General features: G+C 34.9%; 1 non-coding gene across 1 annotated transcript; it reads left to right on the top strand.

Annotated features, from left to right (window-relative positions):
• Positions 1–42,882: 42,882 nt before the first annotated feature.
• On the top strand, positions 42,883–42,989 carry LOC139860821 (small nucleolar RNA R71). The gene has a single exon (XR_011763436.1). It is a non-coding gene; the product is annotated as a small nucleolar RNA R71 (small nucleolar RNA).
• Positions 42,990–144,179: the final 101,190 nt, after the last annotated feature.

Below are 144,179 nucleotides of genomic sequence, written 5' to 3'. Positions count from 1 at the left end.
CATGATTTACACATAAAACGTACGAGTTAATCAATCACTCGTACATACATGTGCTCAAACGTATTTGTGAGTCCTCAATCATGTGGTTCAGCTGTTCTTCATGTTTTTCCCCAAATTCCAGATTCCGCCAGTCATGTGGTGGTTTCATGGTGGTTCAAGGCGGTGCAAATGGCAAATCACTCAAAAGTCAATGAAAATGCCTCAAAATTTGCAGAGGGCAACCTTAGAACCCGCTAATCACAAACCCATTAACGGATTTTGCAAACAAACACCCAATAATCACAGATTAATCGATTTCACTTTACTATTTCCAAAAACGAAAATCTCTCAAAACTCAATGAAATCAATGAATTAGGACCTATAATTTTGAGGATATAATCACAAGATGATTACAAACAATTCCTCATTCATAGTTTTCTTCAAATCGGCCTAAAACATCAAAATCCAAAAATAGTCAACAAGAGTCAAAACCGAGCTCTAAACTTCAATTTCATCAAATTGCAACAAATTAATCAAATCTTGTTTGATCTTAAGCTCTGATACCATTTGTTGAATCCCTTGCATCAGTTGCTAAGATCTTTAGATCAAGGAACAACATCGATTAGCAATTTTAGCTTAAACTAGTGAACAAGATGATGAACAATGAAGAACATGATAAACACATGAACTAAGTAATAATAATCAGCTGATTATAGTGATAAATACATGTATAATAATGATAAATGAATTTCAATAAAGATTACATGAATTAGACTAATCACTTTGTCATTTCCATGGTGGTTGGAGCATCAATCCACCATGGATCCTCCTCACCATGAAGGTGAAAAGGAGGAGCACACACCTCACACACACACTCAATGTTCATGGTGCATAAGCCTCAAATGAACATGAAAAAGGAAAACTCTATTTATAGTGTCTGTCCACTGTCAGCTCACATGCACGGTTGAGGTCTCAACCTTACGGATGACAATTATCACCCGTACGAGTGACTTTAGTCACTCGTATGACAGACCTATATTACACGTTTGGTCACATATGCTCCTGCAACATGAGTTTTCTAGTTCAAACCTATTCTAGGTGTACAAAGTAGACCTAAACCATTCTCAGGTTATTCGACAGTGATGGACAACTCCATTTAGTGTACTAACAGTCATTGATGAAGGTTATCATGTCGGCGTGACTAGATATGACCGAAATCTGATCTGAAGAAGAATTCGGCCTCTCCTGATCTTCTGGTGGAGAATATGAGTCATCCAGAATGTCTTCATGTTGCTCTTCCTCGTCATCATCGGTATAATTTTCTTCTGTGGATTCATCTAATGAACGGGCTTTTTCAGTATTTTGGTGCTTCATTTCAACACTTGCAGGGTCAATCTCTATATCTTTAACCTCAGCCTTAGCAGTTTTCTTCTTGAAACAAATGATTAAACTGTGTTCCTCTGTCTCTAGCCTCATTAATTCTTCATGACGTTCCATGCTTAGAGAGGGTATTATCGCAGTTTCTTTTACGCCTCCCATTTCCTCTTCCTCCTCGAATTCTTCCTCTTCCTCTATTTCTTCACAGGGATCCTCTTCTTCCATTTCTGGTTCGTCAGCAGACTGTGATTCGACACCCATTTCGATATCATTGGCTGGTGGTAGAGAATCATCATCGGAAGTGACCGTCCAGTGGAAATAGCAAACATTTCTGCCTATCCAGAAAGATCGGTAGGTCGGTCAATTTTCAAGGTAATGCTTTCCCCATGTGATCGCAAGATCAAGGTTTGATTGTACACATCAATGACAGTCCTAGCCGTGTTCATGAAAGGTCTTCCTAACACTATTGGTGTGTGTAGGTCTTCCTTAATGTCCATGATGCGTGCGTGACAATACATCTTTTACACTCTAAATTAATGCAAGACTAAAATATTACAAATAAGCACACACAACTAACAAGCACTTAGAACCCGGTTATTATAGCACTTTAATGTAAGTATTCTTATCAAGTTCGTCCCAAGAGATTCGGTGTAAGTCGGATATTTGAAACTATCAATTGTCCTAGCGTTTATTTGATTGGGGGGTTTCGATTGATATCAACTAACAACTAAAACTTGCACAATTAAACAAACCTAAACTTATCAATTAAACTAGTGACAAGAAACAAGTAGCGAAGTATTAAGACTTAAAAATAAATTAACTAAGACGTGTTCACTTATCTAATCCTCTCTATGCTTTGGCTTGCCCCGTTTTTCCTATATTGCTATCTCATTAGTTGTTGAACTATTAAATGTTTAGCATCACTACTAAAACTCAAATCAAATGATACTCCACGAATTCACATAAGCTTTATATCTTAATATCGAGTTAAGCATGATTTGGTCATTGAGATTAAGCTTAGGTTAAAATCACTTAAAACCTTCAACTATCGAAATCACTTAAGATAATCGGCATTACTATGTTGACTAGAGGCCAATTGAAAACTAACCTAGATCAAGAACACAATCACTTGCAATTCCTAAACTAGTTGTCTAGATCACCTATGGTGTTGAAGCACATATTGATTCACTTCTCAAATCACTAAGAAAGCTTCACAACATATGTAATCAAAGTCAAGCCTAAAACAAACTCATCGTAATGGATCTTTAGCCAACTCAACAACACATGATAATGTAATTCATTCAAACAACAATAATTAATTGATTTGGGGCAAACACTAGCATTGGAGATTCATAGATAAGCAAACACAAGAGATTTAGCCAATCATGGCTAAAATTAAACTAGTAATAAGCATAGAAATGTAAATTGTAACATCCCGTCTTTTTCCATTTACTTTTACGTTATACTAATTTAAACTCCGTTATATGTTTATAACATCTCCCGTTGATACGCGTTTTAAATTATCTCGTTTAGGTAATTCACGCACCCGAACGAAAGTTGAGGGACTAAACTTGTCATGGGATCAAACCCTTGACTAGGTCAAAGGGTCAAACCCCTTTCACCCATTCATTATCATCTCCATCTCTCTCTCTCTTTCTCTCTAGCAAGAACACACACCCATTTACCAAATTCATTCAATCATCATCTAAATTCAATCTAGGAGGCTTACAACAAAATAAATTACATATTCGTGATCCTCTCTCCATCCTCTTCATTTTGGTACCAACTTCATCTCGTTTGGGTAACATTTCTAAAACTCTAGATTTCTCTAAATTCATGTTTTTGACTTGAAATGGTGTTAGTTAGTGTCTATGGCTCATTGTGATGTCGTGTATGTAATTTGTATGCTCGATCTCGTTGTTTTAGTATAACTAGCATGAACTTGAATTTTGGTGTGTTGTTCTTGAATTTTGGATGATCATATGTTGTTAGATGTTAAAAGTTCATGTTTTAATTGTGTTCCTAGTATCACTAGCTTCAATTTGATGTGTAGGTTGCTTGAGAAAACTCCATAAACTTGATTAGTGATTTTTGGTGAATTTGGGTTAGGGTTTGATAAGCTTGAAATGAATAGATGATACAATGAATGCCATGAATTATTGTTAGTAAGTAGTTATTTGTATTGTATGCTCGATTACCTACAAAATGGCATGTCATATGTATGCATTGAATGCCTAAATCATTAAATGTGCATTGGTGAGTTTGAAGCATTAATGTGTGCATTGAATGATCACTTGGTTTGAAAACTCGGTTGTTACAAATGAGGTTTTTGATTGATGAATTGTGTTTAGTTGCATTCTACGTCAAAAGAGCTTTCCAACGATATAAGGTGCGAGTCCTAAGTGTTAGCGGTTTGTGTTTTATGCACAAAAAGGTTTTGGATTGAGACTTGAACATTTGGGACTGACCAGGCACCAGCACCCGGCCTTTGCCGCGGCGCGGCCTTTCCTGTCGCGGCGCGACATATAAGGGGGTCAGGTTCTGAACTCCATGTCCAAAATACGAAAAATGTTTGGCATACTACGGACCTCCGATTCACATGAAACTTGTTCTAACATGCTCATATATGATTAAAAACCTCAGAAAAATAGTTCGGGACCCGACCCGAACATGTTGACTTTTTCGTTGACTTTGACCCGACCAAGTTGACTTTTAATCAAACTTAACCAAATATTTGTGCAATCGTTCTAACATGTTTTTATACATGTACCTTGCATGAAACATGACAATTTGATTCACATGCTATTATGATCGAGTCTTAACGAGCCATAGGACTAATTGAACATCTTTGACCTATCGTGTTTACCGTTATTGATACAACCTATTGTTTAGGTCAAGACTAGCATTGTTCTTTGCACACGTTTACTTGTTGAAGTACTTTACTACTCGTGCACTCAAGGTGAGATCATAGTCCCACTTTTACTCTTTTTTGAACTTACATTTGGGATGAGAAAACATAAATATTTCTTTACTAAGTGAACACAAGTACAGGAAAACAAACATTCTACATACGAGTTTAGAACAAAATCCTCAATTCGATTATCATTAGTTACACTTGCCGAGTGTAAGCGAGAACTTATGTTGTATGGATCCATATGGGTTTGAAAAACCCTCATTCAAACGGTTCGCTACCGTTTACGAATGAAATATATTTTCGAGAAACAGTGTATGTTCTAGCACTAAGTGATGGGGTTCTATGGAAGGAATGTTAAGCATTGATAATTGGGTGCTCGTGAAACAAACTTTTGGAATGTATTACTATTATTTCATGGATGCAAATCTTGTGGTTCATTTGTACTTACTTACTCAAACCTATGATTTCACCAACGTTTTCGTTGACAGATTTCTATGTTTTTCTCAGGTCCTTGAACAATACATGATACATGCTTCAGCTCATTATTTTGATACTTGCATTGGATGTCGAGTATATATGCATACATGGAGCGTCTTTTGGCTACTTTTAAATTGTGTCGCATAAGTTTCATTTGTACTTATAACTTTGTAACGTAACTTGTGGTGGAACTATTCTCGTAAACTTTGAACAATCTTTACATTTGAAATGAATGCGATTGTAACGACCCGGAAATTTCCGACCAAATTTGAACCTTAATCTCTATAGGTTTCCGACACGATAAGCAAAAACCCTAATGTTGAGTCTAGAAAGTCTGAAATCTATATTTGGATAATTAGTTACCCTTTTAACCATGCCTGACGATTCACGAACAACTAGTTGTAAATAGATACATATATATTTAAATATATATATATATATATATATACAATAATGATTTAAAATATTATTTGTTATAATATATGATTAAATTTTAGGAAATAAATAAAATATTTTTACATTGTTAAGTCTAAATATTGGTACACCGTACATACAAATTGGAACAAAAATTAAATAATTATTGACCCCTTTGAAGCAGGTTTCAAACAATTAATGAGTGAAATGATTAAATACATTTAATCTAAAAATTTGGGATTTTTAGGAACACTTTTATACGTTAACTGTTTAGCAATGGACACGATATAATCTTCGGGGGAACTGTCGGTAAAGTAAAACAAATTCATTCGTCCACTAACTATTAAAATGAAGACTTAAGTGGATATTACTGTGTCACTGTTTTGTATCCTTCCTTATTTTATATCATAATCTATGTATATAAATATACATATAGAAGCTCACACACGATCACCATTTGATTCTTCCACATGATCAACTTGACATTTCCCTTATTTTGAACCAACACTTCATCTTCTTTCTTCCACCATTTCCAATGAACAATAACCACCATTTAATCTCCTCTTTTTTTTTTTTCTTTTATTATTACTACTATCATCCATTTTTTTTTATTTCAACTCAACCCTACAACACCATCTATTCCTCGTCTATTTTGTTTACATTAAACCACCACCTTTCGATCAATAAACAACCCGACATCGAGACCCATTAAAACATCATCATCATCGTTATCTTTTGCTGCTATTCGGTTTCTATGACCGCCAAGAACAAACCCACATGAACTTTCATCTTTCCGTCTTCTTAATTCTTGTCAAAATATCATCACCAAACCACCACCTTCGAACCCCATAATCAATCACCACCATTTTTTTTTATTCATTGATCACCTTACATGTCAATCACCTTTTATCATATGAGAACCCAACTCATGAACCATCACGACACCATTTAAACACACATCCTTCTTCGCGTCGTAGCCATCACAAACCACCATTGTTCATCACCCTACAATCATGAAACCACTCTTGTTTTTCTGTCTATATGCGTTCAAACCGTCACCTCTTCACTTTCTTCTTCTTCGTGAATGAACCCACCTTGTTTAAACACCCTAAAATCATGACACTTCATTAACCAGGAACCACTATCAATTACCTCGTTATTTATCTTTTCGCTTGTAAACTCCATTCCCGTTCTTGTACGATCAACAAACTCAATATTATTATTGAAAATAGTTGCTGTTATGCGGTTTATTTTTTTTCTTTTCTCTACTATGACCGAAGCACTCACATAGCCTTTATAAAATTGTCATGAGCATAACAGCTGGCTACTTGGACATTCCCACTAAAATAATTGAGGCAAGGCAGCTTTACGTGGCCACTTTGTGGCTGCTACAACTTTGTTGTTTTATATTGCATTTTTTTTATGACAACCGAAACCCTCTTTCACTATATTAAATCGTGTTGATTGGCTCCACAAAGACCCCACCTCCGTAAACCCCACAGCTCAAACACGATTCACCTACAACTACATATTTTTTTTTTCCTTTTCGTTGTAAACTGCTGCAGCTACTTTAATGTTTCTGTTTCAATCGCCATCGAACAATCATTTAACACCCAACGAAGACTCACCTGCAACTCACTATTGTCGCTGCAATTATTTTTTTTTGCCAGCGAGAGTCTTCTGCTGTTTCTATTCTTTTATGGATGATAATGATTTATGGATAATATGATAAAGCATGGCTCTTGTGCGTATTCTTTTCTCATATTATTGTTATTTAAGTGCTGTCAATCAATGGAGGGTAACCCCACCACTCAACGGTGGGATTTGTTGAAACAAGTGAGCGTATTCAAGAAATCTGCATTAGGATTAGATTATTAATGGACTATTGTTTCTAAATTATAGTTGGGCCACCGTATTATTTTTTGATTTGGACTTTTGGTTACTGCTGGGCCGAGGGATCCCTTTTGGGTTGGGCCATGATTGATTTAATTGTTGGACCATGTTCTTATTATTTTGTTTAGCGGGACATGATGTAAGTTTTTGGTGTATATGATTGAGCCGAGAGTTGATTGATTGGAGATTAGGTGATGATTATGATGAAGAGATAGATTTAGGAAAATGACGGGTTTAATGATAATGGATAATGATAGATGGTGATAATATTATGATAATGATATAAGATTAAATGACGATTAGATAATATGAGGTATGGCGTAAAAGACGATACAGTTATAACGTTCTAAGGTTGCTGTTACAAATATTGGTTATATGTTCTAATTTTATGATGATAAGAGACGATGAAGAGATTATGATGATGAGGTTTATGCTAATCAATAAAAGGGTGTAAAGAATTTATGGAAGAATTAAAAAAAAAAAGATAAGAAATGAAGGAATGGTTAGGGGTAATGTCAAGTTAGCGGGAGGTCGTGAGTTTGAGTCCCGTCTCGGGCAGCTTAACTCTTTTTAATATTACAAAGGTATAATTTATATTATTATTATTATTAGTATTATTATTATCAAAAGTATTTTTATTGAAATTGTCATTTTATTTATCAGTATAAGTATTATTATCTTTATTATCATAATACATTATAAAATTTATAAACTTAGTTGATTAATATTATGTGTTAAAATATAAATGATATAGGTTCGTGAATCCGAAGCCAATCTTATACATGTTCAATGATGTTATGTATTTTTACTACAAAATACAGTATAGTGAGTATATAGTCCCTTTTAAACTCTAAATATTTTGGGCTGAGAATACATGCGTTGTTTTTATAAATGATTTACGTTATGGACACAAGTGATCAAAAATAAAATCTACGTTGAGTTGTACCATGGCATATTTCTTTATACTTGGTAGCTAATATTTACGTAAGGAGAGTAAACGTGAATCCTGTTGATAGATCTATCGGGCCTGACAACCCCAACCGGGCTGGACGACCAGTTTTAAACGGTTGCACAGTACTTCGTTTCGTTACTACACTTGGTACGGTGTAGGGTTTATTTAAGAATATGCTGCTGTGATTTAAATGTTAAGTATGGTTACCAAGTGCTCAACGACTTTTCCATACACGAGGAGTGTATTATGTATAAACATGAAATCTTGTGGTCCATAGTTATAACGCTGCTAGCATCAAATCTATATCTCACCAACTTTATGTTGACTTTTTAAAGCATGTTTATTCTCAGGTACGAATTAAGTCTTCCGCTATGCATTAGCTCATACTAAGGACCTTACTTGGAGTCGATCATCGCAATGGGACCAGATATTGATGACTTCATCCAGGGGGACTTGGACGGGGTTTGACAGAATGGTATCAGAGCGTTGGTCCTAGCGAACCAGGTCTTGCATTAGTGTGTCTAACTGATAGTTGTTAGGATGCATTAGCGAGTCTGGACTTCGACCTTAGCTGCATATTATAAGTATTGTATATCATTCCTAGTGGAAAATTTCCTGCTAATCATTTCTAAGTCTAGACACGCCTTACTGCCTTTATTGCATAGATAGTGTATAGACAAATTTATATCTTAGCGTATCTATTACGGTAAACTTTGTCTGTTATCTTCCGTAAATTTCTCCATAATTTAAGGGATCCTGGTACTATATATATCTAGGCATATTTTGCATTGAGAATACCATTCAACTATCATTTGCTATCACTAAGCTTTTCATACCAAAAATCTTTTCTGTGATCGCGTACGATGGCCTCTACGAATCGACCAAGTTCTTCTGACTCCGAAGATAGCGTGACGGGAGCGCACCAACCGATCAACTATCGTGATTTCTTTAGAAAGTGGGGATGGGTTCGCGAAATACTTACCCTTTGGAGAAATGAAGAAGGTACTCCATATCACGAGCCGAACTTACCACCTAACGTCGGAGTGCTCGACCCGCTCACCGGCGAACCTGTTCGCAACACCGTTTATACCCTTTTTGCAAGAATTTTTCGTCTTGAGGCTACCATTAACGGGACTAGAGAAGATATCCGACCTCTACCTCACACTGATAACCAATCAGGGTTAGTAGAAGAAGTTAAAGAACTCCGAGCTCGGGTGTTAACTTTAGAGAGCATGGTACACAATTTACAAGCACTAGCAGTATCATCAACACCAGTAACATCACCAGCCTCAGCACCAACAGCACTAGTACCACCAAGAACAACATCCGCGTCACCAGCTTCGACATTTCATTCTGTACCTCGAGTATAATCATCGTTCTACATGACGTTCTACATCATTTATCTTAGTTCGACATAGTGATTATGTAACCTCTAATGTATTAGAGATTATATATTCTTGTTCTAACGGTAAATCAGATGAGTTAATATCATATTAACTCATTAAATCCATGATTGCATCTGAAGAAAATATATATGTATATATGTTTTCATAAAGATTGTAATTAAAAATTCTTTAGTACAAAGTGTTAATTGTGAAAATATTTTAACGGGTAGGTAATACCCGAGGAATATTCAGATTTCACATTAATAAGTTACAATGTACATTCTTCGAAGCTGATTCAACAGTCATTTACTATCCTACTTACATCCACCGATAAACGTATCCGTTCACCACAGAATAACCATTTTCATTCAATTTCATATTTGGATGTTGATCTATCAGAATCCAACAAGTGGCATAATGAAGGAAACATTTGACAAAATAAAATTGGTTAGAAACAAACAAATTAACTATGAGAAATTTTGTTAAGAATCTACGCTAACTATTCCTAGCTAATTGTTCCCAGCTAACTGATTACACTTTATTTATCGCAATTTAATTATCACAATTTACATTCTCGCAATTTTATTTATTGTCATTTAATTTCTGTTATTTACTTTACGCATTTTATTTATCGTCATTTAATTTCTGTATTTATTTTACGCACTTTAAATATCGGGACACGCATACAAGGTTTTGACATATCATATCGACACATCTATATATATTATTTGGAATCACCATAGACACTCTATATGCAGTAATGATCGAGTTCTCTATACAGGGTTGAGGTTGATTCTATAATAATATATATACTTTGAGTTGTGATCGAGTCTGAGACGTATACGGGTCACGACACGTATTAATTAATTCGAATATAATATAATAAACTATATATGAATTACTGGACTGTTAACTGTGGACTATCTACTGTGGACTAATAACATTGGACAATTAAAATGAATTAAAATATTGATTATAACATATGAAACTAAACAATTCTTCAAGTTTGCCACTTGATTCTATCTTAAACCTCATTTGAATCTTGACAATTACAATTCGCATTCACAATTTTTCATGATTCTTGAAAACACCTCGATCGAAAAGATGAACCAACCGCACTTCATCTACGGAAGAAAAGATTTATGCACCTGAAAAACTTTCGAATCCAAATTCATAGTTTAACACATACCGTGTTGAATTCTTTGCCATTTATTAGCAAAAACAACCCTACAATTTCTTTTCAAGAAGCTAATTATGTCACAGCTCCACTTCAACTTCTCAGTGAGACTACTTCTATTATAATCTCGATATTTATACCTTGTCCTTTCGCCGTCTTTATCGGAGAACCTTTTATATTTCACAACAGCATCAGCAAATGTACCAGCAACTCGTTATCTCTTTGGTGAAATCCGCAATTAGTATTTTGAAAATCTCGTAGAAATTCTCCCAGTTATACCAAAAACGTCTATCCCTAAGAATTGCATATTTCGAATGTGAAGTTTCTGGAAAACACCCTGAACTGCGAAGTAGTTCTCGAGATGCTGATGAAGCAGCAAAAACTGTAAACGACTTTAACAAGTCAAAAGTTTGACGATAAAGTACAGTGTGTTGGTAAAGCTCAGAAAAAGAGAAGGGTTGGAAATGGAAAATGAATTGAGCAAAGTATGAAGGAGGCCGTGAACAAATCATGAAAACTGAACCTGACTTCAAAGAATCTAAGCGATTTAGTGCCTGCAAAAACCGTTAGTAAGAACTCTACTCCTTATTCTAAACTTTTCGAAATGATATTCTTCGTCATCATCTTATCTTAGATATTATAAGATAATTTCATATCTTTCGTTATACATATCCTCCATATTTCTGGAGATATTCTCACAACTATTCTTATCTGAAATCATGTATCTCTTCGTAACATCTGCGTTACAGCTGTGTTAATTTCTAATTCTGAAACCTTCAAGTTTAAAATAGGAATGTTCTGAAGTAGTGTTGGTAACTGATGCATGAATTAGTATAATATAATGAAACTTGATCAACTTCATTATATTACAGTAAGTCATGTTAAGTTTCTAATCGAATGTGATGATCCACAGTACCGTCATCATGTGCCATGTTACACGGCTCTTACATTCTAGCTAATCCCCAAACATATTAGGAACATATCATCCTGATAGTTCTATCTTTTCCAGGATATTCTGGTAATTTGACAAATCGAACTCATGCTATTACCATTTCTTTCTAAAAGCATTAGCTATGTTCATTTCAAATTTCATGCTTACAAATTCCGGATCATTATTCGCTTGACTCGAGGACGGGAAGAGGAAATGAAAGAATGGAGCTCCAAAATAGAATAGGAGCATAAACCACAGCAAATAAGAGAGAGCATTAACTGTGGATGACAATGATTACAGAAGACAAGAGTAAGAACATCGAAATATAAGGGAAGATATAAAATCCTCCGGTGGTAGATGAAATAGAAGAATAACGGATGTGAAAATTAAGAGTATATCAAGAATTAGAATTGGATGAAGCATTTTGACGAATGTCTTAAGGTAGGAATAAGGAGAGAGTAGAAGATGTGGGATATGGAAATAAGGAAACGAAGAACGTAGTTTTATAGTAAAAGATCCGACAAAGAAATCAAAACAGATTTGCCGCATTAAATTAAAAATCGCCGAAGAACCAAATCTTACTATGTAAGATTTTCCATAACTCCCTTAAAATCCAGAAATCTATCATGACTATGACATTGGTCAAAACGATTCCATATTACTCATTTCATTCTTTTGTGATAGCTTCACTCGTGCGCTTCACATGATCGAATCGTTTTATCCATATCCTCCAATAATGATAAAACTATATTATTCCCTCATATTCGTCATGAAAACATTCCTATTGTTATTTATGACAACCTCTATCAAATTTCGGGGACGAAATTTCTTTAACGGGTGGGTACTGTAACGACCCGAAAATTTCCGACCAAATTTGAACCTTAATCTCTATAGGTTTCCGACACGATAAGCAAAAACCCTAATGTTGAGTCTAGAAAGTCTGAAATCTATATTTGGATAATTAGTTACCCTTTTAACCATGCCTGACGATTCACGAACAACTAGTTGTAAATAGATACATATATATTTAAATATATATATATACAATAATAATTTAAAATATTATTTGTTATAATATATGATTAAATTTTAGGAAATAAATAAAATATTTTTACATTGTTAAGTCTAAATATTGGTACACCGTACATACAAATTCGAACAAAAATTAAATAATTATTGACCCCTTTTGAGCAGGTTTCAAACAATTAATGAGTGAAATGATTAAATACATTTAATCTAAAAATTTGGGATTTTTAGGAACACTTTTATACGTTAACTGTTTAGCAATGGACACGATATAATCTTCGGGGGAACTGTCGGTAAAGTAAAACAAATTCATTCGTCCACTAACTATTTAAATGAAGACTTAAGTGGATATTACTGTGTCACTGTTTTGTATCCTTCCTTATTTTATATCATAATCTATGTATATAAATATACATATAGAAGCTCACACACGATCACCATTTGATTCTTCCACATGATCAACTTGACATTTCCCTTATTTTGAACCAACACTTCATCTTCTTTCTTCCACCATTTCCAATGAACAATAACCACCATTTAATCTCCTCTTTTTTTTTTCTTTTATTATTACTACTATCATCCATTTTTTTTATTTCAACTTAACCCTACAACACCATCTATTCCTCGTCTATTTTGTTTACATTAAACCACCACCTTTCGATCAATAAACAACCCGACATCGAGACCCATTAAAACATCATCATCATCGTTATCTTTTGCTGCTATTCGGTTTCTATGACCGCCAAGAACAAACCCACATGAACTTTCATCTTTCCGTCTTCTTAATTCTTGTCAAAATATCATCACCAAACCACCACCTTCGAACCCCATAATCAATCACCACCATTTTTTTTTATTCATTGATCACCTTACATGTCAATCACCTTTTATCATATGAGAACCCAACTCATGAACCATCACGACAAAATTTAAACACACATCCTTCTTCGCGTCGTAGCCATCACAAACCACCATTGTTCATCACCCTACAATCATGAAACCACTCTTGTTTTTCTGTCTATATGCGTTCAAACCGTCACCTCTTCACTTTCTTCTTCTTCGTGAATGAACCCACCTTGTTTAAACACCCTAAAATCATGACACTTCATTAACCAGGAACCACTATCAATTACCTCGTTATTTATCTTTTCGCTTGTAAACTCCATTCCCGTTCTTGTACAATCAACAAACTCAATATTATTATTGAAAATAGTTGCTGTTATGCGGTTTATTTTTTTTCTTTTCTCTACTATGACCGAAGCACTCACATAGCCTTTATAAAATTGTCATGAGCATAACAGCTGGCTACTTGGACATTCCCACTAAAATAATTGAGGCAAGGCAGCTTTACGTGGCCACTTTGTGGCTGCTACAACTTTGTTGTTTTATATTGCATTTTTTTTATGACAACCGAAACCCTCTTTCACTATATTAAATCGTGTTGATTGGCTCCACAAAGACCCCACCTCCGTAAACCCCACAGCTCAAACACGATTCACCTACAACTACAAATTTTTTTTTCCTTTTCGTTGTAAACTGCTGCAGCTACTTTAATGTTTCTATTTCAATCGCCATCGAACAATCATTTAACACCCAACGAAGACTCACCTGCAACTCACTATTGTCGCTGCAATTATTTTTTTTTTGCCAGCGAGAGTCTTCTGCTGTTTCTATTCTTTTATGGATGATAATGATTTATGGATAATATGATAAAGCATGGCTCTTGTGCGTATTATTTTCTCATATTATTGTTATTTAAGTGCTGTCAATCAATGGAGGGTAACCCCACCACTCAACGGTGGGATTAGTTGAAACAAGTGAGCGTATTCAAGAAATCTGCATTAGGATTAGATTATTAATGGACTATTGTTTCTAAATTATAGTTGGGCCACCGTATTATTTTCTGATTTGGACTTTCGGTTACTGTTGGGCCGAGGGATCCCTTTTGGGTTGGGCCATGATTGATTTAATTGTTGGACCATGTTCTTATTATTTTGTTTAGCGGGACATGATGTACGTTTTTGGTGTATATGATTGAGCTGAGAGTTGATTGATTGGAGATTAGGTGATGATTATGATGAAGAGATAGATTTAGGAAAATGACGGGTTTAATGATAATGGATAATGATAGATGGTGATAATATTATGATAATGATATAAGATTAAATGACGATTAGATAATATGAGGTATGGCGTAAAAGACGATACAGTTATAACGTTCTAAGGTTGCTGTTACAAATATTGGTTATATGTTCTAATTTTATGATGATAAGAGACGATGAAGAGATTATGATGATGAGGTTTATGCTAATCAATAAAAGGGTGTAAAGAATTTATGGAAGAATTAAAAAAAAAAGATAAGAAATGAAGGAATGGTTAGGGGTAATGTCAAGTTAGCGGGAGGTCGTGAGTTTGAGTCCCGTCTCGGGCAGCTTAACTCTTTTTAATATTACAAAGGTATAATTTATATTATTATTATTATTAGTATTATTATTATCAAAAGTATTTTTATTGAAATTGTCATTTTATTTATCAGTATAAGTATTATTATCTTTATTATCATAATACATTATAAAATTTATAAACTTAGTTGATTAATATTATGTGTTAAAATATAAATGATATAGGTTCGTGAATCCGAAGCCAATCTTATACATGTTCAATGATGTTATGTATTTTTACTACAAAATACAGTATGGTGAGTATATAGTCCCTTTTAAACTCTAAATATTTTGGGCTGAGAATACATGCGCTGTTTTTATAAATGATTTACGTTATGGACACAAGTGATCAAAAATAAAATCTACGTTGAGTTGTACCATGGCATATTTCTTTATACTTGGTAGCTAATATTTACGTAAGGAGAGTAAACGCGAATCCTGTTGATAGATCTATCGGGCCTGACAACCCCAACCGGGCTGGACGACCAGTTTTAAACGGTTGCACAGTACTTCGTTTCGTTACTACACTTGGTACGGTGTAGGGTTTATTTAAGAATATGCTGCTGTGATTTAAATGTTAAGTATGGTTACCAAGTGCTCAACGACTTTTCCATACACGAGGAGTGTATTATGTATAAACATGAAATCTTATGTTCCATAGTTATAACGCTGCTAGCATCAAATCTATATCTCACCAACTTTATGTTGACTTTTTAAAGCATGTTTATTCTCAGGTACGAATTAAGTCTTCCGCTATGCATTAGCTCATACTAAGGACCTTACTTGGAGTCGATCATCGCAATGGGACCAGATATTGATGACTTCGTCCAGGGGGACTTGGACGGGGTTTGACAGAGATACATCTTTTGGTCAAACGTTGTTTAAAGACTTATGACCACGTAACGGGACCTAAGTAGACGGCGCCGTCAAACATGATTTGGTCGGGTCGCTAAATAAATCATCATCATCTTCAAGTTATTACAAGTAATCAATGTTAAATATGAAAAGTAAAGTGAAGATTACAAACCAAAATGTAAAGAAGATGAAGATCTAAGCTAAACAATGATGAATCTTGAGCTAGCTTCCTTAAATCCACCCTTAAACACCAATGGATGATGAAATTAGGGTTTAGTGTGTGAAATTCGGACCTTTAGCAGCTGCTCCAAAAGATGCATATCAAAAATGACCTAATCTCGTTCCTTTTATAGTGCTAAAATCTGGGCTGAAACAGCATCAGGAGCGCCGCTTTTACTTTAGGAGAGGTGCTTTTGGCTTGGTGAGGAGCGGCGCTTTTGACTATGGAAAGCCGCTTTTGGCTCAGAACAGGGGCGATGCTTTTGTTGAGGAGCGACGCTTTTGGCTGATCAGGAGCGACGCTTTTGACATTTAGAACGGCGCTTTTGCTCATTGGAACGACGCTTTTGGGCCTTCAGGAGCGGCGCTCCTATACAGGAGCGGTGATTTTTGAGCTGTTTCCTGCACTTGTCATTTTCTTAGCCAATTTTGCCCATGATTTGGTAAATTTTACACTAAATCAACTTCTTAGCCCTTAATTTTTACCAATTAGCTCAATAACACACTAAATAGGCTCCAGGATAGTCAAAAACCAAGCAAAGTGAGTTAGATATCGCGAAATAAAGTATATATAAATGGAGTGATATCAGTCCATCACTACGAAATCCGTAGGATACAAGAATTTATCGACTTTCACTAAGACGTTCTCAACTATGCCCTTAGGATATCGAATTGTGTGATCAGCAAGCTGGATTGTCATTTTGGTTGGTTACAAGTCTCCTAACTCTAATCTCTGGTAGAGAGAGTAGGAGATTAGGTTGATACTTGCTCCTAAATCTGCTAGCGCATGAATGGTTCTAGACTGGTAGATTGAACATGTGAAAATGATTGGCCCGTATCTCCTAGTTTTATGGTAGAGAGTTTCTGAGTAATGTCGAGCATTCTTCAAACAATGGAATTTTGTTAGAATCTTGTATCCTTTCCTTTGTAGAGAGAAGACTTCGGATATATTTCTTCTGGTTGGGAACTTTGGACATGGTTTCCAGGAATCTTCCATCAAGTTTATAGGATTCAAGCTTAAATATTTCTTCCTGTAGCCTCCCAGGATAAGGTACACGAACTAGAGTTTGAGTGGGCAGCTTCTGAGTATATGTCGACTTGTTCTTGAGCATTGCTGACATTCTCCGTGGTTCTTCCTCTAGGATTATGGAATCCATTTACTTAGCTTCTTCTATGTGGGGATTTTGGATAGTATTACTAGGTAATCTTCCTTGTGGTCGGGTTTCAAGGCGTTGTGATAACTGCCTGAGCTGTGTTTCTAGACTTTTGAGTAGAGCTAACTAATTTCGCGTTAGTATCTCTATCTGGTTTTGTCTAGATGCAGTTCTCTGATTTAGTTGTGGTTGGTTACTTTCGTAATTTGGGTGGTTAAGGAATTTTCCTCAGCTGATGGACCAATGAGTGGAAGTGGTTGATCGTAGGTCAATTGAGATTGTTGGGGTGGATAAGGCGGGTAACGGTAGCAAAAAGGCTGGGGGTTTCTTTGAAATTGGTTAAACCTAAGTTGTTGATTAAATTCGAGATTTGATTGACGAGCTGGGTATTGAACGTAACATACTGAACCATCAGGGTTCTCGTACTCAACTTAATATTCTTCAGTGGATTGCAGTTTGGTACAATTAACACAGGCCTGAACCTGCTTAACCTGATGCGGCTGCGTCTTCAATTCTTCGAGTTGTTTGGCAAGAGATTCCATCTTATCGGTGAGGGATTTGATGGCCTCCATTTTATTGTTAAGTGCGGAGAGTGGGGCAGATGATGAAGTTGTTTCACCGCTATTCTAGTCATGATGATGCATTGTCATGTTTTGGGGCAACTCCTATGCTTCGTCTGCTGTTTAGTTCATAAGATTTCCTTGAGCTGCTGCATCAATCGTCGTCCTATGATTTACCGTATGATCATTGTAGAACGTGTAGATTTGGGCTGACCGTTCTAACTGGTGATTAGGGCATTTCTTCAGCAGGGTTTTGAATCGCTCTCATGCAGTGTAAAGAGATTCATCATAAATTTGTTTAAAGTTAATGATGTCATTCTTGAGCTTGGTTTGTTTAGAAGGAGGAAAATATTTGGTTAGGAATTTAGTAGCCATCTTCGTCCATGACGTGATGGAATCTTTTTCCAATCCTTCAAACCATGTTTGTGTATGATGAGTGAGAGAATAGGGGAACAAGTATAGCCGGACTATATCTTGTATCCCTGGCTATTTGTAGGATTTTGAAAGAGATATGAATTTATTAAGGTGAGAGTTAGGATCATCGTTCAGTAATCCTTGAAATTGATAGCCATTTTGGATGAGCTGTATAATATGATGTTTTAACTCGAACGAGTGTCCTTGAATCTCTGGGAATCTGATAGGTCCTCCTTGACCTTCAATCGGGGGTTTGGTTTTTTCTGCTTGACTATAATGCGTAACGCCATTCGATTTCTGATTCGTTCTTCTTTGCGTGCTTTAGAGATTATTGCGTCTGGATCAGGTACGAATAACAATGGCCCTGGTCTAGATCGGGTTTGGGTCATACACTGGGTATGCCTTTTTGTTTTAAATTTTATGGTAGATAAGCAAAGTTCCTAATTTAATCTAAGGCAATCTAATTTAATCTAAAGTAATCTAGAGTAATCTAAGGTAATCAAAGGTAATCTAAAGTAATCTAAAGTGATCTAAAGTAATCTAAGGTAATTTTAAAGTAATCTAAGGTAATCTAAAGTAATTATCCTAAGTTTAAATATGTTTTTGGTTCTTGCTACTGATTCCCTGGTATTTCGATAACAGAGCTTCGCACAAAGTATTCAACAAACCAAGTGGCCAGGCCGACTACGGAGAGGCATGATCCTTTTGGTCCCAATATAATTGGAGACTGTTCGGAAAATCCAACAACCAAGTCTGTGTATAATTGTCTTTCTTAAACACCACTAAATGATTGTGAATGAGTTTGATAAAAGCAGTATTATCTGATACCAAGTCCCCGGTAGCGACACCAAAAACTTTACTCCTCCTGATATGACCGAAACGGACGGTTTTATTTATGCGATGTCGTCAGGCCGCAAGAAGTCTGAATCAGCTTCTGATAATGCTAAAAATGAACATATATTTCACAGCATTATTCCTCAAGAAAGACAAGATTTTAGTTGCAATTGTTCTATTTACAAGTGATATTCGTTTAAATATTAAAAGGTGAAGACAAAAGACAGATTCGACGAATTGAAGACGCAAACGACCAAAAAGTTCAAAAGTACAAAGTACAATCAAAGTGGTTCCAATTATTAATAAGAAACGTCTCAGAATTACAAGAGTACAAAATTCAAAACGCAAAGTACAAGATATTAAATTATACGCAAGGACGTTCGAAAATCCGGAATCGGGACCAGAGTCAACTCTCAACGCTCGATGCAACGGACTAAAAATTACAAGTTAACTATGTATATAAATATAATATAATATATAATTAATTATATAAATTATATATATATATATATATTATATTTATATAATAAAACGTCGGCAAACAAAGATCCAAAAGGTGTGAGCTGGATCCGATATCTCCGCGACTCGCGGAGTTCTAAGAGCAAATGGGCCGCGACTCGTGGAGCCCCAAATTCTAAAAATGCCTATAAAAGCTAACGCATTCTGAACGTTTTATATATCCTTTTATCAATCTCTCTATCAACGTATATATATATATATATATATATATATATATATATATATATATATATATATATATATATATATATATATATATATATTTTAATTTTAATTTTAATTTCTAATAATAAGGGTATGTTAGCGAATGTTGTAAGGGTGTAAATCGAAATTCTATCCGTGTAACGCTACGCTATTTTTAATCATTGTAAGTTATGTTCAACCTTTTTAATTTAATGTCTCGTAGCTAAGTTATTATTATGCTTATTTAAAACGAAGTAATCATGATGTTGGGCTAATTACTAAAATTGGGTAATTGGGCTTTGTACCATAATTGGGGTTTGGACAAAAGAACGACACTTGTGAAAATTTGACTATGGGCTATTAATGGGCTTTATATTTGTTTAACTAAATGATAGTTTGTTAATTTTAATATAAAGATTTACAATTGGACATCCCTATAAATAACCATATACACTCGATCGGACACGATGGGCGGGGTATTTATATGTACGAATAATCGTTCATTTAACCGGACAGGGGAATGGATTAATAGTCTATGGAATTATTAAAACAGGGGTGAAATTATGTACAAGGACACTTGGCATAATTGATAACAAAATATTAAAACCTTGGGTTACACGAAGTCGATAACCTGGTGTAATTATTAAACAAAGTATTAAAATCTTGTTACAGTTCAAGTCCCCAATTAGTTGGAATATTTGACTTCGGGTATAAGGATAATTTGACGAGGATACTCGCACTTTATATTTATGACTGATGGACTGTTATGGACAAAAACCAGACGGACATATTAAATAATCCAGGACAAAGGACAATTAACCCATGGGCATAAAACTAAAATCAACACGTCAAACATCATGATTACGAAAGTTTAAATAAGCATAATTATTTTATTTCATATTTAATTTCCTTTATTTTATATTTAATTGCACTTCTAATTATCGCACTTTTATTTATTGTTATTTAATTGCACTTTTAATTATCGTACTTTTTAATTATCGCAATTTTATTTTATCGCATTTTTATTTATCGCAATTTCATTATCGTTATTTACTTTACGCTTTAAATTAAGCCTTGTATTTATTTTTAATATTTTACATTAGGTTTTAACTGCGACTAAAGTTTTAAAAATCGACAAACCGGTCATTAAACGGTAAAAACCCCCCTTTATAGTAATAATATTACTTATTTATATATTTTTATTTTTATTAAAACTAATATAGCGTTAAGCTTTGTTTAAAGATTTTCCATGTGGAACGAACCGGGCTAACTAAAAATTACACTACTGTACGATTAGGTACACTGCCTATAAGTGTTGTAGCAAGGTTTAAGTATATCCATTCTATAAATAAATAAACATCTTGTGTAAAATTGTATCGTATTTAATAGTTTTTCCTAGTAAAATATAAGCTATTTCATATACACCTCGCATAACATCAAGTATTTTTGGCGCCGCTGCCGGGGAACGCCGAAGCGAAACGCCACATAAAAAAAAGAGATTTTTATTAAGTTTATTTAGTTTTTGTAAAAATACATTTTAAATATTAAAAAATATAAAAATTTAAAAACCGAAAAAAAAAATATATATATATATATATAAATCTATTTTTAAGATTTTAATTTATAAAATTATAAAGTATTTCTATATAAGTTTTATAAAAATATAATTATTAAAAACAGAAAAATATATAAAATATAATTTAAAAAAACTACAGAACCTGTCGAATGAAACTTGTGCATTTAAAATTTTAACCTCCGCGACTCGTGAGTTTATTTGGTACGTGGCACCGCAACTCGCGGAGCCGCCCTAACGCGTATGACCAGAACCCTAATCTGCATTAATTACGGAGTATTATTTATTATTATTAATTAATTTGTATTTAGGGTTAAATATTTAATTCATTTAGTATTTAATTTAAGTTTTAATTAATTTGTAATATTAAGTTTAATTAGTTTTATTAATATATAAAAATTAATACTTTTATAATATAAATATATAAAAATAATATTTTTATAAAATTAAATAATTTTATCAATTTTAATCTTATTTTTATTCTTATTTTTTTTAATCGTTTATTCATAATTTTTGTATTTTTATCATTCGTATTTAGTTTTAAGTCATAGTTTTTGCCATAGTTATTTTTACTTCTAGATTTTTAGGATTTGCCGTAAAATCCCTTAAGTGCTTTTTCTTTAGACTAAGATCTAGGTGTTTAGAATTTTGCGACGCCTTTTTAAGTTTTAGTACCTTTTTAAGATATTGCCATTTGGGATATAGTTTTTCTTGTAAGCTTTAATATTTTTAGACGCAACTTTTAATTCTTAGTTTTTAGTTCTTTTTTAAGTTTCAACGCGCTTCTTTCTTACTTTCATTTTTCGACGCCTTTTACCTATGTATCAATTATCACTCCAATTAGTAATCTCAATTTGTAATTTTAATTTTAAGTTAGTGATAGTAATAAGGTTGGGTTAGTCAAGTGTTTTTAAGTTTTATAGTCACTCTTTTTCTTTCTTATTTTTCGACGCCTTTTATTTTTCAACCCTATTCTTTTTCGACGCGCTCTTTTTCTTTCTTATTTCTCGACTTTCTAGTTTTAGGACATAGATTTTTATTCTACTTCTTCTCTAAATTTCTTAAAATTACGAAAATTTATTTTAAGTGGTTAAATTGATAGACATCAAAATTTTCTGGTTCGTAGTAATAGTTGGATTTGTACGTGGACCGGGTTATTGGAGCCAAACAGTACTCAATTATATTGAGACCAAACGAATCCTGCCCCTCTGCTGCATCTTTTGGCTATTCGAAACGTGGGCAAAATCAGAAAAGTTTATTAATTGGATAACTTATATAATTTTTCTTTCCTTTTAAAAAACTAATAGGATAATCAGTGAATGCACCGAGCAAGACGTTCACCACCTTTTGTACGTTCACCACCTGTAACCAGATCAAGACATCTAGCAAATATTGTCGCCGTTGATTTTTCTTTAGAATCGTCATCCAGTCGACCAAGTACTCCAATTCAAATTTCCGATAATCCATTTTTTGAACCCAACCTCACAATTGAGAATCCGGAGAATATTCAGAGACAATTCATAGATCCTGAACCATTAATTTTTCCTCCGGAACCACCAATCATTCAAACAGAGATTGTTGAGGAACGAACCATTAAATCAGAATCCTCTAGTGATTCAGATTCAACAAATTCAATTATGGAGAATCTGGAACCTTTAAGTATGGAAGACCGAATGAGAGCTAAACGCACTGGCCAAGGTCACGTAATTACTCATCCAAACATTAATGCGCCAGATTATGAAATCAAAGGACAAATTCTACACATGGTGACTAATCAATGCCAATTTAGTGTTGCGCCGAAGGAAGATCCAAATGAACATCTTCGTACCTTTAATAGGATCTGCACACTATTTAAAATCCGAGAAGTTGAGGATGAACAGATATATCTCATGTTATTTCCCTGGACTTTAAAGGGAGAATCCAAAGATTGGTTGGAATCGTTACCTGAAGGGGCGATTGATACATGGGACGTTTTAGTTGAAAAATTTCTTAAACAATTCTTTCCAGCATCTAAAGCCGTGAGACTTCAAGGAGATATTGTTACGTTCACACAGAAACCGAATGAAACTCTATATGAGGCATGGACCAGATTTGGAAAGTTATTGAGAGGATGTCCGCAACATAGTTTAGACACCTGTCAAATAGTACAAATATTCTACCAAGGATGCGACATCACTACAAGAAAAGACATAGATATAGCAGCTGGTGGTTCTATTATGAAGAAAACAGAAACTGATGCTTACAAAATTATTGATAACACTGCTTCCCACTCACATGAGTGGCACCAAGAAAAAATACGTTAGATCATCTAAAGCAGCTAGAGCCGATTCTAGCCATGACTTAGATTCCATTTCCGCAAAGATAGATGCTGTCGAGAGACGAATGGAAAAGATGACTAAGGATATACACTCAATACAAATTAGTTGTGAGCAGTGTGGAGGACCACATTTGACAAAAGATTGTCTCAGTATTGAGCTAACAATGGAACAAAGAGAGAATGTTTCATATCTAAACCAAAGGCCTGGAAATAATTATCAGAATAATTATCAACCGCCAAGACCAATTTACAATCAAAACCAGAATTATAATCGAAATGTTCCATACAACAACCAACAAGGTCCTAGCAATCAACAAGTATCCAATAATACTTACAATCAGCAAAGACCTAATTTTCAAAACAAACAACCACAAACCGATGATAATAAGCCAAATTTAGAAGATATGATAACGAAGCTAGTTGAATCTCAAACACAGTTTTTCACATCTCAGAAACAAACCAATGAACAAAATGCTCAAGCATTTAGAAATCAACAAGCTTCTATTCAAAATTTGGAACAAGAAGTAAGTAACCTAGCAAGGTTAATAGGTGAAAGAAAACCGAGAAGTTTACCTAGTGATACAAATGCTAACCTCCGGAATGAAACAGCTAAAGCCATTACCACATGAAGTGGTACAATACTTAAACCACCTGAAATACCTGTAATTTCTGATGAAGCTATTCCTACTCCACAAGAACCACAACCTGAACAAGATAAGGAAAAAGAACCGGCAGTTGAAAAGGTTAATGAAGATAACACAGTTAAAGCTAAACCTTATGTTAAACCATATCAACCACCACTTCTTTACCCAAGTAAAATGAAAAAATAGAAACTTGAAGCCGAGCAATCCAAATTCTTGGATATGTTTAAACAGATAAATGTAAATCTTCCTTTCATTGATGTGATTTTAGGAATGCCTAGATATGCTAAATTTCTGAAAGATTTAATCACAAATAGAAAGAAAAACTATCCGATCCAGGAAGTTTCACAATTCCATGTTTTCTGGGTAGTCTTAGTTCAATAGAAGCATTGGCAGACTTAGGTGCTAGTATAAATCTAATGCCGTATTCACTATACGCTAAACTAGACCTTGGAGAATTGAAACCAACAAGAATAAGTATACAACTAGCCGATAGATCAATAAAATATCCTAGAGGGATAATGGAGAACATGCTAGTTAAAGTTGGTACTTTAGTATTTTCAGTAGATTTTGTTGTTCTGGACATGGAAGAAGATTCTCAAGTTCCTCTAATATTAGGAAGACCATTCTTAAACACGGCTAAAGCAATGATAGACGTGTTTGGTAAGAAACTGACCCTAAGTATAGAGGACGAGAGTGTTACCTTTTCAGTTGATAGAGCAATGCAACAACCGCAATCTACAGATGATACACGTTATTATATTCAAACTATAGATTTACATGCAGAATTGTTAGAAGAATTTCCAGAATTACAAGGAACAGGAGAATGTTCTTTAGGAGAAGGAACTGAACCAATTGATGAAACTGAAATGTTAGCTACACTAATAGCTAATGGATATGAACCAACAACAGAAGAAATTCAAATGCTAAAAGAAGAAGACAGATATCGATACAAATCATCGATAGAAGAATCTCTGACATTAGAGTTAAAGCCACTTCCAAATCATTTGGAATACGCTTATTTACATGGTGAATCTGAATTACCTGTAATAATATCATCTTCTCTTACTGAAAATGAGAAATCACAACTCATTTCTGTGTTGAAAGCTCATAAACCAGCCATTGCATGGAAGATTCATGATATAAAAGGAATAAGTCCTTCGTATTGCACACATAAAATCCTTATGGAAGAAGGTCATTAAACGTATGTGCAATGCCAACAAAGACTAAATCCTAATATGCAAGATGTAGTTAAGAAAGAAATTATTAAACTGCTTGATGCAGGTTTAATTTATCCAATTTCTGATAGTCCATGGATAAGCCCAGTTCAATGCATACCTAAGAAGGGTGGCATGACTGTCATCACAAATGAGAAAAATGAGCTTATTCCGACTAGGACTGTAACAGGATGGCGTGTTTGTATTGATTATAGAAAATTAAATGACGCCACCAGAAAAGATCACTTTCCCTTACCTTTCATTGATTAAATGTTGGAAAGGTTAGCCGGAAACAGTTACTATTGTTTTCTAGATGGTTTTTCTGGATATTTTCAAATTCCAATAGCACCCGAGGACCAAGAGAAAACCACTTTCACGTGCCCTTATGGTACTTTTGCTTACAAACGCATGCCATTTGGACTTTGCAACGCCCCTGCAACCTTTCAAAGGAGCATGATGGCGATTTTTCACGACATGATAGAAGAATGCATGGAAGTTTTCATGGATGACTTTTCAGTCTTCGGTGATACATTTGAAACATGTCTAATTAATCTTGAACGAATGCTTATTAGATGCGAACAATCAAATCTAGTACTTAATTGGGAGAAATGCCATTTCATGGTTAAAGAAGGCATCGTTCTTGGTCATAAAATCTCAAAGGAAGGAATTGAAATGGATAGAGCTAAAGTAGATGTAATTGCTAAACTTCCACATCCCACCAATATTAGAGGAGTTAGGAGTTTTTTAGGGCATGCCGGTTTTTACCGACGTTTCATAAAAGATTTTTCTAAAATTGCCACTCCTATGAATAAACTCCTAGAAAAGGATGCTCCATTCATCTTTTCAGAGGAATGTATCAAATCTTTTAATATTCTTAAAGAAAAACTCACTAATGCGCCGATCATGATAACTCCAAATTGGAATCTACCATTTGAACTTATGTGCGATGCAAGTGATTTTGCAATGGGAGCCGTTTTAGGACAAAGGATTGAAAAACGATTTCAACCTATATATTATGCTAGTAAGACGTTACAAAGAGCACAAACAAATTACACAACTACTGAAAAAGAACTCCTTGCTATTGTCTTTGCTTTTGACAAATTTCGTTCATATCTCGTTCTAGCTAAAACGGTGGTCTATACCGACCATTCTGCTCTTAGATACCTATTTTCCAAACAAGTTGCTAAACCAAGATTAATCCGTTGGATCTTACTCTTACAAGAGTTCGATATTGAAATCCGAGATAAAAGAGGAGCAGAAAATCTCGCCGCTGATCATCTTTCTCGTCTTGAAAATCCCGAATTAGAAGTTCTAAATGAATCGGCCATACAAGACAACTTTTCTGATGAATATCTATTGAAGATAGATTATAATGAAATTCCATGGTTTGCAGACTATGCAAACTACTTAGTATGTGGATTCCTTGAAAAAGGATTGTCGTACCAAAAACGAAAGAAATTCTTCAGTGATATAAAACACTATTTCTGGGAAGATCCACATTTGTTTAAAAGTTGTCCAGATGGAATAATACGCCGATGTGTATTCGGAGATGAAGCTAGTAAAATTTTAAACCATTGTCACACAGGATCAACAGGAGGGCATTATGGGCCTCAACTAACAGCAAGAAAAGTTTATGATGCTGGATTCTATTGGCCTACAATTTACAAAGACGCACACCTTCTTCTGCAAATCCTGTGATGCTTGTCAAAGGGCCGGAAAAATAAGTCAACGTGATGAAATGCCACAAAATGTCATTCAAGTATGTGAAGTATTTGACATTTGGGGTATTGACTTTATGGGTCCATTTCCAAAATCTCATAATAATCTCTACATTCTCGTTGCCATTGATTATGTATCTAAATGGGCGGAAGTACAAGCTCTCCCAACTAACGATGCACGAGTTGTAGTCAACTTTTTAAAACGTCTTTTTGCAAGGTTTGGAACACCGAAAGCTTTAATAAGTGATCGGGGTACTCATTTTTGTAATAATCAACTTGAGAAAGTTCTCAAAAGATATGGAGTAACTCATAAAATCTCCACCGCATATCATCCACAAACAAGTGGACAAGTTGAAAATACCAACCGAGCTTTAAAACGTATTCTAGAGAAAATCGTAGGATCAAATCCGAAGGAATGGTCCATTAAATTGAAGGATGCACTCTGGGCTTTTAGAACAGCCTACAAAACTCCAATTGGAACCACACCTTTTAAACTCGTTTACGGAAAAGCATGTCATCTTCCAGTAGAAATTGAACACAAAGCATTTTTGGCTTTGAAGACATGTAATTTTGATTTACATGAAGCCGGACGTCTACGGTTAAGTCAATTAAACGAATTAGAAGAATTAAGACATGAAGCATACGAAAATTCGTTAATCTATAAGGAAAAAATGAAGAAATGGCATTATAAAAGAATCAGAAGTTCAAAAGAATTTAAAGAAGGAGACAGAGTTCTTCTTTTCAATTCACGATTCAAGCTATTTCCTGGAAAATTGAAATCAAGATGGTCTGGACCATTTATAGTCAAAAGAGTTTTCCCATACGGAACGATAGAATTAATAAATTCAAATGGGATTGAATTTAAAGTTAATGGTCACAGAGTTAAACACTACATAGATAGTCCGATGGAAGTTGACAACGAAGTTAATCACAATTTCAACACCACAGCTAACTAAGTGTGGGGAGAATCAAGTCTTTTAAAGGATAATATGTATTTCTGTTAGAGTTAGATTTTCTGTTTTCGTGTAGTTCTCGAAAATGGAACCCAAATGGTCTTTCCCTAGCAGACCCTAAAGAACTAGTCTTCTCCCCCCATTCTGAATTTTTTATTTTTTTAGGATTTACGAGATGAAGACTTCCTGTGAACTAAACCATGGTCTAATGCTACACGCTTTGATCACTAAACGTAATAATGACACACTTCTAAGTGAAATAGTATCATTAATCAGATGTAAATTGGATGGAGTAAGAAAAGAATCCAGATGCGAAGATAATAAGTTACAATTTGGTAAAGGAAAATCAAAATCCGCAGCGAAAAGAAGAGCACGACACCTTGAAAGATGTCAAAAATGCGGAAAATGGTCACACGAAGGGAAATGTTCAAATAATCAAACCTATTCAAACACCGAATTTGTTACTTTATGCAGAGATGGACCGTTCATATGTTTAGAAGAAAAAAACATTAAATGCTCGAGGTTACGCCTATGTAGCCATGGAAAATCAATTAGTCCGACTATCTTATGAGTGGGCTAGAGCATATCACTAAGAATACTATCTCACAGGTAAGTTTGTACAATTTTTATTTTTATTTTTATTTTTAACCGTTTGATAATAAACGTTAATTTGTTCGCTATAAAGTATTAAATTGGTATTCGACAAAATTAGGTCTTGCGACCGAAATTATGGATATCATACAAAAATTTATTACATCACTATGAAATTTAACGTTTATTCTTAAGGTATAAATATCTTTAATCAATCAACTCAAAATATTTCAAAAATTCGTCATGAGTTAAATTAGGTTATGGAACCGAAATTACTTTACCGAAAAGAGGGGCGCATATTTTTGATAATATTTGATTGATTAAAGTTGAATAAAAGCCAAAAAGATTTTTAATTTTATTTTTACCATGTTTTTAAAATTAATATATAAATCTTAAATTGATATTGTAAACTTTTTAAATCAATATATTTAAAATTGTAAATATTTTTAATATAAGTTTGTATGTATAAAAACAAAATTAAATTTAAGTTTGGTGTGAATTTTTAATAATATGAATTTTTAATTTTATGCATTTTAAATTTAAGTTTGGTGTGAATTTAAAAAACAAAAATTTACTTTATTTTGCTAAGTTAAAAATATGATTTTTAAAAATTCGTCGTAAGTTGAAGACTATGTCATTAAACCGAAATTGCTTTACCCTAGGGCGGGACGAGAATTTTTATTATCATTATTTTTAATCTTATTGATTTAAAGTATGCCAAAAAAAATTAAAAAAACCCAAAAATCTTTGCTTTTAAAACCACGCTTCAAAAAGACGAATTTTAAAATTTTGTCGAGGGACGGACTAGGACAACGATCCGAAACGCCCTCGCTCCTAAAAAGAAACAAATTTTTAAAATTTTATTAATTTATGTTTTAGAAATTATAACCTTTTTATAAAAAAATACGCCAATATGTTTGGAAACTTTGGTAAAATTTAATCATTTCAACGTTAATCACCCTCAATAATTTAAATTATTACTGATTTCTTGCAAATGAGGGCATTGCAAGATCTTAAGTGTGGGAAGGGGTTAAATTCTTTCGGATTTTTAAAATTTTTTAACTTAAACACTTGGTTACCATTAAAAATACTAGTAACGCAGTAGTTGTATTAGAATCTAGTGCTCTCTGATAACAAAGAACAGCCCTAGTCTTATATACTGACTATCCAATTATAGTAAAAAATTTTAAAATTTTCAATTAAATGAACTCAAAATCATGTTTATACATATTTATGAACGATAAAACTAGGTGTTAACACCGAAATTATTGTTACCTTGGAAAGGACATAAATTGAGAAACAAACCAAAATGTTAGAATTCATTTAAAATGGAACAGAGGACAATAAAAAGGAAAATAAAAGCCAAGTGTGGGAAAATTTACCAAGTTATTTAAAACATAAGTCACATATTTCTGTAACAAATAATTGAAGATACTTTTGCTTTGGACTAAACTTAACAGTTTTACCCAATTTACTGTAATATATTTGAAAGAAAAGATGGATCTATACGATGAATCAATTTCATCATTAAAAGGAAGTAAAGTCTTCCGAAAAAAAACGCGCTTCTTGATTTAGGTCATGAAGTTGTCGTCCAGACCAGCTGTAGGTTGACGAAAAACCTAGAAAAGTCATCTCTAAAATCAGCAGGAAATCCACGGACCTCAGCATAAAACAGGGTCGCCAAGTGGTCAGACTTATCCTAACCATGAGAGGATCTGTCTTGTAAAATGGGGAGGACGCCGTGCAAATTAGCTTGATAAGACTAATGAATCAGATCCCCAGAAAGGATAATCTCCTTAAAGATCAAAAATCAGCTTTCAAGACTGATATTACTCAATCTTAGAGATTGATCTTAAAGATTGAGAATTAAAAACTCATGGAATTCAATGATATCTAAACTCGAGCTTGAACGAGAAAATATTTTGATCAAAATTTCAAACCGATTTGTTTTCTGAAAACCTATTTTCAATGCGTTCATTACCATTGAACGTAAAATCCTAGGAATTCACCTGGAATTCATTAGGTCACCTGAACCAAATCGGGTGTCAACCGTAAGAACGGTGGTTGCATAGTATGGTCAAAGACAGGAGCTTGTGCCAGACCGACAAATTATAAGGGTGAGCTTTACTATTGCTCCTACAAAGGATAGTAATTGTGTCCGACACGTTATAGACCATAATTAAAAGCATGTCAGGGGACATTGCCTTAACAGTTGCTTGTTCAACGCTTTCCTTTACAACCGGACGGTAGTTTATCGAAAGGTAATATACGGAGCAAGTATACTGGACGTGTTGCTTTCCTAATACAAGGTTAGCAAGTGGGTGACACAAAACCACAAGTTTTGAGCTAAAATTTTCAAATCTAAAACACACCAAACCCACAAAAATATTTTGCAAACACCGGTGAAGGGTTATTCTGGAAAACTTATCTAGGGTAAAAAACTAGATTGAATTTTCAAAAAGATCAAATGTTTTCATAAAGATCCAATTTCCTTAATGGATCTAAATTTTTATAGTCATGTGGGACTGTAAACCACATCGTTACTACCATTGTTTATACCGCCGTATAGAAATCACTAATGTACAAAGTGTGAAGAATAAAGAAGTGATTCTAGTATATTTCAAGACTATATTGCTTGAGGACAAGCAACGCTCAAGTGTGGGAATATTTGATAATGCTAAAAACAAACATATATTTCATAGCATTATTCCTCAAGAAAGACAAGATTTTAGTTGCAATTGTTCTATTTACAAGTGATATTCGTTTAAATATTAAAAGGTGAAGACAAAAGACAGATTCGAAGAATTGAAGACGCAAACAACCAAAAAGTTCAAAAGTACAAAGTACAATCAAAGTGGTTCCAATTATTGATAAGAAACGTCTCAGAATTACAAGAGTACAAGATTCAAAATGCAAAGTACAAGATATTAAATTGTACGCAAGGACGTTCGAAAATCCGGAACCGGGACCAGAGTCAACTCTCAACGCTCGACGCAACGGACTAAAAATTACAAGTTAACTATGTATATAAATATAATATAATATATAATTAATTATATATATTATATATATATATATTATATTTATATAATAAAACTTCGGCAAACAAAGATCCAAAAGGTGTGAGCTGGATCCGATATCTCCGCTACTCGCGGAGTTCTAAGAGCAAATGTGTAGTGACCCGAACTTTTCCATGTTTATATATATTAATTGAGATTGATATTTACATGATTAAATATTTCCAACATGTTAAGCAATCAAACTTGTTAAGACTTGATTAATTGAAATATGTTTCATATAGACAATTGACCACCCAAGTTGACCGGCGATTCACGAACGTTAAAACTTGTAAAAACGACATGACGATATATATATGGATATACATATGGTTAACATGAGATTATGATAAGTAAGTATCTCCATAAGTATATTAACAATAAGTGGGGGATAGACAGATTACGGGTCCGGAGATTATACAAGAAACTACCGAGAAGATCATCCAAATTCAACAACGGTTGAAAACCGCCCAAAGTTGACAAAAGAGCTACGCTGACATTAAAAGAAAAGATATTGAATTTGAAATTGGAGAGATGGTCATGCTTAAAGTTGCACCTTGGAAAGGCGTTGTTCGATTTGGTAAACGAGGGAAATTAAATCCAAGGTATATTGGACCATTCAAGATTATTGATCGTGTCGGACCAGTAGCTTACCGACTTGAGTTACCTCAACAACTTGCGGTTGTACATAACACTTTCCATGTCTCGAATTTGAAGAAATGTTTTTCTAAAGAAGATCTCACTATTCCGTTAGATGAAATCCAAATCAACGAAAAATTTCAATTCATCGAAGAACCCGTCGAAATAATGGATCGTGAGGTTAAAAGACTTAAGCAAAACAAGATACCAATTGTTAAGGTTCGATGGAATGTTCGTAGAGGACCCGAGTTCACCTGGGAGCGTGAAGATCAGATGAAGAAGAAATACACGCATCTATTTCCAGAAGATTCGTCAACACCTTCAACAGCTTAAAATTTCGGGATGAAATTTATTTAACGGGTAGGTACTGTAGTGACCCGAACTTTTCCATGTTTATATATATTAATTGAGATTGATATTTACATGATTAAATGTTTCCAACATGTTAAGCAATCAAACTTGTTCAGACTTGATTAATTGAAATATGTTTCATATAGACAATTGACCACCCAAGTTGACCGGCGATTCACGAACGTTAAAACTTGTAAAAACGACATGACGATATATATATATGGATATACATATGGTTAAAATGAGATTATGATAAGTAAGTATCTCCATAAGTATATTAACAATAAGTTATATACATATAAACAAGACTACTAACTTAAGGATTTCGAAACGAGACATATATGTAACGATTATCGTTGTAACGACATTTAAATGTATATATATCATATTAAGATATATTAATATATCATAATATCATGATAATATAATAATTTAACATCTCATTAGATATAATAAACAATGGGTTAACAACATTAATTGAGATCGTTAACTTAAAGGTTTCAAAACAACACTTACATGTAACGACTAACGATGACTTAACGACTCAGTTAAAATGTATATACATGTAGTGTATTTAGATGTATTAAAATACTTTTGGAAGACTTCAGGACATATATCAAAACACTCATACTTAACGAAAATGGTTACAGTTACTTTCCCATTCTTTTCTTTCATCAAGAATTCTAGTCGTATTCTTACCCGTATTATACACAGCTTCAAAACGTACTTACTATGGGTATATACCAATAGGAACTAGCATGGGATTCCACTCTTGATTATGTCATGTATGACTAATCAATTTTAACTTCTACCATGAGCTAGTCAACTAACTAGAACTCCTTTTAACCCCACTCACCACTCACCAATTACCACTCATCATTCACTCCATTTCACTTCCAATTCTCTTTCTAATTCTCTCTCAACACACACACACACACACACTATTATGAACGTATTTTTCCAGTAGTTAATCATCATCTTCATCAAAAATCACTTCAAGAATCAAGCTATAATCATCATAGGAAGAACACTTCAAGAACACTTCAAAAATCCCTTCAAGTTTACTAATTTACTTCCAAGCTTTCTAATCCATTCCAAGTAATCATCTAAGATCAAGAAACCTTTGTTATATACAGTAGGTTATATTTCTTATTCAAGGTAATATTCATATTCAAACTTTGATTCAATTTCTATAACTATAAACTATCTTAATTCGAGTAAAAATCTTACTTGAACTTGTTTTTGTGTCATGATCCTACTTCAAGAACTTTCAAGCCATCCAAGATCCTTTGAAGCTAGATCATTTCTTGTCACTTCCAGTAGGTTTACCTACTAAAATTGAGGTAGTAATGATGTTCATAACATCGTTCGATTCATATATATAAAACTATCTTATTCGAAGGTTTAAACTCGTAATCACTAGAACATAGTTTAGTTAATTCTAAACTTGTTCGCAAACAAAAGTTAATCCTTCTAACTTGACTTTTAAAATTAACTAAACACATGTTCTATATCTATATGATATGCTAACTTAATGATTTAAAACCTGGAAACACGAAAAACACCGTAAAACCGGATTTACGCCGTCGTAGTAACACCGCGGGCTGTTTTGGGTTAGTTAATTAAAAACTATGATAAAATTTGATTTAAAAGTTGTTATTCTGAGAAAATGATTTTTATTATGAACATGAAACTATATCCAAAAATTATGGTTAAACTCAAAGTGGAAGTATGTTTTCTAAAATGGTCATCTAGACGTCGTTCTTTCGACTGAAATGACTACCTTTACAAAAACGACTTGTAACTTATTTTTCCGACTATAAACCTATACTTTTTTCTGTTTAGATTCATAAAATAGAGTTCAATATGAAACCAGAGCAATTTGATTCACTCAAAACGGATTTAAAATGAAGAAGTTATGGGTAAAACAAGATTGGATAATTTTTCTCATTTTAGCTACGTGAAAATTGGTAACAAATCTATTCCAATCATAACTTAATCAACTTGTATTGTATATTATGTAATCTTGAGATACCATAGACACGTATACAATGTTTCGACCTATCATGTCGACAAATCTATATATATTTCGGAATAACCATAGACACTCTATATGTGAATGTTGGAGTTAGCTATACAGGGTTGAGGTTGATTCCAAAATATATATAGTTTGAGTTGTGATCAATACTGAGATACGTATACACTGGGTCGTGGATTGATTCAAGATAATATTTATCGATTTATTTCTGTACATCTAACTGTGGACAACTAGTTGTAGGTTACTAACGAGGACAGCTGACTTAATAAACTTAAAGCATCAAAATATATTAAAAGTGTTGTAAATACATTTTGACCATACTTTAATATATATGTATATATTGTTATAGGTTCGTGAATCAACAGTGGCCAAGTCTTACTTCTCGACGAAGTAAAAATCTGTGAAAGTGAGTTATAGTCCCACTTTTAAAATCTAATATTTTTGGGATGAGAATACATGCAGGTTTTATAAATGATTTACAAAATAGACACAAGTACGTGAAACTACATTCTATGGTTGAATTATCGAAATCGAATATGCCCCTTTTTATTAAGTCTGGTAATCTAAGAATTAGGGAACAGACACCCTAATTGACGCGAATTCTAAAGATAGATCTATTGGGCCTAACAAACCCCATCCAAAGTACCGGATGCTTTAGTACTTCGAAATTTATATCATATCCTAAGGGTGTCCCGGAATGATGGGGATATTCTTATATATGCATCTTGTTAATGTCGGTTACCAGGTGTTCACCATATGAATGATTTTTATCTCTATGTATGGGATGTGTATTGAAATATGAAATCTTGTGGTCTATTGTTACGATTTGATATATATAGGTTAAACCTATAACTCACCAACATTTTTGTTGACGTTTTAAGAATGTTTATTCTCAGGTGATTATTAAGAGCTTCCGCTGTCGCATACTTAAATAAGGACGAGATTTGGAGTCCATGCTTGTATGATATTGTGTAAATACTGCATTCAAGAAACTTATTTTGTTGTAACATATTTGTATTGTAAACCATTATGTAATGGGCGTGTGTAAACAGGATATTTTAGATTATCATTATTTGATAATCTACGTAAAGCTTTTTAAACCTTTATTGATGAAATAAAGGTTATGGTTTGTTTTAAAATGAATGTAGTCTTTGAAAAACGTCTCATATAGAGGTCAAAACCTCGCAATGAAATCAATTAATATGGAACGTTTTTAATCAATAAGAACGGAACATTTCAAAATGGGCCGCGACTCGCGGAGCCCCAAATTCTAAAAATGCCTATAAAAGCTAATGCGTTCTGAACCTTTTATATATCCTTTTATCAATCTCTCTATCAACGTATATATATATATATATATATATATATATATATATATATATATATATATATATATATATATATATATATATATATATATATATATTTATATTTTAATTTTAATTTCTAATAATAAGGGTATGTTAGCGAATGTTGTAAGGGTGTAAATCGAAATTCTGTCCGTGTAACGCTACGCTATTTTTAATCATTGTAAGTTATGTTCAACCTTTTGAATTTAATGTCTCGTAGCTAAGTTATTATTATGCTTATTTAAAACGAAGTAATCATGATATTGGGCTAATTACTAAAATTGGGTAATTGGGCTTTGTACCATAATTGGGGTTTGGACAAAAGAACGACACTTGTGGAAATTAGACTATGGGCTATTAATGGGCTTTATATTTGTTTAACTAAATGATAGTTTGTTAATTTTAATATAAAGATTTACAATTGGACGTCCCTATAAATAACCATATACACTCGATCGGACACGATGGGCGGGGTATTTATATGTACGAATAATCGTTCATTTAACCGGACACGGGAATGGATTAATAGTCTATGGAATTATTAAAACAAGGGTGAAATTATGTACAAGGACACTTGGCATAATTGATAACAAAATATTAAAACCTTGGGTTACACGCAGTCGATAACCTGGTTTAATTATTAAACAAAGTATTAAAATCTTGTTACAATTCAAGTCCCCAATTAGTTGGAATATTTGACTTCGGGTATAAGGATAATTTGACGAGGATACTCGCACTTTATATTTATGACTTATGGACTGTTATGGACAAAAACTAGATGGACATATTAAATAATCCAGGACAAAGGACAATTAACCCATGGGCATAAAACTAAAATCAACACGTCAAACATCATGATTACGGAAGTTTAAATAAGCATAATTATTTTATTTCATATTTAATTTCCTTTATTTTATATTTAATTGCACTTCTAATTATCGCACTTTTATTTATTGTTATTTAATTGCACTTTTAATTATCGTACTTTTTAATTATCGTAATTTTATTTTATCGCACTTTTATTTATCACAATTTCATTATCGTTATTTACTTTACGCTTTAAATTAAGTCTTGTATTTATTTTTAATATTTTACATTAGGTTTTAACTGCGACTAAAGTTTTAAAAATCGACAAACCGGTCATTAAACGGTAAAAACCCCCCTTTATAATAATAATATTACTTATTTATATATTTGTATTTTTATTAAAACTAATATAGCGTTAAGCTTTGTTTAAAGATTTTCCCTGTGGAACGAACCGGACTTACTAAAAACTACACTACTGTACGATTAGGTACACTGCCTATAAGTGTTGTAGCAAGGTTTAAGTATATCCATTCTATAAATAAATAAATATTTTGTGTAAAATTGTATCGTATTTAATAGTTTTTCCTAGTAAAATATAAGCTATTTCATATACACCTCGCATAACATCAGCTTCCAAGAGGGGGAGTTTATAGTTTTAAATTTATATTTAGCAAGGCCTAAATCGTACTTCTCCTTATTATGAGTAAGGAAAGTATGAACTAGGGTCGTATTTTTAAGATATTAGGAGAATCGAACCTATAATTAAAGCTTAAGATAATCCTAAAGTGAAGGAGTAGTGGGTTATTCCTAAATTTTAGGTTTTCTAGTTTATAAGATAAAGTAAAGTAAATGCGATAAAATTTGTAATTCAGATAAGGTTAAAACAAGTGCATACTATGTTTTCGTCAGTTACTTTGCCGAGATTATGGAATGATGGCTCATGAATAGGTAGTGACCTTGTATTCATTACACTGGTCCTAAACACCCCTGTCATAAGACATGTCACTGGGTAATGTGTTAGGCTTGAAGATTCTGAATAGACAACAACATCCCTTACCCCCGACGCCCGTGCAGTCTGACTACATGCATACACATTCAGACGGCTCATCCAATTGAGCAACTCGGTTGGGTGACGTATTAACATTCCACAAAGGTCTAAACTTTCTTTATATAATAGAATACAGGGTTTGCCATATCCGAGAGACGTGATGTGTTTCGATGATTTCGTTAATGCTTGGGTTTAAAAAGATAGTTAGGCCGTTAAAAGAGTTCAACCATAATGAACACCATGGCCAAGTCAGGTTTGACTTACATGAACACGTTCAGTTATCCTAACAGTCCAATCCTTTATGTTTTCAAACAAATAGTTCCTTAATTAACTAAGAATCCCTCAAGCGGGGTGCAATGCTTGAGACCGCGTTATGGTGAAGTGTACTTATCAGCACTGATCGGTTTCTATGGCCTTACTAAGCAGAGGTATCGCTTACAACAACCGTTGTGCTTTAGCATGCACGTACGAAGTTTATATGCTTGGTGACTACATTAGCATGGTCTAGGACCGAAAATGTACTAGGGGTCTAGTTAGATATTTCACCACGAAAGAGTCCTCAGTCGGAATCCAAGGCTCGGTGGCCTTACTACAACCGGTGTGCCTCAGTCAAACTTACGTTGTATCCGATACACTTCTCTTACTAAGGGGTGACACAGATAGTGTACTCTGAATCGAGGTTAGCGACTTCCCAATAACAGAGCCGATAACTACGTTCTATTAGTTGGAAAAGCGATTGAGTTTAAAGCATAATCGGAAAGCATCTCGACAACATACACAGACCATAATATTATTTCGGCATTATAACTGACTACATCATAGCATACACTAAAGATAACTACTCGCCAATCATGGAAACAATATCACAAAGCATAATAATGGAAAACATTATATAAAGACAAAGGATAGAAGTACCAGTAGATTAAATGATTTTCGAATACAAAAGTGACAACTTTAAACTCCAGACCTCCTAATACAATCTTCGGCGTTCTTCTCCGGGTACTAGGTTTCCCGCACGGAGTCGAAGACCTTGAAAGTATGACTAATATTGTAGAAAGAGAGAAAAATAACTGAATTGAAGTGTGTGTAAAATTGGATGACAAAGACCCTTCAAATAGACTTAAGTTTTGGCCTACATACGGCTGGCAAGCCGTATGGCAGGCCGTTTTTGATGCCCGTTTGCACTGGTCAGCCGTTTTTCCTGGCCATTTGCCTAGGCCGTATGGCAGGCCGTTTTACCTATAGGTAGGCCGTATGGCAAGCCGTAAGGTCTACTAATTTCACTGGATCGTAACTTGATTTCCTTGATCGTAGCTTGGTCTCTCTTCTTTCACCATTTTTGCTCTAGAATCTTCGTTTTAGCTCCGATTCTCGTGATTCTTTTTGCACCGTCTTCGTAATCACTTGATCTTCAGTTTTAACTGATGAAACGGGTATTTTGGCGATAATGCTTGGAACTTTATAGTTTTTGGGCCTCAATACCGGGGTGAAAACGTGACTTTTTAGCCGATATCAACATGTTATAAGATAATATAATAGTGAATTGCATCAATACATTCTCAATTAAAACTCACATTCGAAAACCCCCAAATTTGGGATGAACCCTAAAAATATAAGTTGCAAATTTGTGAAATTAATCATGCAAATCATGTTAGAAAACATAGCAACAACAAGAATCCATCACCAAATTAGCATAATCATCATCTATTGTGCACAAATTTAAAGACAAGTACAAACATGAATTTGGTAGAAATTATACAAAAGTTTGTAATAAGAAGCAATGTAGCATGAATCGTACCTTTCCCATGTTACTAGATGTTAAAAGGACAAGAAATTTTCACAAAAGATGATAAAATAATGCTAGGGTTCTAAGTGTGTGACTGTTGGTCGGATTTGGAAGAGAATAATTGAAGTGGGTATTTGAAAATGAGTTAAGAATGTGAAAAAACCCGAATTTAAATCAGCATGGTGTGCCGCACCTTAGAGTGGTGTGCCGCACCTTAACATATAAGGGCCTGGTGCGCCGCACTTAAATGGTGGTGCGCCACACCTTAACACATGAGAATTTGGTTGGGCTGACTGACTTTGTTTTTCCAATTTTTAGGAAAATGGTGCTCCATACCTGGCATCAGGTGCGCCGCACCTTATAACTGGTGACATATTCAGCTCAATTTTATCAATATTCAACCCAACACTTGGTCATTTTCAGCACAAGTTCAACTAAACAAGCTATTTTTGGTCTTTTATATTTACCCAATGCATGAAATGCCATCTAAATGCAAATGCAACTACGAAAAGAAAATATCATACAACTCTAAATGAAATGCAACTAAATAATGCTATGTACACGATTGTGGAAAGTGATTTACGAGTCTATCACCCGACTCCCATCCAATTATGGCTTCAACTAACACTAGGGTGGTAAACCTCCCCTCCCTTTGAACTAAGGAATCACCACCTTGACAACCATCATCAAGCATTAACAACAACAAATTGTTTGTTAACTTAGCCTCATCGATTAACTCCCTAAGTTTGCATTTCTCATGTTTTGAAAAGTTTGACACTAGGCATTTTATCAAGTGTTCATCCTTATTGGATGATGCCCGATGTACCCGCCCATACAACTTTATCACGGAATTGTCAATTATATCAACTTGGTCATTTGGTGCACTTAAAGGTGCTTTGGTCAACTTTCCACCACATTTAGTTGGTGAACCAACTTGAGTTGTGCTTGTAGTGCAATGCACACTAGCAACCACTTGTGGTGTGGTCAATGGCATTGGTGGTGATTTAACATGTTTGCTACGAATGCTCATGCATTTTCCTTTATTTCTAAGAGTCAGTTTGCCGGTTTTAAAATCAAAGAAAGAACCCGCGGTTGCCATAAATGGTCTTCCCAAAACGAGGGGTACAATCGGGTCCTCCTTTATATCAACAATCACAAAGTCGGCTGGAAATTCCATATCACCTACTTTCACAATTAGGTCTTCGGCTATCCTCAAACTTGGGCTAATGGATTGGTCCATTGACTTTACCCCCATTTTTGCGGGTGAAATGTCACCTAGGCTTAGCCATTGGTAGATAGAATAGGGCATAAAATTTATACTTGCCCCCGAATTGGGTAAAGATGTAAACGTCTTTTACCTGTTCACATTGCATGGTATAAGGAAAGGTCCGGGATCACCCAATTTTGGTGGAAGGTTACATGTCCTTAAAATTCCGTCACACTCCTTTTTCAAGAAAGCGGTGGATGCTTACTCAACCTCTCCCTTTTTGGCCATAAGTGCTTTCAAAAACTTCCCATAATTGGGCATATTCTCTAGCACCTCCGCCAAAGGGAGTTTAACATAGATGTTTTCATCCTCGGTTAGGGTTGACTTACAATCTACATCTTATAGATGTGTTGGAGGTAATAATTGAGGAAATGAGACCGATGTCTCACACTTCTCCTTTGTTGATGAAGCAAGAACCTCGACCTCGTTCCTTTGCTCCTTTGCATTCAAAATCTTTTCTACTTTTGACCCTTATTCTACCTTTCTTAATTCGACCTTCTCGATATCACTCCCCAATTGCTTGTATGTTGAGTTGGTAGCTTCTATTGACATGACGCTTTTCACTTGATAAGGGATATATTCCGCTATGTCCGAATCATCCGAAAACTTAAACACCCGAAAATCCATTGTGTCGACTTCCAATGCTTCATCTAAATCAAGTTCTTCTTTTTCAACATCGAATGCCAAAACATGATGACATTCATGTTGATATTCTTCTTTGATTGAAAATGTCGAATTCACTTGAGCATAGTTGCGATTAGGTGTAGTATTTGAGGAACTCTCTTGGTTGTTGTTTTGATTGGTAGTATTGCTTTCGATAGGAATGACTCTTGTGTTGTTGTGGTTTTGGTTTTGGTTGTTTCAGTTATTGTTGTAATTGTTGTTTGGGTTAACTTGTGTGTTTGAAGGTAAAGCTCCTTGAGGTCTTTCGGCAACTTGGCTTGAAAGTCTTCCAACGGTGCTCTCTAGGTTTTGAAATGATGCTTGTTGGTGTCGTATTTGTTGCTTCAAGAACTCATTCTCCTTGGTTAAAAATGCTTCGATTGTCTCCACCTTCTTTATGTAATTTTGCATGATTTCTTCTAGCCTCTTTGAAGGTTGGGATTGTTGAGTGTTTTGTTGAGGTTGTTGATTGTAACCTTGGTTATTTTGTGATTGACTATAACCTTGGTTTTGGTAACTTTGATTTCCTTTGTTGGTATAAGGTTGGTTGTTATAGGATTGGTTGTTTTGTGATTGGAAATTGTTGTTTTGTTTTGGTTATAGTTCTGGTTATAACTTTTGTTTCGGTTTTAATTGGTAAATCCAGGTGGTGGGTAGGTTTGATTGTTGAACGAGACTTATCTTTGGTTGGGATTGTAATAGCCTTGGTTTGATGAACCGCTCCTTTGATAATTTTGATTCCTCACATAGTTGACATGAGCATCTGAATTCATAGAAATATCATCTAAATCAATGTGGTTGCATTGGTTAATTTGAGGACAATTCTGGGTGAGATGTGGTCCTTCTAACCTTTGACAACCTACTTGCATCACGACTATAGTTTGTTGCAACTTTTTCAACTCTTTCCCGTATGATTGGAATTGATTATTCAAGCTAGCAAGAGTGATTTGCCCATTATCACTCTCTACTTGTGCTACACTTTTCCTTGGCAAATCTCGAGGTGAATGAGCCCATTCGTATTTATTAACCGAGATATCCTCTAGCAAAGTTTCGGCCGCATTCGGTGATTTATACATAAACACTCCTCCCGCAGACGCAGCAAGAGTTTGTCTTGTCAAAGCATTAGTGCCCCGGTAAAACGTGTTGATGTACTCTTTCTTAGTCAAACCATGTGGTGGACAAGCTCTCAACATCTTCTTAAAACGTATCCATGCATCATACAAAGACTCATCACTCCGTTGAGAGAATCCATTAATTTCCATTCTAAGTCGTTCCGCCTTTGATGATGGAAAGAAGTGATTGATAAATGCATCGGTTAAATCTTGAAAAGTCCTAATAGAATCGGAAGGTAAGTTCCTTAACCATACCTTCGCATCTCCTTGAAGAGTAAAGGGGAATGCCCTTAACTTAAAAGCATCATCGGTAACATCTTTGTTCTTATAGATGTCACAAATATCGTTAAATTATTGAATGTACTCGAAAGGATTATCTTCTATCAACCCATGGAAGAACATTTCTTTGATGATTGTGAAGAAATTTCCCTCGATCTTCCAATTATCGGCCCCAATGGGTGGTTTTGTAATAGTTGGAGGCACCAACGTAGGTGCAACCAACCTAGCATTCCACATTGGCGTATCATTTGAATCATCTTGTTGTTCATGATTAACCGGTAGTGGATTGTTGGGAATAGTATGACCAAATGGATTACCCTCGGGAGGAGGTGGTTGACCGTTTCCACTCATCTTTTCTAAACAAAATAGTAAAACCTCAAAATTTCTCTTTAATACCCTTTCTTCTCTACGTTTATAAACCCCGTGAACATGCTTCTCCGAATTGGAAAATGGATGTGCAAACTCTAGATACTTTTGGGATCTCCTTTTCATACACCAAAGTACCTAAACTTCAATCACAACACAAACGGTTTTCCAAACACAAATAATATATAAAACACGAAACGTAACTTCTGTAAGGATAAATCCTTACAAAAGGATTGAACAATTAAAAGCTTAAATCAAATGTTCAACTAGCTAACTGCTCCCCGGCAGCGGCGGCAAGAAAGTGTGATGCGTGTTGCACAATATATCAATTACCCTCAAATTTATACAAGATCCAAACACTACAAATAAGCACACACAACTAACGAGCACTTAAAACCCGGTTATTATAGCACATTTTATGTAAGTTTTCGTTTCAAGCTCGTCCCAAGAGAGCGGTGTAAGTCGAATAATCAAAACTATTAATTGTCCTAGGGTTTGTATGATTGGGGGGTTTTGATTGATTTTAATTAACAACTAAAACATGCACAAGTAAACAAACTTTAACTAACAATTATAACTAGCAACAAGTAGCAAGTAACTAAAAAATTGAGAACTAAATCAATTAACTAAATAGTTTTCATTTACCTAATCCTCTCTATGTTTAGATTGCCCTGTTTTACCCAAATTTTTATTGCATTAGTTGTTGAACTATTAAACGTGTGGCATTACTACCAAGTCTTAATCAAATCACACTTTGCACACTCACATAAGCATTGTATTCTAAGGTCAAGTTAATTATGAGTGGTCATTGAGATTATGCTTAGGTTGAAATCACTTAGAACCCTTCAACTATCAAAATCACTTAAGATAATCGAACACCACTATGTTGACTAAAGGCCAATTGAAAACCAACCTAAACTAAGAACACAATCACTTGAAATTTCCAATTTAGTTGTCTAGATCACTTAGAGTGTAGAAGCACAAATTTTTTCACTACTCAAATCACTTAGAGAGCTACACAATCTATGTAATCAAAGTAAAGCCTAAAACAAATGCATAGCAATGGATCTCATAGCTAACACAATAACACTTGCTCATGTATTTCATTCAAACAACTTCATTCAATGAATTGGGGCAAAATCCTTACACTAGAGATTCGTAGATAAGCAAACATAAGCAAATTAGCCAAGCATGGTGAAATGTCCCGTTCTTATTGATTAAAAACGTTCCATATTAGTTGATTTCGTTGCGAGGTTTTGACCTCTATATGAGATGTTTTTCAAAGACTTCATTCATTTTTAAAACAAACCATAACCTTTATTTCATAGATAAAGGTTTTAAAAAGCTTTACGTAGATTATCAAATAATGATAATCTAAAATATCCTGTTTACACACGACCATTACATAATGGTTTACAATACAAATATGTTACAACAAAATAAGTTTCTTGAATGCAGTTTTTACACAATATCATACAAGCATGGACTCCAAATCTCGTCCTTATTTAAGTATGCGACAGCGGAAGCTCTTAATAATCACCTGAGAATAAACATACTTAAAACGTCAACAAAAATGTTGGTGAGTTATAGGTTTAACCTATATATATCAAATCATAATAATAGACCACAAGATTTCATATTTCAATACACATCCCATACATAGAGATTAAAATCATTCATATGGTGAACACCTGGTAACCGACATTAACAAGATGCATATATAAGAATATCCTCATCATTCCGGGACACCCTTCGGATATGATATAAATTTCGAAGTACTAAAGCATCCGGTACTTTGGATGGGGTTTGTTAGGCCCAATAGATCTATCTTTAGGATTCGCGTCAATTAGGGTGTCTGTTCCCTAATTCTTAGATTACCAGACTTAATAAAAAGGGGCATATTCGATTTCGATAATTCAACCATAGAATGTAGTTTCACGTACTTGTGTCTATTTTGTAAATCATTTATAAAACCTGCATGTATTCTCATCCCAAAAATATTAGATTTTAAAAGTGGGACTATAACTCACTTTCACAGATTTTTACTTCGTCGGGAAGTAAGACTTGGCCACTGGTTGATTCACGAACCTATAACAATATATACATATATATCAAAGTATGTTCAAAATATATTTACAACACTTTTAATATATTTTGATGTTTTAAGTTTATTAAGCCAGCTGTCCTCGTTAGTAACCTACAACTAGTTGTCCACAGTTAGATGTACAGAAATAAATCAATAAATATTATCTTGAATCAATCCACGACCCAGTGTATACTTATCTCAGTATTGATCACAACTCAAACTATATATATTTTGGAATCAACCTCAACCCTGTATAGCTAACTCCAACATTCACATATAGAGTGTCTATGGTTGTTCCGAAATATATATAGATATGTCGACATGATAGGTCGAAACATTGTATACGTGTCTATGGTATCTCAAGATTACATAATATACAATACAAGTTGATTAAGTTATGGTTGGAATAGATTTGTTACCAATTTTCACGTAGCTAAAATGAGAAAAATTATCCAATCTTGTTTTACCCATAACTTCTTCATTTTAAATCCGTTTTGAGTGAATCAAATTGCTATGGTTTCATATTGAACTCTATTTTATGAATCTAAACAGAAAAAGTATAGGTTTATAGTCAGAAAAATAAGTTACAAGTCATTTTTGTAAAGGTAGTCATTTCAGTCGAAAGAACGACGTCTAGATGAACATTTTAGAAAACATACTTCCACTTTGAGTTTAACCATAATTTTTGGATATAGTTTCATGTTCATAATAAAAATCATTTTCTCAGAATAACAACTTTTAAATCAAATTTATCATAGTTTTTAATTAACTAACCCAAAACAGTCCGCGGTGTTACTACGACGGCGTAAATCCGGTTTTACGGTGTTTTTCGTGTTTCCAGGTTTTAAATCATTAAGTTAGCATATCATATAGATATAGAACATGTGTTTAGTTGATTTTAAAAGTCAAGTTAGAAGGATTAACTTTTGTTTGCGAACAAGTTTAGAATTAACTAAACTATGTTCTAGTGATTACAAGTTTAAACCTTCGAATAAGATAGCTTTATATGTATGAATCGAATGATGTTATGAACATCATTACTACCTTAAGTTCCTTGGATAAACCTACTGGAAAAGAGAAAAATGGATCTAGCTTCAACGGATCCTTGGATGGCTCGAAGTTCTTGAAGCAGAATCATGACACGAAAACAAGTTCAAGTAAGATCATCACTTAAAATAAGATTGTTATAGTTATAGAAATTGAACCAAAGTTTGAATATGATTATTACCTTGTATTAGAATGATAACCTACTGTAAGAAACAAAGATCTCTTGAGGTTGGATGATCACCTTACAAGATTGGAAGTGAGCTAGCAAACTTGAAAGTATTCTTGATTTTATGTAACTAGAACTTGTAGAATATATGAAGAACACTTAGAACTTGAAGATAGAACTTGAGAGAGATCAATTAGATGAATAAAATTGAAGAATGAAAGTGTTTGTAGGTGTTTTTGGTCGTTGGGGTATGGATTAGATATAAAGGATATGTAATTTTGTTTTCATGTAAATAAGTCATGAATGATTACTCATATTTTTGTAATTTTATGAGATATTTCATGCTAGTTGCCAAATGATGGTTCCCACATGTGTTAGGTGACTCACATGGGCTACTAAGAGCTGATCATTAGAGTGTATATACCAATAGTACATACATCTAAAAGTTGTGTATTGTACAAGTACGAATACGGGTGCATACGAGTAGAATTGTTGATGAAACTGAACGAGGATGTAATTGTAAGCATTTTTGTTAAGTAGAAGTATTTTGATAAGTGTATTGAAGTCTTTCAAAAGTTTATAAATACATATTAAAACACTACATGTATATACATTTTAACTGAGTCGTTAAGTCATCGTTAGTCGTTACATGTAAGTGTTGTTTTGAAACCTTTAGGTTAACGATCTTGTTAAATGTTGTTAACCCAATGTTTATAATATCAAATGAGATTTTAAATTATTATATTATCATGATATTATCATGTATGAATATCTCTTAATATGATATATACACAATAAATGTCTTTACAACGATAATCGTTACATATATGTCTCGTTTAAAAATCATTAAGTTAGTAGTCTTGTTTTTACATATGTAGTTCATTGTTAATATACTTAATGATATGTTTACTTATCATAGTATCATGTTAACTATATATATATATATATATATATCCATATATATGTCATCATATAGTTTTTACAAGTTTTAACGTTTGTGAATCACCGGTCAACTTGGGTAGTCAATTGTCTATATGAAACATATTTCAATTAATCATGTCTTAACAAGTTTGATTTCTTAACATGTTGGAAACATTTAATCATGTAAATATCAATCTTAATTAATATATATAAACATCGAAAAGTTCGGGTCACTACAGTACCTACCCGTTAAATAAATTTCGTCCCGAAATTTTAAGCTGTTGAAGGTGTTGACGAATCTTCTGAAAATAGATGCGGGTATTTCTTCTTCATCTGATCTTCATGCTCCCAGGTGAACTCGGGTCCTCTACGAGCATTCCATCGAACCTTAACAATTGGTATCTTGTTTTTCTTAAGTCTTTTAACCTCACGATCCATTATTTCGACGGGTTCTTCGATGAATTGAAGTTTTTCGTTGATTTGGATTTCATCTAACGGAATAGTGAGATCTTCTTTAGCAAAACATTTCTTCAAATTAGAGACGTGGAAAGTGTTATGTACAGCCGCGAGTTGTTGAGGTAACTCAAGTCGGTAAGCTACTGGTCCGACACGATCAATAATCTTGAATGGTCCAATATACCTTGGATTTAATTTCCCTCGTTTACCAAATCGAACAACGCCTTTCCAAGGTGCAACTTTAAGCATGACCATCTCTCCAATTTCAAATTCTATATCTTTTCTTTTAATGTCAGCGTAGCTCTTTTGTCGACTTTGGGCGGTTTTCAACCGTTGTTGAATTTGGATGATCTTCTCGGTAGTTTCTTGTATAATCTCCGGACCCATAATCTGTCTATCCCCCACTTCACTCCAACAAATCGGAGACCTGCACTTTCTACCATAAAGTGCTTCAAACGGCGCCATCTCAATGCTTGAATGGTAGCTGTTGTTGTAGGAAAATTCTGCTAACGGTAGATGTCGATCCCAACTGTTTCCGAAATCAATAACACATGCTCGTAGCATGTATTCAAGCGTTTGTATCGTCCTTTCGCTCTGCCCATCAGTTTGTGGATGATAGGCAGTACTCATGTCTAGACGAGTTCCTAATGCTTGCTGTAATGTCTGCCAGAATCTTGAAATAAATCTGCCATCCCTATCAGAGATAATAGAGATTGGTATTCCATGTCTGGAGACGACTTCCTTCAATTACAGTCGTGCTAACTTCTCCATCTTGTCATCTTCTCTTATTGTCAGGAAGTGTGCTGATTTGGTGAGACGATCAACTATTACCCAAATAGTATCAAAACCACTTGCAGTCCTTGGCAATTTAGTGATGAAATCCATGGTAATGTTTTCCCATTTCCATTCCGGGATTTCGGGTTGTTGAAGTAGACCTGATGGTTTCTGATGCACAGCTTTGACCTTAGAACACGTCAAACATTCTCCTACATATTTAGCAACATCGGCTTTCATACCCGGCCACCAAAAATGTTTCTTGAGATCCTTGTACATCTTCCCCGTTCCAGGATGTATTGAGTATCTGGTTTTATGAGCTTCTCTAAGTACCATTTCTCTCATATCTCCAAATTTTGGTACCCAAATCCTTTCAGCCCTATACCGGATTCCGTCTTCCCGAATATTAAGATGCTGCTCCGATCCTTTGGGTATTTCATCCTTTAAATTTCCTTCTTTTAAAACTCCTTGTTGCGCCTCCTTTATTTGAGTAGTAAGGTTATTATGAATCATTATATTCATAGATTTTACTCGAATGGGTTCTCTGTCCTTCCTGCTCAAGGCATCGGCTACCACATTTGCCTTCCCTGGGTGGTAACGAATCTCAAAGTCGTAATCATTCAACAATTCAATCCACCTACGCTGCCTCATATTCAGTTGTTTCTGATTAAATATGTGTTGAAGACTTTTGTGGTCGGTATATATAATACTTTTGACCCCATATAAGTAGTGCCTCCAAGTGTTTAATGCAAAAACAACCGCGCCTAATTCCAAATCATGCGTCGTATAATTTTGCTCGTGAATCTTCAATTGTCTAGACGCATAAGCAATCACCTTCGTTCGTTGCATTAATACACAACCGAGACCTTGCTTTGATATGTCACAATAAATCACAAAATCATCATTCCCTTCAGGCAATGACAATATAGGTGCCGTAGTTAGCTTTTTCTTCAATAACTGAAACGCTTTCTCTTCTTCATCCTTCCATTCAAATTTCTTCCCTTTATGCGTTAATGCAGTCAAGGGTTTTGCTATTCTGGAAAAGTCTTGGATGAACCTTCTGTAGTAACCAGCTAGTCCTAAAAACTGGCGTATGTGTTTCGGAGTTTTCGGGGTTTCCCACTTTTCAACAGTTTCTATCTTTGCCGGATCCACCTCAATACCTTCTTTGTTCACTATGTGACCGAGGAATTGAACTTCTTCCAACCAAAATGCACACTTTGAAAACTTAGCGTACAATTCTTCCTTCCTCAATACTTCTAACACCTTTCTCAAATGTTCACCGTGTTCTTGGTCATTCTTTGAGTAAATAAGTATGTCATCAATGAAAACAATGACAAACTTGTCAAGGTATGGTCTACACACTCGGTTCATAAGGTCCATGAACACAGCTGGTGCATTAGTTAAACCAAACGGCATGACCATAAACTCGTAATGACCGTAACGTGTTCTGAAAGCAGTCTTTGGAATATCATCTTCTTTCACCCGCATTTGATGATACCCGGAACGTAAGTCAATCTTTGAATAAACAGACTAGCCTTGTAGTTGATCAAATAAGTCATCGATTCTCGGTAGTGGGTAGCGGTTCTTGATGGTAAGTTTGTTCAACTCTCGGTAGTCGATACACAACCTGAATGTACCATCTTTCTTCTTGACAAACAAAACAGGAGCTCCCCACGGTGATGTGCTTGGTCGAATGAAACCACGCTCTAAAAGTTCTTGTAATTGGCTTTGCAGTTCTTTCATCTCGCTGGGTGCGAGTCTGTAAGGAGCACGAGCTATTGGTGCAGCTCCTGGTACAAGATCTATTTGAAATTCAACAGATCGATGTGGGGGTAATCCCGGTAATTCTTTCGGAAATACATCGGGAAATTCTTTTGCAATGGGAACATCATTGATGCTCTTTTCTTCAGTTTGTACTTTCTCGACGTGTGCTAGAACAGCATAGCAACCTTTTCTTATTAGTTTTTGTGCCTTCAAATTACTAATAAGATGTAGCTTCGTGTTGCCCTTTTCTCCGTACACCATTAAGGGTTTTCCTTTTTCTCGTATAATGCGAATTGCATTTTTGTAACAAACGATCTCTGCTTTCACTTCTTTCAACCAGTCCATACCGATTATCACATCAAAACTCCCTAACTCTACTGGTATCAAATCAATCTTAAATGTTTCGCTAACCAGTTTAATTTCTCGATTCCGACATATATTATCTGCTGAAATTAATTTACCATTTGCTAATTCGAGTAAAAATTTACTATCCAAAGGCGTCAATGGACAACTTAATTTAGCACAAAAATCTCTACTCATATAGCTTCTATCCGCACCCGAATCAAATAAAACGTAAGCAGATTTATTGTCAATAAGAAACGTACCCGTAACAAGCTCCGGGTCTTCCTGTGCCTCTGCCGCATTAATATTGAAAACTCTTCCGTGGCCTTGTCCATTCGTGTTCTCCTGGTTCGGGCAATTTCTAATAATGTGGCCCGGTTTTCCACATTTATAACAAACTACATTGGCATAAATTTCTCCGACACTACTTGCTCCGCCATTACTCGTTCCGACACCATTTGTTCCTTTCGTTCTATTAACCCCTGGTCCGTAGACCTCACACTTCGCCGCGCTATGACCATTTCTTTTACACTTGTTGCAAAATTTGGTGCAGAACCTCGAGTGATACTTTTCACACCTTTGGCATAGCTGCTTCTGATTGTTGTTGTTGTTGTTGCGGTTATTATTGTTGTTGGGATGATTGTTGTAGTTGCTGTTGTTGTTGTTGTTGTTGTTGTTGTTGTTGTTGGGCCGTTTGTTGTAGTTGCGATTGATGTTGCGATTGTTGGGATAATTGTTGCGATTATTGTTGTAATTGCTGTTGTTGTTGTATTGGTGATTCTTATCACCGTTTTCCTCCCACTTTCTTTTGACTTGCTTCACATTGGCCTCTTCAGCAGTCTGTTCTTTAATTCTTTCTTCAATCTGGTTTACTAGTTTGTGAGCCATTCTACATGCCTGTTGTATGGAGGCGGGCTCGTGTGAACTTATATCTTCTTGGATTCTTTCCGGTAATCCTTTCACAAACGCGTCAATCTTCTCTTCCTCATCTTCGAATGCTCCCGGACACAATAGGCACAATTCTGTGAATCGTCTTTCGTACGTGGTAATATCAAATTCTTGAGTTCGTAACCCTCTAAGTTCTGTCTTGAGCTTATTGACCTCGGTTCTGGGACGGTACTTCTCGTTCATCAAGTGCTTGAATGCTGACCATGGTAGTGCGTACGCATCGTCTTGTCCCACTTGCTCTAGATAGGTATTCCACCATGTTAATGCAGAACCTGTGAAAGTATGCGTAGCGTACTTCACTTTGTCCTCTTCAGTACACTTACTTATGGCAAACACCGATTCGACCTTCTCGGTCCACCATTTCAATCCGATCGGTCCTTCGGTTCCATCAAAATCCAAAGGTTTGCAGGCAGTGAATTCTTTGTAGGTGCAGCCTACATGATTTCCTGTACTGCTAGATCCAAGGTTATTGTTGGTATGTAGCGCAGCCTGTACTGCAGCTATGTTTGAAGCTAGAAAAGTGCGGAATTCCTCTTCATTCATATTCACGGTGTGTCGAGTAGTCGGTGCCATTTCCTTCAAAATAGTCAAATGGAACAAGTTAATCATACAGAATATTAAGAGTAGTTAATAGTATTTCGTAGCATAATATGAACTCATTTATAAAAGCTTTTTCTTCATATTAGCGTTTTATAAGTTTAAATTCGGGTAGTACCTACCCGTTAAGTTCATACTTAGTAGCTAATATACAATTCAACTACTACAATTCTATATGAAAAACTGATTATAATAATATTTCGCGTTCAAACTTTTACACAATATTTTACAAACTTACAATACCGCTTATTTTACATATAGCATGAAATATAGCACACAATAAATTTGATGCAAGATGGTTGTGAAGATAATTCTAGCTATTACACAAGTCGTTCAGCAAAGGCAATAAAGACACATAATTCATACGTCCAGAAACAAGTCATGCATTCTGGTTTTACTAGGATTACTTCCCATCCTTGGTCTTGTGGAACATAACCGTTATGGCCGTTGATAAGACAGCGTGTTGTAACGTTGTCAAAGGGACGAGGGTTACGTAATGTCCAACAGTCCCGTAACAATCTAAAAACCTCATTTCTTACCCCAATTACCGACTCCGTCACTTGTGGAAACGTTTTGTTTAATAGTTGTAGCCCGAATACAACTATCTTATTCCGACTCGCTTGTTTCTTCTTCTTCGGTTTTGGTTCGTTTTGCCAAGTTTCTAGGGATATATGATGTTCCCCTAATACGAGCCGTCGTTTTCCACATTGGTTTAGAAAAACCTGGTGGTTTAGAGGTTCCCGGGTCATTGTTACAACTTAAGGACTTCGGGGGTTGACGATACATATAAAGTTCATCGGGGTTGGAATTAGATTTCTCTATTTTTATGCCCTTTCTCTTATTATTTTCTTTTGCCTTTTTAAATTCAGTTGGGGTAATTTCTATAACATCATCGGAATTCTCGTCGGAATCCGATTCATCGGAGAATTGGTAATCCTCCCAATATTTTGCTTCCTTGGCGGAAACACCATTGACCATAATTAACCTTGGTCGGTTGGTTGAGGATTTTCTTTTACTTAACCGTTTTATTATTTCCCCCACCGGTTCTATTTCTTCATCCGGTTCCGATTCTTCTTCCGGTTCCGATTCTTCTTCCGGTTCCGACTCTTCTTTCGGTTCCTCTTCGGGAACTTGTGAATCAGTCCACGAATCATTCCAATTTACATTTGACTCTTCATTATTATTAGGTGAGTCAATGGGACTTGTTCTAGAGGTAGACATCTATCACATAATATCAAACGTGTTAAGAGATTAATATATCACATAATATTCACATGTTAAAAATATATAGTTTCCAACAAAATTTGTTAAGCAATCATTTTTCAAGTAAACACGATCGAAGTCCAGACTCACTAATGCATCCTAACAAACTCGATAAGACAAACTAATGCAAAATTCTGGTTCTCTAAGACCAACGCTCGGATACCAACTGAAATGTCCCGTTCTTATTGATTAAAAACGTTCCATATTAGTTGATTTCATTGCGAGGTTTTGACCTCTATATGAGATGTTTTTCAAAGACTGCATTCATTTTTAAAACAAACCATAACCTTTATTTCAAAGATAAAGGGTTAAAAAAGCTTTACGTAGATTATCAAATAATGATAATCTAAAATATCCTGTTTACACACGACGATTACATAATGGTTTACAATACAAATATGTTACAACAAAATAAGTTTCTTGAATGCAGTTTTTACACAATATCATACAAGCATGGACTCCAAATCTCGTCCTTATTTAAGTATGCGACAGCGGAAGCTCTTAATAATCACCTGAGAATAAACATGCTTAAAACGTCAACAAAAATGTTGGTGAGTTATAGGTTTAACCTATATATATCAAATCATAATAATAGACCACAAGATTTCATATTTCAATACACATCCCATACATAGATATAAAAATCATTCATATGGTGAACACCTGGTAACCGACATTAACAAGATGCATATATAAGAATATCCCCATCATTCCGGGACACCCTTCGGATATGATATAAATTTCAAAGTACTAAAGCATCCGGTACTTTAGATGGGGTTTGTTAGGCCCAATAGATCTATCTTTAGGATTCGCGTCAATTAGGGTGTCTGTTCCCTAATTCTTAGATTACCAGACTTAATAAAAAGGGGCATATTCGATTTTGATAATTCAACCATAGAATGTAGTTTCACGTACTTGTGTCTATTTTGTAAATCATTTATAAAATCTGCATGTATTCTCATCCCAAAAATATTAGATTTTAAAAGTGGGACTATAACTCACTTTCACAGATTTTTACTTCGTCGGGAAGTAAGACTTGGCCACTGGTTGATTCACGAACCTATAACAATATATACATATATATCAAAGTATGTTCAAAATATATTTACAACACTTTTAATATATTTTGATGTTTTAAGTTTATTAAGCCAGCTGTCCTCGTTAGTAACCTACAACTAGTTGTCCACAGTTAGATGTACAGAAATAAATCGATAAATATTATCTTGAATCAATCCACGACCCAGTGTATACGTATTTCAGTATTGATCACAACTCAAACTATATATATTTTGGAATCAACCTCAACCCTGTATAGCTAACTCCAACATTCACATATAGAGTGTCTATGGTTGTTCCGAAATATATATAGATGTGTCGACATGATAGGTCGAAACATTGTATACGTGTCTATGGTATCTCAAGATTACATAATATACAATACAAGTTGATTAAGTTATGGTTGGAATAGATTTGTTACCAATTTTCACGTAGCTAAAATGAGAAAAATTATCCAATCTTGTTTTACCCATAACTTCTTCATTTTAAATCCGTTTTGAGTGAATCAAATTGCTATGGTTTCATATTGAACTCTATTTTATGAATCTAAACAGCAAAAGTATAGGTTTATAGTCGGAAAAATAAGTTACAAGTCGTTTTTGTAAAGGTAGTCATTTCAGTCGAAAGAACGACGTCTAGATGACCATTTTAGAAAACATACTTCCACTTTGAGTTTAACCATAATTTTTGGATATAGTTTCATGTTCATAATAAAAATCATTTTCTCAGAATAACAACTTTTAAATCAAAGTTTATCACAGTTTTTAATTAACTAACCCAAAACAGCCCGCGGTGTTACTACGACGGCGTAAATCCGGTTTTACGGTGTTTTTCGTGTTTCCAGGTTTTAAATCATTAAGTTAGCATATCATATAGATATAGAACATGTGTTTAGTTGATTTTAAAAGTCAAGTTAGAAGGATTAACTTTTGTTTGCGAACAAGTTTAGAATTAACTAAACTATGTTCTTGTGATTACAAGTTTAAACCTTCGAATAAGATAGCTTTATATGTATGAATCGAATGATGTTATGAACATCATTACTACCTTAATTTCCTTGGATAAACCTACTGGAAAAGAGAAAAATGGATCTAGCTTCAACGGATCCTTGGATGGCTCAAAGTTCTTGAAGCAGAATCATGACACGAAAACAAGTTCAAATAAGATCATCACTTGAAATAAGATTGTTATAGTTATAGAAATTGAACCAAAGTTTGAATATGATTATTACCTTGTATTAGAATGATAACCTACTGTAAGAAACAAAGATTTCTTGAGGTTGGATGATCACCTTACAAGATTGGAAGTGAGCTAGCAAACTTGAAAGTATTCTTGATTTTATGTAACTAGAACTTGTAGAATATATGAAGAACACTTAGAACTTGAAGATAGAACTTGAGAGAGATCAATTAGATGAAGAAAATTGAAGAATGAAAGTGTTTGTAGGTGTTTTTGGTCGTTGGTGTATGGATTAGATATAAAGGATATGTAATTTTGTTTTTTATGTAAATAAGTCATGAATGATTACTCATATTTTTGTAATTTTATGAGATATTTCATGCTAGTTGCCAAATGATGGTTCCCACATGTGTTAGGTGACTCACATGGGCTGCTAAGAGCTGATCATTAGAGTGTATATATCAATAGTACATACATCTAAAAGCTGTGTATTGTACGAGTACGAATACGGGTGCATACGAGTAGAATTGTTGATGAAACTGAACGAGGATGTAATTGTAAGCATTTTTGTTAAGTAGAAGTATTTTGATAAGTGTATTGAAGTCTTTCAAAAGTGTATGAATACATATTAAAACACTACATGTATATACATTTTAACTGAGTCGTTAAGTCATCGTTAGTCGTTACATGTAAGTGTTGTTTTGAAACCTTTAGGTTAACGATCTTGTTAAATGTTGTTAACCCAATGTTTATAATATCAAATGAGATTTTAAATTATTATATTATCATGATATTATCATGTATGAATATCTCTTAATATAATATATATACATTAAATGTCTTTACAACGATAATCGTTACATATATGTCTCGTTTAAAAATCATTAAGTTAGTAGTCTTGTTTTTACATATGTAGTTTATTGTTAATATACTTAATGATATGTTTACTTATCATAGTATCATGTTAACTATATATATATCCATATATATGTCATCATATAGTTTTTACAAGTTTTAACGTTCGTGAATCACCGGTCAACTTGGGTAGTCAATTGTCTATATGAAACATATTTTAATTAATCATGTCTTAACAAGTTTGATTGCTTAACATGTTGGAAACATTTAATCATGTAAATATCAATCTCAATTAATATATATAAACATGGAAAAGTTCGGGTCACTACACATGGCTAAGATTACACTAATCATAAGCATTGAATCACAAATAAATATCACATTAATCTATTACAAATAATCAATTCAAAACTAGAGAAATAAGGTGGAGATTACAACCCAATTGACAAAACTAGATATATCTAATGATAAGATTGCTTGAGCTTTTGCTTGATCTTCTAAATTAGCCTTAATCTCCACTTGGATGATGAAATTAAGGCTTGATGATGAAAAATCGTGCTAAAAACTGCAGCTCTCCCCTTTGAAACCCTATCTTCTCCCTTTTATACTTCTAAAACGTGTGCACTAAAAACAGCGAGGTGCGTCGCACCTATAGGAGGTGCGCCGCACCTTCTAATGTAGGTGATAGGTGCACCACACCATAAGGCAGGTGCGCCGCACCTTATAACTAAAATTCTGATCTTCAGGTTCTGAATTTGAAATTTGGCTTTTTAGTGTTAAGGTGCGCCGCCTTATGGATCTGGTGCGCCGCACCTTTGTACTGCACTTCCAAAATCTTCTTTCACTTAGAATTTCCCATTTTGCAATCCCTTTTCACTTTGGATCATGCCATGCACATTGGTTCACTAAAGAGGCTAGGTTTTGGTCAATTTTACATCAATTCGAGCTTTAAGTATTGAACTGACACTTTTGCGCAAATAAACAACTTTCGGGCCCAATGATCCTCAAAACCAATTGAAATGAGAGAGATATTGCGAGATAAAATGTGTATAATTAGAGCAATATCAGTGATTCACTTGTGACTACGCCCAAGTATCAATCATAATTGAGCTAAGGTAATGCAATCAAGATCGGGACGTGGTGATTAATCACTTGATTCTGAGTGAAAGATAATCATAAGGTCTCAAAAACATTATCAACACCATCATCCAACCCTCATTGCACTCAATTCCTAAATTAGATCTTGCATCTAATTTAGGATTGATCAACTGGCGCCATCCGTGGGACTTAAATTAGAATTGAATTCGATAAATTTACTTCGCGTAATAAAGTGATTTAGTTCGAAATTCAATTTTAATCGTGTTCTTGTTTAACGAATTGTAGATTTACACTTCTGATTAAGGACGTTGAATTTAAATGATGACGCATAATAAGAAGAAGAGAAATAACACAGCACATGTTTGTGATTTTAGAAATTCGACGGCGTTTGATTTTCAAGCAAGTCTCGAAATAAGCAAGCAAAAGAAAGATTTGCTCCCAAAATCGTCTGGAAATGTTGCCTCTAATGAAGGAATACAGTAAAACACTGCAACTGAAAAGATGATTTATGGTCGACGCAATCCTCAGTAAACTGCAATTAATCGCGAGGAACATATCGCGAAAACTATTGCTGTAAATTCCCAAGGGAACGCAGACAAAAATCCATCAAATGAAAACATTGCAAATATTATTAGCAAAAACGCAGAAAAAGACGCAGCAGGTAAAAATGCAAAGCGCGTAATAATGCCCCTAGAGGTAAGGCAATTGCTTTAAGAAAAAGGCTTGGATATTCATATAGCGCATAATTATGAATGGCCGCTTAATGATACTTTGCCAAATACGCAGCGATTAGTGATAAGTCACTTCGAAGATATAAATGATGATACGCGCGAACGCAATGCGTTTGGATCACCGGTTTTAATTCTAAAAAATGCAAAACATTTAAAAGTGCAGTGCCAACTTTCTGATAATTCAGAAAGTGATCCTGAAATTATGGAAGTCACAAGAGTTAAATGCAAAAGGCCTGGAATACCAATTCCACGATATATGGAAGAAGGCGAAACTTCGCATGCTGCAGAAAGAGAAAATGTGCAATTGTTTCTTGCTGATATGTTTCGAAAAATTGTGCCAAAAGATATGCAGCATAAGTTTGGTCAGCCTGATGTCATCCAGAAGATGATTGAGAAGTATTGCGCAGATACAAAAGAAATGCGTACTAAAACAGCAACAGAAATCACTTCGGTGACTGACAAGTTTGTTCCGCATATTTCAGCCTATCCAATCACGTCGTCGCCAATTGTGCCTGCAACATTAGGCTGTACTCAACCTTGACCGATCCGCTAGATTTTTTACAGCGGTTTGAAGGAGTCGTGGATACATACAATTGGGACGAGCCAGTCGCATGTCGTGTTTTTCCCATGGTCCTGCGAGGACTTGCGCGAGAGTGGTTTCACAACTTGAATGTGTGAAGCATTGCTGGTTTTATTGATCTCCGTGAAAAATTCCTCATGCAGTTTCAAAACCAAATGCTGCAAAAGAAAACGTACATTGAGTGCCATGATATAAAGCAAGGGTTTAAAAAAACACTTGGTGGTTTGCTCACGCGCTATGTTTATGAGTGTCAAAAGATACCTAATCTGCAAGAAGATCAAAAGATTTCTGGGTTTATCCACGCAATCAATCCGCAGAAACATCCTACATTAGTACGGCGATTGAGTAGAGATGTGCCGCAAACCTTTCCAAAAGTTATGCAGAAAAATTATGATTATATCCGCTGCGGGGAAGATAGCAACATTATCCAGAATTTCAATTGGGGCAACGAAAGAAGTTGGTGCGATGATCATGATTCTTACCGCGATGGTAACCAAGATAATTATCGCGATAACAACCGCGGATCAGGGTACCAAAGAAGAAATAATAATGGAGATGACCAGCGCAATGATCGACAGCGGAATAATGACGATAATGGCAACCATGGTTATAACAATCGTGACCGCAATTATTCCAGGAAGTGGGGTAATGACTCATTCAGCATAATTCAGGCATTGTCTAAAACGCCAAAAGAAATCTTGATGCAAGAGCGGATTGCCAGAACTTTCTCAGATCTGCCACCGCTATCAGAAAACAATATACGCGAAAATCTAAGTATTGTTTCTTTCATGATGATTAAGGTCATGACACAAACAGATGTGGTGAACTAGTTGAATTAATTGCAAAAGCAACAACGCAAAGTCAAGATGGATCATTTGTTAATTGATAAAACAACAAGCACAACAGACGCATTGATTGTGTCCAATTTGTCCAACATGCCTAAAACGCCAAATGTAAGCGCAATAGCGCAGCAGGAGCGAAAGGCTCCCGCAGTCAAAAATATAGGCGTAAAGGTTGTTGGAAAGAAGGAAAATTTGCAAGATATCAAAGTAATCAATATGGGTCAAATTAAAAATGTTGCTAGAAAAGAAATGCTGAAGAGGTTCTGGAAAAATGCCAATTTGCGCAAATAAATTTTCAACCTATGCAACATTGTGGATTGTCAGATGAGCCCATAATTATTTCTTACAAGATTGTGGATACCACAATTGTTATCAGGAAAGTACACATTGATACATGCAGCCGCGTTGAGGTCATGTACGGGCAATGTTTCAGCAAATTGCTAGAACACATCAAAGCAAAGTTATTTCCAACTGCAGTGTCACTTTTCGGATTTTTTGGTGAAGCTACATGGCCTTTAGGGCAATTAGAGGTAAACATCGAGCTAGTTGATGAGGTAGACGCAAAACGAGCAAGAAAAGCATCTTTGAACTTATATGTTATGCGTTCCACTTCGCGCTTCAATGTCTTATTAGGGCGCACTGCGCTATGTAAGATTGACGTCATTTCATCGACAATTCATGGCATGATTAAGTTTGCAACATGCAAAGGGATAGCGAAAGTAACTTCAGCAGAAACTGAGCCAATTTGCGCACTAATTACTGCGGGGAAAATGTGGGTGTTGAAGGTCACAGAGTTGTGACCAACCGCATTGTTCTAAGGCAAAGCAGTGGCAGTTCAAGTAAGAATGCGAATCAATTGGCAATGGCAATACAACACATGGCGCAAAAGCCAGTTTACTATGCTGCAAAAATGCTAGTTGCAAAAGGCAGTATCGGTCTGATTATGACAACATTTATGCGCAAATTAAGTCTTTTTGTGGATGGGTTGCGTAGGTTATTTCAAAAAGATCACGCAATCAATCTAATGCACATGCAAGCCTCGGCTGAAACCGAGGGCTCTGTTAACATGGTTACGCATGTTATGCAGTTTAATCAAGTAGCAATTTATGAGTCAAGTACTTCATTCTAGTATATGAGCCGTATGGCGCATCATCAGAAAAATGTTACAACACATGAACACTTGTGAATATTTTGAAAGTTTTTACCTTATGAAAGGCTATTTGTATAGAGCTCTTACGTTAGCATAATGACGTTGTGCTTAATGCATGTTTGTATTAAAAGTTCAATGAATACAAGCAAGTTTTGCCAAATTGTTGCATATTTCTTTTTCGCACAGATAATGATAAGTTTGCGTATTAAGCCACAATAATAATAAAAAGAGATGGAAAAGCCCACTATAATGGAACACAAATTATATTGGAAGTGTTAGCAAAATGATGGAACTTATACATATTATTTTCCTATGTTGTGAATTTGCCCAACTTAGATGCTTCGCAATAACACATTTGGCGTATTTTAAACTCAATTTTTTGCCCAAGGATCGTTTCGATGTGACGACACGGAAATTTCCGAACAAATTTAAACTTGATCTTTATATGTTTCCAACACGATAAACAAAGTCTGTAATGTTGAAATCTCAAAAACTTTGAATTATGTTCATATGACCAATTACCCTTCGACTGTTCTCGACAATTCACGAACCATTAAATGAATTTAATTATATATGTATATGTGTATATATATTATAACTTGAAATGTAAGCAAAATATTAGAATTAATACTTTACATGATTGTATCTGTTTCAAAATGTTTATTGATGGAATTAGAAGAAAAGAACAAATGATTGATTTATCAGATACATTGAATTATGATTACGAGTCTCTGTTGAGAGGTCCACTTTGATTTAGAAAACCTTTGTTTTTTTAACGGTATCCGAAATATTTGGTAAAAGTGATTTACAAAAGTATCATTAACGAGAGTTAGTCAAAAAGTTAGTAATCATTTCCGTTTAAATTTCAAAAGTGTACTTTACTATCATTAACTCGTGTCCTTTGATAAATCAACTAGTTAGTTTTCATATTAAAAACATTATTTGGTAAAATAACTACTATTATTTAAAACGGGTTATATTATATAAAACGAACTTTGAAATGTAATTGGTTTTGAAAGACTAAATACTATATCATTAGATAAATATTACAGACATATATATATTGTACAAATTTACAATTCTAAATAAAAATATATATATATTTTAACTTAGTCATAAAACGTCCTGATTTAAAATTATATATTTTGATAAACAACGAGCCACTGATTTATAGAAGCAAATGACCACAACACGCAATTACATAAGTTACATTTTTCGTAAAATAATTTATCAATGACTAAAACTAAATTTTGATAATAGTACGAGTCACTAAACGTAAAAGGCTAGTTTTTTAAGCGTACGAAATGTCGTTTGAAAAATCGAAAGTGGTACATAAGTCGAGTGTCAACGTACGAAACATTTGAGCAAAAATTACATTTTAACTATGCACGTAAATATAATATAATATATAATTAATTATATAAATTAAATATTATATAAAAATAAATATAAAATGAGTGTCGGCAGGGGAACGAGATGGATACCAGCTGGGTTACCTGATCATGCGATCGCATGTAAGAACCATACACATCCCATGCGATCGCATGGGATGGATGGATTGGCCACAATGTTATAAAACGCATGTTTTCCTTCGGATGAAACACACACATACACGAGTGCATACATTACTCCCTCTGCATTGATTATTTATATTTATATTATTAATAATAATAATATTATTATTATTATTAATATTATTAATATTATTAATCTTATTATTATTAGTATTAGTATTATTAGCAGTGATAATACTAGTATTAAACATAAAATATTATGACAAGGGGTACGCGCGAGCTATTGCAACATGGGTTTTATGAGCGGGATAGGACTAAGAAAATTATGGGTTATAGCTATGGAGGTGATGGGTATAGTTCATGGGTATGCTCGTGAGGTCGATCTAGTGTTTATCATCTCCGTTTCGTCTACGTACCTTTCCTGCAATATTGAATCTCAATATTGATACGTGAGCACTCATAACTTAACTTTTATATATTATTAGTGTATCCCTGACTAGTGCTCGAGTATTTAGGATTATGCATGCTTGTAGTTTTGATATTGTCATTAGATAGGTTATGTTGAATCCTGAATTAGTTACATATGTGGTTGAGATAAGATATAAGATATGCATGTCGTTGGAAAGCTAGCGAAAAATTAAGAACTTTTCATTTAGATATCGAATGGTTTCGATGAACGGATTAGAAGTTATAGTCAATTGAATTTTTGTATTATTATTATCGTCGTTATTGTCATCGTTCTAAGTTTTTATCTAATTATTATTATTATTATTATTATTATTATTATTATTATTATTATTATTATTATTATTATTATTATTATTATTATTATTATTATTATTGTTATTATTATTATTATTATCATTATTATCATTATCAATAAAAAGTATTATCATAAAAAATTTGTTATTTTATTATAATTATCATTATTATCGTTAAAGTTATAATTAGTATTATTATTATTATTATTATCAGTAAGATAGTTATTAGTATTATTATCATAATATTTATTATCATTAATATTATTATAATTAAAAACTAATATTAGTAACACCTAATTATTATGATTACTAATATTATCATTAAAATGAACGCGATATAAAAGACAATTAAAAGCTATTAAATGAATCAATTAGGAAATAAAGAGTATGAGTATCATGATGAAATTAAAATATTGTAAGATATGAATTTAGATAAAATTATCGTTCTTATTATAATTACTATTATTAAAAGTATCGTTATTATTAAAACTATCATTTTAACAAAAATTATCATTTTAATAGAAATGTCATTGTTATTATGAAATGTCATTATTATTATCATTTAAATAAAATTATTATTTTAAAGTTAATATTAAAAAGTATCGTAAATATTAAAGTTATCATAATTAGAATTATCACTTTATCATAATATCATTTTTAGTAAATATAAATATTGAAATTTTTATTAATAGAATAATAATAATTATTATTACAAAATAATACAACTTTTACTTATTATTGTAGTGACCCGAACTTTTCCATGTTTATATATATTAATTGAGATTGATGTTTACATGATTAAATGTTTCCAACATGTTAAGCAATCAAACTTGTTAAGACTTGATTAATTGAAATAGGTTTCATATAGACAATTGACCACCCAAGTTGACCGGTGATTCACGAACGTTAAAACTTGTAAAAAAACTATATGATGACATATATATGGTTATATATATAGTTAACATGATATTATGATAAGTAAACATATCATTAATTATATTAACAATGAACTACATATGTAAAAACAAGACTACTAACTTAATGATTTTGAAACGAGGCATATATGTAACGTTTATCGTTGTAACGACATTTAATGTATATATATCATATTAAGAGATATTTGTACATCATAATATCATGATAATATAATAATTTAAAATCTCTTTTGTTATTATAAACATTGGGTTAACAACATTTAACAAGATCGTTAACCTAAAGGTTTCAAAACAACACTTACATGTAACGACTAACGATGACTTAACGACTCAGTTAAAATGTATATACATGTAGTGTTTTAATATGTATTTATACACTTTTGAAAGACTTCAATACACTTATCAAAATACTTCTACTTAACAAAAATGCTTACAATTACATTCTCGTTCAGTTTCATCAACAATTCTACTCGTATGCACCCGTATTCGTACTCGTACAATACACAGCTTTTAGATGTATGTACTATTGGTATATACACTCCAATGATCAGCTCTTAGCAGCCCATGTGAGTCACCTAACACATGTGGGAACCATCATTTGGCAACTAGCATGAAATATCTCATAAGATTACAAAAATATGAGTAATCATTCATGACTTATTTACATGAAAACAAAATTACATATCCTTTATATCTAATCCATACACCAACGACCAAAAACACCTACAAACACTTTCATTCTTCAATTTTCTTCATCTAATTGAACTCTCTCAAGTTCTATCTTCAAGTTCTAAGTGTTCTTCATAAATTCCAAAAGTTCTAGTTTCATAAAATCAAGAATACTTTCAAGTTTGCTAGCTCACTTCCAATCTTGTAAGGTGATCATCCAACCTCAAGAAATCTTTGTTTCTTACAGTAGGTTATCATTCTAATACAAGGTAATAATCATATTCAAACTTTGGTTCAATTTCTATAACTATAACAATCTTATTTCAAGTGATGATCTTACTTGAACTTGTTTTCGTGTCATGATTTTGCTTCAAGAACTTTGAGCCATCCAAGGATCCATTGAAGCTAGATCCATTTTTCTCTTTTCCAGTAGGTTCATCCAAGGAACTTAAGGTAGTAATGATGTTCATAACATCATTCGATTCATACATATAAAGCTATCTTACTCGAAGGTTTAAACTTGTAATCACTAGAACATAGTTTAGTTAATTCTAAACTTGTTCGCAAACAAAAGTTAATCCTTCTAACTTGACTTTTAAAATCAACTAAACACATGTTCTATATCTATATGATATGCTAACTTAATGATTTAAAACCTGGAAACACGAAAAACACCGTAAAACCGGATTTACGCCGTCGTAGTAACACCGCGGGCTGTTTTGGGTTAGTTAATTAAAAACTATGATAAACTTTGATTTAAAAGTTGTTATTCTGAGAAAATGATTTTTATTATGAACATGAAACTATATCCAAAAATTATGGTTAAACTCAAAGTGGAAGTATGTTTTCTAAAATGGTCATCTAGACGTCGTTCTTTCGACTGAAATGACTACCTTTACAAAAACGACTTGTAACTTATTTTTCCGACTAGAAACCTATACTTTTTTTGTTTAGATTCATAAAATAGAGTTCAATATGAAACCATAGCAATTTGATTCACTCAAAACGGATTTAAAATGAAGAAGTTATGGGTAAAACAAGATTGGATAATTTTTCTCATTTTAACTACGTGAAAATTGGTAACAAATCTATTCCAACCATAACTTAATCAACTTGTATTATATATTATATAATCTTGAGATACCATAGACACGTATACAATGTTTCGACCTATCATGTCGACACATCTATATATATTTCGGAACAACCATAGACACTCTATATGTGAATGTTGGAGTTAGCTATACAGGGTTGAGGTTGATTCCAAAATATATATAGTTTGAGTTGTGATCAATACTGAGATACGTATACACTGGGTCGTGGATTGATTCAAGATAATATTTATCGATTTATTTCTGTACATCTAACTGTGGACAACTAGTTGTAGGTTACTAACGAGGACAGCTGACTTAATAAACTTAAAACATCAAAATATATTAAAAGTGTTGTAAATATATTTTGAACATACTTTGATATATATGTATATATTGTTATAGGTTCGTGAATCAACCAGTGGCCAAGTCTTACTTCCCGACGAAGTAAAAATCTGTGAAAGTGAGTTATAGTCCCACTTTTAAAATCTAATATTTTTGGGATGAGAATACATGCAGGTTTTATAAATGATTTACAAAATAGACACAAGTACGTGAAACTACATTCTATGGTTGAATTATCGAAATCGAATATGTCCCTTTTTATTAAGTCTGGTAATCTAAGAATTAGGGAACAGACACCCTAATTGACGCGAATCCTAAAGATAGATCTATTGGGCCTAACAAACCCCATCCAAAGTACCGGATGCTTTAGTACTTCGAAATTTATATCATATCCGAAGGGTGTCCCGGAATGATGGGGATATTCTTATATATGCATCTTGTTATTGTCGGTTACCAGGTGTTCACCATATGAATGATTTTTATCTCTATGTATGGGATGTGTATTGAAATATGAAATCTTGTGGTCTATTGTTACGATTTGATATATATAGGTTAAACCTATAACTCACCAACATTTTTGTTGACGTTTTAAGCATGTTTATTCTCAGGTGATTATTAAGAGCTTCCGCTGTCGCATACCTAAATAAGGACAAGATTTGGAGTCCATGCTTGTATGATATTGTGTAAAAACTGCATTCAAGAAACTTATTTTGTTGTAACATATTTGTATTGTAAACCATTATGTAATGGTCGTGTGTAAACAGGATATATTAGATTATCATTATTTGATAATCTACGTAAAGCTTTTTAAACCTTTATTGATGAAATAAAGGTTATGGTTTGTTTAAAAATGAATGCAGTCTTTGAAAAACGTCTCATATAGAGGTCAAAACCTCGCAACGAAATCAATTAATATGGAACGTTTTTAATCAATAAGAACGGGACATTTCAGTTGGTATCCGAGCGTTGGTCTTAGAGAACCAGAAAATTTGCATTAGTGTGTCTTATCGAGTTTGTTAGGATGCATTAGTGAGTCTGGACTTCGACCGTGTTTTCTTTAAAAATGATTGCTTAACATTTTTGTTGGAAACTATATATTTTTAACATATGAATATTATGTGATATATTAATCTCTTAACGTGTTTGATATTATGTGATAGATGTCTACCTCTAGAACAAGTCCCATTGACTCACCTAATAATAATGAAGAGTCAAATGTAAATTGGAATGATTCGTGGACTGATTCACAAGTTCCCGAAGAGGAACCGGAAGAAGAGTCGGAACCGGAAGAAGAATCGGAACCGGAAGAAGAATCGGAAACGGAAGAAGAAATAGAACCGGTGGGGGAAATAATAAAACGGTTAAGTAAAAGAGAATCCTCAACCAACCGACCAAGGTTAATTATGGTCAATGGTGTTTCCGCCAAGGAAGCAAAATATTGGGAGGATTACCAATTCTCCGATGAATCGGATTCCGACGAGAATTCCGATGAGGTTATAGAAATAACCCCAACTGAATTTAAAAAGGCAAAAGAAAATAATAAGGGAAAGGGCATAAAAATAGAGAAATCTAATTCCAACCCCGATGAACTTTATATGTATCGTCAACCCCCGAAGTCCTTAAGTTGTAACAATGACCCGGGAACCTCTAAACCACCAGGTTTTTCTAAACCAATGTGGACAACGACGGCTCGTATTAGGGGAACATCATATATCCCTAGAAACTTGGCAAAACGAACCAAAACCCAACAAGAAGAAACGAGCGAGTCGGAATAAGATAGTTGTATTCGTGTGGTGTAATATATGTAATATAGTGTGCTTATGCTTTATGATATATGTAAAAATTGCTTGTATTAATAAGTATTTTTTTTTATGAATCTAACTCTTGTCTATTTTACAGTTTAAAAAACACAAAATGGATAGACAACCCAATATTTTAAGAGACCTACCCGGAGACATGATTGATGAAATCTTGTCTAGGGTCGGCCAGAATTCTTCGGCACAACTATTTAAGGCGAGATCAGTTTGTAAGACATTCGAAGAACGTTCCAAGAATGTCTTGGTTTATAAGAGACTTTCGTTTGAAAGATGGGGGATATCACATTGGGAAACCCATAAGTTACGATGTGTTTACTTTGACGCATATATTGCGGGGAACCCAAATGCTATTTTACGCAACGGGTTAAGAAATTATTTTGACTCAATATATCCGAATATTGGACTTCGTGATTTAGAAAAAGCGGCTAACATGCAACATAAAGAAGCATGTTATGCTTACGGATTAGTAATGTTCGCTTCTCACCAAAGTGAGAACAAGAACATCGGGCTACAACTATTAAACAAAACGTTTCCACAAGTGACGGAGTCGGTAATTGGGGTAAGAAATGAGGTTTTTAGATTATTACGGGACTGTTGGACATTACGTAACCCTCGTCCCTTTGATGACGTTACAACACGCTGTCTTATCAACGGCCATAACGGTTATGTTGCACAAGACCAAGGATGGGAAGTAGTCCTAGTAAAACCAGAATGCATGACTTGTTTCTGGACGTATGAATTACGTGTATTTATTGCCTTTGCTGAACGACTTGTGTACTAGCTAGAATTGTCTTCACAACTATCTTGTATCAAAGTTATTGTGTGCTATATTTCATGCTTTATGTAAAATAAGCGGTATTGTAAGTTTGTAAAATATTGTATAAAAGTTTGAACGCGAAATATTATTATAATCAGTTTTTCATATAGAATTGTAGTAGTTGAATTGTATATTAGCTACTAAGTATGAACTTAACGGGTAGGTACTACCCGAATTTAAACTTATAAAACGCTAATATGAAGAAAAAGCTTTTATAAATGAGTTCATATTATGCTACGAAATACTATTAACTACTCTTAATATTCTGTATGATTAACTTGTTCCATTTAACTATTTTGAAGGAAATGGCACCGACTACTCGACACACCGTGAATATGAATGAAGAGGAATTCCGTACTTTTCTAGCTTCAAACATAGCCGCAGTACAGGCTGCGCTACATACCAACAATAACCTTGGATCTAGCAGTACAGGAAATCGTGTAGGATGCACCTACAAAGAATTCACTGCCTGCAAACCTTTGGAATTTGATGGAACCGAAGGACCGATCGGATTGAAACGGTGGACCGAGAAGGTTGAATCGGTGTTTGCCATAAGTAAGTGTACTGAAGAGGACAAAGTGAAGTACGCTACGCATACCTTCACAGGTTCTGCGTTAACATGGTGGAATACCTATCTAGAGCAAGTGGGACAAGATGATGCGTACGCACTACCGTGGTCAGCATTCAAGCACTTGATGAACGAGAAGTACCGTCCCAGAACCGAGGTCAATAAGCTCAAGACAGAACTTAGAGGGTTACGAACCCAAGGATTTGATATTACCACGTACGAAAGACGATTCACAGAATTGGGCCTATTGTGTCCGGGAGCATTCGAAGATGAGGAAGAGAAGATCGACGCGTTTGTGAAAGGATTACCGGAAAGAATCCAAGAAGATATAAGTTCACACGAGCCCGCCTCCATACAACAGGCATGTAGAATGGCTCACAAACTAGTGAACCAGATTGAAGAAAGAATTAAAGAACAGACTGCTGAAGAGGCCAATGTGAAGCAAGTCAAAAGAAAGTGGGAGGAAAACGGTGATAAGAATCACCAATACAACAACAACAGCAATTACAACAATAATCGCAACAATTATCCCAACAATCGCAACATCAATCGCAACTACAACAAACGGCCCAACAACAACAACAACAACAACAACAACAGCAACTACAACAATCATCCCAACAACAATAATAACCGCAACAACAACAACAATCAGAAGCAACTATGCCAAAGGTGTGAAAAGAATCACTCGGGGTTCTGCACCAAATTTTGCAACAAGTGTAAAAGAAATGGTCATAGCGCGGCGAAGTGTGAGGTCTACGGACCAGGGGTTAATAGAACGAAAGGAACAAATGGTGTCGGAACGAGTAATGGCGGAGCAAGTAGTGTCGGAGCAAGTTATGCCAATGTAGTTTGTTATAAATGTGGAAAACCAGGCCACATTATTAGAAATTGCCCGAACCAGGAGAACACGAATGGACAAGGCCGTGGAAGAGTTTTCAATATTAATGCGGTAGAGGCACAAGAAGACCCGGAGCTTGTTACGGGTACGTTTCTTATTGACAATAAATCTGCTTACGTTTTATTTGATTCGGGTGCGGATAGAAGCTATATGAGTAGAGATTTTTGTGCTAAATTAAGTTGTCCATTGACGCCTTTGGATAGTAAATTTTTACTCGAATTAGCAAATGGTAAATTAATTTCAGCAGATAATATATGTCGGAATCGAGAAATTAAACTGGTTAGCGAAACATTTAAGATTGATTTGATACCAGTAGAGTTAGGGAGTTTTGATGTGATAATCGGTATGGACTGGTTGAAAGAAGTGAAAGCGGAGATCGTTTGTTACAAAAATGCAATTCGCATTATACGAGAAAAAGGAAAACCCTTAATGGTGTACGGAGAAAAGGGCAACACGAAGCTACATCTTATTAGTAATTTGAAGGCACAAAAACTAATAAGAAAAGGTTGCTATGCTGTTCTAGCACACGTCGGGAAAGTACAAACTGAAGAAAAGAGCATCAATGATGTTCCCATTGCAAAAGAATTTCCCGATGTATTTCCGAAAGAATTACAGGGATTACCCCCACATCGATCCGTTGAATTTCAAATAGATCTTGTACCAGGAGCTGCACCAATAGCTCGTGCTCCTTACAGACTCGCACCCAGCGAGATGAAAGAACTGCAAAGCCAATTACAAGAACTTTTAGAGCGTGGTTTCATTCGACCAAGCACATCACCGTGGGGAGCTCCTGTTTTGTTTGTCAAGAAGAAAGATGGTACATTCAGGTTGTGTATCGACTACCGAGAGTTGAACAAACTTACCATCAAGAACCGCTACCCACTACCGAGAATCGACGACTTATTTGATCAACTACAAGGCTCGTCTGTTTATTCAAAGATTGACTTACGTTCCGGGTATCATCAAATGCGGGTGAAAGAAGATGATATTCCAAAGACTGCTTTCAGAACACGTTACGGTCATTACGAGTTTATGGTCATGCCGTTTGGTTTAACTAATGCACCAGCTGTGTTCATGGACCTTATGAACCGAGTGTGTGGACCATATCTTGACAAGTTTGTCATTGTTTTCATTGATGACATACTTATTTACTCAAAGAATGACCAAGAACACGGTGAACATTTGAGAAAAGTGTTAGAAGTATTGAGGAAGGAAGAATTGTACGCTAAGTTTTCAAAGTGTGCATTTTGGTTGGAAGAAGTTCAATTCCTCGGTCACATAGTGAACAAAGAAGGTATTAAGGTGGATCCGGCAAAGATAGAAACTGTTGAAAAGTGGGAAACCCCGAAAACTCCGAAACACATACGCCAGTTTTTAGGACTAGCTGGTTACTACAGAAGGTTCATCCAAGACTTTTCCAGAATAGCAAAACCCTTGACTGCATTAACGCATAAAGGGAAGAAATTTGAATGGAATGATGAACAAGAGAAAGCGTTTCAGTTATTGAAGAAAAAGCTAACTACGGCACCTATATTGTCATTGCCTGAAGGGAATGATGATTTTGTGATTTATTGTGACGCATCAAAGCAAGGTCTCGGTTGTGTATTAATGCAACGAACGAAGGTGATTGCTTATGCGTCTAGACAATTGAAGATTCACGAACAAAATTATACGACGCATGATTTGGAATTAGGCGCGGTTGTTTTTGCATTAAAGACTTGGAGGCACTACTTATATGGGGTCAAAAGTATTATATATACCGACCACAAAAGTCTTCAACACATATTTAATCAGAAACAACTGAATATGAGGCAGCGTAGGTGGATTGAATTATTGAATGATTACGATTTTGAGATTCGTTACCACCCGGGGAAGGCAAATGTGGTAGCCGATGCCTTGAGCAGGAAGGATAGAGAACCCATTCGAGTAAAATCTATGAATATAATGATTCATAATAACATTACTACTCAAATAAAGGAGGCGCAACAAGGAGTTTTAAAAGAGGGAAATTTAAAGGATGAAATACCCAAAGGATCGGAGAAACATCTTAATATTCGGGAAGACGGAACCCGGTATAGGGCTGAAAGGATTTGGGTACCAAAATTTGGAGATATGAGAGAAATGGTACTTAGAGAAGCTCATAAAACCAGATACTCAATACATCCTGGAACGGGGAAGATGTACAAGGATCTCAAGAAACATTTTTGGTGGCCGGGTATGAAAGCCGATGTTGCTAAATACGTAGGAGAATGTTTGACGTGTTCTAAGGTCAAAGCTGAGCATCAGAAACCATCAGGTCTACTTCAACAACCCGAAATCCCGGAATGGAAATGGGAAAACATTACCATGGATTTCATCACTAAATTGCCAAGGACTGCAAGTGGTTTTGATACTATTTGGGTAATAGTTGATCGTCTCACCAAATCAGCACACTTCCTACCAATAAGAGAAGATGACAAGATGGAGAAGTTAGCACGACTGTATTTGAAGGAAGTCGTCTCCAGACATGGAATACCAATCTCTATTATCTCTGATAGGGATGGCAGATTTATTTCAAGATTCTGGCAGACATTACAGCAAGCATTAGGAACTCGTCTAGACATGAGTACTGCCTATCATCCACAAACTGATGGGCAGAGCGAAAGGACGATACAAACGCTTGAAGACATGCTACGAGCATGTGTTATTGATTTCGGAAACAGTTGGGATCGACATCTACCGTTAGCAGAATTTTCCTACAACAACAGCTACCATTCAAGCATTGAGATGGCGCCGTTTGAAGCACTTTATGGTAGAAAGTGCAGGTCTCCGATTTGTTGGAGTGAAGTGGGGGATAGACAGATTACGGGTCCGGAGATTATACAAGAAACTACCGAGAAGATCATCCAAATTCAACAACGGTTGAAAACCGCCCAAAGTCGACAAAAGAGCTACGCTGACATTAAAAGAAAAGATATAGAATTTGAAATTGGAGAGATGGTCATGCTTAAAGTTGCACCTTGGAAAGGCGTTGTTCGATTTGGTAAACGAGGGAAATTAAATCCAAGGTATATTGGACCATTCAAGATTATTGATCGTGTCGGACCAGTAGCTTACCGACTTGAGTTACCTCAACAACTCGCGGCTGTACATAACACTTTCCACGTCTCGAATTTGAAGAAATGTTTTGCTAAAGAAGATCTCACTATTCCGTTAGATGAAATCCAAATCAACGAAAAACTCCAATTCATCGAAGCACCCGTCGAAATAATGGATCGTGAGGTTAAAAGACTTAAGCAAAACAAGATACCAATTGTTAAGGTTCGATGGAATGCTTGTAGAGGACCCGAGTTCACCTGTGAGCGTGAAGATCAGATGAAGAAGAAATACCCGCATCTATTTCCAGAAGATTCGTCAACACCTTCAACAGCTTAAAATTTCGGGACGAAATTTATTTAACGGGTAGGTACTGTAGTGACCCGAACTTTTCCATGTTTATATATATTAATTGAGATTGATGTTTACATGATTAAATGTTTCCAACATGTTAAGCAATCAAACTTGTTAAGACTTGATTAATTGAAATAGGTTTCATATAGACAATTGACCACCCAAGTTGACCGGTGATTCACGAACGTTAAAACTTGTAAAAAAACTATATGATGACATATATATGGTTATATATATAGTTAACATGATATTATGATAAGTAAACATATCATTAATTATATTAACAATGAACTACATATGTAAAAACAAGACTACTAACTTAATGATTTTGAAACGAGGCATATATGTAACGTTTATCGTTGTAACGACATTTAATGTATATATATCATATTAAGAGATATTTGTACATCATAATATCATGATAATATAATAATTTAAAATCTCTTTTGTTATTATAAACATTGGGTTAACAACATTTAACAAGATCGTTAACCTAAAGGTTTCAAAACAACACTTACATGTAACGACTAACGATGACTTAACGACTCAGTTAAAATGTATATACATGTAGTGTTTTAATATATATTTATACACTTTTGAAAGACTTCAATACACTTATCAAAATACTTCTACTTAACAAAAATGCTTACAATTACATTCTCGTTCAGTTTCATCAACAATTCTACTCGTATGCACCCGTATTCGTACTCGTACAATACACAGCTTTTAGATGTATGTACTATTGGTATATACACTCCAATGATCAGCTCTTAGCAGCCCATGTGAGTCACCTAACACATGTGGGAACCATCATTTGGCAACTAGCATGAAATATCTCATAAGATTACAAAAATATGAGTAATCATTCATGACTTATTTACATGAAAACAAAATTACATATCCTTTATATCTAATCCATACACCAACGACCAAAAACACCTACAAACACTTTCATTCTTCAATTTTCTTCATCTAATTGAACTCTCTCAAGTTCTATCTTCAAGTTCTAAGTGTTCTTCATAAATTCCAAAAGTTCTAGTTTCATAAAATCAAGAATACTTTCAAGTTTGCTAGCTCACTTCCAATCTTGTAAGGTGATCATCCAACCTCAAGAAATCTTTGTTTCTTACAGTAGGTTATCATTCTAATACAAGGTAATAATCATATTCAAACTTTGGTTCAATTTCTATAACTATAACAATCTTATTTCAAGTGATGATCTTACTTGAACTTGTTTTCGTGTCATGATTTTGCTTCAAGAACTTTGAGCCATCCAAGGATCCATTGAAGCTAGATCCATTTTTCTCTTTTCCAGTAGGTTCATCCAAGGAACTTAAGGTAGTAATGATGTTCATAACATCATTCGATTCATACATATAAAGCTATCTTACTCGAAGGTTTAAACTTGTAATCACTAGAACATAGTTTAGTTAATTCTAAACTTGTTCGCAAACAAAAGTTAATCCTTCTAACTTGACTTTTAAAATCAACTAAACACATGTTCTATATCTATATGATATGCTAACTTAATGATTTAAAACCTGGAAACACGAAAAACACCGTAAAACCGGATTTACGCCGTCGTAGTAACACCGCGGGCTGTTTTGGGTTAGTTAATTAAAAACTATGATAAACTTTGATTTAAAAGTTGTTATTCTGAGAAAATGATTTTTATTATGAACATGAAACTATATCCAAAAATTATGGTTAAACTCAAAGTGGAAGTATGTTTTCTAAAATGGTCATCTAGACGTCGTTCTTTCGACTGAAATGACTACCTTTACAAAAACGACTTGTAACTTATTTTTCCGACTAGAAACCTATACTTTTTTTGTTTAGATTCATAAAATAGAGTTCAATATGAAACCATAGCAATTTGATTCACTCAAAACGGATTTAAAATGAAGAAGTTATGGGTAAAACAAGATTGGATAATTTTTCTCATTTTAACTACGTGAAAATTGGTAACAAATCTATTCCAACCATAACTTAATCAACTTGTATTATATATTATATAATCTTGAGATACCATAGACACGTATACAATGTTTCGACCTATCATGTCGACACATCTATATATATTTCGGAACAACCATAGACACTCTATATGTGAATGTTGGAGTTAGCTATACAGGGTTGAGGTTGATTCCAAAATATATATAGTTTGAGTTGTGATCAATACTGAGATACGTATACACTGGGTCGTGGATTGATTCAAGATAATATTTATCGATTTATTTCTGTACATCTAACTGTGGACAACTAGTTGTAGGTTACTAACGAGGACAGCTGACTTAATAAACTTAAAACATCAAAATATATTAAAAGTGTTGTAAATATATTTTGAACATACTTTGATATATATGTATATATTGTTATAGGTTCGTGAATCAACCAGTGGCCAAGTCTTACTTCCCGACGAAGTAAAAATCTGTGAAAGTGAGTTATAGTCCCACTTTTAAAATCTAATATTTTTGGGATGAGAATACATGCAGGTTTTATAAATGATTTACAAAATAGACACAAGTACGTGAAACTACATTCTATGGTTGAATTATCGAAATCGAATATGCCCCTTTTTATTAAGTCTGGTAATCTAAGAATTAGGGAACAGACACCCTAATTGACGCGAATCCTAAAGATAGATCTATTGGGCCTAACAAACCCCATCCAAAGTACCGGATGCTTTAGTACTTCGAAATTTATATCATATCCGAAGGGTGTCCCGGAATGATGGGGATATTCTTATATATGCATCTTGTTATTGTCGGTTACCAGGTGTTCACCATATGAATGATTTTTATCTCTATGTATGGGATGTGTATTGAAATATGAAATCTTGTGGTCTATTGTTACGATTTGATATATATAGGTTAAACCTATAACTCACCAACATTTTTGTTGACGTTTTAAGCATGTTTATTCTCAGGTGATTATTAAGAGCTTCCGCTGTCGCATACCTAAATAAGGACAAGATTTGGAGTCCATGCTTGTATGATATTGTGTAAAAACTGCATTCAAGAAACTTATTTTGTTGTAACATATTTGTATTGTAAACCATTATGTAATGGTCGTGTGTAAACAGGATATATTAGATTATCATTATTTGATAATCTACGTAAAGCTTTTTAAACCTTTATTGATGAAATAAAGGTTATGGTTTGTTTAAAAATGAATGCAGTCTTTGAAAAACGTCTCATATAGAGGTCAAAACCTCGCAACGAAATCAATTAATATGGAACGTTTTTAATCAATAAGAACGGGACATTTCAATTATTATCAATGTTATTTTATCAAATAAATATGTAATACAAAGATATTTTACTACGTGTAATATAATTACATTAATACTACCTATCATATTATTTTTATGATAATAAATGAACTTTATAAATTTTATTACTTAAGATATATAAAAGCATATTTTTATTATATAAATTTGAAAAATAAATGAATTATATTATTTACTCTATTAAATCTTTTAAAAAATATTTAAAAATATAAAACGACGATATTTAAACTATATAATAATCATGTATAAATTTTGGAAATCATTTTGAGTCAAATTCACTTTTATTGACTTTTGCATATTAGTCTCGAGCATTAGGATTGTGGTACACTATGACTTGACCTAATTTGTTAGACAAATATTGACCAACATATGAATATATATAATTAATTTAGGTTCGTGAATCCGAGGCCAACCTTGTACATGTTCAATGACGTTATATGTATTTTTACTACTAAATACAGTATAGTGAGTTAATTTGATTCCCTTTTACTCTTTACATTTTTGGGACTGAGAATACATGCGCTGTTTTTATAACTGTTTCCTAAATGCTTTTGAGATATATTTTTGAACTGAGAATACATGAACTGCTTTTATAAATGATTGACGAAATAGACACACATATTCAAAACTACATTCTATGATAGAATTATTTGGATTCAGAGGTTCGATTTAGTAGTTAACGGAGAGATGATTTTGCATTGCGTACGCATTAGCTCCCGTTTTAACTACCATCGGCGGGATGATTTTGCATTGCACGCACGCACTAGCCCCCGATGTATTGTATTGTATTATAGTCGACTTTGTAGTTGGTAACATAGGGATGATTTTGCATTGCGTACGCATTAGCCCCCGTTTCAGCTACCCTAGGAGGGATGATTTTGCATTGCATACGCATTAGCCCCCGTTGTAAGAATTATATTGTATTAACTACCACAGTGAGATGATTTTGTCATTGCACTACGCATTAGCTACCATTGGTGAGTTGTTTGAGAGTTCCGGTGTTCTTCATATGAATGATTTTACAGCAGGAATGGACCTGCACAGATTGTTTTCTAATTATGAGTATCTTGTGGTCTATTATATTATTGAAAAATGATTGATTATGAAAAACTAATGAACTCACCAACCTTTTAGTTGACACTTTAAAGCATGTTTATTCTCAGGTATTAAAGAATTCTTTCGCTGTGCATTTGCTCATTTTAAAGATATTACTTGGAGTCATTCATAGCATATATTTCGAAAGACAATGCATTCGAGTCATTGAGTTCATCAAGATTATTATTAAGTCAATTATAGTTGGATATTGGATATTATGAAATGGTATGCATGCCTGTCAATTTTCGACGTAAAGAAAGTTTATCTTTTAAAAAAGAATGCAATGTTTGTAAAATGTATCATATAGAGGTCAAATACCTCGCGATGTAATCAACTATTGTGAATCGTTTATAATGTATATGAACGGGTCCTTTCAGTTGGTATCAGAGCGGTGGTCTTAGCAAACCAGGTCTGCATTAGTGTGTCTAACTGATAAGTCGTTAGGATGCATTAGTGAGTGTGGACTTCGACCGTGTTTGCATGTCAAAAGTTTTGCTTATCATTTTGTGTCAAAAATTAACTACTTATCACCCTCAGGAAATTACCTGCTTATCATTTTTAGTCTAAGACACGTCTTGCTGCATTGATTGCATGAATAGTGTATAGACAAAATTCATATCTTAGCGTATCTGCTAAATCATATCTTATCGTATCTATTACTGTAAACTTTGCCTGACATATTCCGTAAATTCCTCCGTAATCTACGAAATCTTTTGATATATATATATAAATATCCTATGTAAATAGAATACCACTCGATAGCTGGAAAATCATTTTATATCGAAAAATCCTTTATCTAATCGTACGAAATGTAATTCGTCATCAGTTCAAGTCACCTGGATTCCGAAATGGAATCTCACTCAAGCTCTGAAAGCAGTGTGACTGGAATGAATCAACCAATCAGCCATCATTTATTTTGGATGAATTGGGGATGGGTTCGTAGCCTCCTCAATCATTGGAGACAAGAAGAAGGCGATCCTTTCCATCCACCACATTGCCCTCTTGGAGAAGAACTTGAAGCACTTACCGGCGAACCTGTCTGAAACACCATTTTCTCTCTCATTTCCATAGTATCTTGTCACGATTATATACTACATCAAATTCTAGATTTTATTTATCCGCTTGTCCGAACCGACAATCACTCCGGTGTAATAGAAGAAGTCAACGAGCTTCGCGCTCGGGTAGTGGCTTTGGAGAATATGGTGCAAAGGTTACAAACACCAGCAGCAGCATCAGCAGCATAACTAGTACCACCATCATCAACGCCAACAGTACTATTACCACCCCACTACAACCGTGTCGTAAACCTTAACTTTACAATCTGTTCCACGAGCACCAATGTCATACGCCATGTAGATACCAAGGAATACCAACAACAACAAACGATGAAGTGTTGATTCATAACATCATTTGAGAAACATTCTGCGGCAATTATGTAATCTCTAAAGTCTTAGAGATTACCTATTCTAACCCTAACCATAACTTAGTTGAGTAAACCAAAATGATAGAAGGAATAGTAGAAACCCTGACAAAAATGGTGTGTGATTTACAAGCTAGACTTGTTTTACCAACAACATCAACAGTACCATTAGCATCACCAGTACAGTTGGTGCCGTCAGTATCATTAGCACTAGCAGCACCTATAACATCACAAACTACGTCAGTTCAAGAATTACCATGGACGTCATTACGAATAAATAACGCGTATATTGTATCAACGAGTTATGAAGTATTAACTCATTTCCTTTGAAGAAATTATTTGTATATTTTATATATATATAAATTTTGAGATCAAAATAAATCTTTCCGAACTAAGCTATTATGTGTGAATCTTAACTACTCGGTTAATTTATATTACTAATATGCAATTATGTACGTCCTCCGTCCGCAACTTAACCATCGTTAACTACAATTTTCGTTCCAATTCAATAAATTCTAACTCATAATAAACCAAGTGTATTATTCAAATAGATGTTTGATTTTACACCTTCATCTTCGATATACTCAAAACTCTCTAAGAAATATCATTCGTACCTTGCGAAGCTCACAAGAATTTCACAAAAACCAACATCATGCTTCAACAAATAACAAAGTATTGGTTCATAATTTCAATATCATTAAAGAAATACTTATGTAATTTCTAAAGTTTTAGAGATTTCTCAATTCTAGTTTCAACCGTAAATCAAATGAGTTTAATTTAATATTAATTCATTAAATCTATTTTACATCTAAAGAAAATATATACATATATATATTTTCATAAAGATTGTAATAGAATTCGTTTGTACAAAATATTAATTGTGAAAAAAATTTTAACGGGTAGGTAATACCCGAGGAATATATAAATTCACAATTAATATGTTACATTCTTCGAAACTGATTCAACAGACATCAACTATACTCACTATTTTCTCAACAATATACATTCTTTCATAATTAAAATAACCATATTCATTCAAGATTCAATTACACATTCTGATTTTTAAATCTCAGAATTCAACTCGAGATATAACCAAAATCATCACTCTTAGATTCCTACATCTTTCGAAGCTATACTTTGACTTCAAAACTGTGTTAGAACATCATATGTATATTAACGATTACAATCGGTGTTCAAACCCTTCAAAATTCCTGAAGACACTTCAAATAATGAACAATCGAGATGATGATCCAACCACATGTTACCCACAGTTAAGCATCTGAAAAACTCTCAAAACCTAAGTAAAAGTTTAACACGTAGCCGCGTCGGATCCTTTGGCAATTATTAGCAAAAATAACTTTGCGATCCCTTTTCAAAGTAGCCAATATTGTCACAGCTCTAGCAAGTCAACTTTGACTTTTCATTCGAAGTTGCCTTACTATAAACCTGATATATACGATTGCCCTTTTGTTACTGTGGAACCTCTTATATTCCACCACATTACCAACAGAGGTACCTGCAACTTCGTCACTTTTTGGCCGTTTCTACTTCAATAGTTATAAATATACCTATGACGTCTATCTCCTAAACTTAAATACCTTGAATATGAAGTTTCTGAAAAACACCCCAGCCTAAGAAATAGCACTATGAAGTTTTGAAAAAGACTGATAAAGTGGTAAGGACTGTAGACAACAATTACGGTCAGAAGTTTGATAATAAAGAATAGTAGATTGGAAAAGATCAAATGAAAAATTTGGTACTGAAAAACGGATTGAGCAAAGTATGAAGGAGGCTGTGGACAAATCACAAGGATGAAACATGCCTTCAAAGAATCCAAATGATTCAGCATCTGCTGAAGTCATTAATGAATATCTTGCTCCTGACTCTAAACCCTTACGAACAATATTCTTCATCATCCTCTAATATTAGAAATTCTAAGATATCATCATATCTTTCATTATAAATATCCTCCATATTTCTGAAGATACTTCTATAATTATTCTTATCTGAAATCATTTACCTCTTCACGCTATCTGTGTTACATCATAAAAAAAAACTATTTTAGTTTCTAAATTCTGAAACTTTCGAGTTTAAAATAGGAAAATGTTTTGAAGTAGTGTTGGGAACTGAAGCATGAATTAGTATAATATAATGACACTAGATCAACGTGATTATATTACAGTAAGTCATGCTGAGTTTCTAAATGGAAAGTGATGATTCACAGATCTAAACGTCATCATGTGCCATGTTACACGACTCTTGTATTCTATTTAACCTCTAAAATATCAAGAAAATATTTTATTGATGATTCGGTCTTTTCCAGGGTATTCTGGTAATTTGACAAATCAAGAACGTACTATTATAATTTCTTTCTTGGAACATTAACTATATTCATTTCGAAATCCATACCTACGAATTCGGGACCGTTATTCACTTGACTTGAATTCGGGAAGAGGAGACAAAAGTATGGAACTCTTGAATATAAAAGAAAATATAAAGTTTGACAACAACACGTAAATTACAAACAGTGCATATCAATACGTATTGCAACGTAAAGGCACGGGAGAATTAAAAATACTATAACCCCAAGGTAATAGTAAAAGTAAATAAAATCCTCCGGTGGTAGATGAAAAAGAAGAATGACATATATGAAAGATAGGAGTATAGCAAGGATCAGAACTGGATGAAGCATATTGACGAATACTTTAAAATATGAGTTGAGGAAGAAAGAATAGAAGGAGTGAGTTGTAAATAAACGAAAGGGGGTGGATTTATAGTAAAAGATCTGACAGAGCAATGAAAATAGATGATCGCATTTAAAGCGGATTCTAATTTCCTTGATTATCGAAGAATCAAATCTCAATATGAAGATTTTCTCCAAATCTCTTGAACTTGGAAATCAATCCTATCTACGTCAAAAGATATGACGAATCTATACCTACTCATTTCACCATTTGGTGATAGCTTCACTCGTACTCTTCATATAATCAAATTTTTTTATCCATATCACTCAATGATGATAAAACTCTATTTATCAACTCATAATTGTCATAATAACATTCTCATTGTTAGCCGTGACGACTTCTATCAAATTTCGAGGACGAAATTTCTTTAACGGGTAGGTACTGTGACGACCCAAAAATTTCCGAACAAATTTAAACTTGATCTTTATATCTTTCCGACACGATAAGCAAAGTCTGTAATGTTGAAATCTCAAAAACTTTGAATTATGTTCATATGACCAATTACCCTTCGACTGTTCTCGACGATTCACGAACCATTAAACGAATATAATTATATATGTATATGTGTATATATATTATAACTTGAAACGTAAGTAAAATATTTGATTTAATACTTTACATGATTGTCTCTGTTTCAAATTTTTTATCGATGGAATTAGAAGATAAGATCAAATGATTGATTTATCAGATACATTGAATTATGATTACGAGTCTCTGCTGAGAGGTCCACTTTGAATTAGAAAACCTTTCTTTTTTTAACGGTATCCGGAATATTTGGTAAAAGTGATTTACAAAAGTATCATTAACGAGAGTTAGTCAAAAAGTTAGTAATCATTTCCGTTTAAATTTCAAAAGTGTACATTACTATCATTAACTCGTGTCCTTTGATAAATCAACTAGTTAGTTTTCATATTAAAAACATTATTTGGTAAAATAACTACTATAATTTAAAACGGGTTATATTATATAAAACGAACTTTGAAATGTAATTAGTTTTGAAAGACTAAATACTATATCATTAGATAAATATTACAAACATATATATATTGTACAAATTTACAATTCTAAATATATATATATATATATATATATATATATATATATATATATATATATATATATATATATATATATATATATATATATATATATATATATATATATATATATATATATATTTAACTTAGTCATAAAACGTCCTGATTTAAAATTATATATTATGATAAACAACGAGCCACTGATTTATAGAAGCAAATAACCACAATACTCAATTACATAAGTTACATTTTTTGTAAAATAATTTATCAATGACTAAAACTAAATTTTGATAATAGTACGAGTCACTAAACGTAAAAGGCTAGTTTTCTAAGCGTACGAAACATCGTTTGAAAAACCGAAAGTGGTACATAAGTCGAGTGACAACGTACGAAACATTTGAGCAAAAATTACATTTTAACTATGCACGTAAATATAATATAATATATAATTAATTATATAAATTAAATATTATATAAAAATAAATATAAAATGAGTGTCGGCAGGGGAACGAGATGGATACCAGCTGGGTTACCTGATCATGCGATCACATGTATGAACCATACACATCCCATGCGATCGCATGGGATGGATGGATTGGCCACAATGTTATAAAACGCATGTTTTCCTTCGGATGAAACACACACATACACGAGTGCATACATTACTCCCTCTGCATTGATTATTTATATTTATATTATTAATACTATTATTATTATTATTATTATTATTATTATTATTATTATTATTATTATTATTATTATTATTAATCTTATTATTATTAGTATTAGTATTATTAGGAGTGATAATACTAGTATTATACATAAAATATTATGATAAGGGGTACGCGCGAGCTATTGCAACATGGGTTTTATGAGCGGGATAGGACTAAGGAAATTATGGGTTATAGCTATGGAGGTGATGGGTATAGTTCATGGGTATGCTCGTGAGATCGATCTAGTGTTTATCAACTCCGTTGCGTCTACGTACCTTTCCTGCAATATTGAATCTCAATATTGATACGTGAGCACTCATAACTTAACTTTTATATATTATTAGTGTATCCCTGACTAGTGCTCGAGTATTTAGGATTATGCATGCTAGAAGTTTTGATATTGTCGTTAGATAGGTTATGTTGAATCCTGAATTAGTTACATATGCGATTGAGATAAGATATAAGATATGCATGTCGTTGGAAAGCTAGCGAAAAATTAAGAACTTTTCATTTAGATATCGAATGGTTTTGATGAACAGATTAGAAGTTATAGTCAATTGAATTTTTGTATTATTATTAAAAATGATTATTATTATCGTCGTTATTGTCATCGTTCTAAGTTTTTATCTAATTATTATTATTATTATTATTATTATTATTATTATTATTATTATTATTATTATTATTATTATTATTATCATTATCAATAAAAAGTATTATCATTAAAAATTTGTTATTTTATTATTATTATCATTATTATCGTTAAAGTTATAATTAGTATTATTATTATTATTATCAGTAAGATAGTTATTAGTATTATCATCATAATATTTATTATCATTAATATTATTATAATTAAAAACTAACATTAGTAACACCTAATTATTATGATTACTATTATTATCATTAGAATGAACGCGATATAAAAGACGATAAAAAGCTATTAAATAAATCAATTAGGAAATAATGAGTATGAGTATCATGATGAAATTAAAATATTGTAAGATATGAATTTAGATAAAATTATCATTCTTATTATAATTACTATTATTAAAAGTATCGTTATTATTAAAACTATCATTTTAACAAAAATTATCATTTTAATAGAAATTTCATTGTTATTATGAAATGTCATTATTATTATCATTTAAATAAAATTATTATTTTTAAGTTAATATTAAAAAGTATCGTAAATATTAAAGTTATCATAATTAGAATTATCACTTTATCATAATATCATTTTTAGTTAATATAAATATTGAAATTTTTATTAATAGAAAAATAATTATTATTACAAAATAATACAACTTTTACTAATTATTATTATCAATGTTATTTTATCAAATAAATATGTAATACAAAGATATTTTACTACGTGTAATATAATTACATTAATACTACCTATCATATTATTTTTATGATAATAAATGAACTTTATAAATTTTATTACTTAAGATATATAAAAGCATATTTTTATTATATAAATTTGAATAATAAATGAATTATATTATTTACTATATTAAATCTTTTAAAAAATATTTAAAAATATAAAACGACGATATTTAAACTATATAATAATCATGTATACATTTTGGAAATCATTTTGAGTCAAATTGACTTTTGTTGACTTTTGCATATTAGTCTCGAGCATTAGGATTGTGGTACACTATGACTTGACCTAATTTGTTAGACAAATATTGACCAACATATGAATATATAATTAATTTAGGTTCGTGAATTCGAGGCCTACCTTGCACATGTTCAATGACGTTATATGTATTTTTACTACGAAATACAGTATAGTGAGTTCATTTGATTCCCTTTTACTCTTTACATTTTTGGAACTAAGAATACATGCGCTGTTTTTATAACTATTTTCTAAATGCTTTTGAAATATATTTTTGAACTGAGAATACATGAACTGCTTTTATAAATGATTGACGAAATAGACACAAATATTCAAAACTACATTCTATGATTTAGTAGTTAACGGAGAGATGATTTTGCATTGCGTACGCATTAGCTCCCGTTTTAACTACCATCGGCGGGATGATTTTGCATTGCACGCACGCACTAGCCCCCGATGTATTGTATTGTATTATAGTCGACTTTGTAGTTGGTAACGGAGGGATGATTTTGCATTGCGTACGCATTAGCCCCCGTTTCAGCTACCCTCGGAGGGATGATTTTGCATTGCGTACGCATTAGCCCCCGTTGTAAGAATTATATTGTATTAACTACCATGGTGAGATGATTTTATCATTGCACTACGCATTAGCTACCGTTGGTGAGTTGTGTGAAATGTTCCGGTGTTCTTCATATGAATGATTTTACAGCAGGAATGGACCTGCACAGATTGTTTTCTAATTATGAGTATCTTGTGGTCTATTATATTATTGAAAATGATTGATTATGAAAAACTAATGAACTCACCAACCTTTTGGTTGACACTTTAAAGCATGTTTATTATCAGGTATTTAAGAATTCTTCCGTTGTGCATTTTCTCATTTTAAAGATATTACTTGGAGTCATTCATGGCATTTATTTAGAAAGACGTTGCATTCGAGTCATTGAGTTCATCAAGATTATTATTAAGTCAATTATAGTTGGATAGTGGATATTATGAAATGGTATACATGCCTGTCAATTTTTAACATAAAGAAAGTTTATCTTTTAAAAACGAATGCAATGTTTGTAAAATGTATCATATAGAGGTTAAATACCTCGCGATGTAATCAACTATTGTGAATCGTTTATAATGTATATGAACGGGTCCTTTCATTCGGCGAACTTGAAAGATTCATAATGAATATTAACTATACGGTAAAAGATTATTTCGCGAAAGTAAATATTTGTTATTTGGACAATAATAAATATCGAAATTGCAAAGGACAAGTCTAGAAATTATGAATATAAATTGACAAAGCTCTATATAAATTTAAACAGTTGCAACTGAGATTTAAAGGAAACTTCATTGATATTACGCAACTAAATTGCGTCACAATATTTACAAAAAGATTACAATATAACTACGGATTGATATACAATATAAAATGTGCAATAACTTTAAGTTGAGTTTCATGATGCCTTCCGCAGTCACATTTTCCTTGCGGTTGATCTCCAATAGCGCAGGAATTTCAATTTTTACAACCTCTGTTGCGCACTGGTTGTATGCTGCAATTGCATCTTCCATTGGGCACACTTCCTGCAAAACAACTTCAGGCAGTGGCTCGGCAAGGTTGGTGACTTGGCTTAGAAGGTCTAAAAACTCGCAACGTATTCGAATATTAGAAACCTATAAAAAGTTGCGGAATTTATCCATTACATGTACGGAATCCATTATCTTGTGGCCTAGCTCGGGCAAGTAATTCACAAGTTTTTTAAACTGATCTTCCGCATGATCAGCCTATTCACTTGACTCAGGGCAGCGGCAGAAAGTTTTGCAACTTGATCTTGAGATTCTTTGAGAGAAGCCTGCACGTCCTTAAGCTTCAAAGATAATTGCAGGTTACCTTGTTCAAGTATGCATATTTTTGCTTGAGGGCTTCAGTTTCCAATCTTTCAGCATCAACCGCTCTTGCCAGCGTATCATGACATTTAACACCATCTATCATTGAACACGCTGCATTAAAGCAGTTTTGAATGTTCACATTTTCTGCGGCAATATCGCCAAGCTTGTGATATTCATTGCGCACGTCCTTTGGCACAGCATTGCGCAGTCTTTAGAGTTGATCCTCAGCTGCGGCATTGCTAACATTAAGGATAGTGTGACGACCAGGAAATTTCCGACCAAATTTAAACTTAATCTTTATATAATTCTGACTTGATAAGCAATGAATTTTAATAAATCTTGAACCTCCGAAAAGAGTTTTACACAAGCTTTTGGTCACCCTTTTATTCTGACGATTCACGAACGTCATAACTTGATTTAATTGTTTAATTGTTTAATTGTTTAATTATTGTATATATATATGGATTTATATATATTTAACTTAAAAATATGATAATTAAATATCTCATTAAGTACATTAACAAAGTATTATATATATTTTTTCATACTACTAATTTAAAGAGTTTTCAAACAATATATATATTACTATTTAAACGACGTAATTAACTTATGTTAAAATATATTTACATATAATGTATTACGAGTGTAAATACATCCTTACAAGTATTGAATACACTTTATCATATACTAATACATATAAAGGATAGCTATACTCGTATTTTCGTTCAATTTCCTCAAAGAATTCTACTCGCATTCATATGGTATTTTTACCCGTATTATACACAGATTCTAGAAGTATTTACTATTGGTATATACCAATAAAAATCTTCAATTATTTGTGTAATATGTCATCCATGACCTAATCAATTTAATATGTCATCCATGACATAATACATTTTAACTCATCTTAGATATTTTCACTAAAAACCAAATTTTCAAGCCTATAAATAAGCATCATTTCTAACTCATTTTTACTCATTCATTTTCTAAATTTTACTTCCAATTTTCACACACACATGCAAGAACTCTCTCAAGTTTTGTTCTACTACTTCTTTCCAGCAACTTTACATTCTAAACTGATGTTCGTGAATCCAAGGACGACGGTCATATTTTTAATAAGTTGAAAACTTATTATTAATATAGTTTTACTACTGTGAGTATATAGTCCCATTTTTAAACTCTAAAAATATTTTGGGATGAGAATACATGCATTTTATATTTTACGCTATGGACACAAGTACTTAAAATATATTCTACGTTGAGTTGTATCACCTTGCATATCTTCCCTAATAGCTTGGTAACTAATATTTACTTGTTGTAAGAACATGTAAGCGCGAATCCTATTGATAGATCTATCGAGTTTGACAACCCCAACCGGGCTAGTCGCTCTAGTATCGTAAACGGTTGCATAGTACTTCGTATTTACTACACTTGGTACAGTGTAGGGAGATTTCATAATAAATCGAATATGCTACATTAATGGTTAAGTATGGTTACCGAAGCGCTCAATAACTTATTGAATACTTTTATACACTTGCGAGTGTACATATATTTATAACTATGAAATCTTGTGGTCTATATTTATAATCGATGATAAACCTATATATCTCACCAACCTTTGTGTTGACTGTTTACGCATATTTATTCTCAGGTCCTTAAGAAAGTCTTCCGCTGTTGCATTATCTGAGCAAGTTGTGCATGGAGTCTCATACTTTTATTTAAATAAAGTGTTGCATTCAATAAAACTTTTGTCATGTATTATATTCGACTGTTACGTCACGTGTGTAGTATTTGGAAACCGATGTATTTTGTGGATTATTTCTTAAATAATCGCCCACTTGTTTAAAACATGCATTATGTATAATAATGATATGCTTTTTATGAAACGAATGCAATATTTTCTAAAACGTATCATATATAGGTCAAATACCTCGCTATGGGACCAATGAGAATGTACTGCATTTATAGTAATATGGATGGGTCATTTCATTTGGCATCAGAGCGGTGGTCTTAGCGAACTAGGTCTTGCATTAGTGTGTCTAACTGATAGTTGTTAGAATGCATTAGTGGGTCTGGACTTCGACCTTAGCTGTATGTCAAAAGTTTTACTTATCAATTTTTGTCAGAAATTACCTGCTTATCATCTTAAGTCTAGACGCGTCTTACTGCATTCGTTGCATAGATAGTGTATAGACAAATTCATATCTTTGCATATCTATTACAGTAAACTTTGTCTGACATCTTTCGAAAAATCCTCCGTAACTTATGGGATTCTGGTATTATAAATACATATGTAATTATGTATTGAGGAATACCAAACTAGTCCAATAACTTATTTCATTTCAAAAATCTTTTCCCTACTCTGTACGAGATGGATCCTTCAACTGGTTCAAGTTCATCGGATTCCGACAGCTATTCCGATATGGATATTCACCTGAGCTCCGAAAGCAGTGTAACCAGAATGGATCAACCGATTAGCCATCATCTATTCTGGATGGATTGGGGATGGGTTCGTAGCCGACTCAGTCAATGGAGACGAGAAGAAGGCGATCCTTTAACATGAGGCACTTACCAACGAACCCGTTCGTAACACCATTTTCTCTCTCCTTTCTAGGATATGCCACAACGAGTATAATATTACTAATATTATTGAGGCTATCCGACCTTTACTCCGTACCTTGCATGGTGAATTATTTAGTAAAAAAAATAAAAAAATTTACTATCATGAAAAGAAAAACTTCATTAGGAAGTGCATCCTACATCATTTCATTCCCTTTATAAAGCTCTTGACCTCTCTTTTTATTCAAGAAACTTTAAACATCTTCTTTCACAATATAAACAAAACAAATTCTCATCATCTATACTCACATCAAACCACTACCAGCACCAGCAGCAGCATTACCAACAACATCACAAGCCTCAACATCGCAAGCTGCATTACGAGCATCAACATCATACGCACCGCAGGCACTGAGGGATACCAACAATAATGAGTGATGAAGTATTAATTCATTATTTCATTTACGTTGAAGAAATATTCCGCGACGATTATGTAATCTCTAAAGTTTTAGGGATTATTCATTTCTAATTCCAACCGTAAACCAAATGAGATTAATATAATATTAACACATTAAATCCATATTACATCTGAAGAAAATATACATACATATATTTTCATAAAGACTGTAATAAAAATTATTTTGTACAAAATATTACTTGTGAAATTTTATTTTAACGGGTAGGTAATACCCGAGAAATACTTAAGTTCACATTAATATGTTACACTGTACATTTTCAATGATGTTTCGACAATCGTTAATTATACTCTCTCCTTTCATAGCAATATACATCATTTCAAAAAATTCAAGACAACCATTTTTCATACCAATTCAATTACATATTCTGATTTTGACAGATCAAAATCCAAGTCAAGATTTAAGAAGTGTCATCAATCTTAAATTCCTACATCCTTCAAAATCATACTTTAAATTCAAACTATACTAGAACATCACTTTCATTCACAGAACTCATAAGGTTATTCGTATCATTCAAGATTCACGACAAATTCATTATACGGATATTGACGATGACAACCTGCGTCTAAACCCTTCAAAATTCTTGAAAATATCTCAACTAAGGAACAATCGAGAGAATGAACCAATCACACGATACATACGAAGAATATATGCATATAAATATGCATTCGGAGGACACTTGAACCTAAGCAAAGGTTCAACACGTATCCGTGTTAGATCCTTTAGCATTATTATTACCCAAAATAACTTTACAATCCCTTTTCAAAATAGGGAATTTTATCACAGCTCCAAAAAGACAACTTCGACTTTTCATCCGGAGTAGCCTTATTATAACCTTGATATATACGTTGTCTTTTCGCCATCGTTACTGGGGAACCTTTTATATTCCACCACATTAGTAGTAAGCTTACCAGCAACTTTATTGCTCTTTGACTTAAATCTCTCTGAAAGATCACTATAAAACCATGTCATGTATCCATCTACATCTTGTAACAATAATTGTCATACCAAACCCCAGGAAGCATCAATAATTATTCTTGAATCTCACATCATTTCTGCATATACATATAACGTTATTTCCTGAAATTATAATTCTGAAATCCAGAATAGCACTTCAGCCTACGAATCAGTACTATGAAGTTTTGAAAAAGCTGAATGAAGCAGCAGAAACTGTAGACAACCGTAACAGTCAAAAGTTGATGATAAAGAATATTGTGTTAGTAAAGCACAGAAAAAGAGAAGGTTTGGAACTGGAAAACGGATTGAGCAAACCCTGAAGGAGGTTGTGGACAAATCACAAGGACGAAATCGACCTTCAAAGAATCCAAATGATTCAGTGTCTGCTAAAATCCTTAGCAAATACCTTGCTCCTTACTCTAAACCCCTTGCGGACAATATTCTTCATCATCCTCTTATCTTAAATATTCTAAGATATCATCGTATCTTCTATCATAAATATCCTTCATATTTCTGAAGATATTTTCATAACCATTCTTATCTGAAATCATTTATTCCTTCGCATTATCTGTATCACATCATAAAGAAAACTGTTTTAGTTTCTAAATATATGAAACCTCTGAGTGTAAAGTATGAATGTTTTTAAAGTAATGTTGGGAACTGAAGTATGAGTTAGTATAATATAATGACACTTGATCAACGTGATTATATTATAGTAAGTCATGCTGAGTTTCTAAAGGAACGTAATGATTTAAGGGCAAATGGCCCGAAAAGGTAACCTATTTTGCCAAATTTGCCAATAAAGGTAATATGACTTTTCCAGATGCTCGAAAAGAATGTTTGTTTTAATTTGGAAGTCGAAAAGGATTATAATTTGAAAAAGTGTTAATTTGAGGTAATTTTTGCTGATGTGGCATTTTTTTTATTTTCCTTTGCAAATAGTTGATACACTTTTTCAGCAAAAATTACCTCAATTTAACACTTTTTCAAATTATAATCCTTTTCGACTTCCAAATTTAAACAAACATTCTTTTCGGGCATCTGGAAAAGTCATATTACAGCAAAAATTACCTCAATTTAACACTTTTTCAAATTATAATCCTTTTCGACTTCCAAATTAAAACAAACATTCTTTTCGGGCATCTGGAAAAGTCATATTACCTTTATTGGCAAAATTGTCAAAATAGGTTACCTTTTCGGGCCATTTGCCCATGATTTAAAGACCATAACGTCATCATGTGCCATGTTACATGACTCTTACATTCAATCTAATCTTTAAACATATCAAGAACATATTCTATTGATAGTTCTATCTTTTCCTTTGGATTCTGGTAATTTCACAAGTCAAAGTGTGCTATTACAATTTCTCTCTTAGAGCATTAGCTATGTTCATTCCGAATTTCATATCTATGAATTCTAGACTATTATTCGCTTGACTTGAAGTCGGGAAAAGAAGACGGAAGCATGAAACTCCAAAATATAAGGAAAAATATAAGCACGAAGACAACGCAGAAATTACAAACTGTGTATATCGATGCGTATAGCAATATAAAGACATGGGAAAACTAAGAACACTATAAACCCAAGAGCATAGCAGAAATTAACGGATTCCTCTGGTGGAAGATGAAAAAGAAGAATGACAGATGTGATAGTCAAGAATATATCAAGAATTAAAACTGGATGGAGCATATTGACGAATGTTTTGGGAGTACGAAGAAAGGAAGAAAGTATAAAAGATGGGAGATGTGGAAATAAAGAAACGTAGGAGGTTGATTTATAGTAAAATATCCGACAGAGAAATCGAGACAGATTATTGCATTAAATCGAAGAGGATCATAATTTCCTTAATCGTTGAAGAATCAAATCTTATATAAATTACAAAGATTTTCTTTAATCCGGAGATCAACCGTGATGACGTCAAAAGATAAGACGAATCCCTATTTTCTCATTTCACTCTTTTACGATAGCTTCAATCATACGTTTCAAGTAATTGAATTATTTTATCCATATTTCTCAATCATGATAAAACCCTATGAATCAACATATATTCGTCAAAATAACATTCTTATTGTTAGCTATGACGACCTCGATCAAATTTCGGGACGAAATTTCTTTAACGGGTAGGTACTGTGACGACCCGGAAATTTCCGACCAAATTTAAACTTAATCTTTATATAATTCTGACTTGATAAGCAATGAATTTTAATAAATCTTGAACCTCCGAAAAGAGTTTTACACAAGCTTTTGGTCACCCTTTTATTCTGACGATTCACGAACGTCATAACTTGATTTAATTGTTTAATTGTTTAATTATTATGTATATATATGGATTTATATATATTTAACTTAAAAATATGATAATTAAATATCTCATTAAGTATATTAACAAAGTACTATATATATATATATATATATATATACATATATATATATATATATATACATATATATATATATATATATACATATATATATATATATATATACATATATATATATATATATATACATATATATATATATATATATATATATATATATATATATATATATTACTATTTAAACGACGTAATTAACTTATATTAAAATATATTTACATATAATGTATTACGAGTGTAAATACATCCTTACAAGTATTGAATACACTTTATAATATACCAATACATATAAAGGATAGCTATACTCGTATTTTTGTTCAATTTCCTCAAAGAATTCTACTCGCATTCATACGGTATTTTTACACGTATTACACACAGATTCTAGAAGTATTTACTATTGGTATATACCAATAGAAATCTTCAACTATTTGTGTAATATGTCATCCATGACCTAATCAATTTAATATGTCATCCATGACATAATACATTTTAACTTATCTTAGATATTTTCACTAAAAACCAAATTTTCAAGCCTATAAATAAGCACCATTTCTAACTCATTTTTACACATTCATTTTCTAAATTTTACTTCCAATTTTCACACACACTTGCAAGAACTCTCTCAAGTTTTGTTCTACTACTTCTTTCCAGCAATTTTACATTCTAAACTTGAGGTTCGTGAATCCAAGGACGACGGTCATATTTTTAATATGTTGAAAACTTATTATTAATATACTTTTACTACTGTGAGTATATAGTTCCATTTTTAAACTCTAAAAATATTTTGGGATGAGAATACATGCATTTTATATTTTACGCTATGGACAGAAGTACTTAAAATATATTCTACGTTGAGTTGTACCACCTTGCATATCTTCCCTAATAGCTTGGTAACTAATATTTACATGTTGTAAGAACATGTAAGCGCGAATCCTATTGATAGATCTATCGGGTTTGACAACCCCAACGGGCTAGTCGCTCTAGTATCGTAAACGGTTGCATAGTACTTCGTTTTTACTACACTTGGTACAGTGTAGGGAGATTTCATAATAAAGGGAATATGCTACATTAATGGTTAAGTATGGTTACCGAAGCGCTCAACAACTTATAGAATACTTTTATACACTTGCGAGTGTACATATATTTATAACTATGAAATCTTGTGGTCTATATTTATAATCGATGATAAACCTATATATCTTACCAACCTTTGTGTTGACTGTTTACGCATATTTATTCTCAGGTCCTTAAGAAAGTCTTCCGCTGTTGCATTATCTGAGCAAGTTGTGCATGGAGTCTCATACTTTTATTTAAATAAAGTGTTGCATTCAATAAAACTTTTGTCATGTATTATATTCGACTGTTATGTCACGTGTGTAGTATTTGGAAACCGATGTATTTTGGGGATTATTTCTTAAATAATCGTCCACTTGTTTAAAACATGTATTATGTATAATAATGATGTAATTTTTATGAAACGAATGCAATATTTTCTAAAACGTGTCATATACAGGTCAAATACCTCGCTATGGGACCAATGAGAATGTACTGCGTTTATAGTAATATGGACGGGTCGTTTCAGATAGTAGCAAAATTGTCAATAAATATTGACTGAATTAGATTATTTGGTTATGGAAATAGGCTTTGAAAATTGGGATTGCTAAAGTCATCCAGTAAGAGTCCTTAATTGATAAATTCATCTTTTGTCTCCTCTATATCCTCCGTCAGATCAACAGTATCAGCTGAAACGCATAAATAAACATTTTGAAGAATTGCAAGGCAATTGCAAAGATAATTGCGCATAATTGCTACGCGGAACTATTATTTACCTTTCCATTTTCCTTTGCTGGAAACTTCCTCCGCGATAGGCGAAATGCGAGGACACTTGCGTTGACTCTCTTGCGCAGTAGACTCACTTACGGTGGTGCTCTTGCGTTTTCCCTTGGCAGCACCTTCGGGAATTATTGTCAAGTTGAGCAATGGCTCTTCAATGTCTACAGCTGTGATGCCACCTTCTTTTGGCGGCGGATGGCTCTAAAGCCATCAATATCATCCAATCGCATTACGTTAAAAAGATCAATTTCTGCAGAATAAACTAATTATTAGAAAATCTTATGCAAATGTGAATGTGCTCCAAGAACAAGTTTAAAGTTGTACTGTGTACCTTGATTTTCTGCGTTAAGCAATAACGCATCATAGTTACTCCATGGCCAGTATACCGAAACCTTCCCCATGTATAGCGGAACGTGACTATATTGGTGGACTGCCAAGTGAACATTTTTGATTTCTTCTTGCAATTCTTTGCCAATATCGCTAAGTTTACCACGCTCAAATGCGCTTTGGCCTAGCTCCATAGTCCAGTTGAGCCTACCTATGTGCTCACGCACAACTTCTGCTTTGATGAAAAATTAAGATCTGCACCAATTCCCAATGGATGTCTTGGGAGTTGTAATAACGCCTTAGCGTGATTTGAAAGAAAACCACCCGCTATCAACTGGAGTGATAGTATTAAAATTGTGAAACACCTCAAGTAAAGGTTGCTTGTTAATCGCCCTAAAATACATTTCAAATAACACTACTTTAGAAACTGCATAAGGGTTCAATTGGGCGATGGCGATGTTGTAAGAATCGCATACACCTAAGAAGAAGTCAATTAGCGGAAATCTGAGATTTCCCTAGTACATTGCGATTTCATAAACTGCAATCATCCCCTCTAGAGGATTGTTAGCCCTTGTATCCTCTGTAGGAGCGATTGGGAAGAATTGATCCAGTAATGGGTAACTGATTTTTAACTGCTCAATCTTCTCATCAGTCGTTGCGAATGAAGATTGTGGAGTAGAGGGGGAAGCCAAGCTTAATTAAGATGAATTGAAATTGTTTGAAATAAAAGAAAAGTGTTCAAACGCGTGAATTGCAAAAGGAAAATTGAAAGTTAAGCAGCATGGAAATTATAGCAGCAAAAGTTTTAATCGAATGCGAGGTGAATGAGAAAGCGTAAAGTGAAATGAAGCGGTAAAGGGTCCTATTTATAGTGTTAATAGAGACGTTAAACGATTATTCACAATGATTACAATCAACGGCTATAAGTTTGCAGAGTTGCATCAACGTCTAGAAAAGAGCCGTTAGAAAATGCTGATAGGATGTGAACAGTCTGTCAGACGCATTACTTTATGCATAACAGATATTTTTTGCAGACCATTTGAACAAAACAATTTTAACTACATTTTTTAGAGTTTATTATGTTTTATATTCTGCGTAAATATAACACAATAAACTGGGGGGACTTGATCATATACATAGGCATGTATATGTATATTTTAAGTACAAAAGGCTATCCAAATGAAAATGCAAGCAGAACTGCAGAAACAAACAACTGCCGATTGCGCTATTGTATTGCGGAGGCCCTCATAAAATGAGATTGCGAAGATGTCTCACATAAACACTGCGAATGCGTAAAGTATGTACGAACATTGGTTCCGCGAATATTCTTGAGTCTCCAAAGTAATTAAGGATTTAATTATGACAAAACAGCAGATATGTACACTAGAATGTTATGTGCAGCCAGCACATGTTTGTTTATGTACAGAAAGCAAATATTGCTGTGTTGAGTGTTTAGTATGCTGTCTGATCTACCAGCACAAGGTAGACAGTAATCTTCAATTAGCACAGGATGTGTACTCAGCAATTCAAGAATATCAAGTGATTCAGCATAGAAGAACCAGCGTGGTTGGAAAGCAGCTTACTACACAAGACAGCTATGCTCCATTACAAGCATAGTAGTTTTCTGAGTGGTCTACATCAATTGTACTATTCAACAGAAGTTAAAGACAAAGTTGAATAGAAAAGGACACGCGTCGGCGGCTGACAAGTGACCTTACAAGACCACGTGGGAATGCAGAAGTTTAACGCATGTGCAGACATGTGTTATTCTTTGTCAACACCTAGGGAACACAACATTCTATTTGTTTAATCAAATAGTGGTGCCAAACCGAATTGGGGTGTTCCTGCAAATAGCTACCAAAGAGGAAAGAAGAGAGCACGCTCTCTGATGCAGTTGTCCCTACAAGTACAGACATCCTATGTACCAGTGGACAATAGAACATTTACATAGTTAATAGGACTACTACAAATAGAAGAATCCACTATTGTAATAACTAATGGTGTGTGTTTATTTATTTAGAGTCCAAACCTGTAATAGCTTTAAGATATCCTCGATAGCTATAACTTAGCTATAATCTGTATCAACCAACTATCATTCCGCCAAGGATAGTTGTAATTCTTTGTGATTCAATCAATAAAGAATAACCGTTGAAAATTACCTTAGACTCTATTTAAATTACTTGCTTGAATACTAAATTGCTTTAACTGATTAAGTTATTTAAAAGAATTGTATTCACCCCTCCCACCCCCCCCCTCCCCCTCTACAATAAGCCTGTTGTTAATCAAGGGACCGACAACTGGTATTAGAGCTTCAGTCTTGATATTCTCATATCTTGGATCTGAATTCTCTCATGGCTGCATACACAAACTTAGATTACCTTGAAAATGGGTCATCCAATAGACCACCTAAGTTTGATGAAGATGAGTATACAACCTGGAAAGCTAGGTTTCTGCTTCATCTTGCGTCTATTGACCCACTCATGCATGGCATTGCTACTGATGGTCCATTCATCCCTACTGAAACAATTAATAGTGTTCCTGCTACAGCAGACACCACTGCTATTCCTAGCAGAGAGGTTGTTCTTCCCCCATCTAGATGGGTGGATGAGGACAAACGTTGTGTTGGACTTGACCCTAAGATCAGAACCTTGATAGCTATCACATTACCTAATCATTTGTTCAAACTGATTAAGGGAAAATCAAATGCTAAAGCTATGTTAGACTATCTTGATGTGACATATGAGGGTATGGATGAAGTTAGGCAAAATAAGATCATAGCTTTAAAAAGAGAATATGAAATGTTCTTTGCCTACAAAAGTGAGACCCTTAAGCAAACCTTCATTAGGTTTAACTCTTTAGTTGCTGACTTGCTCACCTTGAAAATCACATATACTGATTTTGAACAAGTCAACAAATTCATTGACTCACTGCCTGCAAAATGTCAAACCTGTAAGACACAAACCTTTTGCTTACTGCCTATATGCCAAACAATCAGCACAACAAGGACTTTTATACCATGGTTATACTATGCATAAAATGAAGTAATAAATAGCTCACAACATTAAAATGATACCTTAAAACTGAACCTCATTTAATCCCAATGATTTAAATTAAATACACGACATATTAAATGTAACAAAAGAATTTTTGTATTTACTACAAACTTTATTTTGTGGTTTTTAACTTCAATTTTTGAATTAAATCCTACTGCATTTAATGCGTAATGGGAGTGATGAGTGTTCAAGCCGATTAAACGTCATGTCAACAGTCTGTGTTCCCTAGAAAACGTGCCAGTCTGTCACATCTGCCTACGCGCCTGCAAATGATAGTTGTCATTTTCTCTCTCCTACACTTTTTCACCAATTCGAAAGGTTAAATAGGGTGATTCATTTTCCATAATAACCTTCGGTTATTAAAACTTCCAAACTCACATTCTTCTCTCAAAAATCCCCAAATCTTCAAAACATTCAAACTTTCATCTTCAATATTCATCAATGGCAGACCAACAACAACCACAACCTATTGAGCAATAATCTGAGGAACAACAACAGCAACAACAGCAACAACAACAACAACAACAACAACAACAACAACAACAACAACAACAACAACAACAACAACAACAACAACAACAACCTGAACAGCAACAACAACCACCACCACCGGCACCGGAGGAGCACAATGAACCGGCACCGTTGTTTGCTCTGCACCCAAGCCTTGTAAAGGCTGCTAATGCACCGGAACATGATCTTATTCGCCTATCTAGAGGCAATGATGCTCATGCTCTTTCCATTTCCAAGTCTAAAGCCAACATGGGCTATGAGACTTTGATTGATTACATAAGGCAATCTCCACTCGCTAAATCCATCACCGGTGTTCCTTCCAGATTCTATCTGGCCTGCTTAGGTAGATTTTGGTATACGGCTACAATGGCCAACACTTAACAGGGTACTTCATGAGTTCGTGGCATGGTAACTGAAACTCTAAACTGCTCCGTCACCATGGATGCCATCAGACGAGCTCTACAATTGCCCGGTGGACCATTTATTGATTCACCTTCAAGTGATGATGTTAGGAGGGAGGTGTTGGAGATTATTGGCTGTGCTGATGTTGTGGCCCACAGCCCATTGAGGAAGCACGTGCCACCAAAGTGGTACTATTTCTTTGGTTTGCTGACACAGTGCATAAGCCAGGAGTCCGAAAGCTTTGATCAATGCTCAGATTTTGAACTTAAGATAGGTCATGGGTTGCTGTTCAACTGGAATATTAACTATGCTGCTGAGATCTACACGAGGTTAAGGGAAATGGTGCTTGCACCAAAATGAACACACTTGATCCCCTTTCCAAAGTTTTTAAGCCTTGTTTTTTAAAACGAGCTGGGTGATGCCTACAGGCAAATTACTGATTTTTCAATTGACCTGCCTTTAAAGCAAGGGGGAATGACAAAGGAGAAACCTGCTGCTCCATATGATGGTTTAACACCAGCAATGCTTGAGTATCTTGCTGCTCAAAGTGGAGCTACCCAATCGACTGCCTCTGGTAGTGCACCAGTTGAGAGGGAGGGACCTCAGCGCAAGCCAGCTGCACGCAAGAAAAGGCCAGCTACCACAACTAGAACAACCACCATTGCAGATACTGGTAACGCAGTAGTTGTATTAGAATCTAGTGCTCTCTGATAATAAAGAACAACCCTAGTCTTATATACTGACTACCAACTTCTAGTATTGGAATCTGTTGCTCATCTATTTCTTGGTAACAGGAAAATCTAAACGTGTTAAAGCTAGCTCCAAGCATGCCACAGGAGATGCTGCACCAGTCTCAACTGCTGCTCCTGAAATGGTTGCCGCTATGGAACCTGGTGCGTCTCTCGACCAAACAGCAGAAATAACTAACATAATTCAAAATCTTTTATCTGTTGAATTAAATGTTGTTAAGCTAACTGGTTTTAAAACTAGTGTTAAGAGGAATAGTAACCCATACTCCTCTAACTAGGCACCTCCACATTTTTCAAAATTGTACTTCAATAAATATCTTCTGCTGCCAGTACAACTAGCAGAGAACATACCTGACCCCTAAAGCAGACTTGAGCTGGGTCCTCATCGTGTTGAACCAGCTCATGCTACTGCTCAACCCACTTATAACTTGGATCATGATAAAAGTCACACTAATAAATCAAAACTAGCTAAAACTCTTACACTATCTGAGTCATCACGTGTTGCCAATGAGTCAGCAGAGTCACTGCTGCACTTACAGACACCACACTCTATCTCAATCGAAGGGCTAACTAAAACACACGTTTCTCTCCAGAGACCAACATCAGATGCAATTGTTAAGTAAAATTTATTTGATTCTACTATTGTTAACAACACTTGTTACCTTGTTTCAGATCTTAGGAGGGCAGCAGATGTTATTTCTACTGGTGATGTGGATGGTACTGGCGAACATTATGTTACTGCTGGTACTGGTCCTGATAAAGATGTTCATGAACCTACTGCTGCTGCTGATACCAGGGATGAGGTGGTTGCTGGTTCCACTGATTCTATTATTAATGAGGAAATTCTTACTGCTGATACTTTTGTTACTCCTCCTGTTATCCCCGGTGACACTGCCCCAACTACTGATTCTGAAGTAGTTGATGAAATGGTTATTGAACCTCCTTTTGTTGTTGATGAGGTCATTGCTGACAGAGTAGTTGATACTACCATTGCTGGTGGTACTCAAGATGCTGCTCATGTTATTTTTCCTGAGGAGGTTCTGATTACTGATGCTACTGGTCCACAGGAACCACAACTGGATGCTAATACCTCTGCTACGGCCACTACTGATTCTTCTAAGGCTGCAGGTTCTACCGAAAAGTCTAAGTATGTTTATCAGGTACAAGATCCAGAAGAAGTGGTGCCCAACTTTTTCTACAGGGGAGTTTCTATCAACCCCAAAATTGCACTGTTGGTGGATCAGCTTACTATTGATCCACAGAGTACATTGGTCTCAGCCAGCAAGCTACCTTATGAGGAGCTGACTGAACTTCTCTCCCAGCTGGATCAGCTAGCACGTGAAGAAGTATTTTAGAAGTTGGCCACACTAGAGAACATCAATGAACAGTCATATTATCATTTCTTTGGTATGGCTCCAGCTGCTTCTCCATGGCCTGGTACTTGGAGACCTCTCAAGTTCATCCAAGATCCCACTACTAATAAGATTGTCATGCAAAACATTTCTGATTCACCAGTACCTTTTGATTCATCAGCTTCTTCCTCATCATCTTCTTCATCTGATGGTGATGCTGATAAAGGTACTGGTAAGGATGAGCCAGTAATCCCTGACAATATTGCTGGCTCCAAGGACAAACCAGTGGATCTTACTGATGATGAAACTGATGATGCTACAAAGGATACTAGTGGTTCTAAACCTTTGGGTGAAGGTAAAAATAATGGTAATCATGGTGATGAGTCAGATTCCGACCTTCTACCTCCACCACCCCACGGCGGTACTTCTATTATTTCTGCTACAGAACAACCATCAACCAGTACAGTTGATGCTTCTGAGTTAGCTGGGTTGTCTACTCTAGTTGTTTACAGAACTGTTGCCAGAATTACACCTGACATCACCAAGACCATCAGGGAAACTCTAGTTGATTGCATGGCTGAAGCTATACGACGAGCTGGCTATATTACCACCTCTGTTATTGAAACCCACCTTCGTCAAGTTACTGTCTTTGCAAATATAGTAGTTGATGCCATTCGCCGCCATTATGAAGAAGAAGAATAGCTTAAGCAGCGAATCATCTCTCACAATGAGTATACTGATCATATCACCAGACTTCAAGAAGAACTGGATCAAGAAAGACGAAGGAATTAGTTTATGAATGAAGAAAATAGGGTGTTGGAAGAGAGATTGGAGTCACAGGAATAGCAGATGGCTACCATGATTCCTGCTTCTGCTTATGTTACTATGGTTGACAATATGCAACGCATGCTGTTCTTCAAGCTGATGTTAGAGCCAGTGTAAATCAAATGGCCATGGGTGTTGCTAGGAATGAAGTCAGAACTTCAAATATGTGTCTTAGACATTAGGGTGTGGACCCTGGTGCTCACCTATCTCCTGCTGATGTTGAATGGAATAACTTTGCATACTCTATGCCTAATTCTGACAGTGATCTTGATGTGAGTGCTCTCCATGGCTCTACTTCTGCCCCTGCTGATGACAAAAAGGGGGAGAAGAAATCTAAAATACATAAGAAGAGAAAACAATCTGAGGGGAGCATGAACATGAGAAAGCTCCTAAACAGCAGAGGAGAGATGGTGATGATGGTGGTGATAGTGGTGATCAAGGAAGAACTGGCCCTAATCCCAGTAACGCTCATATTGAAGCAAGGTGTCAAGGCTGCAGGTGAATCTCAACCCAGTATGCCTGCCACATCTGTGGATGATATTGGTTCTGGCAGTAAGCCCAGTGATGTTTCTGAACTGGCTTTGGCTGAATTCTTTGTTGCCTCTCAATCCATTGAAAGAAAGCTGAAAAGAAAAATGGGGAGGCACCAGAAGAGACAGCAGGACTTGAATGATGCCTTCAATGCTAGATTTGAGGCCTAAGCTGCAAGGAAAAGACATAGAATTGAGCATAGAAGAGGTCTCTCTCTTAAGCAATGTGAAATTCATAATGAACTGCTCAGCATTAATCAATACAAGAAAGATGCTCGAAAAAGAAATGCTAAATTCATGGTGAAATATGATAGAAAGAAGGCAAAGTTGTATGCTGAGCGAGCAGAAAGGATAAGGAACATGACACCTGAAGGGATTCAAAGATATTTGGATTCCAATAGGATAGGGGGAGAGAGAGCTAATGTGTTTATGAAATGGCTGGATGTGATGAAAAACACCCAATCTTCCCAACCTGCATCTTTTGCTCAGCCAGTTGCACAACAACAGCCAGTACAGATCATCAACCATGATGATGATGATGATGATGATGATGATGGGAAGCTAGTAGAGACAGATCTGTCTGCTGCTGAGGGGGAGTATCTTGCAATAACTTCCCTACTCCCTCCACAAGAACCAATATCCACACAAGAACCACCAGGTGAACCCAAGCCTATTGATAAGGGTAAAATCTGCTCCTAGGGATAACCAGCCCTTAAGGAAAGAGCCCTTATTCGAGGCAGCTGGTGAAGGTACTGTGGCAGTTGTACCAGCTGATACTAATCAGTTAGCTGGTACCGAAGACACAGCAAGGAGTGCTGTGAGTGAAGACCCAGCCAGAAGTGTGATGCTTGGTGAAAGAAGAACTGAAGACCCAGCAAAGGAGGACGAAATGGGAGTTAAATCTGATAATGATTCTGCTGATGCTGCTAATTATACTGTCTGGGGTAGTGGCAGCTCAACGTTTGTCCAATCACCACTACCAGCAGATTCTCTTGCTTATTTTGATAGGACACTTGGTGACCTTCACTTTTATAAACCAGTGGGTCCTTCTGGCATAGCAGAATCACCTTTTGTATATCCTCCATCTCCCCTAAGCCTAATGATAAACATACCACTTGGGAAGATGATTCAGCTGCACAAGGAAAGCCTGACATAAGAAATATGAATCCAGAAGAAAGAGAGGCTTATAGGCTTTAGATCACTATTCCTGAGTTGCCGAATCTAAGAGCAGTAGGGAGACCAGAAATAATACGCCAAATTAGACTGTTGTATCATCCACTTGACCAGCAATTCTACATTGATGCCATGGATTTCAACATTGATATTGGTATGTATTTATACAATAGTGGCCAAAGACTCCACAATGATGAGGAGAAAGCCCTTTTCTATGAGGCTGTGCAGCTGGGTATGGATTTAAGGCAATATTGTGATGCCATAACTACTGATTAAGGCAGACAATTGATTGCAACAGCAAAATCCGTGAACATCACTGTAAATGAATACATTACAAGTATTCAACTTGAACAGCAAAGAAGAGAGAATGCTGAGTATGCTGAAAGGCTCAGGCTTAGGGAAGAAGAAGCTAAGCTGGCTGCTGACAGAAAATAAGAGGCTAAATCACTCAAGTTAGCAAAGGCCATAGTCAAAGCTCAGGATAAAGTTTTTGATAAACTTGAAGCTACTGAGAAGGTACCTACTGAAGCTCCTATAGAAACTGAAAGAACAAAGGAGCTGTCTGATCATTTCTTCAGGAGCAAGTATGTCTATGTAATGACCAGAAGATCTAATGCTGGTAAGATCATCAAAGTTTATAAAGGTACAAAAAGGACCTTCAGTATCAGCAGAGACAATCAAGTATATGAGAAGGTAGATTACACAAATCTAAGAACTTTTTAATTTAGTGAATGGATGCAAATACTGCAGTACTTCATTGGTAAAGGTCAAAGTATTCTAAGAGATACACTGAAATCAGAATTACAAGACCTATTTGATAAAGCAGTCAAGTATAGGGATGCACCTGTAGTGATTTTAGAAGATGTACTGGCTTAAAAGCCTAAAAGAACAAAGTCTATTGGTGCTGTCCCACACAGAAGAGATCCAATAATCTTACCTCCTCAAATACCTGTATTTGATCCTGCAGACTTACCTGTATTATTCCCTAAAGCCTGGGCAGCCCTGAGAGTTAAAGAAGAAGAACTATCTAATGAAGAGAAAGAAAAGGATAAAGATAAAGATAGATAGTCTTCTTATGTTGAATTTGTATCTTTGGTTATTTCATAATTCATTATACTGTCTTGTAATTTTTGTATATATTTGTTGTAATGAATGTAAAATGAGTTTATCTTCAAAATCATATCAATTTATAGATATAGATAACTCAGCAAAAGATCCCAAAAACAAACCAAAAAGGGACAAATTCTACTGCCTATTTTTGTTAGGTCCTTTAGTGCTGGCTTTAGTGTTTTTCTCTTTATGTCATAGGTTTTTTCATCATCAAATAGGGGGAGATTTTTGAGTCCTCAAAGTAATTAAGGATTTAAATATGACAAAACAGCATATATGTACACTAGAATGTTATGTGCAGCCAGCACATGTTTGTTTATGTACATACAGCAAATATTGTTGTGTCGAATGTTTAGTATGCTGCCTTGTAACGACCCTGGATTTTCCAAATTTTATTTATTAATATTTATTATTAATACTTGCACTTTAATGAATGTATTTTTATACATTTACTTGTTATCGTAATTGACTTTACATGTCCCGACTTGTCTTTGTGACACACGTACTTTTCACGAATAATATTTTGAATATTATTTACGTTCATGATTAATTATTATTAATCATTTTTAATTAACTAGTGTAAGTAGTTAATTACTTGGGCTTTTATTTAATTTGTTACTTACTTGGACTTGGGCTTTATTTTAATGGACTTGGAAGCCCACCCTACACCACTTAATGGACTAGTTGAGAGCCCAACATATTACTAGTAACTTATTAAGTTTAAACTTGGATTAATTAAGTTAATGATGAGACAAATACTACAAGCATGCTAGAAACTCTTTCCCATACATTTAACTTTATACCATTCTAAGCTTTCACCATTCTCCCACATTGGGAAGTTGAGTTTTGGCTTGCCTCTTTTGGCTCCTTGACCGTCGGCCAAACTAGGGGTGAAGGGGAGTTTTATTTTCAATTTTTGTTACTTATTTACTAGCATTTTACTTCACTTTTCACACACACACAAAATACTTACACTTTTCTCTCATCTTTTCTCTCAAACTTGTAAGTAACAAAGCTTTAGTTTCTTTCTTTTTTCTTTCTAAAAACCGAAACATACATCATCATCATCAATTTACTTCTTACTTGTTTAGTTACTTGTTGTTGTTTGTTGTTATTAAAGATCAAGTTTTCTAACTTGTATCTTCATGTAATCTTGTTCTTCCATCTTTGTTTGATGAAGAACCAAGAACAAGAATCTAAACTTGTTAGTTTAAGGTTCTATACTTAAATGTTATAAGATTTAAAGTTCATAAACTTTATAATCATACTTGTGTTCATGTTTTGTAGACTTAAATTCTTAAGATCCAAGCTTGACTTGAATCTTCTTAAGTATGAAACAAACATGAACATAATACTTGTAACTTTAGTTTATTTCTTTCTTTTGTAAGTACTTTAAAGTTGTGATGTTGTTAATTTGGTCAAGTATTACTAGTTAAACTTGATCTCATATTTCTTGAAACTAAAGTTAACTTTATAAGTTCAAGAACCTGGAAGTATAACTTTCTAGTTATAACTTCAAAAACTTATGTTGGATCTAAGTTTATATAGCTTATGGTCTTCTAATTTTGTTGTAAATAAGAGCTTATAAGCTTATATACATTTTACAAGTTAAAAATCTAAGTTTCATAACTTATGGTTTCATTAAAGTGAAGATCCAAGTTCTATAACTTAGGATCTAACTTAAGAACACTAGATCTAGACTTTCTAGCCTAGGATCTTTAAGATCTAACTAAGATCTAAGTTCTACAACTCAAGATCTTGTTTATTTAGTTTACTTTCAAGTTTGTAGCTTAATATTAGTATTAGAACTCATGTATGTGTCGGATCTAAGATCTTGATGTAACTTTGGTTCATCAAACTACTTACAACCCTTAATTGAGTTGTGCTACATATCTTAGACTTACACTAGTGTTATGATGGTCAAAAATTGGTTAAGATGATGTAAACACATCAACGAGTTGTACACTTGCAGCTATAAGCATCAAGGATGAGAACCGTGATGAGCATCAAGCACCAAGAACCCACCGGAGCACCTTACCTACTATTTTCCAGATCTGATTAGTAACCTGGGATAATGGAAAAGTTGATTTCCAGCTAGTTCAGTTCGAGTAGATGATTTTCCATTTAGACCTCGTCTTAATCCGAGTTATGGTTTAGGATTTATGGCCATCCGAAAGTCACTACACCCTTTTTACGTTGTGCTTCAATTTCTGACCTGCTCGCACTTAAACCGTCACCACAGTCAAACAAAGACGAGTTTGGTTCTGGAAATTGGTCAGCCTCTAGGGGACTCATATACGGAGCCATGGCCACTGGTCTCACCTTATTTCAGTTTTTATAGATATCGTGGAGACTGAACGAAGTCAGCCTTTATTTCAAACTCTATTCTTGATTGAAACTTACTTTACACTTTTTGTTTAATGATGAATGATGATGGTACTTGTAGTGACCCGAACTTTTCCATGTTTATATATATTAATTGAGATTGATATTTACATGATTAAATGTTTCCAACATGTTAAGCAATCAAACTTGTTAAGACTTGATTAATTGAAATATGTTTCATATAGACAATTGACCACCCAAGTTGACCGGTGATTCACGAACGTTAAAACTTGTAAGAACTATATGATGACATATATATGGATATATATATAGTTAACATGATACTATGATAAGTAAACATATCATTAAGTATATTAACAATGAACTACATATGTAAAAACAAGACTACTAACTTAATGATTTTTAAACGAGACATATATGTAACGATTATCGTTGTAAAGACATTTAATGTATATATATATCATATTAAGAGATATTCATACATGATAATATCATGATAATATAATAATTTAAAATCTCATTTGATATTATAAACATTGGGTTAACAACATTTAACAAGATCGTTAACCTAAAAGTTTCAAAACAACACTTACATGTAACGACTAACGATGACTTAATGACTCAGTTAAAATGTATATACATGTAGTGTTTTAATATGTATTTATACACTTTTGAAAGACTTCAATACACTTATCAAAATACTTCTACTTAACAAAAATTCTTACAATTACATCCTCGTTCAGTTTCATCAACAATTCTACTCGTATGCACCCGTATTCGTACTCGTACAATACACAGCTTTTAGATGTATGTACTATTGGTATATACACTCCAATGATCAGCTCTTAGCAGCCCATGTGAGTCACCTAACACATGTGGGAACCATCATTTGGCAACTAGCATGAAATATCTCATAAAATTACAAAAATATGAGTAATCATTCATGACTTATTTACATGAAAACAAAATTACATATCCTTTATATCTAATCCATACACCAACGACCAAAAACACCTACAAACACTTTCATTCTTCAATTTTCTTCATCTAATTGATCTCTCTCAAGTTCTATCTTCAAGTTCTAAGTGTTCTTCATAAATTCCAAAAGTTCTAGTTTCATAAAATCAAGAATACTTTCAAGTTTGCTAGCTCACTTCCAATCTTGTAAGGTGATCATCCAACCTCAAGAAATCTTTGTTTCTTACAGTAGGTTATCATTCTAATACAAGGTAATAATCATATTCAAACTTTGGTTCAATTTCTATAACTATAACAATCTTATTTCAAGTGATGATCTTACTTGAACTTGTTTTCGTGTCATGATTCTGCTTCAAGAACTTCGAGCCATCCAAGGATCCATTGAAGCTAGATCCATTTTTCTCTTTTCCAGTAGGTTTATCCAAGGAACTTAAGGTAGTAATGATGTTCATAACATCATTCGATTCATACATATAAAGCTATCTTATTCGAAGGTTTAAACTTGTAATCACTAGAACATAGTTTAGTTAATTCTAAACTTGTTCGCAAACAAAAGTTAATCCTTCTAACTTGACTTTTAAAATCAACTAAATACATGTTATATATCTATATGATATGCTAACTTAATGATTTAAAACCTGGAAACACGAAAAACACCGTAAAACCGGATTTACGCCGTCGTAGTAACACCGCGGGCTGTTTTGGGTTAGTTAATTAAAAACTATGATAAACTTTGATTTAAAAGTTGTTATTCTGAGAAAATGATTTTTATTATGAGCATGAAACTATATCCAAAAATTATGGTTAAACTCAAAGTGGAAGTATGTTTTCTAAAATGGTCATCTAGACGTCGTTCTTTCGACTGAAATGACTACCTTTACAAAAACGACTTGTAACTTATTTTTCCGACTATAAACCTATACTTTTTCTGTTTAGATTCATAAAATAGAGTTCAATATGAAACCATAGCAATTTGATTCACTCAAAACGGATTTAAAATGAAGAAGTTATGGGTAAAACAAGATTGGATAATTTTTCTCATTTTAGCTACGTGAAAATTGGTAACAAATCTATTCCAACCATAACTTAATCAACTTGTATTGTATATTATGTAATCTTGAGATACCATAGACACGTATACAATGTTTCGACCTATCATGTCGACACATCTATATATATTTCGGAACAACCATAGACACTCTATATGTGAATGTTGGAGTTAGCTATACAGGGTTGAGGTTGATTCCAAAATATATATAGTTTGAGTTGTGATCAATACTGAGATACGTATACACTGGGTCGTGGATTGATTCAAGATAATATTTATCGATTTATTTCTGTACATCTAATTGTGGACAACTAGTTGTAGGTTACTAACGAGGACAGCTGACTTAATAAACTTAAAACATCAAAATATATTAAAAGTGTTGTAAATATATTTTGAACATACTTTGATATATATGTATATATTGTTATAGGTTCGTGAATCAACCAGTGGCCAAGTCTTACTTCCCGACGAAGTAAAAATCTGTGAATGTGAGTTATAGTCCCACTTTTAAAATCTAATATTTTTGGGATGAGAATACATGCAGGTTTTATAAATGATTTACAAAATAGACACAAGTACGTGAAACTACATTCTATGGTTGAATTATCGAAATCGAATATGCCCCTTTTTATTAAGTCTGGTAATCTAAGAATTAGGGAACAGACACCCTAATTGACGCGAATCCTAAAGATAGATCTATTGGGCTTAACAAACCCCATCCAAAGTACCGGATGCTTTAGTACTTCGAAATTTATATCATATCCGAAGGGTGTCCCGGAATGATGGGGATATTCTTATATATGCATTTTGTTAATGTCGGTTACCAGGTGTTCACCATATGAATGATTTTTATCTCTATGTATGGGATGTGTATTGAAATATGAAATCTTGTGGTCTATTATTATGATTTGATATATATAGGTTAAACCTATAACTCACCAACATTTTTGTTGACGTTTTAAGCATGTTTATTCTCAGATGATTATTAAGAGCTTCCGCTGTCGCAAACTTAAATAAGGACAAGATTTGGAGTCCATGCTTGTATGATATTGTGTAAAAACTGCATTCAAGAAACTTATTTTGTTGTAACATATTTGTATTGTAAACCATTATGTAATGGTCGTGTGTAAACAGGATATTTTAGATTATCATTATTTGATAATCTACGTAAAGCTTTTTAAACCTTTATTGATGAAATAAAGGTTATGGTTTGTTTAAAAATGAATGCAGTCTTTGAAAAACGTCTCATATAGAGGTCAAAACCTCGCAACGAAATCAATTAATATGGAACGTTTTTAATCAATAAGAACGGGACATTTCAGTTGGTATCCGAGCGATGGTCTTAGAGAACCAGAATTTTGCATTAGTGTGTCTTATCTAGTTTGTTAGGATGCATTAGTGAGTCTGGACTTCGACCGTGTTTACTTGAAAAATGATTGCTTAACAAATTTTGTTGGAAACTATATATTTTTAACATATGAATATTATGTGATATATTAATCTCTTAACGTGTTTGATATTATGTGATAGATGTCTACCTCTAGAACAAGTCCCATTGACTCACCTAATAATAATGAAGAGTCAAATGTAAATTGGAATGATTTGTGGACTGATTCACAAGTTCCCGAAGAGGAACCGGAAGAAGAGTCGGAACCGGAAGAAGAATCGGAACCGGAAGAAGAATCGGAACCGGATGAAGAAATAGAACCGGTGGGGGAAATAATAAAACGGTTAAGTAAAAGAAAATCCTCAACCAACCGACCAAAGTTAATTATGGTCAATGGTGTTTCCGCCAAGGAAGCAAAATATTGGGAGGATTACCAATTCTCCGATGAATCGGATTCCGACGAGAATTCCGATGATGTTATAGAAATTACCCCAACTGAATTTAAAAAGGCAAAAGAAAATAATAAGGGAAAGGGCATAAAAATAGAGAAATCTAATTCCAACCCCGATGAACTTTATATGTATCGTCAACCCCCGAAGTCCTTAAGTTGTAACAATGACCCGGGAACCTCTAAACCACCAGGTTTTTCTAAACCAATGTGGAAAACGACGGCTCATATTAGGGGAACATCATATATCCCTAGAAACTTGGCAAAACGAACCAAAACCGAAGAAGAAGAAACGAGCGAGTCGGAATAAGATAGTTGTATTCGTGTGATGTAATATATGCTTTATGATATATGTAAAAATTGCTTGTACTAATAAGTATTTTTTTTATGAAACTAACTCTTGTCTATTTTACAGTTTAAAAACACAAAATGGATAGACAACCCAATATTTTAAGAGACCTACCCGGAGACATGATTGATGAAATCTTGTCTAGAGTCGGCCAGAATTCTTCGGCACAACTATTTAAGGCGAGATCAGTTTGTAAGACATTCGAAGAACGTTCCAAGAATGTCTTGATTTATAAGAGACTTTCGTTTGAAAGATGGGGGATATCACATTGGGAAACCCATAAGTTACGATGTGTTTACTTTGACGCATATATTGCGGGGAACCCAAATGCTATTTTACGCAACGGGTTAAGAAATTATTTTGACTCAATATATCCGAATATTGGACTTCGTGATTTAGAAAAAGCGGCTAACATGCAACATAAAGAAGCATGTTATGCTTACGGATTAGTAATGTTCGCTTCTCACCAAAGTGAGAACAAGAACATCGGGCTACAACTATTAAACAAAACGTTTCCACAAGTGACGGAGTCGGTAATTGGGGTAAGAAATGAGGTTTTTAGATTATTACGGGACTGTTGGACATTACGTAACCCTCGTCCCTTTGATGACGTTACAACACGCTGTCTTATCAACGGCCATAACGGTTATGTTGCACAAGACCAAGGATGGGAAGTAGTCCTAGTAAAACCAGAATGCATGACTTGTTTCTGGACGTATGAATTACGTGTCTTTATTGCCTTTGCCGAACGACTTGTGTACTAGCTAGAATTGTCTTCACAACTATCTTGTATCAAAGTTATTGTGTGCTATATTTCATGCTTTATGTAAAATAAGCGGTATTGTAAGTTTGTAAAATATTGTATAAAAGTTTGAACGCGAAATATTATTACAATCAGTTTTTCATATAGAATTGTAGTAGTTGAATTGTATATTAGCTACTAAGTATGAACTTAACGGGTAGGTACTACCCGAATTTAAACTTATAAAATGCTAATATGAAGAAAAAGCTTTTATAAATGAGTTCATATTATGCTACGAAATACTATTAACTACTCTTAATATTCTGTATGATTAACTTGTTCCATTTAACTATTTTGAAGGAAATGGCACCGACTACTCGACACACCGTGAATATGAATGAAGAGGAATTCCGTACTTTTCTAGCTTCAAACATAGCCGCAGTACAGGCTGCGCTACATACCAACAATAACCTTGGATCTAGCAGTACAGGAAATCGTGTAGGATGCACCTACAAAGAATTCACTGCCTGCAAACCTTTGGAATTTGATGGAACCGAAGGACCGATCGGATTGAAACGGTGGACCGAGAAGGTTGAATCGGTGTTTGCCATAAGTAAGTGTACTGAAGAGGACAAAGTGAAGTACGCTACGCATACCTTCACAGGTTCTGCGTTAACATGGTGGAATACCTATCTAGAGCAAGTGGGACAAGATGATGCGTACGCACTACCGTGGTCAGCATTCAAGCACTTGATGAACGAGAAGTACCGTCCCAGAACCGAGGTCAATAAGCTCAAGACAGAACTTAGAGGGTTACGAACCCAAGGATTTGATATTACCACGTACGAAAGACGATTCACAGAATTGTGCCTATTGTGTCCGGGAGCATTCGAAGATGAGGAAGAGAAGATCGACGCGTTTGTGAAAGGATTACCGGAAAGAATCCAAGAAGATATAAGTTCACACGAGCCCGCCTCCATACAACAGGCATGTAGAATGGCTCACAAACTAGTGAACCAGATTGAAGAAAGAATTAAAGAACAGACTGCTGAAGAGGCCAATGTGAAGCAAGTCAAAAGAAAGTGGGAGGAAAACGGTGATAAGAATCACCAATACAACAACAACAGCAATTACAACAATAATCGCAACAATTATCCCAACAATCGCAACATCAATCGCAACTACAACAAACGGCCCAACAACAACAACAACAACAACAACAACAGCAACTACAACAATCATCCCAACAACAATAATAACTGCAACAACAACAACAATCAGAAGCAGCTATGCCAAAGGTGTGAAAAGAATCACTCGGGGTTCTGCACCAAATTTTGCAACAAGTGTAAAAGAAATGGTCATAGCGCGGCGAAGTGTGAGGTCTACGGACCAGGGGTTAATAGAACGAAAGGAACAAATGGTGTCGGAATGAGTAATGGCGGAGCAAGTAGTGTCGGAGCAAGTTATGCCAATGTAGTTTGTTATAAATGTGGAAAACCAGGCCACATTATTAGAAATTGCCCGAACCAGGAGAACACGAATGGACAAGGCCGTGGAAGAGTTTTCAATATTAATGCGGTAGAGGCACAGGAAGACCCGGAGCTTGTTACGGGTACGTTTCTTATTGACAATAAATCTGCTTACGTTTTATTTGATTCGGGTGCGGATAGAAGCTATATGAGTAGAGATTTTTGTGCTAAATTAAGTTGTCCATTGACGCCTTTGGATAGTAAATTTTTACTCGAATTAGCAAATGCTAAATTAATTTCAGCAGATAATATATGTCGGAATCGAGAAATTAAACTGGTTAGCGAAACATTTAAGATTGATTTGATACCAGTAGAGTTAGGGAGTTTTGATGTGATAATCGGTATGGACTGGTTGAAAGAAGTGAAAGTAGAGATCGTTTGTTACAAAAATGCAATTCGCATTATACGAGAAAAAGGAAAACCCTTAATGGTGTACGGAGAAAAGGGCAACACGAAGCTACATCTTATTAGTAATTTGAAGGCACAAAAACTAATAAGAAAAGGTTGCTATGCTGTTCTAGCACACGTCGAGAAAGTACAAACTGAAGAAAAGAGCATCAATGATGTTCCCGTCGCAAAAGAATTTCCCGATGTATTTCCGAAAGAATTACCGGGATTACCCCCACATCGATCCGTTGAATTTCAAATAGATCTTGTACCAGGAGCTGCACCAATAGCTCGTGCTCCTTACAGACTCGCACCCAGTGAGATGAAAGAACTGCAAAGCCAATTACAAGAACTTTTAGAGCGTGGTTTCATTCGACCAAGCACATCACCTTGGGGAGCTCCTGTTTTGTTTGTCAAGAAGAAAGATGGTACATTCAGGTTGTGTATCGACTACCGAGAGTTGAACAAACTTACCATCAAGAATCGCTACCCACTACCGAGAATCGACGACTTATTTGATCAACTACAAGGCTCGTCTGTTTATTCAAAGATTGACTTACGTTCCGGGTATCATCAAATGCGGGTGAAAGAAGATGATATTCCAAAGACTGCTTTCAGAACACGTTACGGTCATTACGAGTTTATGGTCATGCCGTTTGGTTTAACTAATGCACCAGCTGTGTTCATGGACCTTATGAACCGAGTGTGTGGACCATACCTTGACAAGTTTGTCATTGTTTTCATTGATGACATACTTATTTACTCAAAGAATGACCAAGAACACGGTGAACATTTGAGAAAGGTGTTAGAAGTATTGAGGAAGGAAGAATTGTACGCTAAGTTTTCAAAGTGTGCATTTTGGTTGGAAGAAGTTCAATTCCTCGGTCACATAGTGAACAAAGAAGGTATTAAGGTGGATCCGGCAAAGATAGAAACTGTTGAAAAGTGGGAAACCCCGAAAACTCCGAAACACATACGCCAGTTTTTAGGACTAGCTGGTTACTACAGAAGGTTCATCCAAGACTTTTCCAGAATAGCAAAACCCTTGACTGCATTAACGCATAAAGGGAAGAAATTTGAATGGAATGATGAACAAGAGAAAGCGTTTCAGTTATTGAAGAAAAAGCTAACTACGGCACCTATATTGTCATTGCCTGAAGGGAATGATGATTTTGTGATTTATTGTGATGCATCAAAGCAAGGTCTCGGTTGTGTATTAATGCAACGAACGAAGGTGATTGCTTATGCGTCTAGACAATTGAAGATTCACGAACAAAATTATACGACGCATGATTTGGAATTAGGCGCGGTTGTTTTTGCATTAAAGACTTGGAGGCACTACTTATATGGGGTCAAAAGTATTATATATACCGACCACAAAAGTCTTCAACACATATTTAATCAGAAACAACTGAATATGAGGCAGCGTAGGTGGATTGAATTATTGAATGATTACGACTTTGAGATTCGTTACCACCCGGGGAAGGCAAATGTGGTAGCCGATGCCTTGAGCAGGAAGGACATAGAACCCATTCGAGTAAAATCTATGAATATAATGATTCATAATAACATTACTACTCAAATAAAGGAGGCGCAACAAGGAGTTTTAAAAGAGGGAAATTTAAAGGATGAAATACCCAAAGGATCGGAGAAGCATCTTAATATTCGGGAAGACGGAACCCGGTATAGGGCTGAAAGGATTTGGGTACCAAAATTTGGAGATATGAGAGAAATGGTACTTAGAGAAGCTCATAAAACCAGATACTCAATACATCCTGGAACGGGGAAGATGTACAAGGATCTCAAGAAACATTTTTGGTGGCCGGGTATGAAAGCCGATGTTGCTAAATACGTAGGAGAATGTTTGACGTGTTCTAAGGTCAAAGCTGAGCATCAGAAACCATCAGGTCTACTTCAACAACCCGAAATCCCGGAATGGAAATGGGAAAACATTACCATGGATTTCATCACTAAATTGCCAAGGACCGCAAGTGGTTTTGATACTATTTGGGTAATAGTTGATCGTCTCACCAAATCAGCACACTTCCTACCAATAAGAGAAGATGACAAGATGGAGAAGTTAGCACGACTGTATTTGAAGGAAGTCGTCTCCAGACATGGAATACCAATCTCTATTATCTCTGATAGGGATGGCAGATTTATTTCAAGATTCTGGCAGACATTACAGCAAGCATTAGGAACTCGTCTAGACATGAGTACTGCCTATCATCCACAAACTGATGGGCAGAGCGAAAGGACGATACAAACGCTTGAAGACATGCTACGAGCATGTGTTATTGATTTCGGAAACAGTTGGGATCGACATCTACCGTTAGCAGAATTTTCCTACAACAACAGCTACCATTCAAGCATTGAGATGGCGCCGTTTGAAGCACTTTATGGTAGAAAGTGCAGGTCTCCGATTTGTTGGAGTGAGGTGGGGGATAGACAGATTACGGGTCCGGAGATTATACAAGAAACTACCGAGAAGATCATCCAAATTCAACAACGGTTGAAAACCGCCCAAAGTCGACAAAAGAGCTACGCTGACATTAAAAGAAAAGATATAGAATTTGAAATTGGAGAGATGGTCATGCTTAAAGTTGCACCTTGGAAAGGCGTTGTTCGATTTGGTAAACGAGGGAAATTAAATCCAAGGTATATTGGACCATTCAAGATTATTGATCGTGTCGGACCAGTAGCTTACCGACTTGAGTTACCTCAACAACTCGCGGCTGTACATAACACTTTCCACGTCTCGAATTTAAAGAAATGTTTTGCTAAAGAAGATCTCACTATTCCGTTAGATGAAATCCAAATCAACGAAAAACTTCAATTCATCGAAGAACCCGTCGAAATAATGGATCGTGAGGTTAAAAGACTTAAGCAAAACAAGATACCAATTGTTAAGGTTCGATGGAATGCTCGTAGAGGACCCGAGTTCACCTGGGAGCGTGAAGATCAGATGAAGAAGAAATACCCGCATCTATTTCCAGAAGATTCATCAACACCTTCAACAGCTTAAAATTTCGGGACGAAATTTATTTAACGGGTAGGTACTGTAGTGACCCGAACTTTTCCATGTTTATATATATTAATTGAGATTGATATTTACATGATTAAATGTTTCCAACATGTTAAGCAATCAAACTTGTTAAGACTTGATTAATTGAAATATGTTTCATATAGACAATTGACCACCCAAGTTGACCGGTGATTCACGAACGTTAAAACTTGTAAAAACTATATGATGACATATATATGGATATATATATAGTTAACATGATACTATGATAAGTAAACATATCATTAAGTATATTAACAATGAACTACATATGTAAAAACAAGACTACTAACTTAATGATTTTTAAACGAGACATATATGTAACGATTATCGTTGTAAAGACATTTAATGTATATATATATCATATTAAGAGATATTCATACATGATAATATCATGATAATATAATAATTTAAAATCTCATTTGATATTATAAACATTGGGTTAACAACATTTAACAAGATCGTTAACCTAAAAGTTTCAAAACAACACTTACATGTAACGACTAACGATGACTTAACGACTCAGTTAAAATGTATATACATGTAGTGTTTTAATATGTATTTATACACTTTTGAAAGACTTCAATACACTTATCAAAATACTTCTACTTAACAAAAATTCTTACAATTACATCCTCGTTCAGTTTCATCAACAATTCTACTCGTATGCACCCGTATTCGTACTCGTACAATACACAGCTTTTAGATGTATGTACTATTGGTATATACACTCCAATGATCAGCTCTTAGCAGCCCATGTGAGTCACCTAACACATGTGGGAACCATAATTTGGCAACTAGCATGAAATATCTCATAAAATTACAAAAATATGAGTAATCATTCATGACTTATTTACATGAAAACAAAATTACATATCCTTTATATCTAATCCATACACCAACGACCAAAAACACCTACAAACACTTTCATTCTTCAATTTTCTTCATCTAATTGATCTCTCTCAAGTTCTATCTTCAAGTTCTAAGTGTTCTTCATAAATTCCAAAAGTTCTAGTTTCATAAAATCAAGAATACTTTCAAGTTTGCTAGCTCACTTCCAATCTTGTAAGGTGATCATCCAACCTCAAGAAATCTTTGTTTCTTACAGTAGGTTATCATTCTAATACAAGGTAATAATCATATTCAAACTTTGGTTCAATTTCTATAACTATAACAATCTTATTTCAAGTGATGATCTTACTTGAACTTGTTTTCGTGTCATGATTCTGCTTCAAGAACTTCGAGCCATCCAAGGATCCATTGAAGCTAGATCCATTTTTCTCTTTTCCAGTAGGTTTATCCAAGGAACTTAAGGTAGTAATGATGTTCATAACATCATTCGATTCATACATATAAAGCTATCTTATTCGAAGGTTTAAACTTGTAATCACTAGAACATAGTTTAGTTAATTCTAAACTTGTTCGCAAACAAAAGTTAATCCTTCTAACTTGACTTTTAAAATCAACTAAATACATGTTATATATCTATATGATATGCTAACTTAATGATTTAAAACCTGGAAACACGAAAAACACCGTAAAACCGGATTTACGCCGTCGTAGTAACACCGCGGGCTGTTTTGGGTTAGTTAATTAAAAACTATGATAAACTTTGATTTAAAAGTTGTTATTCTGAGAAAATGATTTTTATTATGAGCATGAAACTATATCCAAAAATTATGGTTAAACTCAAAGTGGAAGTATGTTTTCTAAAATGGTCATCTAGACGTCGTTCTTTCGACTGAAATGACTACCTTTACAAAAACGACTTGTAACTTATTTTTCCGACTATAAACCTATACTTTTTCTGTTTAGATTCATAAAATAGAGTTCAATATGAAACCATAGCAATTTGATTCACTCAAAACGGATTTAAAATGAAGAAGTTATGGGTAAAACAAGATTGGATAATTTTTCTCATTTTAGCTACGTGAAAATTGGTAACAAATCTATTCCAACCATAACTTAATCAACTTGTATTGTATATTATGTAATCTTGAGATACCATAGACACGTATACAATGTTTCGACCTATCATGTCGACACATCTATATATATTTCGGAACAACCATAGACACTCTATATGTGAATGTTGGAGTTAGCTATACAGGGTTGAGGTTGATTCCAAAATATATATAGTTTGAGTTGTGATCAATACTGAGATACGTATACACTGGGTCGTGGATTGATTCAAGATAATATTTATCGATTTATTTCTGTACATCTAATTGTGGACAACTAGTTGTAGGTTACTAACGAGGACAGCTGACTTAATAAACTTAAAACATCAAAATATATTAAAAGTGTTGTAAATATATTTTGAACATACTTTGATATATATGTATATATTGTTATAGGTTCGTGAATCAACCAGTGGCCAAGTCTTACTTCCCGACGAAGTAAAAATCTGTGAATGTGAGTTATAGTCCCACTTTTAAAATCTAATATTTTTGGGATGAGAATACATGCAGGTTTTATAAATGATTTACAAAATAGACACAAGTACGTGAAACTACATTCTATGGTTGAATTATCGAAATCGAATATGCCCCTTTTTATTAAGTCTGGTAATCTAAGAATTAGGGAACAGACACCCTAATTGACGCGAATCCTAAAGATAGATCTATTGGGCTTAACAAACCCCATCCAAAGTACCGGATGCTTTAGTACTTCGAAATTTATATCATATCCGAAGGGTGTCCCGGAATGATGGGGATATTCTTATATATGCATTTTGTTAATGTCGGTTACCAGGTGTTCACCATATGAATGATTTTTATCTCTATGTATGGGATGTGTATTGAAATATGAAATCTTGTGGTCTATTATTATGATTTGATATATATAGGTTAAACCTATAACTCACCAACATTTTTGTTGACGTTTTAAGCATGTTTATTCTCAGGTGATTATTAAGAGCTTCCGCTGTCGCATACTTAAATAAGGACAAGATTTGGAGTCCATGCTTGTATGATATTGTGTAAAAACTGCATTCAAGAAACTTATTTTGTTGTAACATATTTGTATTGTAAACCATTATGTAATGGTCGTGTGTAAACAGGATATTTTAGATTATCATTATTTGATAATCTACGTAAAGCTTTTTAAACCTTTATTGATGAAATAAAGGTTATGGTTTGTTTAAAAATGAATGCAGTCTTTGAAAAACGTCTCATATAGAGGTCAAAACCTCGCAACGAAATCAATTAATATGGAACGTTTTTAATCAATAAGAACGGGACATTTCAGTACTTAAGACCTAATTTACATACTTTTAAACCTTTGGGAATGATTTACTGACTTAGTAACTTTTGAATTAGGTTGAGGACCTTCCAGACCAACCACTTACTTACTATTTCCCGCGTATCGACTTTTACTACTTTTCACTGTGAGTTATAGCATCCCTTTTTACTTTAACTATTTTGGGACTGAGAATACTTGCGCATTTTACATTTTACATACTAGGCACGAGTACTTAAACTTTATATATGTGTGGGTTATACAATGGCATAAACTTTCCCCTTAGCTCGGTAACGTTTAGTCATTGGTCTTTGAACCGGTGAACGTGAATCTTAGATATGGATCCATAGGGTTTGACATCCCCACTCGGGCTAGTAGCGCTAGCATTTAACGAGTGTTTAATACTTCGTAAACTTACGCACTCGCCAAGTGTACTTTTAGGAGGTGTTATTTACGTTAAGTTAGTTACAAAGTGCCCATGTTTATACATATACTTTTCATACTGTTTTGAAATACTAAAATCTCGTGGCCTACCTTACATTACTGTTATACTTAAACTATAGCTCACCAACATTCGTGTTGATGTTTTTAAGCATGTTTTTCTCAGTTGCTTAAGGTTTGGTTGCTTCCACTGTAGTTGTCATGCTTTGTAGACTCCCGTTGCGCTTATTAGAGATGTCTTCGCATGAAATGTTTATTTTGCATTCAAACTTTATTACTTTTTAAACAATGAATTTTTAATGACCTATGGGTCACGTACTATTATTATCGCCTTCTATTCATAGAGGCACATTATCGTATGTTAAACATTTGGCGTTGGTTATGACCTCACCTTTTCTTATGAATGCAAACTTTTTTTAAAACAGCATATAGTGTTTGACCTTGTAATGATCATGTTGTTGATGATCCATACACGTTAATTTTGTATGGGGCATCACATTTGGTATCAAAGCATTGGTTGTAGGGAATTAGGTTGCATTAGTGAGTCTAGACCGGATCGAGTAGGATTCACTAATAGGACTAATCTACAACTTGCTAGTTTACTCGTTTCTGCGGAACTTGCTGCATGTTGCTGCTTACTTTTACTGCTATATGCCGTATACTGTTACTTGCTTTCACTACTGCATGCTATTATCTGCATTCGATTGCATGATACTTGTTATTATTGCCATGCTACTTACTGCTATAGATGATCTAGACTATCGTAGTTACTTTGCCTAATACGTGCTTGCTTTATGACTTACTGACATGGAAAAAGTTATTTTTCCTTGTTCAGATGTCAGATATCCCGCCCGTTATCATTTTGGAGAGCGACTCAGACTCATCCACCACCTCGCCTGCTACTGCTACCGACACACAGATCCCGTCCTCTTTACCCTCCAGCGACTCTGGCGCTTCGTCTTCTGGAGCCAGTAGCCATGCACCCGACCCAGTGATCATCTCAGACGGACATGAGGATCCACCGGAGATTCTAGCTCCACTCATCCCAGGACCCTCGGAGCCACAGCACCATTCCGGTGGTACTGTGATTCTTGGGGAATATGGGGACGCTCTGTTCCGTAATGAGCATAATCATTGTGCTAGACGCCTTCCTGATGGACGTGTCGTGCCGATTCCACCCGGCAGATACCGACTGATGACTACAGGCCGAGCACATCCACCTTCTGATAATTTCGAAGACTCATCATCCGATGACTTCAGCGAGGATGATTCCGACGAGGATTCCGACGAGGACCCTGAGGAGACACCCGTGCAGCCACCCTCTACCCCACCGAAGAAGCGGTATCATTTCGACGGTACCGTTATTCCTGGGATTAACGGAGGTAGATCGTTCGTTAACGCACATGGACTGAAGGTTAGATTTATCACCCGTAAGCAGCTTGTGCTTTATCCTGCTGATCCATTCATACGTAAGGCTCCCCATTACGCAGCATCTACTTCTGGTGCCGGACCGTCTGCACCACCAGCTCCACCAGCATCATCTGCATCACCGGCACCACCTGCACCATCAGCACCGCCTGCTCTACCAGCCTCTCCCTCTGTCAAGAAACTGACGAGGGAGGTAGATATCCTCCGTGCTCGGGTAACTGAGCTCGAGGACCAGATGTCCCACATAATGGACATCCTTTACCCACCGTCACCATAGGGCTTTTGTATTAGGTTTCTTTATGTAATCCCGTTTGTAGTTCCATGTTTTTCTAATGTATTGTACGACCCTTATGTGAATGTATACAAATTTTTATTAATGAATGGAACTTAGTGTTTTTTAATCTTTGTACGGTGTTCTATTTACGTTACTGTATGATGATTTTGTGGTATCTGTATCTAGTTGCATTACTTAATTAACATGTGTTGTGTTGATTCCATGTTGGTTACCATATACTGTATTATTATTATTTGAATACTGGATTTTGACTTGAGTCAAAAAATTTGTTTAGAAGATCAATGGCCAACAGAAGATCAACGCCATAGCAGCACAGATTGAAGAAATGATAGTCGAACGGGTAGCCGCAGCTACAGCAGAAATGAACCCCCAAGCTCCACCGGTTATCCAGCACAATCATAACGGGTGCACATACAAGGAATTCCAAAGCTGCAAGCCTCACAATTTTAGTGGTACTAAGGGGCCAGTTAGACTTACAAGGTGGTTTGAGAAATTGGAAGCTGTGTTCCGTGTAAGCAACTGCTCAGAGACGAACAAAACCAAGTATGCCTCATGTACGCTGTCGAACGGCGCCCTAACCTGGTGGAACACACTTGCTCAAGCTAAGGGTATTGATGAGGCGTATGCTACCCCGTGGGAGGAATTTAAGGGGGCTATGATCGAAGAGTACTACCCCAGAACGGAGATACAGAAGATGGAAACTGAGTTTTGGGGACAGAAAGTGGTAGGAAACGATCTTGATAGTTATAACCGAAGGTATCTGGAATTAGCTCTAATGTGTCCTAAGATCGTCACCCCCGAATTTAAGCAAATGGAACGGTATTTCTGGGGACTCCCCAAGTCCATTCATGGAAATGTTACCTCTTCAAAACCAGCTGATGTCCCGGAAGCTATGCGCATGGCGCATACCCTGATGAACCAAATCACCAGCCAAGAACCAGAAAAGGCAAATCCGAATCGGGTAGTAGTGAGAAGCGTAAGTCGGACAACAACAAGAGGAGAGTCTATGATCAAAACCTGGCAAAGAGACATGAAGGTTTCAAGGGAAACAACCCCAACCCGAACCCTAGCTCGAACTCTAACTACAAGGGTAGTATGCCGCAATGCAAGAGGTGATACAAGCATCACACCGGGTACTGCAACGTGGTCTGAGAAAAATGTAAAAGGACTGGGCATATTGGCAAGGACTGCAAGATCACCACCCTGAATGTGAAGACAAACTCTACTGGACCAAGAAAGTGCTATGAGTGTGGACAACCGGGCCACTTCAAAAATGAGTGTCCCAACAAGCGAAAGGACGGCGGACCACCGAGTGGCAGAGCTTTCAACGTAAACGCAAGGGATGCCCGTGAGAACCCCGATTTGGTCACAGGTATATTCACTATCAACAATCTATTAGCTTCTGTTCTGTTTGATACTGGTGCCGATAGAAGTTATGTATGTAGACACTTTTGCTCTAAGATAAATTGGTCGTTAGTTCCTTTAAAGGAGAGTATGCTTGTAGAGGTAGCCAATGGAAAACTTGAGAAAGTTGACCAAATTAGCCGAGGAGCTATTATCAACATAGTTGGTGTGGATTACGAGATTGATTTGATACCCATTAAGTTGGGAAGCTTTGATGTTATTGTCGGTATGGACTAGTTGACCAAGATAAGGGCTGACATTATCTGTGGAGATAAAGCTCTTCGTATACCACACGGAGACGGTGAGCCACTGATTATTTACGAAGAGAGATGTAGCTCGAAACTGAATCTCATTAGTTGCATGAAAGCGCAAAATGTCATGAAAAAGGGACGTCTTGTTGTTCTAGCACATGTGAAAACGTTAGAAACCGAGGCGAAGAGCGTGGATGACGTACGAATTGTGAACGAATTTTCCGATGTCTTTCCGGAAGAATTGCCTGGATTACCGCCACCGAGAGCAGTGGAGTTTCAGATCAATTTAGTGCCAAGAGCTGCACCTTATCGACTCGCACCTTCCGAAATGCAAGAGTTGCAGAGCCAAAATAGGTAAGGGTAAAGTTATTCATTTGAATCCATACGTACATATATGATTTTATAAAATATATACATGATAAAATATTTCATTACTTCTATTCGCCCATAATCCCGTGAGAACCTCCTAATTAGACAAATGTGTAGAACTCCCGATGATAACCGAGTATCTGTATTTCAGAGGTTGTAAGTTGAAGTAAGATCGTGGAAGATCAAGTAAAAGACTTGAATCGTCATGCGACATTTGACCAACAAGGTTACGAGGTCATGAAAACCAATGAGTTAAATGTTGTTTTGACTATTATCAGGACATGAGTCCTTGGACCAAAACTGTTCCCGAGCGAAGCTGTTGCTAACAAGAGAGTTATGAAGGATAGAGCATGAGATAGACAATCTGGTTAAAACGAGCTTCTCGTATATCAACAAATAAGATAATGAGTATTTTCCTTACTCATGTAATACCTCAGAATTTCTGAATGAGCGGTGTAAAAATTTTCTTTAACTCGCTTTCTATTCCTCATGTCACAATATTGGGACTTCTTTATAGATTAACGTAATATAATCACGTTGGCCTGACGCCATTATATTTCAATAATTCATAGTTCCATTCCAATAGCACTACATGAGGTCAGGACACGCGATCAACCTCGAATTTCCACACAATTTCTCTAAAACAATTTCTTAAACAATGTTCTAAGGATAGCACAAGAGACAAAATATCATAAGTAACGAACAGGAGTAACGATGACATAGAAATGTCTTCGAAGTACCAAAAATATCTGAAAGTCAAGAATGACGTTTTCTGGTTAAAAACCAAAGCACATAGGCACAACGGCATAAAGGCACGTAATATAACAAGAATGTTATATACCTAAACATAATAGCTGACATTGAAATGCCGAGCATTTAGAAGTCAAGAATGACATCTCACGTAATATAACTCAAACGTTATATACATAACCATAATAGATGACATAGAAATGTCGAGAATTTTAGAAGTCAAGAATGACATCCCTTGGTTTCACTACCCGAGGTGTTCTTATAAGGATAAGTTCGCATGAGTCGGAGAATACGTTTAAGTCGGAATGGGAGTTCCTCCCGGATTGAGAATATAATAGAGATGTATGTATGATAACAATATACATACCAATACTATACAAATAATCACATATAATAATATATTATAGGTCGGGTTGTAGACTAGACTCACTAATGTACCCTATTGACTCGGGTAACGACATCATTGCAGCCTAATTCCCTACAACCAACGCTCTGATACCAACTTTAACGACCCGTCAAAGTACACTTGACGACTATCGTTATCTTGGTCCCACAGCTTGATCGAAACTCTATATGAATTTAATAAAACAACCTTGCATTCTTTATTTAAAAATGATTTTCTATAAAGGAAACCTACCAAAATATGTAAGTTTAGAAAAACCATACATTATACTTAACCAAAAGTTGACTAAAATAAAGTCAACAACATCCACTATTAAATGTATCAAAATAGAATGCAAGTTAATGTTTAATAAAAGTTGCCATCATAAATATGCAGACTCTCTATGCACAGCGGAAGCAATAAATATGGACCTGAGAATAAAACATGCGAGTAACTGTCAACAAAAATGTTGAGTGAATTATAGGTTTAATATTGCAAATAATATTTAATTTAAACCATAAAATTTATGTTTGATAACATAACAACTCCTTTCTGGACCACAAAATTATATGCAAGAAAACATATAAAAACATTATTCCATTTTCCGTGAGCCACCTGGTAACCACTTAACCATTTATTTACCCTTGCCAAACAGAATAAATAATATACACCGAACAAGTGTATCTTCGACTAAATACGAAGTACTAAACATTCCGATTATAAATTGCTAGCGCGACTAGCTCGAAATGAGGTTGTCAAACCTGATAGATCTATTCATAGGATTCGCGTTCACCAGTAGAAACCAGTGATTACAGTTACCAGACTAGGGAATATTTTTGTTCAACTCACAATGAATAATTTAAACCAACTTTCACATGTGTCCAAAATATAAAATAAATTGCATGTATTCTCATCCTAAAAGATTTAAAATAGAAAAATGGGAATATAACTCACCTTAATGGCAAACAAAGTAACCATACAAATAAGTGAACAGCAAACGAAGTAAAGTGATCAGGAATGATCACAACGCCGACCTATAAATAAAGCAGGTCGATATAAATAACTAACTTAGGTCAAATCTTAGTATGATAGCTATTTGTAACATCCCGCATTTTTTCGTTAAATTATTTTAACGTTCGTCTTTTTATTTTAAATAATATCTTTCGTTATTTATATTCGTAGTTTCCGTTGACTAACGTTCATAATATTCCCGCTATTTAATTATATCATCACTCGGTTACTCGAGCATTTTAAAAATATTCATTTGGTTAATTCCCGCACCCGCTTTGAAACTTGAGGGACTAATCTTGGCACTTGGCCAAATTTGGTTAACTAGTCACCACCACCACCACCACCACCCATTCATTTGATTCACCTCCCACCATTTTTATTACTTCCATTTTTACTCTCAAATATCTAAATCCTAAATTCATCATCTAAATCCGGATCAAGAAGCAAACATCAAAACAAATTACATATTTGGAATCCTCTCTTCATCCTCTACATCTTGATACCAATTTCATCTCATTTGGGTAACTTTCTAAAATCACTAGATTTGGTGTTCTTGATGTTTTTGAATTATAAAAGTGTTAATTAGTGTCTATGGCTCGTGTATAACATGAATATATGTTTCGTTTGTTCGATTTGTTGTTTTGAGTAACTAGTTTGAACACTTGAAAATGGGTTTGCTTAATCTTTGATTTTGGAAGATTAAATGTTGTTAAATTGTTAAAGTTCATGTTTTAATTGTGTTACTAGTATCACTAGCTTCATTTTGATGTGTAGGTTGATTTGTAAAACTTCAAAAACATGATTAATGATTTTGTGATTCTTGATTAGGGTTTGATCGTTCTTGAGATGAACTTTTTGATACTTGAATGCCATGAAATGTTAATTGTAAGTGTTTAGTCGTAATTCATGTTTCATTAAAATGGCATATCATATGTGTGAATTGGATTCCCGAAACTAAAAATGCATTTTTGTGAACTTGAAACTTCGATTTTGAACATTTAACGATCATTTATTGAGGTTTTCATTGTTGTTAATGATGGATTTGACTCACGAAATGTGTTTAGTTGTATTCCTCTTTAAATTACCTTTCCAACGATATAAGATACATGTTTTGAATTTTTACGGTTCATAAGTTACGTTTGTTTGAAGTTTTGATCGAGCCTACACTTAAAAACTGCACAGGTATCCTGTCATGCTTTAGCCCGCGGCGCGGCTCCTCTAGCCGCGGCGCGGCTTAACACTAACTCAGATGTTTGAAACCATCAAAATGCTCAACCTTCAAAACTAGTGTTAGCCCGCGGCGCGGGTCTTCCAGCCGCGGCACGGCTTAAAGCGTGGGCAGATGGTTGTTCACTTTTCAACTTTCATTTGAATTCTAACTATGCTACGCACCTCCAATTGACATGAAACTTGGCCAACATGCTTATATATAATTTCTAAGCTTAGAAAAATTGTCCGAGACCCGACCCGAACACGTTGACTTTTTCATTGACTTTGACTTTGACCAAGCTTGAGTTTTAGTCAAACTTAACCAAATACGTATGCCATCGTTCTAAATTTGCTTTTATACTTGTATTTTGCATGAAACTTGACAACGTGATTCACATGCTATATAATTGAGTCGTAACGAGCCATAGGACTAATTGAACATCTTTGACCGATCGTGTTTACCGTTATTGATACAACCCTATTTGTTTAGGTCAAGACTAGCTTTGTCTTTGCACGCGTTTACTCGTTGAAGTACTTTATTACTCTTGCACTCAAGGTGAGATCATAGTCCCACTTTCACTCTTTTGAACTTACATTTGGGATGAGAAAACATAAACATTACTTTTAAACTAAGTGAACACAAGTAGAGGAAAACAAACATTCTACATACGAGTTTAGAACGAAATCCTCAATTCGATTATCATTAGTTACTCTTGCAGTGTGTAAGTGTAGGCGTGAACCTATGTTGTATGGCCATATGGGTTTGACAAACCCTCATCTAGGATGGTTCGCTACCGTCTACGGATGAAATATATTTTCGAGAAACAGTGTTGTTCTAGCACTATTAATGGGGTATCAACGGACGGAATGTTAAGCCTTGATAATTGGGTGCTCGTGAATATTAACTTTTAGAATGTATTACTATTTTATCAATGTTGCAAATCTTGTGGTTCGACTTACTTTTACTCAATTACTTATTTAAACCTATGATTTCACCAACGTTTTCGTTGACAGATTTCTATATTTTTCTCAGGTCTTTGAACGATATGTGAAACATGCTTCCGCTCATTATTTGATATTTGCATTGGATGTCGAGTATATATGCACTACAAGGAGCGTCTTTTGACTTTCTTTAAACTGTGTCGCATAGTATTCACTTGTACTTATAACTTTGTAACGTAACTTTGGATGAACAATTTTTTTAAACTTTGAAACAACTCTTAACTTTTGAAATGAATGCGACATACTTTTGGTCAAACGTTATTTTTAAAGACCTACGACCACGTAACGGGACCTAAGTAGTCGACGCCGTCAATGACGATTTATTGGGGTCGCTACAAGTGGTATCAGAGCATTGGTTATAGGGATTTAGAGTTCATTGGTGTCAACCCCGAGTCATAGGGTACATTAGTGAATCTAGACTACAACCGGCATATAGACTGAAGTAGGAATTACTTGATTATTTGTGCATTATACTCGAACTCTTTTATCATATCTAACTCGTATTCGATCTTGATCTTACGTTGATAAATTTTGTTGACGCGCCACCTTGACTTTATGAAGTAATGTTAAATGCACATGTGAATCAGGGTAATATAATTTTTGGGATTATATTATGGTGATTCACATGAACGTTCCGACATTATGACATAAAGAATTTAAGGCTAGTCAAGGAAAAATTTTCTCTCTATCTTTTTTTTTCCGTATCACGGTTAGTATTGTTGAAAATACTAATCAACGATATTCTTGTGTCGTGAAGGAACAATGGCTCACCAAGGTCAACACAATACTCCTCCCGAAACTCTAGAACAAGCTCTTCAACAAATGATAGCCACCGCCGTGGGTGAGGCCGTGGCCGATCACTTTTCCAACAACAAGAATCGGGGAGCCGGTAATTCAAACGAGGGGTGCTCCTACAAAAGCTTCATGAAGTACAACCCTCCCACTTTCAATGGAACCGGGGGACCAGTTGCTCTCACCCGATGGTTTGATCAAACGGAATCCGCTTTTAGCATAAGCGGTTTTCGAGACCAAGATAAGGTCAAATTCTCCACCCTCACTTTCACCGGTGTTGCTCTCTCATGGTGGAACACTTATGTACGATCGGTGGGTATCGATGAAGCCCACACACTCCCTTGGACCGAATTAAGAGAAAGAATGATCACCGAATATTTCTCGCGCGATGAGACTCGAAGGCTCGAACAGGGACTAAGAAATTTAAAAACGGTCGGGATTGACCTCGAAGCTTATAATCAACGGTTTGCCGAACTAGCCTTAAGTTGTCCGAATCTCAATACTTCCGAGTCCCTAAGAGTTAAACTTTACATGGATGGCCTCCCTAAGAGCATTCAACACGGAGTAATGACAACCAAATCCACTAACCTACAAGAGGCTTTAATGATGGCCCGCCAATCTATAAAAACGGTGGACGAAAGTGAAGCACCGGCACCAATGGTCGAGAATCAACCGAGCGGCAACAAAAGAACATGGGAAGCCTCTCAATCAAGCAACCACAACAATAACAACCTCACCAAAGAGCCTTTTTCCCCCGGCGGCAAGAAGGGGTATGCCGGAAAACTACCTTTTTGTAACAAATGCCACAATCATCACGTTAGTGAATGTGGTAAGCTAATTTGCCGCCGATGCTAAGGAAGGGGTCATATGGCCAAACATTGTGGAAGTACCCCCCCCCCCCCCCCCCCCGGTCACTCAAAAGGAGCCCAATGTACCGAAAACGGGTGTTTGTTATAAGTGTGGCCAACCGAGTCATTTTAGGAATGCTTGTCCAAAGAATAAAGCTAAAACTAACGCACGCCGTTGAACCTTCAACATTTACACCTAGGATGCCCGAGATGACAACTAGTCACGGGTACGTTTCTTCTCAAAATTCTCAGGTTTCATGTTTATTCGATTAGGATGTCGATAAATGTTTTGTATCCGAGGCTTTGGAGCCTACTATTTGCACTCCACCACTCCCCTTAGATGTTACTTACGCCATTCAAGTGACCAACGGAAAAATATTGTGTACCTATAAATTTTATCGGAGGATATACGTTAAACTTATTGGGTGGATAATTAGAATTTTGACTTGACACCTATAGAACTAAGGAGCTCAAAACCTATTCGTTAAGGAGAAATTGTTTCCCTACAATTATGTATAGATCATTGGAACTAAGTAACTTTCGGTTGAAAACCGATACCCTTTTCCTCGTATCCATGACCTCATGATTATTTACATGAATCTCGCATATATTCCAAACCGACCTCTGTTCCGATTATCATCAATTGAAAGATCAGGGAGAAGATGTCTCCTAACCCACTTTTAGAACTCGCTACGATAGTTGTAAACTTCTTTTAGTACCGTTCGATTATCTAGGCCCCCGCCCGTATTCATAGGCCTCCTGAACCGCTTTTGTAAACTTATCTAGATGAATTCGTTATCGTATTTATAGATGATGTCTAAACCTATTCAAGTAAAGAAGAAAACGAAGGACATCTCCGTCTTACGCTCGAACTCTTGAGAAAAGAGCAACTCTATGCCGAATTCTCCAAGTGAGAATTTTGGTTAAACGAAGTCCAATTTTTAGACCATGTTGTTACTGGTCAAAGTATTTCAATACATCTTGTAATCGGAACCACACGTAATCGGGAAACCCTCACGACTCGGACCTGTATTCGTAAAATCTTAGATCTCACCGGTTATTACCGAAGATTCATTTCCGACTTTTCTCGTGTTGCACGACCTTTAAACCTCTCAGTGTCCAATCTTTGAACATGATCTTTCACACAAACCTTACTAGCTAAATTCGTTTAGCAGACTGGAACTCAAATATGGAAATATTTCTACTTGAACGCCCGAAAGGCATACTCTCTCGACTCGAAATTAAGGAAACTGAAATTCGTTAATTTGCTCGAAAAATCTGAATACTTAATCATGGACCCGATCAACTTTCTCGTCAACACGTGCCACGTTTCATAGCTCTGTTATTTCACCATTTTTTTCCGCCTGATATTACTGGAACTTAAGATAACACCCAATCCAAGGATACTTCACTCTTCTTTGACTTATCATACAACTACGTGTACTATCTCGTTTCCCACCCAGTCTCAACATTTGACCACTAAGTGCGCGACATGGTTACCTCAAGGTGTGAACTCATCCTGTTCTAAGTCCTCATTTCACTCCTATCTTTTTTGCTCGTACTTTCGTATAAGGAAATCTTTTATTCTAAATTTCCCCATGGAGGGAGAGACTCTTCAAGTTACACTGGTATTCGCCACAAGGGTGAAAAGTCCTAACGAACATTTTCCAGAACCCGATAATAAACTTGCTGTAGCGAACGTTTTCAAAAATCGATAAATCTTCCGCTGCGAGGGAGTCCTTGAGAAACAAAAACTTGTCCCAATCAACGTTTTCGAACCCTAACCAACTTGTTCGAACATATCTTAAGAAATTCTACTCCCACACGGTGTACCATTGTCAACTACCTCGGATCGAAATACTCGTTTCACTTCTAGTTTTACAAGAAGCCTTAGAAACACATTTAAACAAGAGTACCACGTATCATCCACAAACTGACGGAACAAGCAAAAAAAAATAATACGATTCAAATCTGGGAAAGAAAGGTTACCAACTCGTATTGTCGCTTTTAGTTGATTTCCTCTTACTACGGTAGTTACCATTCGTGTATTAACGCCGCACTTCCGAAACCCTATATGACCGCCAATGTCATACCCCTATTCGTTGGACCAAATCATGTGGCAAGCCGACCACCGAATCCGAACTCATTCAAGAAATAACAGTTGAGATCATTCAAGTCCGAGAAGGACTCAAGACGACCCGTAGTCGCCAAAAGGGCTATACCGATATTCGACATAAACCTCTCGAATCCCAAGTCAGTAACCGTGTAATATTGAGGACCCGCACCTTGGGAAGGTGTAATCCGTTTCGGGAATCGGGGAAAGTTATATTCACAATATTGATCCTTTCGAAATCTTGGGGCGTATTGGAACCGCTCCCTACCGTTTAGAACTTCAGACCCCATTAAGTAACCGATCACCCTACGTTCCATGTAACAAACTTAGAGACGTGCCCTGCGGAACAGGGACGTGATACTCTTCTAGATAAGCTTACTGTTGATGACAAACTTCTCTTCGTAGAAAGACCGGTTGAGATTATGGATCGTGAACCCAACCCTTAATACGACGTAAAACCCCGACTATCCAGATTAGTGGAAATGCCTAAGGACGTATCTTCACTTATTCGTAGATTGAACAACGCAAGGTCTCGAGTAAGAGACATCGACTATTACTTCCAACTAAATTTCGGGACGAAATTTCTTTTAAGGTGTGGGTAATGTAACATCCAGCATTTTTCCGTTAAATTATTTTAACGTCCGTTTTTTTATTTTAAATAATATCTTTCGTTATTTATATTCGTAGTTTCCGTTGACTAACGTTCATAATATTTCCGCTATTTAATTATATCATTACTCAGTTACTCGAGCATTTTAAAAATATTCGTTTGGTTAATTCCCGCACCCGCTTTGAAACTTGAGGGACTAATCTTGGCACTTGGCCAAATTTGGTTAACTAGTCACCACCACCACCACCCATTCATTTGATTCACCTCCCACCATTTTTATTACTTCCATTTTTACTCTCAAATATCCAAATCCTAAATTCATCATCTAAATCTGGATCAAGAAGCAAACATCAAAACAAATTACATATTTGGAATCCTCTCTTCATCCTCTACATCTTGATACCAATTTCATCTCATTTGGGTAACTTTCTAAAATCACTAGATTTGGTGTTCTTGATGTTTTGAATTATAAAAGTGTTAATTAGTGTCTATGGCTCGTGTATAACATGAATATATGTTTCGTTTGTTCGATTTGTTGTTTTGAGTAACTAGTTTGAACACTTGAAAATGGGTTTGCTTAATCTTTGATTTTGGAAGATTAAATGTTGTTAAATTGTTAAAGTTCATGTTTTAATTGTGTTACTAGTATCACTAGCTTCATTTTGATGTGTAGGTTGATTTGTAAAACTTCAAAAACATGATTAATGATTTTGTGATTCTTGATTAGGGTTTGATCGTTCTTGAGATGAACTTTTTGATACTTGAATGCCATGAAATGTTAATTGTAAGTGTTTAGTCATAATTCATGTTTCATTACCTTTAAAACGGCATATCATATGTGTGAATTGGATTCCCGAAACTTAAAATGCATTTTTGTGAACTTGAAACTTCGATTTTGAACATTTAACGATCATTTATTGAGGTTTTCGTTGTTGTTAATGACGGATTTGACTCATGAAATGTGTTTAGTTGTATTCCTCTTTAAATTACCTTTCCAACGATATAAGATACATGTTTTGAATGTTTACGGTTCATAAGTTACGTTTGTTTGAAGTTTTGATCGAGCCTACACTTAAAAACTGCACAGGTATCCTGTCATGCTTTAGCCCGCGGCGCGGCTCCTCTAGCTGCAGCGCAGCTTAACACTAACTCAAATGTCTGAAACCATCAAAATGCTCGACCTTCAAAACTAGTGTTAGCCCGCGGCGCGGGTCTTCCAGCCGCGGCGCGGCTTAAAGCGTGGGCAGATGGTTGTTCACTTTTCAACTTTCATTTGAATTCTAACTATGCTACGCACCTCCAATTGACATGAAACTTGGCCAACATGCTTATATATGATTTCTAAGCTTATAAAAATTGTCCGAGACCCGACCCGAACACGTTGACTTTTTCGTTGACTTTGACTTTGACCAAGTTTGACTTTTAGTCAAACTTAACCAAATACGTATGCCATCGTTCTAAATTTGCTTTTATACTTGTATTTTGCATGAAACTTGACAACGTGATTCACATGCTATATAATTGAGTCGTAACGAGCCATAGGACTAATTGAACATCTTTGACCGATCGTGTTTACCGTTATTGATACAACCCTATTTGTTTAGGTCAAGACTAGCTTTGTCTTTGCACGCGTTTACTCGTTGAAGTACTTTATTACTCTTGCACTCAAGGTGAGATCATAGTCCCACGTTTACTCTTTTGAACTTACATTTGGGATGAGAAAACATAAACATTACTTTTAAACTAAGTGAACACAAGTAGAGGAAAACAAACATTCTACATACGAGTTTAGAACGAAATCCTCAATTCGATTATCATTAGTTACTCTTGCAGTGTGTAAGTGTAGGCGTGAACTTATGTTGTATGGCCATATGGGTTTGACAAACCCTCATCTAGGACGGTTCGCTACCGTGTACGGATGAAATATATTTTCGGGAAACAGTGTTGTTCTAGCACTATTAATGGGGTATCAACGGACGGAATGTTAAGCCTTGATAATTGGGTGCTCGTGAATATTAACTTTTAGAATGTATTACTATTTTATCAATGTTGCAAATCTTGTGGTTCGACTTACTTATACTCAATTACTTATTTAAACCTATGATTTCACCAACGTTTTCGTTGACAGATTTCTATGTTTTTCTCAGGTCTTTGAACGATATGTGAAACATACTTCCGCTCATTATTTGATATTTGCATTGGATGTCGAGTATATATGCACTACAAGGAGCGTCTTTTGACTTTCTTTAAACTGTGTCGCATAGTATTCACTTGTACTTATAACATTGTAACGTAACTTTGGATGAACAATTTTTGTAAACTTTGAAACAAATCTTAACTTTTGAAATGAATGCGACATACTTTTGGTCAAACGTTATTTTTAAAGACCTACGACCACGTAATGGGACCTAAGTAGTAGACGCCGTCAATGACGATTTGTCGGGGTCGCTACACTATTGTACATATTGCAAGTAGACATAGAACAATACTCAACATGCATCGGTTTGATCGGAGCAGCGTACGGACACACACTTTCTATTTTTAGAAAGTTTCTATTTTTAGCAGGTTTCCATTTTTGAAAAGTTTCTATTTTTGAAAAGTTTCTATTTTTGGAAAGTTTCTATTTTAGGAAAGTTTCTATTTTAGGAAAGTTTCCAAATTTAGAAAGTTTCTATTTTTAGAAAGTTTTAAGTTAGGAAAGTTTTCTTATTTAGAAAGTCAACAAAAGTCAACGTCAACCGAAAGTCAACTCAAAAGTCAACCTCGGTCAAACATAGTCAACATTAATTTTAAAAGTATAAGTTATAATAATAATATAAGTTATAATGTTAACTAAAGTTAAATATGTATAATTACGTCATAACATAAGTTTAATTAAATTAAAATGAATTATTAAAGTTAACATAAGTTTAAATGATATATTTAATATAACATAAATATTTAATTAATTAATTAAATATTAATCATAATATAAGTATTATTAATTAATAATAAATTTTTAATCATATCATAAGTATTATTATTTAATAATGAATTATTAATCATACCATAAGTATTTAATTATAATTATTAAACCATAAGTATTTAATAATTAAATTATAATTAAATAATAATTAAGTCTTATAATAATTAAATAATTAATTAATCCTTATTATAAGTCTTATTATAATATTCTCATAATATAAGTTTAATACTTACCATAAGTATTTTTTATTAATAATAAATATATTATTAATCATAAGTTTAATTAAAGTTCAATTAAATCATAATTAATTAATAAATGATATAATAAATATATATCATAAGTCTTAAATTAAAATAATTATTTTTTATATCATAAGTAATTTATTAATAATGAAAATCATTATTTATATCATAAGTCTTATTTAATAACCCTAAGTTTTAATTAAAAGTTCATCGGGTCATAACTTGAGTCCCGGGAATCAGTTTTCGGCGATTCTTACATATATATTCGCCTAACCAACCCACCCGACACATTAGTGTGCTCAAGAACACCCCAAGAACAGAAAAACAAGTCGTGAATTACAGCCATAAATCAACTTGTAGCTTTAATCCGTTCAAAAACATGTTTTAGTCATACCGGGTGATCCGTGGCTCGGATTTTGATGACCCGAACATGAAAGTTCATCCCATTATCAATCCTAACACACTAGTACACCCTAAAGACTCCAAAAATGATCACAAATTCGGACCATACCTGTACCAATTCGTTCTCCCATTTTAATTTCAATTAAACACCATTCTGATCATATCTAGAGCTTCGGGAATCGAAATGTGTGATGCCCCGTACAAAACCATCGTGTACGAATCATCAACAACAAGATCATTACAAAGTTAAGTACTATATGCTGTAATAAAATAAGTTGTATTCCCGATAAAAAGTGATGTCATAACCGACATCAAATGTTTTACAATCCAAAAGCATGCTTCACTAAGTGGAAGCAAATAAAAAGTGTATGTGACCGCAATGGTCGTTACAAGTCATAATTCAAAAGTACTAAAGTTTAAATGCAAGGTAAAGTAGTTCATGTGATGACAACTCTAAGCAGCGGGTGTCTACAGCACTACTAGTACACAGCAGAAGCTAACCTCAAGCACCTGAGAAAAACATGCTTAAAATGTCAGCACAAAGGTTGGTGAGCTATAGTTTAAGTATAACAGTAATATAAGGTAGGCCACGAGATTTCAGTGCTACAAAGAGCGTTTCAAAACGATATGATAAAGTATATGCTTAACCGTGGGCACTTAGTAACTAACTTAACGTTTATACCCCCTGAAAGTGCACTTGGCAAGTGCGTATGATTACGAAGTATTAATCACTCATTAAATGCTAGCACGACTAGCCCGAGTGGGGATGTCAAACCCTATGGATCCATATCTAAGATTCGCGTTCACCGGTTCAAAAATCAATGACTAAACGTTACCGAGCTAAAGGGAATGTTTCTGCCATTATATAACCCACACATATATAAGTTTAAGTACTCGTGCCTAGTATGTAAAACATAAAATGCGCATGTAATCTCAGTTCCCAAAATAGTTGAAGTAAAAAGGGAATGCTATAACTCACAATGATAATGTAGTCGTAAAGTCGGTTCGGAAAAGGTGTGCAAGTAATCGGTCCGAAGGTCCTCAACCTAAGTCAAATAGTACTAAGTCAGTAAATCGTCCGAATAGGTTTAAAAGTATGTAAATAAGGTCTTATGGGTCATCATCATTCATCATCAAACAAAAGGCGTAAAGTAAGTTTCGTTCATGAAAGTAGTTTACAACAAAGGCTGAGTTCGATCAGTCACCACGGCCTCTACACCTACTGAAATAAGGTGAGACCAGTGGCCACGGCTCCGTATACAAGTCCTTTAAGTGTGTTAAAATTTACAGAAGCAAACTCGTCTTCGTATAACCGTGGTGACGGTTTAAGTGCGGGTAGGTCAGAACTTTCTGCACAAGGTTAAAAGGACATAGTGACGACCGGAGGGCCATAAATCCTAAACCGTAACTCGGATGAAGATGAGTCTTAAATGAAAAGTAATCTACACGAACTGAGATAACTGAAAATCAAGGTTACAGTAGCCCAGGTGCACTGGTCTATTACAGAAACAGCAAAACAGAAACTGTAAACAGAAAACAGAAAAATAAATGGACATAGTGACGTTCGGAGGGCCATAGACTCTAAACCATAACTCGAATTAAGACGAGTATTATATGAAAAGTTATCTAATCGAAAAGATCTATTTGAAAATCATAATTACAACAGCCCAGGTCTACTGGTCTGTTACAGAAACAGTAAAACAGTAAGCAGAGAACAGGAAAGCAGAAAATAATGGGTTCCGGTGAGTTTGGTGCTTGATGTTCATCATGGTTCTCATCCTTGATGCCTATAGCTTCAAGTGTACAACTCATTGATGTGTTTACATCATCTTTACCATGGTTTGACCATCATAACCCATGTGCAATTCTAAGTAAAGTCATCAAGTTAAATCATAAGTACTAACACTTGAACCTTTACTTTAGTGAAACCATAAGTTACAAAACTTTGATTATCAACTAGTAAAGTGTAATTAAGGTGCAAGAATGGAAGTGATAAACTAAATAAACAAGTAACAAGTTCATGAGTTTCATACTTTTAAAGATTCAAGCCTAAGTCTTGATCTTTTGAAAGTAAACTTTTAAAGTTTACAACATGAGCTTCAAGTATGATTTTTAACACATGAACTTACAATCTTTTGACAAGTATGTAGAACATAAACTAGAGAGTTTAGCTCTTGCATGTTCTTGTATGAACAAGATAAATGAAGAATCAAACTAAAGAGTTTGGTTCTTTAATACTAGCAAGAAATAACTAAGATAACAAGTAAGTAAACAACAACTAGCAACAACAAGGAATTAATCAACAACAAAGAGCAAAAGATGATGATGATTTAGGGGTGTTGTGCTACGGTTTTAGGGAGGAAAAGAGGAGGAAAAGAAGTCTTGCAACTTACCAAGTTTAGAGAGAAAGAGAGAAGAATGAAAGCAAGTAAGAGTGTGTGTAATATGAAAGAGTAACGCTAGTAATAAGGTGGTCAAGATTTTGAAAACCAAACCCCACTCCCCAAGGCCATATGGCCGTGATTCTCCCATCACCAATGGGGGAGGAGATGCCCACTAAGTTTATGCATGCTCTTTGACTCAAATTGAAATTAGGGGTGCATGCATGGGAATATTTGCAACTAGCTTCCAAGTGTCTTAAACCAACTAGCTTAATTTCAAGTGATACTTGCATGGGTGTTGGGCTAATTAAGTCCATTAAGATGTAGAGTGGGCTTATATGTCCAATATCATGAGTCCATTAACTTTGTCAAGCCCAAGTTCAAGTATTTAACAAATAAATACAATTAAAGCTCAAGTAACTAACTAATCACCATAGTTAATTAAAATGATTAATAAAATTAATCATGAATGTAAATAATACTTGAAAATATTATTCGGATAAGTTTCGGGTGTCACAAAGACGTTTCGGGAAATTAAAGTCAAGTTCGGGCAATCATGGCAACATGCAAATGTAATGACATACATTCGTTTAATCACACGTATTAATAATAATAATTATTAATAAATAAACGTTGGAAAATCCAGGGTCGTTACATTACCCACCTGTTAAAGAAAATTTCGTCCCGAAATTTAAGCTGAGGTAGATGGAGGAGTCGGGAAAAGGTGAGGATACTTCCGCATCATTTGGTCCTCTCGTTCCCAAGTAAACTCAGGTCCTTGTTTGGCATTCCATCGTACTCGGACGATCGGAATCTTGTTGCGTTTCAATGTTTTGATCTCACGATCCATAATTTCAACAGGTTCTTCCACAAAGTTGAGTTTGTCATCAATTGTAAGTTCTTCCAGTGGTATGATATGTTCGGGTGCAGCAAGACACTTCTTCAAGTTTGACACGTGGAAGGTAGGATGAACTGAGCTCAATTGTGCTGGTAGATCCAAACGATAAGCAACGGGTCCAACACGTTCCAAGATTTCAAAAGGACCAATGTATCGTGGGTTCAGCTTTCCACGTTTTCCAAAACGGATCACACCCTTCCAAGGTGCAACCTTCAACATTACACGATCACCAACGTTGAATTCAAAGTCTTTACATTTAAGATCGGCATAACTCTTTTGGCGATCGCGGGCAGTCTTAAGTCTCGCTTGTATCTGAGCAATCTTCTCCGTCGTTTCGTGGACTACCTCAGGTCCGGTGATTTGTTTTTCGCCTACGTCGGCCCAACAAATAGGAGATCGGCACTTACGGCCATACAACGCTTCAAAAGGTGCAGCATTAATGCTCGAGTGATAACTGTTGTTGTAAGAAAATTCGGCGAGTGGCAAATGCCTTTCCCAGGCCTTTCCGAAATCGATAACACATGCTCGCAACATGTCCTCCAACGTCTGAATTGTTCGTTCACTTTGCCCGTCAGTCTGAGGATGATAAGCAGTACTTATGTCAAGACGAGTTCCCATGGCTTCTTGCAAAGAACGCCAAAATCTAGAAGCAAAACGGGGATCGCGATCTGAGATAATCGATAAAGGTACACTGTGTCGTGATACAACCTCCTTGATGTATAGATGAGTAAGTCTTTCCATTGTATCAGTTTCCTTCATCGCTAGGAAGTGTGCAGATTTGGTAAGGCGGTCAACAATAACCCAAATAGTATCGTATCCTCCCACCGTGTTTGGTAGCTTGGTAATGAAATCCATTGTGATCCTTTCCCACTTCCATTATGGGATCTCCGGCTGTTGAAGCAATCCAGAGGGCCTCTGATGCTCGGCTTTAACCTTCGAGCAAGTCAAACACTTACCAACATAAGTTGCAACGTCTTTCTTAAGATTCGGCCACCAATACTGTTCTTTAAGGTCGTGGTACATTTTGTCCACTCCAGGGTGAATCGAATACCTCGATTTGTGTGCTTCATCAAGTACAAGGTTCCGTAAATCTCCATAAAGAGGTACCCAAATTCTTCCGACATAACATCGGAATCCAGACTCCCTAACCTCGAATCGAGAGACAAGTATGTTTAAATGTTCATGAGATATATTCTCCTCCTTGAGAGCCTCCACTTGGGCTACTCGGATCTGGCTGTTGAGGTTCGAATGGATGGTGATGTTCAGAGCCCTAACACGAAGAGGTGCCGTCCTCTCCTTCCAGCTTAAAGCGTCAGCTACAACATTGGCCTTGCCAGGGTGATAACGGAGTTCACAATCGTAGTCGTTGAGCGTCTCGATCCATCAACGATGTCTCATATTCAGTTGCTTCTGATCGAAGATGTGCTGGAGACTCTTGTGATCGGTGAAGATAGTGCTCTTAGTTCCATACAAATAGTGTCTCCACAATTTAAGCGCAAAGACAACGGCTCCAAGTTCGAGATCGTGAGTAGTGTAGTTCCGTTCGTGAATCTTTAATTGGCGGGAGGCATAGGCAATAACCTTTGATCGTTGCATCAGTACACAACCAAAACCACTCTTCGATGCATCACAATAAACAACAAAGTCGTCACTGCCTTTAGGAAGTGATATGATAGGTGCGGTGGTCAACTTCTTCTTCAAAGTTTGGAATGCTGATTCGTGTGTGGGTTCCCAAATGAACTTCTTGCCCTTATGAGTCAGCGCGGTCAAAGGACGCGCAATTAGAGAAAATCCATCGATGAATCTTCGGTAGTACCCGGCGAGACCTAGGAATTGGCGAATATGAGTTGGAGTAGTGGGGGTTTCCTACTTGCTGATGGATTCAATCTTGGCGGGATCAACTTTGATACCCTGGTCGCTCACAACATGACCCAGAAACTGGACTTCCTTCAACCAAAATTCACACTTGGAGAATTTGGCGTATAGTTGCTCTTGTCTCAAGAGTTCAAGCACTAATTGGAGGTGTTGCTCATGCTCTTCTTCGCTCTTAGAGTAGATGAGGATATCATCTATGAAGACGATAACAAACTTATCCAAGTACGGCTTGCAGACACGATTCATGAGGTCCATGAACACGGCAGGTGCATTTGTTAATCCGAATGGCATCACGAGAAACTCATAATGACCATAGCGAGTCCTAAATGCAGTCTTCATCACGTCACTCTCTTTCACCCTCAACTGGTGATAATCGGATCGCAAATTGATCTTAGAGTAAACGCTCGATCCTTGCAGCTGATCAAAAAGATCGTCAATTCGTGGTAGTGGATACCGATTCTTGATTGTCAATTTGTTGAGTTCACGGTAGTCGATACACATACAGAAGGATCCATCCTTCTTCTTCACAAACAAAACAGGTGCGCCCCACGGCGAAGAACTTGGTTGAATAAACCCTTGATCTAGGAGTTCCTGTAGTTGGTTTTGTAACTCTTGCATCTCGGAAGGTGCAAGTCGGTACGGTGCGCGAGCTACAGGTGCAGCTCCTGGCACTAAATCGATCTAAAATTCCACTGCCCTCGGTGGTGGTAATCCAGGTAACTCCTCTGGAAAGACATCGGGAAACTCGTTCACAATCCGTACGTCAT

Source organism: Rutidosis leptorrhynchoides, chromosome 7 (genome assembly GCF_046630445.1).
Source record: "Rutidosis leptorrhynchoides isolate AG116_Rl617_1_P2 chromosome 7, CSIRO_AGI_Rlap_v1, whole genome shotgun sequence".
In the NCBI taxonomy this organism is placed as follows: Eukaryota; Viridiplantae; Streptophyta; class Magnoliopsida; order Asterales; family Asteraceae; genus Rutidosis; species Rutidosis leptorrhynchoides.
The sequence above is the reverse complement of the archived record's forward strand: the minus strand, read 5'-3'. Positions and strand labels throughout refer to the sequence as shown.